This window comes from Taudactylus pleione, unplaced genomic scaffold (assembly GCF_031769625.1).
Source record: "Taudactylus pleione unplaced genomic scaffold, aTauple2 ptg000461l, whole genome shotgun sequence".
Lineage (NCBI taxonomy): Eukaryota > Metazoa > Chordata > Amphibia > Anura > Myobatrachidae > Taudactylus > Taudactylus pleione.
Window position 1 is genome coordinate 662,983 of NW_028284863.1, and position 144,179 is coordinate 807,161.

Genomic DNA, 144,179 nt, shown 5'->3' on the forward strand with positions numbered 1-144,179 from the left:
CGGAGCACTGCCCTGTCCTGGTGAAAAATCAGAAAAGGAGGGCGACAGGAAAGCGCCCCCAATTCTGAAACCCTCCTGGCCGAAGCAATTGCCAGGAGCAAAATGGTCTTAAACGTCAGCCACTTGAGCTCCACCGACTCAAAAGGAGGACCCTGCAAGACCCTCAGTACCACCGTCAAGTCCCACAGAGCCACCGGAGGCACGAAGGGAGGCTGGATCCTGAGAACACCTTGGAAAAAGGTGTAAACATCTGGCAGTGTAGCAATCCGTCGCTGAAACCACACGGACAAAGCAGACACATGAACCTTCAGAGAGGCCAGGCGTAAGCCGAGGTCCAAACCCGATTGAAGAAATTCCAAGATTCTGGAAACCCGGAACACCTGCGGATCATAGTTTCTGGATTCACACCACTGAAAATAAGTGCGCCACACCCTGTGGTAAATCCGCGCGGAGGCAGGCTTGCGTGCCCTAAGCATGGTACCAATCACTGAACTGGAGAAACCCCTAGACCTTAAGACGGCTGTCTCAAGAGCCACGCCGTCAAAGACAACCGACCCAGATCCGGGTAAAGGCAGGGCCCCTGAGACAACAGGTCCCGACGCTGAGGAAGAAGGTACGGAGCGTCGATGGAGAGGCACCTCAGATCGGAGTACCAAGGACGTCTGGGCCACGCCGGAGCCACCAGCACGAGCGTGCCGCCGTCCTGCTTGAATTTCCGCAGAACCCGAGGAAGTAAGGATATCGGAGGAAACAGATACGCCAGGTGAAACGTCCATTTCATCGACAGAGCGTCTACCAGACAGGCGCCTGCGTCTCTTGTCCTTGACCTGTAAACGGGCAACTTGTGATTGTGACGGGAGGCCATCAAGTCCAGCTCCGGCAGCCCCCACCTGTCCACGAGTAGCTGAAACACCTCTGGGTGAAGCGACCATTCCCCGGGATGCACATCGTGACGGCTGAGGAAGTCCGCCTCCCAATTGAGGACTCCGGGAATGAAGACTGCCGAGATCGCTGGAACGTGACACTCCGCCCAAGCAAGAATGCGAGACACCTCCGACATTGCTGCCCGACTGCGAGTTCCCCCTTGGTGGTTGATGTACGCCACCGTGGTGGCGTTGTCGGACTGCACCTGAACCGCCCTTCCGTGAAGAGCGGGGCCGGACGACTGCAGGGCCCTGTACACAGCCCGCAGTTCCAGGATGTTGATGGGGAGAAGTGCTTCTTCCGCAGACCAACGACCCTGAAGCGATAATGAGCCGGTCACTGCCCCCCAACCCCGAAGACTGGCATCCGTCGTGAGCAGGACCCAGTCCGGGATCCAAAAGGGGCGCCCCTCGACCAGATGCACCGTCTGAAGCCACCAAGCCAAAGACTGCCGAACCTCCGCGGACAACACCAGCATCTGAGAGCGGATCCGGTGAGGTAACCCGTTCCATTCCGATAGAATCAGCCCCTGCAGGGGCCGGGAATGGAACTGGGCAAATTCCACCATGTCGAATGTCGACACCATGGATCCCAGAACTCTCATAGCTGAATGGACCGACAGGAGGCAACTGCTCAGGCAACTGTGTATCCGCAGCTGCAGGGAGGAGACCTTCTCTGGAGTCAGGAAAATCCGCTGCTGACGAGAATCCAGCAGGGCTCCCAAATGAACCATCCGCTGTGATGGAATCAGGGAGGACTTCTTCCAGTTTATCAACCACCCGTGTGCTTGAAGACAAGCAATGGTCAGGTGGAGATGTCGAAGAAGCACCTCCGGGGAGCTCGCCAGCAGCAGAAGATCGTCCAGGTACGGCAACAGACGTAGACCCTGACCCCGAAGGTGGGCAGCCATAACCGCCATCACCTTGGTGAACACCCTCGGAGCCGTGGAAAGGCCAAAAGGCAACGCCCGAAATTGGTAGTGATGGTTCAGGATAGCAAACCTCAGATACCGCTGATGTGCCGGTGCTATGGGCACATGGAGATAGGCGTCCTGGATATCGAGGGAGACCATATAATCCCCGGGTTCCATCGCCAGAATGATGGAACGTAACGTTTCCATCCTGAACCTGAGAACTCTGAGGTATCTGTTCAGAGACTTCAAATTCAGGATAGGGCGATGAGAACCATTGGGTTTCTGTACCAGAAACAGAGTAGAATAGTACCCCGTCCCGCGCTGAGACTGCGGAACGGGAACAATGACCCCTGCTTGTAGCAAGGATTCTATAGCTACCTGAATCTGACCCGCTTTGGTCTTGTCCAGAGAAGGACTCGTACAGAAAAACTGGTGGGGCGGCCTGAACCGAAAAGACAGGGCGTACCCCTGAGAGACTACTTCTCGAACCCAGGCATCCGTGGTGGTATTGTGCCAACACTGGGCGAATTGGAGAAGTCGGCCTCCCACTCTGGGGTCCCCCAGAGAGAGGCCCGTCCCATCAGGCAGCAGGCTTATCCTCCTGCTTGGAAGAAGGGCGCCGAGCACTCCATGCCTGCTTCTTGGGCTTGGGTGCGGCCTTGGTCGCCGAATGTCTCGGGAAGGACTGGCCCTTGGCCTTACCCTGAACCCGAAAGGACCGAAAGGCAGAGCTCCTCACTTTAGCCGGCGCAGAGGCCGAAGGGAGAAAAGCCGACTTGGACTTAGCCAAAGTATCCACTATTCTATCCAAATCCGGACCAAATAGTAAATCACCATTAAAAGGCAAGGCCTCCAGACCCTTTTTTGAATCTGCATCAGCCCTCCAGGACCTCAGCCACAGGGAGCGCCGAGCAGATACCGCTGCAGCCGACACCCGAGAAGTGAGCAGGCTGGCATCCAAAGACGCTTCCCCAATATAGGAAGCTGCATCCCGCATCTGTCCCACTAACGCTCTCTGGATATCCGGAGCCTCATCAGGAAAGGTATCCTCCAAGGCATTGGCCCATGCCTCAATGGCTTTAGCCACCCAGGAGATAGCCATGGACGGGCGAGCCACCGCCCCGGAAAGAGAATAAATGGACTTTAAACAAGTCTCCACCTTCCTGTCCGTGGGATCCTTCAAAGAGGAGATAGACGGCAATGGCAACGTCGCGCTTTTGATCAAGCGGGTAACGTGGGAATCCACCGCCGGCGGAGTTTCCCATTTCCTACAATGAGCTTCAGGAAAAGGATAGTTCGCCGCCAACCTCTTCTGTGGATGGAACCTCTTACTAGGTAATTGCCAGGCCGCCGCCATATGATCCGATAATTGATCAGACAGGGGGAACACAGTTGAGGTCACCTTGGCCTTTTTAAAGGTAGGAAACTTCGACCTAGGAGCCGGCGCATCATCCTCAACATGTAGGATAGCCCGCACCGCCCTAACTAAGGCTGGAACATTAATGGAGGACTTAGCTTCCACCTCCTGCCCCATGACATCAGAGTCAGAGTCCTCATGGATTTCTCCATCATCTGAGGACACTTCCGAGTCCGACAACTGCGCAGCTAGTGAACTCACAACCGGACGTTTAGACGCCCTTGGTGGCACATCACCTTGCAACATGGACTGAAACGCCGAGGATGAAGCCGCCAGACTCTGTACGGAGCTGGATAGAACATCCACCCAAGGCGGAGGAGCCGTCGAAGCAAAACTCTGCTAAGGCACTACAGACTGACACGTCCCTGGGGAAGACTGCACATACACAGGCAGTCCCGAGTAAGGACCCACAGTCTGGGCCCCGGGGGAAGACCGCAACATTTGTGGAACCCTCGGGGAATGGGGGATGGTGGGCTGCGGTAACGCCCTAGAAGGGACCGCTGATGGGACCGATAACCGGTCCGCAATAGACGCCAGCACCTGTGAAAACATCGCCCAAGGAGGGTCCTGTGATACAGGGGGGTTGGAGGGGCCCGGTACCAGCTGGCACCGCCCGCACAGACCATCCTGAGATAAGTCCTCCCCATCCACTCCAGCAGCACAGCATCTGCAGGAAAATAGCACAGGAGCCACAGAGCGCTCAGTCTCCTCATCAGACATGATACCATAAATCACAAGAAACAGGTATCACCAGAGGAATTACGGTTTTAACACCCGCGCACTCACCAGTATGCGACACAACAGCCCAGATATGGTACTGTGTAGCACACAACAGTATGTGACTGACCCCACAAATACGTGTTTTATATAAGTGAGGGTCTCAGAAAAACGCCCTTCCCCCACACACCTGCCGGGCCGTAGGAGAAGGAAAAGGATAGGTATAAGCTGACAGTAAAGGAGAATAAGTCACAGACAGGCAGCACTAGCAATAGTCACATACAATGCAGAAAAGTTATACTCACTGCACCTTCCGCTACAATCAACCGCCCAGATTCAGTGTCTGGGAGGGCTATAGCGCTGTGTACACTGTCCTTTAGCAGGGGAGAGGTACACAGGGGGACCGGTCCACTTGATACCGCCTGGGAGTCTGCGATGTGCCAGTAAAGATGGCCGCCGGAGACCTCAGAGGAGGAGTGGCCGAGAGATAAGAGCAGCTCAGCGACGCCAGACTCCTAGTTGAAAGGCGCGCTGAGCTGAGGGGAGGAGCCGCTAGACAGGGAAGGCTGCCTCCCCTGGCTAGCAATTAACCCCCGGGTTGCCGGTCCCGCTACCAGCCTGATACCCTGGTGGTCTAGCGGACATGCGGGGTATTCCTCAATTGAGGGGGAGCCCGCCGCCGCCGCTAGCGCCTCCGGTCTAAAGGACAGTCTGATGCTGCCGCTCTAACAGTGTAAAAAAAGTAGAAAAAAATAAAAAATTTCTCTTTTAAAATAAAGCTTAGGGGCTGCTCCTGCAGCCCCACTGCGACAGGGTGACCCGACTCCGGCCGGGCACCAACTAAAACTGAGGTGCCTGTGGCCGGGGCGGGGTATAGAGGAGGACGGACCCAAGTGCATCCTGGGAGCAGCAAAGCTTTAACTGCGTGGTGCCCGTGGATCCAGATCCAGCTATACCCCAAGGTCAACCCTGTGGACCCCCTATGGACCCTGAAGTAGAAAGGTATGGTCTTCCAGAGCGGGTGGTGAATTGGCTGCAGGCTATTTATCGTCAGGCCGAGAGCTTCCCACTTGTAAATGGTTGGGTGGGTCCCACTTTTGGGGTAGGCTCTGGTGTTCGTCAGGGATGCCCCCTGAGCCCCCTCCTATATGTTTTTGCGATTGACCCCTTCGTCAGAAGGGTAGAGAGCGGAACTGTGGGTGGGGTGCAGCTGAGCCCAGAGTTTCCGCTAAAGGTGGTGGCCTACGCCGATGATGTCACGGTGGTTCTCTCCTCACGGATAGAGGCCCGTGATGTGGAACATCTTATCTGTGAATACTCTGAAGCCTCGTGCTCCAGGGTAAACCGTGAAAACTGTGAAGTTTTCTGGATAGGGGAGGAGGGTGATGAATTTTGCCTTCCGGACAGCTTCCCTCGGGCCAGTCAGCAGATTAAAATTCTAGGCATAACATTTGACCATGGTGACTATGCCTCCCTAAATTGGGATAAGAAGCTGGAAGATGCTACCAAGAAGGTAGAGAGCTGGAAGAGATGGAAGTTATCTCTGAGGGAAAGGGTTGACTTGTGTAAGACTTACTTGATTCCGATTTTTTTTATATGTCAGTTATGTGTGTTTTTTGCCTCAATCTATGTGGTCCAGATTGAATTCCTTGTTTTTCCTTCTTTTGTGGGGGAACGGGGTCAATATTGTCAGGAGAAACATCACCTACAGACCGAGGAAAGACGGGGGTTTAAATATGGTAAACCCCGTTGTCTTTTTTGTAACAGCCTTTTTAAAATTTAATCTTGGGAGTTTGATTTTAGATGCTCCCCCTCGGTGGGTAGAGGGATTTAGATTCTGGATGTTCCCCTTCCTCAGGTTGTGGCTAGAGGGTGGCCAGGTGAAAAGCTTTCGGATTCGGTGTGGTTACCTCCCGATCTACGTCATCCAGAGTTTGAAGGTGATGAGGCGTTTTGGCATGGTGGTGAGTGAAGTCAAAAACTTCTCTAGAAGGGAGTTGGAGAGAAGAATTTTGCAGACTCACTTCCATGACCAGCTGTCCCTGAGGGACTGTCCGAGTGATGTCGCTTCGGCCGGGTTAGCTCTGTTAAATTCACAGAGGATACCGCAGAAGTTTAGAGACATTGCTTGGCTCTCTTTTCATGGAAACTTTATGTTGGGGAGAATCTCAGGTGGAAGAGTGTCAATGATCGTGGTTGCCCACGGGAGGAGTGTCCAGGGGTGGTGGAGACGATGGACCACTTTCTGCTTGAGTGTCCCTTTAATATAAAGGTTTATGAGGAGGTGTCAAAAGCCATTGGCATTCCGTGCCTTTCGGGGCTTAGTTACCCTGAGTGGGTTTATGGGGTAGTCAGAAGATACGGTGGATTTAATTTAGTCACGATTTATTTAGTTAGTTTAGCAGTTAGATTTCACACGTGGAGCGCACGGTGTCAGGTGTCCATAAGGAAAAAGGTCCTCCCCTATAGGAATGTGGTGGGTTTGATTCTTCAAGAGGTGAGAAGGATGATGGATCTGGATAGGGAGGGGTTGGATGCTGTCGGCTGGTCTCGTCGGTGGGGCCAGTTGAAACCCCCTTGAGTGGGTGGCAAACAGTGTCTCTGAATTCCAGCTTTGGGTTTTCTTTTCTCTTTTTTCACTCCCTTGTAGATGGTTTTTTGAAGTATTTTGTTTTATTTATGGAAAGGTTTGCATACATCTGCCTGTAGGTGTTGGTGATGGGTAATATAGTTTAGGGTTTGATGTATGATTTAGATAGTTTCCTTTTACTTGAGGTGGTTTCTAAATCCTTGCTTAGTTTTCCCTTGCAGGTGGTGGATTGTATATAGGTAGTAGGGTAGATAAGTGTTTGTATTTGGTTAGGAAAAGTATAAGTAATATTATGTATTTTTTTTGCCTTTTTTATTAAGTTTTTGATTTTATGTAATTTGTTTACATTTTATGTATTTATTATTATTATACTTGTTGCAAGTTTTAATGAAACGAAGCATGACCTATCCTACTCACACTGATACACCCTCACACCTACCCTACTCCTACATATACTACTCACACTGGTACACACTCACACCTCCCCTACTCCCACCTATACTACTCACACTGGTACATCCTCACACCTCCCCTACTCCCACCTATACTACTCACACTGGTACATCCTCACACCTACCCTACCTCACACTGGTACACCCTGACACCTCCCCTACTCCCACCTATACTACTCACACTGGTACACCCTCACACCTCCCCTACTCACACTGGTACATCCTCACACCTACCCTACTCCTACATATACTACTCACACTGGTACACCCTCACACCTCCCCTACTGCCACTAATACTACTCCCACTGGTACATCCTCACACCTATACTACTCCCACTGGTACAGTCACACCTCCCCTACTACTCACACTGGTACAACCTCACACCTACCCTACTCCTACCTATACTACTCACACTGGTACACAGTCACACCTCCCCTACTACTCACACTGGTACACCCTGACACCTCCCCTACTCCCACCTATACTACTCACACTGGTACACCCTGACACCTACCCTACTCCCACCTTTACTACTCCCACCTCCCCTACTCCCACTGGTACACCCTCACACCTCCCCTACTCCCACCTGTACTACTCCCACTGGTACACCCTCACACCTCCCCTACTCCCACCTGTTCTACTCACACTGGTACACCCTGACACCTCCCCTACTCCCACCTGTACTACTCACACTGGTACACCCTGACACCTCCCCTACTCCCACCTATACTACTCACACTGGTACACCCTCACACCTACCCTACTCCCACCTATACTACTCACACTGGTACACCCTGACACCTCCCCTACTCCCACCTATACTACTCACACTGGTACACCCTCACACCTCCCCTACTCCCACTGGAACACCCTCACACCTCCCCTACTCCCACCTGTACTACTCACACTGGTACACCCTCACACCTCCCCTACTCCCACCTGTACTACTCCCACTGGTACACCCTCACACCTCCCCTACTCCCACCTGTACTACTCACACTGGTACACCCTCACACCTCCCCTACTCCCACCTGTACTACTCACACTGGTACACCCTCACACCTCCCCTACTCCCACCTGTACTACTCACACTGGTACACCCTCACACCTCCCCTACTCCCACCTGTACTACTCACACTGGTACACCCTCACACCTCCCCTACTCCCACCTGTACTACTCCCACTGGTACACCATCACACCTCCCCTACTCACACTGGTACACCCTCACACCTTCCCTACTCCCACCTATACTACTCACACTGGTACACCCTCACACCTCCCCTACTCCCACCTGTACTACTCACACTGGTACACCCTGACACCGATTCTTCCCTGCAATGTCCATACCAGGCCAATTCATGTACCTCCTACCTCACTGCAGTATTTGAGGCAGTTCGGAGACACTGGGAAATCCGGTACTGTTCTCTCCGCCCCCCACCATTATGGAGGGGTATGATATGGATTTCCCATCCTGTATAGTAACACATCTCTTGTTTGACCTACTCTCTGGATGACAGATTCCATATTTATCTTGTTTGCTATCGGCAGCTGTTATAGGCAGATAATGTAATTAGTTTGACTGCATGTGTGACATGTGCAGCTTGTTCCCCCCACCACAACCACTGTACAGTCAGACTTCCGCCCCCAGCTCCAGGCCACACTGCCCTTCTTATGGTGCTTCTTTCCCGCTAGTGAGGAGCCTTCTGCCGCCATGGTGTAACTATCCCCTCTTCTTCCTGCACAAGATTATGTAATAATATATGTGTAATATAATGGTCTGTAGAACATGCAATCTTTCATCTGCTTGCCCGTCAGTGTCATCAGCATAACGGTCCAAATCCACATTTAGATCCTTTCGAACCACACAGCTCCTTGGCTTCTCATGCCTAGCCCCCAAGTCATAGACAAAGCACATATGCCACATAACCACACACCATCATAGCCAAGCAAAGCTCCCACTGTTCTACCCCGAGGTGATGCCCCCACGCTTCCCTCCGGCGATTCCCTATGTGCAGTAAGAGGGAGCTGTCAGCAGGGGGCATGGGTTATAGCCAATTCCACGCTTCCCTCCGGCGATTCCCTATGTGCAGTAAGAGGGAGCTGTCAGCAGGGGGCATGGGTTATAGCCAATTCCACGCTTCCCTCCGGCAATTCCCTATGTGCAGTAAGAGGGAGCTGTCAGCAGGGGGCATGGGTTATAGCCAATTCCACGCTTCCCTCCGGCATTTCCCTATGTGCAGTAAGAGGGAGCCGTCAGCAGGGGCATGGCTTATAGCCAATTCCATGCTTCCCTCCGGCAATTCCCTATGTGCAGTAAGAGGGAGCTGTCAGCAGGGGGCATGGGTTATAGCCAATTAGAAAATTCATGGATATTAATCCAGTGACCCTTTTTGTGAACTATATCAGTTGGGTAGACTGTAAGCTTTCAGGAACAGGCCCTCTCTACCCGCTGTCGTATGTCTGCACCTCGGTTTTATATGCAATAGCAGGGGATGAAGGAATAGCCAGCTGAACACAAACATTAACACTGCTGTAATATAGGTCATACAACCTATATCCGCTGAGTGCGTCACACAATGGGGTTAATGCCAGTACAATGATGAAATCCTCCCATGCTTTTGTCTGTGATCAGGGCTGTGCCTGAAAGATGGGCAAGTGTTCTGTGCAATACACAGCGGCATCGACGTGTGGTGCCCACTGCCAGTCGCTGTCTACAGACGTGTACCTGTAGCTATACGTGGCCACACACCTTCACTATATGATACAAAGGAACGGTGCTACTGGCCAAATATGGATTTATTTTATAAAAACAGGACAGAAGCAAGAACACAGAAGTATAAAAATAATTTTATATCCACATATATGTATCCATGAGTAAGTCTGAGCAGGGTCAGCCCCACTATGGCGGCAGGGGGCGGGGGGTAGGGGGGATCTAGTACTCCCTATTCCATCATTGTGGCCAGCAAGCAGCATCTAACAGTCTCATTGCAGCCACTGCTGAACCATGGCTTCACACGGGACGGAGAGGGACAGAGCCTTCTTCTCATCACAATCTGTGCCACAAATGGCTCTTTATCCCACCAAATCCGAAAAGAGAGAACCAAACGCTGTCCATATCCACAGTAAGGCACAAAGCCAAGTTCTGATATCAAAGGTTAAGGGGGACATCAAACAGATCACAGACCCCTTCGCTTTCATCCAAATTGTAGACATAGTCATGATCACCAGGAGGTGGAGACAGTCTGAGCAGCGGAGCAAACACTGTGGAGAAGGACATGGAGGAGGAGAAGACTGTTAGAGGAGAACCTGCCAAGGAGACTCATTATCAGAGATAACACCTCACCTTCAGAAGACATCAGCTCTGCCAGCAGGTCAGACGCGACGCATTCTGGAACACAGGGAAATGCCATGTAACAGTCTGGAAGAGCCGTCTAGCCACTCCTGAGCATGGTACCTGTATACCCGCTTACCTTTCATCGGATCAAATAGTTCTGAGAGATCTGTTGGTAATTCCAGAACTGAAAGACAAGGAAACAAAAAACTAGGTTATTGTGCTTCCGGTAAGCCCGTGTCTCACTGGGTAACACTAACAATTAGGTGCAAGCTGGGGGGTCAGGCATTTTAGGGAAAGGGGAAAAAGCATCAGAGAAGGACTGAGGAATTCTGGTTTGGAGATGAGATTTCCGTTACTGACCAGCATGAGAATAGCAAAGACCACCACTACATTCTACAGGGGCCATTCACTAGGAGACAGGCAGAAGACCGCATGACAACGACGACATTGTAAGCGCGCAGCGTTTGTCAGTCTGTGATGTGCCTATAATAAATGAGCAGTCACATCCATCATCTGATAACACGCTCAGCCGGACGTTATAGTCAGGTTGTCCAGCATGTTTGCCCAGCGACAGATGTCTAAACGACCAGCGATGCAAACTATTCTTTGAACGATTACGATATTGTTATCGTTCAATCGCTCAGCTTAATAGTCTAGTGAATGGGCACCTTAACCCCAACATGGCTACACAGAACAATACAGGGCAACGGGCAGGCGTCATGTGTCCTACAATGGATTAAACGCATTTCCAAAACTCGTATCTTCTCTACCATCCATTGGGCGACCCCCTCAACTATGGGGATGCAAAGGGGGCGCTCAAAGTGCAGACTGCAAAGGACGCATCCCGCACACCAAAGCGCCCCCCAAATTACATCCCGCACACCAAAGCGCCCCCCAATTACATCCCGCACACCAAAGCGCCCCCCAATTACATCCCGCAGACCAACGCGCCCCCCAATTACATCCCGCACACCAAAGCGCCCCCCAATTACATCCCGCAGACCAACGCGCCCCCCAATTACATCCCGCAAACCAACACGCCCCCAATTACATCCCGTAGACCAAAGCGCCCCCCAATTACATCCCGTAGACCAAAGCGCCCCCCAATTACATCCCGCACACCAAAGCGCCCCCCAATTACAGGATACATATTTTGCTGCATAGCATATATTCCCAATATCGCCCAATGTGGACATTACGGCTGCTGGCTGTATCCTTGAGGAGGATGGCCTCAACTCCGTGTGCTTTTATATTGCTATCTATTGCTTTTATGCCCACTCACATTTTATTTTTGATTACTTATTTTTACTACACATCTTTTTGGCAGCCATGGGCATGAGGTTTGCCCTGAGAGATGGCCGTGTCTGAGGACCATTATGTGTGCAGAGGCCCATGACAGGTCTCCTTGCTCCCAACGTTCCCTCTGCTCAGGCCCCATGAGGCTTATCCGGTTTCCGGGCCTGCTGTCCTATTTCTGTCCCATCTCCCTCGTATACCAGCTTCCACTGTGCGCACATTGATTATCACAAATGAATAACACTTCACTTAAACCTCACTAGTACTATACATAGATGCTAAGAATCATTCCTCAATATTGCTCTTATATTTAATCCAGCCACTATAGGCCCTAGCTGCCAATCACCCCTCCGTTACAACAGTACAGGATTAGGGGGAGCGGGTCACAATTTAAAGTTTGAAGGACAAGCCTCAGGTTTAGCTGAAGCATTCCCCGGATAACCCATTGGAGCAGGACATAAATGACCCCAGGTCCCAAGAACATTCCCCGGATAACCCATTGGAGCAGGACATAAATGACCCCAGGTCCCAAGAATATTCCCCGGATAACCCATTGGAGCAGGACATAAATGACCCCAGGTCCCAAGAATATTCCCCGGATAACCCATTGGAGCAGGACATAAATGACCCCAGGTCCCAAGAATATTCCCCGGATAACCCATTGGAGCAGGACATAAATGACCCCAGGTCCCAAGAATATTCCCCGGATAACCCATTGGAGCAGGACATAAATGACCCCAGGTCCCAAGAATATTCCCCGGATAACCCATTGGAGCAGGACATAAATGACCCCAGGTCCCAAGAATATTCCCCGGATAACCCATTGGAGCAGGACATAAATGACCCCAGGTCCCAAGAATATTCCCCGGATAACCCATTGGAGCAGGACATAAATTACCCCAGGTCCCAAGAATATTCCCCGGATAACCCATTGGAGCAGGACATAAATTACCCCAAGTCCCAAAAGAGATCAGCTTCTGAAAAACGTGGAAAAAAAAAAAGCAAAATGTGGAATTGGAGAGAGATTATGTACCAACCAACCAGCTCCTGACATTTTGCAAACACACCATGTAACATGACAGATAAAGTACCACCCAATCGGCTCTAAACCTCTCTCCACAGCTTGATACATCTCCCACATAGTAAGTTGGATCCAACAGAAATAAGAATCATTGTAATGGGGCACATTACAGCATCAGGAGGGGCATCGCTTTAGGACACCGTGTGTAAGAAATCAGGGCTGGACGTGTAATATTTGTGCATCAGCCTTCATGTATATCTTACCTGTAGTCTAATAATGTCATTATTTCTCTATACAGGATTATAAGAATCATTTCAGTATCATCACCTCTGTAGTGTCATGTATTACCCATGTGTCCATCTACACAGGATTCCTGACCTCTATTATTCAGTGCAGAATTCTGCTTTTACATGGTCCCATAAAGAATGACCCCCTCCCCACCCCCATCCTCCGCTCCCACCTCCCCTCCCCCATGCTCCCACCCATCCTCCCCCTCCCCCCCCCCCCATGCTCCCACCCATCCTCCCCCTCCCCCATCCTCCGCCTATAACCTGACATTTCCTTTCAGACGTTGGTTCTATATGAAAAACAATTTCTAAAGATGAAAGAAGAAGAGAGTCTATAGCCGCCATTATTAGGGATGTAATTATTAATTGGCTGACAACCGCCATTCCGAAGCTGCGTACTACCATACACACACTACCATACACAATCACACTACCATACCCAATCACACTACCATACCCAATCACACTACTACACACACACACACACTACCATACCCAATCACACTACTACACACACACACACTACCATACCCAATCACACTACACACACATACACAATCACACTACTACACACACACTACCATACCCAATCACACTACTACACACACATACCCAATCACACTACACACACACACACTACCATACCCAATCACACTACACACACTACCATACCCAATCACATACTATACCCACACTATCATACCCAATCACACTGCTACAAACACTACCATACCCAATCACACTACTACACACACTACCATACCCAATCACACTACTACACACACTACCATACCCAATCACACTATTACACACACACTACCATACCCAATCACACTACTACACACACACACACACACACACACACACACTACCATACCCAAACACTACCACACACACTACCATACCCACACTATCATACCCATCACACACATACATAATCAGGGAGACACTGTCACATACTGTCATATACCTGGTCTGTGTGATGGGGACTATATAACACTGTCATATACTACCCATCACACAGACCAGGTATATGACAGTGTTATATACTCCCCATCACACAGACCAGGTATATGACAGTATGTGACTGTTTATATAGTCCCCATCACACAGACCGGGTATATGACTGTGTTATATACTACCCATCACACAGACCAGGTATATGTCACAGTCACATATTGTCATATACCTGGTCTGTGTGATGGGTAGCATATAACACCGTCATATACCTGGTCTGTGTGATGGGGAGTATATAACAGCCACATACTGTCAAAACAAGAGATATGGTAAGAACTTACCTTTGTTATCTCTGTTTCTACGAAGTCCATAGGGTCCACAGGGTTGACCTTGGGGTATAGCTGGATCTGGATCCATGGGCACCACGCAGTTAAAGCTTTGCTGCTCCCAGGATGCACTTGGGTCCGTCCTCCTCTATACCCCGCCCCCGGCCACAGCCACCTCAGTTGGTAAGCAGCTAAGGCCGGAGGAGGAGACTAAACAGAGAGAAGGAAGACTGGAACACACAAGAAACCATACTCACAGAAATGGGAGACGGAAAACAGGTGACCAGCCACACAGCCCATTTGAAGCCAGGTGCGTCAGGGCGGGCGCCCTGTGGACCCTATGGACTTCGTAGAAACAGAGATAACAAAAGGTAAGTTCTTACCATATCTCTTGTTTTCTACTTCAGGGTCCACAGGGTTGACCTTGGGGATGTCCCAAAGCAGTTCAACTAAGGGCGGGGACGCTCCTGTGCTGAAAGGAGTACCCGGCGCCCAAAAGGATGCATCCTGAGAGGCGAAGGTGTCAAACGCATAGAACCTCAAAAACGTTTGAATTGAAGACCAAGTGGCCGCCTTACACAGCTGAACAGCGGAGGTGCCACGTCTAGCAGCCCAAGAGGGACCCACAGAACGAGTGGAATGAGCCTTAACAGAGGCTGGCACAGGTAAACCCTCCTGTGCATAAGCCTCACAAATAACGGAACGAAGCCAACGGGCTAACGTTTGCTTGTTGGCAGGCCAACCCCTCTTGTGAAAACCGAAGAGGACAAACAAAGAATCCGACTTCCTAACCGAAGCAGTCCGATCCACATAGATTCTAAGTGTCCGGACTACATCTAAGGAAGCCTCACCAGCTGAAAGATCAGGCGACTGAAAAGCTGGCACAAGTTCCTGATTAATGTGGAACTTTGAGACCACTTTGGGCAAAAACTCAGGACGAGTGCGGAGCACCGCTCTGTCCTGATGAAAAATCAGAAAAGGGGGGCGACAGGAAAGCGCCCCCAACTCTGACACCCTCCTGGCAGAAGCAATTGCTAGGAGAAAAACGGTCTTGAACGTCAGCCACTTGAGGTCCACCACCTCAAGAGGCTCAAAAGGAGGACCCTGCAAGACCCGTAGCACCACCGCCAAGTCCCAAGTAGCCACAGGAGGCACGAAGGGAGGCTGTATCCTGAGAACACCCTGGAAAAAGGTGTGAACATCCGGTAGTGTAGCAATCCGTCACTGAAACCACACGGACAAAGCAGACACATGAACCTTCAGAGAGGCCAGGCGTAAGCCGAGGTCCAAACCTGATTGAAGGAACTCCAAGATTCTGGAAACCCGGAACACCTGAGGATCATAGTTTCTGGATTCACACCACTGAAAGTAAGTGCGCCACACCCTGTGGTAAATCCGTGCGGAGGCAGGCTTTGCGTGCTTTAAGCATGGTACCAATGACTGAACTGGAGAAACCCCTAGACCTCAAGACGGCTGTCTCAAGAGCCACGCCGTCAAAGACAGCCGACCCAGATCCGGGTAAAGGCAGGGCCCTTGAGACAACAGGTCCCAACGCTGAGGAAGAAGGTACGGAGCGTCGATGGAGAGACACCTCAGATCGGAGTACCAAGGACGTCTGGGCCACGCCGGAGCAACCAGCACGAGCGTGCCGCCGTCCTGCTTGAATTTCCGCAGAACCCGAGTAAGTAAGGATATCGGAGGAAACAGATACGCCAGGTGAAACGTCCATTTCACCGACAGCGCGTCTACCAGACTGGCGCCTGCGTCTCTTGTCCGTGACCCGTAAACGGGCAACTTGTGATTGTGACGGGAGGCCATCAAGTCCAGCTCCGGCAGCCCCCACCTGTCCATGAGTAGCTGAAACACCTCTGGGTGAAGCGACCATTCCCCGGGATGCACGTCGTGACGGCTGAGGAAGTCCGCCTCCCAATTGAGGACTCCGGGAATGAAGACTGCCGAGATCGCTGGAATGTGACACTCCGCCCAAGCAAGGATGCGAGACACCTCCGACATCGCTGCCCGACTTCGAGTTCCTCCTTGGTGGTTGATATACGCCACCGTAGTGGCGTTGTCGGACTGCACCTGAACCGCCCTTCCGTGAAGAGCGGGACCGGACAACTGCAGGGCCCGATAAACCGCCCGCAGTTCCAGAATGTTGATGGGAAGAAGAGCTTCTTCCGCAGACCAACGACCCTGAAGTGACAACGAGCCGGTCACTGCCCCCCAACCCCGAAGACTGGCATCCGTCGTGAGCAGGACCCAGTCCGGGATCCAAAAGGGGCACCCCTCGACCAGATGAGCTGTCTGAAGCCACCAAGCGAAAGACTGCCGAACCTCCGGGGACAACACCAGCAACTGAGAGCGGATCCGGTGAGGTAACCCGTTCCATTCCGATAGAATCAGCCCCTGCAGAGGCCGGGAATGGAACTGGGCAAATTCCACCATGTCGAATGTTGACACCATGGAGCCCAAAACCCTCATAGCCGAATGGACCGACAGGCGGCAACTGCTCAGGCAACTGTGTATCCTCAGCTGCAGGGAGGAGACCTTCTCCGGGGTCAGGAAGATCCTTTGCTGACGAGAATCTAGCAGGGCTCCCAAATGAACCATCCGCTGAGATGGAATCAGGGAGGACTTTTTCCAATTTATCAGCCACCCGTGCGCTTGCAGGCAAGCGACCGTCAAGTGGAGATGATGAAGCAGTACCTCCGGGGAACTCGCCAGCAACAGGAGGTCGTCCAGATACGGTAGTAGCCGTACATTCTGGTCCCGAAGATGTGCGGCCATGACCGCCATAATCTTCGTGAACACCCTCGGTGCCGTGGAGAGACCAAAGGGTAGCGCCCGGAACTGGTAATGGTGTTGAAGGATAGCGAACCTCAGATACCGCTGGTGCGAAGGTGCTATCGGAACATGGAGGTAGGCGTCCTGGATATCCAGGGACACCATGTAATCCCCCGGTTCCATCGCCAGAATGATGGAACGTAACGTTTCCATCCTGAACTTGGGAACTCTGAGGAATTTGTTCAGAGACTTCAAGTTGAGGATAGGGCGATGAGAACCATTGGGTTTCCGCACCAGAAACAGAGAAGAATAGAACCCCGTCCCTCGTTGTAATTGAGGAACGGGAACAATGACCCCTGCTGTCAGCAAGGACTCTATAGCTTCCTGAATCTGTAAAGACTTGGTCGTATCCTGAGAAGGACTCGTGCAGAAAAACTGGTGGGGCGGTCTGTGCCGAAAAGACAGGGCGTACCCCTGGGAGACTACTTCGCGAACCCAGGCATCCGTGGTGGTATTGTGCCAGCACTGGGCAAATAGAAGAAGTCGGCCTCCCACTCTGGGGTCCCCCAGAGGGAGGCCCGTCCCATCAGGCAGAAGGTTTATCTTCCTGCTTGGAAGAAGGGCGCCTGGCACTCCAGGGCTGCTTCTTGGGCTTAGAAGCGGCCTTGGTCGTCGACTGCCTCGGGAAGAGGACTGACCTTTTGCCTTGCCCTGAACCCGAAAGGACCGAAAAGCAGAGCTCCGTACCTTGGTAGGAGCAGAAGCCGAAGGGAGGAAGGCTGATTTAGCCAGAGTGTCCACAATTTTGTCCAAGTCTGGACCAAAAAGCAACTCCCCATTAAAAGGTAAGGCCTCCAGTCCCTTTTTGGAGTCAGCGTCAGCTCTCCAAGACCTCAGCCACAAGGACCGACGCGCCGACACAGCTGCAGCCGACACCCGAGAGGTTAGCAGGCTTGCGTCTAACGATGCTTCCCCAATGTAGGAAGCCGCATCCCTCATTTGACCTATCAACGCTCTCTGGATCTCCGGAGCATCTTCCGGAAAGGTATCCTCCAAAGCATTGGCCCAGCTCTCGATGGCCTTAGCCACCCAAGAGATGGCCATGGACGGACGGGCCACCGCCCCCGAGAGAGAGTAGATAGACTTCAAACAAGTCTCCACCTTCCTGTCCGTGGGATCCTTCAGGGAGGAGATCGACGCCAAAGGCAGCGTAGCGCTTTTAATTAAGCGGGTAACGTGGGAATCCACCGCTGGAGGAGTTTCCCACTTCCTGCAATGAGCCTCCGGAAACGGATAGTTCGAAGCCAACCGCTTCTGCGGTTGGAACCTCTTTCTAGGCAACTGCCAGGCCCCTGCCATATGATCCGTCAATTGATCGGACAGGGGAAAAACCGTCGAAGCTACCTTGGCCTTTTTAAAATTTGGGTATTGTGACCTGGGGGCGGGCACATCCTCCTCAATGTGAAGGATGGCCCGCACCGCCCTAACCAATGCCGGCACATTAATGGAAGACTTAGCCTCCATCTCCTGGGCCCCGGCATCCGAGTCAGAGTCTTCATGGATCTCCCAGTCATCCGAAGACACGTCCGTGTCCGTGAACTGAGCCGCCAGTGAAGCCGGAACAGAACGCTTGGACGCCCGTGGGGGCAAATCACTGTGCAACATATGTTGAAAAGCCGATGATGAAGCCGCCAGACTCTGAACAGAGCTGGAGAGGACGTCCACCCAAGGCAGGGGTACTGCCCGAGGATACCCCTGAAAAGGTACCATCGACTGCTGCGGCACCGTGGGGGATTGCCCGTATACCGGCAAACCCGCATAAGGACCCACAGTCTGAGACCCGGGAGGAGACTGCACCAGACGAGTCACACCCGGGGAACGGGGCATGGTAGGCTGGGGCAACGCCCTAGAAGGGGCCGCAGTCGGGACCGCAAGTCGATCCGCGATTGACGCCAGCACTTGCGTAAACATTGCCCACGGAGGATCCTGCGCCACCGGGGGTTTAGAGGGTCCAGGTACCAACTGGCACCGCCCGCACAGACCGTCCTCAGACAAATCTGCCCCGTCAACCCCTGCCGAACAGCGTCGGCAGGAAAACAACACAGGAGCCTCGGAGCGCTCATTCCCCTCATCAGACATGACACAAACTTTTTTGCAATAAAAGTCTCTCACCGAAACGAGGTAAGGCGTATAAGACCCTCGCACTCCCAAGTATGCAACCCAAACAGCCCACAATATGGTACTGAGGAGCACACCGCAGTATGTGACGGACCTCACAAATAACAAGAGATATGGTAAGAACTTACCTTTGTTATCTCTGTTTCTACGAAGTCCATAGGGTCCACAGGGTTGACCTTGGGGTTATAGCTGGAACAGGATCCATGGGCACCACACAGTTAAGCTTTTAGCTCCCAGGATGCACTTGGGTCCTCCTCTATACCCCGCCCCCGAGCCACAGGCACCTCAGTTGGTAAGCAGCCTAGGCCGGAGGAGAATATGGAACAGAGAGAAGGAAGACTGGAACACACAAGAAACCATACTCACAGAAATAGGAGACGGAAAACCGGTGACCAGCCACACAGCCCATTTGAAGCCAGGTGCGTCAGGGCGGGCGCCCTGTGGACCCTATGGACTTCGTAGAAACAGAGATAACAAAGGTAAGTTCTTACCATATCTCTTGTTTTCTACTTCAGGGTCCATAGGGGGTCCACAGGGTTGACCTTGGGGATGTCCCAAAGCAGTACAACTAAGGGCGGGGACGCTCCTGTGCTGAAAGGAGTACCCGGCGCCCAAAGGATGCATCCTGAGAGGCAAAGGTGTCAAACGCATAGAACCTCAAAAACGTTTGAATTGAAGACCAAGTGGCCGCCCTACACAGCTGAACAGCAGAAGCGCCACGTCTAGCAGCCCAAGAGGGACCCACAGAACGAGTGGAATGAGCCTTAACAGAGGCTGGCACAGGTAAGCCCTCCTGTGCATAAGCCTCACAAATAACGGAACGAAGCCAACGGGCTAACGTTTGTTTGTTGGCAGGCCAACCCCTCTTGTGAAAACCAAAGAGGATAAACAAGGAATCAGACTTCCTAACCGAAGCCGTCCGGTCTACATAAATTCTAAGCGCCCGGACCACATCTAAGGAAGTCTCACCAGCTGAAAGATCAGGGGACTGAAAAGCTGGCACAACAAGTTCCTGATTAATATGGAACTTCGAGACCACTTTGGGCAAAAACTCAGGACGAGTGCGGAGCACCGCTCTGTCCTGGTGAAAAATCAGGAAAGGAGGGCGACAGGAAAGCGCCCCCACTTCAGACACCCTCCTGGCCGAAGCAATTGCCAGGAGAAAAACCGTCTTAAATGTCAGCCACTTGAGCTCCACCGCCTCAAGAGGCTCAAACGGAGGACCCTGCAGGACCCGTAGCACCACCGCCAAGTCCCAAGGAGCCACAGGAGGCACAAAGGGAGGCTGGATCCTGAGAACACCTTGGAAAAAGGTGTGAACGTCTGGTAGTATTGCAATCCGCCGTTGAAACCACACGGACAAGGCGGACACATGAACCTTCAGAGATGCAAGGCGTAAGCAGAGATCCAATCCTGACTGAAGAAATTCCAAGATCCTAGAAACTCGGAACACCTGAGGATCATAAAGTCTGGACTCACACCACTGAAAGTAAGTGTGCCACACTCTGTGATAAATCCGTGCTGAAGCAGGCTTGCGTGCCCTGAGCATCGTACCAATAACCGAACTGGAGAAGCCCCGAGACCTCAAGACGGCTGTCTCAAGAGCCACGCCGTCAAAGACAGCCGACCCAGATCCGGGTAAAGGCAGGGCCCCTGAGACAACAGGTCCCGACGTTGAGGAAGAAGGTACGGAGCGTCGATGGAGAGGCTCCTCAGATCGGAGTACCAAGGAAGTCTGGGCCACGCCGGAGCTACCAGCACGAGCATGCCGCCGTCCTGCTTGAATTTCCGCAGAACCCGAGGAAGCAGGGATAGCGGAGGAAACAGATACGCCAGGTGAAACGTCCATGTCACCGACAGCGCGTCCACCAGACTTGCACCTGCGTCTCTTGTCCTTGACCCGTAAACGGGCAACTTGTGATTGTGACGGGAGGCCATCAAGTCCAGCTCCGGCAGTCCCCACCTGTCCACGAGTAGCTGAAACACCTCTGGGTGAAGCGACCATTCCCCGGGATGCACGTCGTGACGGCTGAGGAAGTCCGCCTCCCAATTGAGGACTCCGGGGATGAAGACCGCCGAGATCGCTGGAATGTGACCCTCCGCCCAAGACAGGATACGAGACACCTCCGACATCGCTGCCTGACTGCGAGTTCCGCCTTGGTGATTGATATACGCCACCGTGGTGGCGTTGTCGGACTGCACCTGTACCGCCCTTCCGTGAAGAGCGGGGCCGGACGACTGCAGGGCCTTGTATACTGCCCGCAGTTCCAGGATGTTGATGGGGAGAAGTGCTTCTTCCGCTGACCAACGACCCTGAAGCGACAAAGAGCCGGTCACTGCCCCCCAACCCCGGAGACTGGCATCCGTCGTGAGCAGGACCCAGTCCGGGATCCAAAATGGGCGCCCCTCGACCAGATGAGCTGTCTGAAGCCACCAAGCCAAAGATAGCTGAACGTCCGGAGACAACACCAGCACCTGAGAGTGGATCCGGTGAGGTAACCCGTTCCATTCTGATAGAATCAGCCCCTGCAGGGGCCGGGAATGGAACTGGGCAAATTCCACCATGTCGAATGTCGACACCATGGACCCCAGAACTCTCATAGCCGAATGGACCGACAGGCGGCAACGGCTCAGGCAACTGCGTATCCGCAGCTGTAGTGAGGCGACCTTCTCCGGAGTCAGGAAGATCCTTTGCTGACGCGAATCCAGCAGGGCTCCCAAATGAACCATCCGCTGTGATGGAATCAGAGAGGACTTTTTCCAATTTATCAACCACCCGTGTGCTTGCAGGCAAGCGATCGTCAGGTGGAGATGTTGAAGCAGTACCTCCGGGGAGCTCGCCAGCAACAGGAGGTCGTCCAGGTACGGCAGTAGCCGTACATTCTGGTTCCGAAGATGTGCGGCCATGACCGCCATAATCTTCGTGAACACCCTCGGTGCCGTGGAGAGACCAAAGGGTAGCGTCCGGAACTGATAGTGGTGTTGAAGGATAGCGAACCTCAGATACCGCTGGTGTGAAGATGCTATCGGAACATGGAGGTAGGCGTCCTGGATGTCCAGGGACACCATGTAATCCCCCGGTTCCATCGCCAGAATGATGGAACGTAACGTTTCCATCCTGAACTTGGGAACTCTGAGGAATTTGTTCAGAGACTTCAAGTTGAGGATAGGGCGATGAGAACCATTGGGTTTCTGCACCAGAAACAGAGACGAATAATACCCCGTCCCTCGTTGTGATAGAGGAACGGGAACAATGACCCCTGCTTTCAGCAAGGACTCTATAGCCTCCTGAACCTGTAACGCCTTGGTCTTGTTCTGAGAAGGACTTGTGCAGAAAAACTGGTGGGGTGGTCTGTGCCGAAAAGACAGGACGTACCCCTGGGAGACCACTTCTCGAACCCAGGCATCCGTGGTGGTATTGTGCCAGCACTGGGCAAATAGAAGAAGTCGGCCTCCCACTCTGAGGTCCCCCAGAGGGAGGCCCGTCCCATCAGGCCGCAGGTTTATCTTCCTGCTTGGAAGAAGGGCGCCGAGCACTCCAGGCTTGCTTCTTGGGTTTAGAGGCCGTCTTACTCGCAGACTGTCTCGGGAAGGACTGACCTTCCGCCTTACCCTGAACCCGAAAGGAACGAAAAGCCGAACTCCGAACCTTAGCAGGCAGTGCCGCCGAAGGGAGGAAGGCCGACTTGGATTTAGCCAGGGTGTCCACTATTTTGTCCAAGTCCGGACCAAATAGTAATTCCCCATTGAAAGGTAAGGCCTCCAGACCTTTCTTTGAATCAGAGTCTGCTCTCCAGGACCGCAACCATAAGGATCGGCGGGCAGACACCGCTGCAGCCGATACCCGCGAGGTCAGCAGACTAGCATCTAAAGAAGCTTCTCCAATGTAAGAAGCGGCGTCCCTCATTTGTCCCAACAACGCCCGCTGGACATCCGGAGCGTCGTCCGGGAAGGTATCTTCCAATGCATTGGCCCACCCCTCAATGGCCTTGGCCACCCAGGAAATGGCCATGGACGGTCGGGCCACCGCCCCGGAGAGGGAGTAAATAGACTTTAAGCAAGTCTCAACTTTCCTGTCCGTGGGATCCTTCAGCGAGGATATCGACGGTAATGGTAAGGTGGCGCCCCGAGTTAAACGGGTGACATGGGAATCCACCGCCGGTGGAGTTTCCCATTTTTTACAATGTGCCTCAGGGAAGGGGTAATTAGAAGCCAACCGCTTCTGAGGAAGGAATCTCTTACTGGGCGCCTGCCAAGCTACCGCCATATGATCCGTCAACTGATCCGACAGGGGAAACACCGCAGAAGCCACCTTAGTTTTTTTGAAACTAGGAAACTTCGACCTAGGAACCGGTGCCTCATCCTCTATAAGAAGAATAGCTCGCACCGCCCTAACTAGTGCTCGCACATTAATGGACGACTTGGTATCCATTTCCTGGACCGAGGCGTCCGAGTCATCAGGGACCTCCCCATCATCTGAGGAACCCTCTGAGTCCGATACCTGAGCAGCCCGTGTCATGAGTGGGCGTTTAGAAATCCTAGAAGGCATGTCAGTCTGCAACATTGACTGAAAAGCCGAGGAAGCGGCCGCCAAATTTTGCACGGAGTTGGAGAGCACATCCACCCATGGTGGAGGCGTCGCCATAGGGGCCTGAAAAGGTACCACAGGCTGCTGCGGCACAGGGGAAGCCTGTATATACATAGGCAACCCCGCATAGGGACCAACTGATTGAGACCCAGGAGGACTCCGCAATAACTGCGGGACACCCGGGGAATGGGGGATGGTCGGCTGGGGCACCGCCCTAGTAGGGAGAGCAGTCGGGACCGACAGACGGTCCGCAATAGACACCAGCACTTGAGAAAACATCGCCCACGGTGGTTCCTGCGCCAGAGAAGGTCTGGATGGACCAGGAGCCACCTGGCATCGACTACACAGGCCATCCTGTGACAAATCCTCCCTATCTACTCCTGCAGAACAGCGTCCGCAGGAGGCCAACACCGGAGCCACTGAGCGCTCAACCTCCTCGTCTGACATGACAGAATATATTATATATCTGGCACCAGGGTAGAAGTAAAACGCATTCACCGGTGTGCTGAACAACAGCCCACAATATGGCACTGAGTAGCACACAACTGTATGTGACGGACCTCACAAATACGTGATCTATATAAGTGAGGTCAGTAGAAACGCCCCTCCCCCACACACCTGCAGGGCTTGTAGGAGAAGTAAAGGGATAGGTATAAGCTGACAGTAAGCGGAAAATAAGCACAGACAGGCAGCACTAGCAAAAAGTCACATACCATGCAGGAAGATATACTCACTGCACCTTTACACTACAATCAACCTGCCCAGATTCAGTGTCTGGGAGGGCTATAGTGCTGTGTACGCTGTCCTTAATCAGGGGAGAGGTACACAGGGGGACCGGTCCGCGTGCTCCCTGAGATCTGCGCTGCCACTGGGAAAATGGCCGCTGGAGACCTCAGAGGAGGAGTGGCCGAGGAATCTGCAGCTCAGCGACGCCAGACTACGTGCTGAAAGGCGCGCTGAGCTGAGGGGAGGAGCCGCTGACAGGGAAGGCTTCCTCCCCTGGCTGGCCATAACCCCAGGGATGCTGGCTTCCCGCTTGCCGGTTATCCCTGGTGGTCTAGTGGTCCCACAGGTTATGGGGGGGCCCGCCGCCACTGCCAGCAGCCTCCGGTCTGTCCCCCGGACCGGAGGCTAAAGGACTGCATTTAAGGCATTCCGCGCGCCGCCGCTAGCCAGCGACACGCGGCTTACCTGAATCCCCGGCGACTCCGGCAGCAGTCCTGGGAGGTAGACAGAGTCCGGCTAGTACGGACTCTGTCCTCCCGCCGCGATCCCCAGATCAGTACTGGCGTCGCGGCGCCAGTCGGGGATCAGAGCGGCAGCGTGGGCGTCTGTACAGACAGCCCTTCGCTGCCGTCTGTAGTAAAAAGATTAAAAATAAATAAAATTTAACTTAAAATAAAAAGCTTCTGGGGGCTGCTCCTGCAGCCCCCCTGCGCGGTGACCGACTCCGGCCGGGCACCAGCTTACACTGAGGTGCCTGTGGCTCGGGGGCGGGGTATAGAGGAGGACCCAAGTGCATCCTGGGAGCTAAAAGCTTAACTGTGTGGTGCCCATGGATCCTGTTCCAGCTATAACCCCAAGGTCAACCCTGTGGACCCCCTATGGACCCTGAAGTAGAAACGTAGATTTATATAAGTGAGGTACACAGAAAGAACACCCCTCCCCCACGCACCTGCGGGCCGTAGGAGAAGGAAAGGGATAGGTAAAAAGCTGACAGTAAGTAGAAAATAAGCACAGACAGCAGCACTAGCAATAGTCACATACCATGCAGGAAGATATACTCACTGCACCTTCCGCTACAATCACCCTCCCAGATTCAGTGTCTGGGAGGGCTATAGCGCTGCGAACACTGTCCTTTGCAGGGGAGAGGTACACAGGGGGACTGGTCCACTGGAAGCCTGCCTGGGAGCTCTGCGATGCTGTCTGAGGAAGATGGCCGCCGGAGAGCTCTGAGGAGGAGTGGCCGAGTGAGAACAGCCCAGCGACGCCAGCACACATGAGAGAAGGCGCGCTGGGCTGAGGGGAGGAGCGCTGAAGCAGGGAAGGCTGCCTCCCCTGCTAGTACTAAACCCCTGGGGAAGCCGGTTCCCCGCCGGTACTTACACCCCGGGGGCCAGCGGTCACGCAGGGTATTCCTGAAGAGGGGGAGCCCGCCGCCGGTCTGTCCCCAGAGACCGGCGGCATGAAGACTGCATTATCCCCGCGTGCAGCGCTGACAGCGCTGCACGCGGCTTACCTGGTCCCTTCAGTCCGGCAGCAGTCCTTGGGTGGTCCCGGAGCCACGCTAGTACTGACTCCGGGGTCCCGCTGCGATCCCCGGATCAGTACCGGCGTCGCAGCGCCAGCGGGGCTGTTGGAGCGGCAGCGTAGACGTCCAGATGGACAGTCTGATGCTGCTGCTCTGAAGACAGTAAAAATAAAATAATAAAATCTTTTTTTTTTTTTTTTTTTAAATAAAGAATAAAGCTTAAGGGCTGCTTATGCAGCCCCACTGCACAGGGTGACCCGACTCTGGCCGGGCACCAACTAAAACTGAGGTGCCTGTGGCCGGGGGCGGGGTATAGAGGAGGATGGACCCAAGTGCATCCTGGGAGCAGCAAAGCTTTAACTGCGTGGTGCCCATGGATCCAGATCCAGCTATACCCCAAGGTCAACCCTGTGGACCCTGAAGTAGAAATACCTGGTCTGTGTGATGGGTAGTATATAACACCGTCATATACCTGGTCTGTGTGATGGGGACTATATAACACTGTCACATACTGTCATATACCTGGTCTGTGTGATGGGGACTATATAACACTGTCACATACTGTCATATACCTGGTCTGCGTGATGGGTAGTATATAACACCGTCATATACCTGGTCTGTGTGATGGGTAGTATACAACACCGTCATATACCCGGTCTGTGTGATGTGGGACTATATAACACAGTCACATACTGTCATATACCTGGTCTGTGTGATGGGTAGTATACAACACCGTCATATACCCGGTCTGTGTGATGTGGGACTATATAACACAGTCACATACTGTCATATACCTGGTCTGTGTGATGGGTAGTATATAACACAGTCATATACCCGGTCTGTGTGATGGGGAGTATATAACACAGTCACATACTGTCATATACCCGGTCTGTGTGATGGGGAGTATATAACACTGTCATATACCCGGTCTGTGTGATGGGGAGTATATAACACCGTCATATACCCGGTCTGTGTGAAGGGGAGTATATAACACTGTCATGCCATCGGGCACGGTCATGCCATCGGGCATGCTGGGAGTGTGTAAGTGCTCCTCTTCCCCATCAGGGAGACGCTGCACTTGGCCTGATCACAGTCGGGCATAGAGTAAGCAACTCTGTACCTGGACAAACCGTGTGGTATAAAAGATAGTTATGTTTAGATTGACACCAGGTAATAGGGGGAGAGTTTAGCACATTGGTAGAGGTTTATCTTCAAAATGGGAAAACATCTGGATGAGAGTTTAACTCGTGAGTTTTTTAGTATAAAAATGTGCGAGCTTCCGTGTTCTCGGATCCTATTAAATTGGCAGAGTTTAAAAAGTGTCAGGTTACTGCTAAATTCGCATTTTCTAAACTCTCACCCTATTACATTTGGCCCTAGATGTTAGGCAATAGTCGACAGATACAAATGGTTGCCACATTTTTTTTTCTAAGCCTAATCTTCGCCCCAACCCTCCCCCTCCACTTGGTGCAGAACCCCAACCGTCCCTTCTAGTGCCAAACCCTAACTCTCCGGTAAGTGTCCAACTCTAGCCAAAAAAGTTGTGTTGACCATTTCTGTGTCGACCGATTGCCGATCTAACATCTGGTGTCTATCTAAGACCAGTGGAATTTCCAAGTGCCAGTGAAGGAGCTTGGTGGTGGTAGGAAGGTTACATGGCCACGACGCAGTGGGCGGAGTCAGTAAATGGGGGTTTCTGACGTTAAGAGGGAATCTCTAATACCCCAAGAGCCAGTGAGATCAAAAAATATGAGATATGGTAAGAACTTACCCTTGTTATCTCTATTTCTACGAAGTCCATAGGGTTCCACAGGATACCTTGGGGTATAGGTGATGGCGGCAGACATCCAGGCACCACAGAGTTAAATTTTCAGCCTCCCAGAATGCACTGGGGTCCCTCTCCTATAACCCGCCCCCGAGCCTCAGGCCACTCAGTTTCGTAACAAGCCATAGGCCGGAACAAAAAAAGAGAGAGAAGACAGTCTGGAACACACAAGAATCACATTCTCACCAGGAGACGGAGAAACCGGTGACCAGATCAAAGCCCATCTGCAGTACAGGTGCGACAGGGCGGGAGTCCTGTGGAACCCTATGGACTTCGTAGAAATAGAGATAACAAGGGTAAGTTCTTACCATACCTCATATTTTCTACTGCAGGGTCCATGGGGTATCCACAGGATACCTTGGGGATGTCCCAAAGCAGTATCCTTTAAGGGTGGGGACGCTCCTGTGCTGTAAGGAGAATCCGCCGCCGAAAGGAAGCATCCTGAGAGGCGAAGTTATCAAAAACATAATACCTTACAAAAACATGGACAGATGACCACGTGGCTGCCAATCACCGCTGAACCGCCACGTCGAGCTGACCACGAAGGACCCACAGACTTAGTGGAAGAGCTTTAATAGAGGATGGAACAGGAAGACCTGTGAATCCATCCTGCCAAAGTTAGCGCAGTGGCAGGCCAACCCTTTGTATGGAAAGCAGAAAGGACAAAACCGAGAGTCTGATTTCCTAAACGGACTGGTACGGTCAACTTAAATTCTTAGAGCCCGTACCACATCCAAAGAGGCCTCACCAGCAGAAAGGACTGGGGAAGTAAAGGAGGTACTATAATTTCCTCATTGATGTGGAAACTAGACACCACCGTAGGTAAAAAACCAGGGCAAGTGCGAAGCACTGCCCAGTCCCAGTTCCTAGGAAAGATGAGAAAAAGGGAGGTCTACATGACAGCCCCCCATTCTGAGATCCTACCGACCAAATCAATGGCCAGAAGGAATACATTCCTAGCCGTAAGCCATTTGAAATCCACTGAGCCCAGTGGATCAAATGGCGGTCCTCAGAGAGCCCTAAAGACCACAGCCAAATCCCAAGGAGCCACAGGTGGAACAAAGGGATGCTGAATATAATGTACACCCTGCACAAAGGTGCGGACATCAGGAAGAGTAGCAATCCTACAATGAAACCAACAGGGCAGAAACCTGCACCTTCAGGTAAGCAAGGCGAAGACCGTTATCTAAGCCCACCTGTAGGAAACCCAACAGTCTGGATATCCGGAATACCCGAGGAGCATAGCCTGTAGGGCGACACAACTGAAAGAAAGTATGCCATACCTGATGGTAAATTCTTGCAGATAAAATCTTCCGAGCTCGTAGCATGGACATACGCCCTGTTAACTATAGAGCTGGAAAAACTCCTAGACCTTAAGAGGGCAGTCGTCAAGGACAGACAACCCAGGTCTGGGTATCAGCCAGGATCCTGAGACAACAGGTCCGGTCATAGAGGTAACAGCTTCGGAGTGTTAACTGAAACACTCCAAAGATCTGAGTAATAGTGCCGTCTGGCCCACGCACGAGCTATCAGCAGGAGCGCGCCTCCTTCTTGCTATTATTGGAGGAAGAAGGGATAACGGAGGGACGAGGTACACGGTACACAACTTGGAAGGTCCACTGGACCAACATACGTCTACCATAAGAGTCTCATCTCCGAAAGGCTCCACTTGTTCACCAGAAGATTGAACACCTCCTGATGAAGAGGACATTTCCCTGAATGCATGTCCTGACGGCTGGGAAAGCATGCTTTCCATCTTTTAAGATTCCTGAATGAACACTGCCGATGACGGCAGGGATATAGCCTTCCACCCAAGCCAGAATCCGGGACACCACTGTTAGTGTCGCCCGACTTCGGGAACCTCCTAGGTGGTTTACATAAGCCATCATGATGGCGTTGTCAGACTGTACCTGCACGGTATTTCCGTGGAGGACCTGTCCTGTATGATGGAGAACCTTGAATACTGCTCTGAGTTCTCAGATGTTTATGGGAAGCGCAAAAACTACTGGTGTCCACCTGCCCTGGAACAAGTGTGGACCCGTCACTGCTTCCCAGCCACGGATACTGGTGTCCGTCGTCAGAAGGACCCTGTCCGCAATCTCAAAGGGGGTGCCCCTTGTTTAGGTGAGCTTTCCGCAGCCACCAGGCCAGAGAGAGACAAACCTCCGGGGAAAGCACTATTTACTTTATCCTATGGGGCAACCTATCCCATCCGGAGAGGATCAAGTTTTCTAGAGGTTCAGAGTGACACTGGGTACTCTCCACCATGTCGAACAGCGACACCCTGGAACCCAGGAACCACATTGCCGAGTGAATAGACACTCGGCGACTCCGCAGGCAACTGCGTACCTTTGCCTGTAATGCAGAGCTCTTTTCCTCAATCACAAAGATCCTCAGATGTTGGGATATGGAGCATCCTCTGAAGAATCAGAGAGGACCATTTCCAGTGTATCAGTCAGCCCTAACGTAGCAACACAGATATTGTCCGTTGCAGATGGCACTGAAGTATCTCTGGAGACTCTGGTAGCACCAGGAGGTCGCCCGGATTGGGTAACAAGCGGACCCCCTGCATCCGCAGGTGGGCTGCCATAACTGCCATGACCCTGGTAAAAGTGGAAATGCTTATCGACCACTGCAAACCTGAGGAAAAACACTGGTGTTCTAAGAAACAGGGACATTCAGGTAGTCACCCTGAATATATCCAACGACACCACAAAATTCCCAGGCTCCATTGAATGATGGAATGCAGGGTCCCCCTCCTGAACCGAGGAACTCTTAAAAATTTGTTGAAGGATTAGAGTTGAGGATGTCCAGGTAAGACCCATTGGGTTTCTGTACCAGGAAGAGGATGGAGTAATAGCTCGTTCCCCTTTGGGGCAACGGAATAGGTACTATAACTCCTGCCTGGAGAATAGAGTGTAACACCCTCAAAAATTACAGGGCCTTGTCTTGAATTGACAGAAGACCTGTAACGAAAACCCATCTGGGAGGCGTTTACAGGGAGGAGAGGACATACCTTCAAGAAAATACTTCTTACCCCAGTGGCCGTGGAGGTCAGACACCAGCACTGGGCGAATTGGAGAAGCCGGCCTCCAACTCTGGGGTCCCCCGAGAGGAGGCCCGTCCCGTGAGGCTGAAGGCTTATAGTCCAACTTGGGAGTAGGACGTCTTGTACGCCAAGCCTGTTCTTATGGTTGAGCAGATTTCCTGGCTACTGACTGTCTTGGAATGCTATATTTTAGACTTAGCCTGGCCTCACAGGGCCGAAAAGACGAAGCCCCAGACCCCGATGGGACTGTAGCCGATGGCAGACACGCAGACGTAGCTGCTGCCTGCGGGGCCACAATTGTGTCCAGATGAGGGCCAAACAGGACCTATCCCGTAAAAGGCAAAGTATTCCAAATGGAATCTTCGTCCGCTTTCCAAGAACGCAACCACAGGGAGCGGCGAGCCGCTACTACTGCCGAGCCGCTACTGCTGCCGAGGAGATTCTGGAAAGGAGTAGGCTATATGTAAGACTGTCTCATTATGAACGTGGCTAAGTCTCTGAGAATTTGCCACTATCCACCTGCTCTGCTGGAGAGTCAGTGTGCAGAGATCCAGTTACCTACCCAGTGCTCCATGGCTCTGGCCCCCCAGCACACGGCCATAGCCGGCCTGGAAGCCCCTCCAGCAAGGGAGCAATTTAGATTTTAAATATATTTGCACCCTCCTTCAAGGAGGACCTGGAGGGCATGGGCAACGTAGCACTCCTCACTAGGCGTGTAACATGAGAATCTACATGTAAAGGTAACTCACTTTCGGAAAAATAATTATCCGCAAAGGGGTATGCAAAAGGTCAACCGTTTTTGAGGCTGGAACCACTTACCCAGATTTTCCACGCCTCCTCTAAATGATCCACCTGACCAGATAGAGGAATTACAGTGGCAACACCCTTATCCTTAAAGAAGGCATATTTGGATTTAGCCACGGGGGATATGTAATAACCAAAGCCGCACGGACTGCCCGTATAAGGCCAGGTATATAGACTTTAGACCCAGACTACGCCTCCTTTGCACTAAGGGGCTCGTGTCTGAAAAAGTCAATGTCACCATCATCAGACGTCATGTCCTTACCCGTCTGAGACCCGAAAGGCCGTTTAGAAGGCCGAAATGGTGACTCCCCCTGTAAAACGTCCATCAGGTGCTATACCATTTGGACAATACATTCACCCACACAGGCTCCTGCGAGACCTGGGGGGGGGGGAAAAACAGGATACACTGGGGTACCATCAACTGTCCAGGGACCCATGCATGTGATGAGACCACCACTCGCTGCGATAACCCCTATAGGGAAACGCCCTATAGGGGTTATATGGAGGGCTGTAAGCATTTTAGCCAGCCGAGGGCGGTCCCCTTTTTGTGCAGGCACAGTGACAGAAATGGGGCGTGATATATAGAATACAACATGCCCTCCGTAAACCCTCAGCGTCTACATATCCCTCCGCTAACTGCACATGATATCAGTACATTATAGCTGGAAGAGGATATCCTCGTTCACTTTCCGACATGAGGAGTGTGAACGGAGCGTATGTGACCTCCCACACAGAAAAAACAAGAGATATGGTAAGAACTTACCTTTGTTATCTCTGTTTCTACGAAGTCCATAGGGTCCACAGGGTGACCTTGGAGGTATAGCTGGATCCTGGATCCTCGGGCACCACGGAGTTAAAGCTTTTAGCTGCTCCCAGGATGCATTTGGGTCCAACCTCCCCTATACCCCGCCCCCGAGCCACAGGCACCTCAGTTGGTAAGCAGCCCAGGCCGGAGGAGGAGACGAAACAGAGAGAAGGAAGACTGGAACACACAAGAACCATACTCACAGAAATGGGAGACGGAAAACCGGTGACCAGTCACAGAGCCCATATGAAGCCAGGTGCGTCAGGGCGGGTGCCCTTTGGACCCTATGGACTTCGTAGAAACAGAGATAACAAAGGTAAGTTCTTACCATATCTCTTGTTTTCTACTTCAGGGTCCATAGGGGTCCACAGGGTGACCTTGGGGATGTCCCAAAGCAGTCCAACTAAGGGCGGGGACGCTCCTGTGCTGATAGGAGAACCCGGCGCCCAAAGGATGCATCCTGAGAGGCAAAGGTGTCAAACGCATAGAACCTCAAAAAGGTCTGAATGGAAGACCAGGTGGCCGCCTTACAGAGCTGAACAGCAGAGGTGCCACGGCTAGCAGCCCAAGAAGGGCCCACGGACCGAGTGGAATGAGCCTTAACAGAGGCTGGAACAGGTAAACCCTCCTGCATATAAGCCTCAATAATAACAGAACGAAGCCAACAGGCTAGAGTCTGTTTGTTGGCAGGCCAACCCCTCTTGTGAAAACCAAAGAGGATAAACAAAGAATCCGACTTCCTCACAGAACTAGTCCGGTCCACATAAACCTGGAGTGCCCGGACAACGTCTAAGGAAGTCTCCCCAGCCGAAAGATCAGGTGACTGAAAGGCTGGTACAACAATTTCCTGATTAATGTGGAACCTGGAAACCACCTTAGGCAGGAAATCAGGACGAGTGCGAAGCACCGCTATGTCCTGATGAAAAATCAGAAAAGGGGGACGACAAGAAAGCGCCCCCAAATCTGAAACCCTCCTGGCAGAAGCAATTGCCAAGAGGAAAACAGTTTTAAAAGTTAGCCACTTGAGCTCCACTGACTCCAAGGGCTCAAAAGGAGGACCCTGTAAGGCCCGAAGAACCACCGCCAAATCCCACGGGGCCACAGGTGGCACAAAGGGAGGCTGGATTCTCAAAACACCCTGGAAAAAGGTGTGTACGTCCGGCATAGCAGCGATCCTGCGCTGGAACCACACCGACAGAGCAGACACGTGTACCTTCAGTGAGGAAAGACGTAATCCTAAGTCCAAACCCGACTGAAGGAAAGCCAGAATACGCGAAACCCGGAACACCTGGGGATCATAGTTTCTGGCCTCGCACCACTGAAAGTAAGTGTGCCACACTCTGTGGTAGATCCTCGCGGAAGCAGGCTTGCGCGCCCTCAGCATGGTGGTAATAACAGAGCTAGAAAAGCCCCGAGACCTCAGGACGGCTGTCTCAAGAGCCACGCCGTCAAAGATAGTCGACCCAGATCTGGGTGAAGACAGGGCCCCTGAGACAACAGGTCCCGCCGTTGAGGTAGGAGGTACGGAGCGTCGATGGACAGGCTCCGCAGATCGGAGTACCACGGCCTTCTGGGCCACGCTGGGGCCACCAGGATCAGTGTGCCTCCGTCCTGTTTGAACTTGCGCAGGACCCGAGGCAGCAGAGATATCGGAGGGAACAAGTAAGCCAGTTGAAACAGCCATTTCACTGACAGCGCGTCTATTAGACTTGCGCCTGCATCCCTTGTCCTTGACCCGTACACAGGCAGCTTGTGATTGTGACGGGACGCCATCAGGTCCAGCTCTGGCAGCCCCCACTTGTCCACGAGTAGTTGGAATACCTCTGGATGAAGCGACCATTCCCCGGGATGCACATTGTAACGGCTGAGGAAGTCTGCCTCCCAATTGAGGACTCCTGGGATGAAAACTGCCGAGAGAGCTGGAAGATAGCGCTCCGCCCAAGCCAGGACGCGTGACACCTCCAACATCGCAGCTCGACTGCGAGTCCCTCCCTGGTGATTGATGTACGCCACCGTGGTGGCGTTGTCTGACTGCACCTGAACGGCCCTTCCGAGAAGAGCGGTGCCGGACGACTGCAGGGCTCTGTATACTGCACGCAGTTCCAGGATGTTGATGGGAAGAATCGCTTCCTCCACCGACCAACGACCCTGAAGTGACAAGGAGCCTGTCTCCGCCCCCCAACCCCGGAGACTGGCATCTGTCGTGAGCAGAACCCATTCCGGGATCCAAAAGGAGCGCCCCTCCAGGAGATGAGCTGTCTGCAGCCACCAGGCTAGGGACAGACGCACCTCCGAGGACAACACCAGCATCTGAGAGCGGATCCTGTGTGGCAATCCGTTCCATTCCGAAAGAATCAGCCCCTGCAGGGGCCTGGAATGGAACTGGGCAAACTCCACCATGTCGAATGCCGACACCATGGACCCCAAAACTCTCATCGCTGAGTGCACCGACACTCTGCCACTGCTCAGACAACTGTGAATCCGCAGCTGTAAGGAGGAGACCTTCTCTGGAGTCAGAAAAATCCGTTGCTGACGAGAGTCCAGCAGGGCCCCCAAATGAACCATCCGTTGTGATGGGATGAGGGAGGATTTCTTCCAGTTGATCAACCAGCCGTGCGCCTGTAGACAAGCGACCGTCAGGTGGAGATGCTGGATCAGTACCTCCGGGGAGCTTGCCAGCAAGAGGAGGTCGTCTAGATACGGTAGCAACCGTATCCCCTGGCTCCGAAGGTGAGCCGCCATGACCGCCATCACCTTGGTAAATACCCTTGGTGCCGTGGAGAGACCAAAGGGTAGAGCCCTGAATTGGTAGTGGTTGTGGAGAATAGCAAACCGCAGAAACCGTTGGTGCAATGTTGCTATAGGCACATGGAGATAGGCGTCCTGGATATCCAGGGAGACCATATAATCCCCCGGTTCCATCGCCAGTATGATGGAACGCAAAGTTTCCATCCTGAATTTGGGAACCCTGAGAAACCTGTTCAGGGACTTCAAATTGAGGATGGGGCGATGAGAGCCATTGGGTTTCTGCACCAGAAACAGCGTAGAGTAATACCCCATCCCACGTTGAGACTGTGGTACGGGTATAATGACCCCCGCCGTCAGCAAGGCCTCTATGGCTTCCTGAACCTGCAAGGCCTTGGTTTTGTCCTGAGAAGGACTTGTGCAAAAAAACTGGCAAGGCGGCCTGTGCCGAAAAGACAGGGCGTACCCCTGGGAGACCACTTCTCGCACCCAGGCATCCGTGGTGGTATTGTGCCAGCACTGGGCGAATTGAAGAAGTCGGCCTCCCACTCTGGGGTCCCCCAGAGGGAGGCCCGTCCCATCACGCAGAAGGCTTATCTTCTGGCTTGGAAGAAGGGCGCCTAGCACTCCAGGCTTGCTTCTTTGGCTTTGAGGCGGTCTTGGGTGCGGACTGCCTCGGGAAGGACTGACCCTTTGCCTTGCCCTGAACCCGAAAGAAACGAAACGCAGAGCTCCGGACCTTAGCAGGTGTAGTAGCTGAAGGGAGGAAGGCTGACTTGGATTTTGCCAGGGTATCTACTATTTTGTCCAGGTCCGGACCAAATAGTAATTCCCCATTAAAAGGTAAGGCCTCCAAGCCTTTCTTTGAATACGCGTCTGCTCTCCAAGACCGCAACCACAAGGATCTACGAGCAGACACTGCTGCCGCCGAAACCCTAGAGGTCAACAGGCTAGCATCCAAAGATGCTTCTCCAATGTAGGAGGCGGCATCTCTCATCTGTCCTAACAACGCCCTCTGGACGTCCGGAGATTCATCCGTAAACGTGTCCTCCAAGGCGTTGGCCCACCCCTCAATGGCCTTGGCCACCCAGGAGATGGCCATGGACGGCCGGGCTACAGCCCCTGAGAGAGAATAAATAGACTTTAGACAAGTCTCCACCTTCCTGTCCGTAGGATCCTTCAGCGAGGATATAGACGGCAATGGCAAAGTAGCACTCCTGATGAGGCGTGTTACATGGGAATCGACTGCAGGCGGAGTTTCCCATTTCTTACAATGCGCTTCCGGGAATGGATAATTGGGCGCCAAGCGTTTCTGTGGCAGGAAACGCTTACTGGGCGTCTGCCAGGCCACCGCCATGTGATCAGTCAACTGATCAGACAAGGGGAACGCTGTAGAAGTAACCTTAGCTTTTTTAAAACTAGGATACCTTGACTTGGGAGCGGGTGCCTCATCCTCAATCAGAAGAATGGCCCGCCATGCCTTAACCAGAGCCCGCACATTGATGGAAGACTTAGTGTCTACCTCCTGGACTGAGGCATCTGAGGCTGAGTCATCCTGCACCTCACCATCATCCGAGGACCCCTCAGAATCCGAAAGATGCGCAGCCTGTGCCATGACTGAGCGTTTAGACGCCCTGGAGGGCACGTCACTACGCAACATCGACTGAAAAGCCGAAAATGCTGCCGCCAAATCTTGGACAGTGTGGGAAAGCGCATCCACCCAGGGTGGAGGGGCTGTCACAGGAGCCTGAAACGGCACCACAGCCGCTGTGCCACAGGGGTGGACTGAACATACATTGGCAACCCGCATAGGGACCAACAGGCTGAGACCCCGGGGGAGTCTGCAATAATTGTGCGACACCCGGGGAATGGGGGATGGCAGGCTGGGGCAACGCCCTAGTAGGGGCGGCAGTCGGGACCGACAGACGGTCCGCGATGGACACCAGCACCTGGGAAAACATCGCCCATGGTGGCTCCTGCGACATGGGAGGTTTAGACGTACCAGGGACCGCCTGGCACCGTCCGCACAGGCCGTCCTGTGACAAATCCTCCCTATCTACTCCTGCAGGAGAACAATACCGGAGCCCCGGAGTGCTCAATCTCCTCCTCAGACATGACTTAGGAAGAAAACGTGCGCACTCACCAGTGTGCTGAACAACAGCCCACAATATAGCACCGTGTAGCACACAACTGTATGTGACGGACCTCACAAATACGTGATCTATATAGGTGAGGTCAGTAGAAACACCCTTCCCCCGCACACCTGTAGGGCTTGTAGGAGAAGGAAAGGGATAGGTACAGGATGACAGTAGAAAAAAGACACAGACAGGCAGCACTAGCAAAAGTCACATACCATGCAGGAAGATATACTCACTGCACCTTTCCACTACAATCAACCTCCCAGATTCAGTGTCTGGGAGGGCTATAGTGCTGTGTACACTGTCCTTGATCGGGGGAGAGGTACACAGGGGGACCGGTCCGCGTGCTCCCTGAGAGTATCCACGCTGCCAGTAAGAAAATGGCGCTGGAGACCTCAGAGGAGGAGTGGCCCGAGTAACTGCAGCTCAGCGACGCCAGACTCCGTGCTGAAAGGCGCGCTGAGCTGAGGGGAGGAGCCGCTAGACAGGGAAGGCTTCCTCCCCTGGCTAGCATATTAACCCCCAAGGTTGCGGCATCCCGCTTGCCACTTAATTTACCCTGGTGGTCTAGTGGTCTGACGGGGTATGCCTCCGATAGAGGGGGGGGCCCGCCGCCACCGCTAGCGCCCCCGGTCTGTCCCCTAGACCGGGGGCATGGGACTGCATATAGAAGGCATTACCCGCGCACCGCCGCTAATCAGCGGTGCGCGGCTTACCTTAAGCTCCCCGGCGTCTTCCGGCAGCAGTCCCGGGGGAAGCCAGAGTCCGGCTAGTACAGACTCTGGCTTCCCCCGCCGCGATCCCCAGTTCAGTGCTGGCGTCGCGGCGCCAGCAGGGAGAAGGAGCGGCAGCGTGGGCGTCTGTACAGACAGCCCAGCGCTGCCGCTCTGGAGAACAAAACTATAGTAAAAATAAATTTAACCTAGTTAAATAAAAAGCTTTAGGGGGCTGCTCCTGCAGCCCCCCCCCCGCAGGGTGACCCGACTCCGGGCGGGCACCATCTTAAACTGAGGTGCCTGTGGCTCGGGGGCGGGGTATAGGGGAGGTTGGACCCAAGTGCATCCTGGGAGCAGCTAAAAGCTTTAACTCCGTGTTGCCCGAGGATCCAGGATCCAGCTATCCCCCCAAGGTCACCCTGTGGACCCCTATGGACCCTGAAGTAGAAACCACGTTTACTGTGAGGTAATAAACACCCTGCGACACCGCACCGCAGGGGCTGTAGCAGAAGAACAGGGATAGGAAAAGGCTGACAGTCAGAAATTAAAGTACAGGCAAACAGCGCTAGCATTTAAGTCACATACAATGCACAGATAACATCCTGCATTACAAGCACTGCGATCAACTACACAGACCCGAGCCTGGTAGGAAACAGTGCTGCATACACTGACCTTAATTGAAGGAGAGGTATGCGGGGGACCCGGACCGCAATGGCACCTGTAACAGCTTCCAGCAGCGTTTGCCATCCCCAGCACATGTAGTGAGAAAATGGCCACCGAGGAGCAGAGAGAAGGCGGGCCCGGGGAGGAGCGCTGATACAGCTCGCTCAGACCGCTGTGGAATGGCACTGTGCAGCGGGGGAGACGCCGGCTGTGAGACAGGGAAGGCGTTCTCCCGTGGCCTGCTATTAACCCCTGGGACGCCGCGCTCTACCGCACATGCTGCGGTCCGCTGTCCCTGGTGGTCTAGTGGAAGGCGCAGGATCAGTACCTGGCCCCACGCGCAGCCGATCCCCAGGGAGCCCCCTGCCTGGGGACCAAAAAGGACTGTTACCGGCGGGTGCCCACCGCGGGACCCCGCTGCTTACCTTGTCCCCCGTGCATCCGGCCACAGTCCAGGTAGCCGGGGTCACCGCTAGCTGTGACCCCAGCTACCAACCAGCATCCCCGGATCGGTACCGGCGGGGTGTAGGAGTGACAGCATGGACGTCAATACTGAATGTCCTATGGAGCACTCCAGTTGTGCAGCCGCAGCTGCAAAGAAATCTTCAGGGGCCTTGAAAAGACCCCCCTCTGTACGGTGCGACTGGTCCGGCCAGGCACCGATGAAAACTGAGTGGCCTGAGGCTCGGAGGCGGGGTATAGGAGAGAGACCCCAGTGCATCCTGGGGGGCTGGAAATTTAACTCTGTGGTGCCTGGATGTCTGCCGCCATCGCCTATACCCCAAGGTATCCTGTGGATACCCTATGGACCCTGCAGTAGAAATAATTCTATCTACTGGCTGGGGCGAGGTCATCCGGGCACACTGCCATGCTGGCTTCTGTAAGTGAAAGTGGCATCAGCAACCACAGTTGTTCGTGTGCCACATGATCTGCAAGAGCCCTATACATAAGCATGGCGCTTCCTGGCGATACCCTAGCTCACTCATTGGCAGTGACACTGGGAGCCATCAGGACACCTCACACTATATTCCATGGCCCCTGACTATCTACTGGAAGACAGGACACAGACAGAGGAGTGCAATGATATAACTTCTGGGACGTGTTTCTTTTATCTATCACACGTTGAAGGGGGTTTTAACCCATTAGTCAGGGTTGCCATGGAGTTTGCTCTTAATAAATATCTGTATTGATTTCCTTTTCAAACAAGTTCCAACCACATAAGAATCTCATTATTGACCCAAGCTACAGTTAACATTAAAGTTAGGGAAAATCTGTTGACCTGAAAAACTTTTTCTTATATATGGCAAGACGGTGAGAAACTAATTAATTTTGGTAATTGTCCGTCTTAACCCATGTAGTTGTCACTACTAGCTGGGGTAAGTGGATCTCCGTATCGCAGGACTTTTAGAACAGGTAAGAAACATCAGTGGCTGCCCTTCTAGAAGAGCTCCGGAATTGCTCCTTTTGTCAGGAGACAGAAAATCTTGTGTAGAACCTGCCACGGAGGTAGAGAATATAGTATAACATACCCCAAGGCAGGGAATGCAGATAAGATAAGGCCTAAGAGCACTAGCCAGAGGTCCCTCTCAGCACCCAGCAGGGAGATACAGATAAGGCCTCAGTACTGGTAAGAGCACTAGGCAGAGGTCCCTCTCAGCACCCAGCAGGGAGATACAGATAAGACCTCAGTACTGGTAAGAGCACTAGGCAGAGGTCCCTCTCAGCACCCAGCAGGGAGATACAGATAAGACCTCAGTACTGGTAAGAGCACTAGGCAGAGGTCCCTCTCAGCACCCAGCAGGGAGATGCAGATAAGGCCTCAGTACTGGTAAGAGCACTAGACAGAGGTCCCTCTCAGCTCCCAGCAGGGAGATGCAGATAAGGCCTCAGTACTGGTAAGAGCACTAGGCAGAGGTCCCTCAGCACCCAGCAGGGAGATGCAGATAAGGCCTCAGTACTGGTAAGAGCACTAGGCAGAGGTCCCTCTCAGCTCCCAGCAGGGAGATACAGATAAGGCCTCAGTACTGGTAAGAGCACTAGGCAGAGGTCACTCTCAGCAGGGAGATGCAGATAAGGCCTCAGTACTGGTAAGAGCACTAGGCAGAGGTCCCTCAGCACCCAGCAGGGAGATGCAGATAAGGCCTCAGTACTGGTAAGAGCACTAGACAGAGGTCCCTCTCAGCACCCAGCAGGGAGATACAGATAAGGCCTCAGTACTGGTAAGAGCACTAGGCAGAGGTCCCTCTCAGCTCCCAGCAGGGAGATACAGATAAGGCCTCAGTACTGGTAAGAGCACTAGGCAGAGGTCCCTCTCAGCACCCAGCAGGGAGATACAGATAAGGCCTCAGTACTGGTAAGAGCACTAGACAGAGGTCCCTCTCAGCTCCCAGCAGGGAGATGCAGATAAGGCCTCAGTACTGGTAAGAGCACTAGGCAGAGGTCCCTCTCAGTAGGGGGAGTAGAAATCGCCACCTAATGGTCCTTTGAGCTCTGGAGAGCGAACTAACTTTGATCTTGTAGAATCACCGGCTGTCTCTGGTGCTCGGTCACTAGAAGCAGTCAGAGGGAACATGTGCCACAACCAGGAGAGACCCCACTCATATTGTAGCATTAGATTACAGATAAAGCTGCTGAGGTAGAGGTACCAGTTAGCACCCTGCCTCAGCTTCCTGGCCAATCTCCTCGCACCTCTACACCCTTCTTCCATTGGAGCTTAGAGAAACCCATTCTATACACCAAGATGCTCATTAACAGGGAGGAGTCATAGAAGCTGGTTACTTACTGTCTGAGGGATCAGATTTGATTGGCTGGAATGAGGTAGAAGCATTTGGCAGGTCGATACTGTTGTCCAATGAGGCTGAAGATTGGAGGGGGCGTGTGTCCACATTTGGGAGACAGCTGGAACCAGTATCCGACGGGTGATTCTCTCGGGACTCTGTGTGTTAGATTAGCACAATCTGTATAAGTATAATGAAGAGTTCACAGCTAAAATAGACCGACACCTTCTACTGCAAAATTATAGCATCTGGAGTCATCTCAGCAACTTGTATCATCACTATCATTTACTGTAGGGGTGACAACAAGAGATATGGTAAGAACTTACCTTTGTTATCTCTGTTTCTACGAAGTCCATAGGGTTGACCTTGGGGTATAGCTGGATCTGGATCCATGGGCACCACGCAGTTAAAGCTTTGCTGCTCCCAGGATGCACTTGGGTCCGTCCTCCTCTATACCCCGCCCCGGCCACAGGCACCTCAGTTGGTAAGCAGCTAAGGCCGGAGGAGGAGACTAAACAGAGAGAAGGAAGACTGGAACACACAAGAAACCATACTCACAGAAATGGGAGACGGAAAACCGGTGACCAGCCACACAGCCCATTTGAAGCCAGGTGCATCAGGGCGGGCGCCCTGTGGACCCTATGGACTTCGTAGAAACAGAGATAACAAAGGCAAGTTCTTACCATATCTCTTGTTTTCTACTTCAGGGTCCATAGGGGGTCCACAGGGTTGACCTTGGGGATGTCCCAAAGCAGTTCAACTAAGGGCGGGGACGCTCCTGTGCTGAAAGGAGTACCCGGCGCCCGAAGGATGCATCCTGAGAGGCGAAGGTGTCAAACGCATAGAACCTCAAAAACGTTTGAATTGAAGACCAAGTGGCCGCCTTACACAGCTGAACAGCGGAGGCGCCACGTCTAGCAGCCCAAGAGGGACCCACAGAACGAGTGGAATGAGCCTTAACAGAGGCTGGCACAGGTAAACCCTCCTGTGCATAAGCCTCACAAATAACGGAACAAAGCCAACGGGCTAACGTTTGCTTGTTGGCAGGCCAACCCCTCTTGTGAAAACCGAAGAGGACAAACAAAGAATCAGACTTCCTAACCGAAGCAGTCCGATCCACATAGATTCTAAGCGCCCGGACTACATCTAAGGAAGCCTCACCAGCTGAAAGATCAGGCGACTGAAAAGCTGGCACAACAAGTTCCTGATTAATGTGGAACTTCGAGACCACTTTGGGCAAAAACTCAGGACGAGTGCGGAGCACTGCTCTGTCCTGATGAAAAATCAGAAAAGGAGGGCGACAGGAAAGCGCCCCAAACTCTGACACCCTCCTGGCAGAAGCAATTGCTAGGAGAAAAACGGTCTTGAACGTCAGCCACTTGAGGTCCACCGCCTCAAGAGGCTCAAAAAGATGACCCTGCAAGACCCGTAGCACCACCGCCAAGTCCCAAGGAGCCACAGCAGGCACGAAGGGAGGCTGTATCCTGAGAACACCCTGGAAAAAGGTGTGAACATCCGGTAGTGTAGCAATCCGTCGCTGAAACCACACGGACAATGCAGACACATGAACCTTCAGAGAGGCCAGGCGTAAGCCGAGGTCCAAACCTGATTGAAGGAACTCCAAGATTCTGGAAACCCGGAACACCTGAGGATCATAGTTTCTGGATTCACACCACTGAAAGTAAGTGCGCCACACCCTGTGGTAAATCCGTGCGGAGGCAGGCTTGCGTGCCCTAAGCATGGTACCAATGACTGAACTGGAGAAACCCCTAGACCTCAAGACTGCTGTCTCAAGAGCCACGCCGTCAAAGACAGCCGACCCAGATCCGGGTAAAGGCAGGGCCCTTGAGACAACAGGTCCCGACGCTGAGGAAGAAGGTACGGAGCGTCGATGGAGAGACACCTCAGATCGGAGTACCAAGGACGTCTGGGCCACGCCGGAGCAACCAGCACGAGCGTGCCGCCGTCCTGCTTGAATTTCCGCAGAACCCGAGGAAGTAAGGATATCGGAGGAAACCGATACGCCAGGTGAAACGTCCATTTCACCGACAGCGCGTCTACCAGACTGGCGCCTGCGTCTCTTGTCCTTGACCCGTAAACGGGCAACTTGTGATTGTGACGGGAGGCCATCAAGTCCAGCTCCGGCAGCCCCCACCTGTCCACGAGTAGCTGAAACACCTCTGGGTGAAGCGACCATTCCCCGGGATGCACGTCGTGACGGCTGAGGAAGTCCGCCTCCCAATTGAGGACTCCGGGAATGAAGACTGCCGAGATCGCTGGAATGTGACACTCCGCCCAAGCAAGGATGCGAGACACCTCCGACATTGCTGCCCGACTTAGAGTTCCTCCTTGGTGGTTGATATACGCCACCGTAGTGGCGTTGTCGGACTGCACCTGAACCGGCCGTCCGTAAAGAGCGGGACCAGATGACTGCAGGGCCCGATAAACCGCCCGCAGTTCCAGAATGTTGATGGGAAGAAGAGCTTCTTCCGCAGACCAACGACCCTGAAGTGACAACGAGCCGGTCACTGCTCCCCAACCCCGAAGACTGGCATCCGTCGTGAGCAGGACCCAGTCCGGGATCCAAAAGGGACGCCCCTCGACCAGATGAGCTGTCTGAAGCCACCAAGCCAAAGACTGCCGAACCTCCGGGGACAACACCAGCAACTGAGAGCGGATCCGGTGAGGTAACCCGTTCCATTCCGATAGAATCAGCCCCTGCAGAGGCCGGGAATGGAACTGGGCAAATTCCACCATGTCGAATGTTGACACCATGGAGCCCAAAACCCTCATAGCCGAATGGACCGACAGGCGGCAACTGCTCAGGCAACTGTGTATCCTCAGCTGCAGGGAGGAGACCTTCTCCGGGGTCAGGAAGATCCTTTGCTGACGAGAATCTAGCAGGGCTCCCAAATGAACCATCCGCTGAGATGGAATCAGGGAGGACTTTTTCCAATTTATCAGCCACCCGTGCGCTTGCAGGCAAGCGACCGTCAAGTGGAGATGATGAAGCAGTACCTCCGGGGAACTCGCCAGCAACAGGAGGTCGTCCAGATACGGTAGTAGCCGTACATTCTGGTTCCGAAGATGTGCGGCCATGACCGCCATAATCTTCGTGAACACCCTCGGTGCCGTGGAGAGACCAAAGGGTAGCGCCCGGAACTGGTAATGGTGTTGAAGGATAGCGAACCTCAGATACCGCTGGTGCGAAGGTGCTATCGGAACATGGAGGTAGGCGTCCTGGATATCCAGGGACACCATGTAATCCCCCGGTTCCATCGCCAGAATGATGGAACGTAACATTTCCATCCTGAACTTGGGAACTCTGAGGAATTTGTTCAGAGACTTCAAGTTGAGGATAGGGCGATGAGAACCATTGGGTTTCCGCACCAGAAACAGAGAAGAATAGAACCCCGTCCCTCGTTGTAATTGAGGAACGGGAACAATGACCCCTGCTGTCAGCAAGGACTCTATAGCTTCCTGAATCTGTAAAGACTTGGTCGTATTCTGAGAAGGACTCGTGCAGAAAAACTGGTGGGGCGGTCTGTGCCGAAAAGACAGGGCGTACCCCTGGGAGACCACTTCTCGAACCCAGGCATCCGTGGTGGTATTGTGCCAGCACTGGGCAAATAGAAGAAGTCGGCCTCCCACTCTGGGGTCCCCCAGAGGGAGGCCCGTCCCATCAGGCAGAAGGTTTATCTTCCTGCTTGGAAGAAGGGCGCCTGGCACTCCAGGGCTGCTTCTTGGGCTTAGAAGCGGCCTTGGTCGTCGACTGCCTCGGGAAGGACTGACCTTTTGCCTTGCCCTGAACCCGAAAGGACCGAAAAGCAGAGCTCCGTACCTTGGTAGGAGCAGAAGCCGAAGGGAGGAAGGCTGATTTAGACTTAGCCAGAGTGTCCACAATTTTGTCCAAGTCTGGACCAAAAAGCAACTCCCCATTAAAAGGTAAGGCCTCCAGTCCCTTTTTGGAGTCAGCGTCAGCTCTCTAAGACCTCAGCCACAAGGACCGACGCGCCGACACAGCTGCAGCCGACACCCGAGAGGTTAGCAGGCTTGCGTCTAACGATGCTTCCCCAATGTAGGAAGCCGCATCCCTCATTTGACCTATCAACGCTCTCTGGATCTCCGGAGCATCTTCCAGAAAGGTATCCTCCAAAGCATTGGCCCAGCTCTCGATGGCCTTAGCCACCCAAGAGATGGCCATGGACGGACGGGCCACCGCCCCGAGAGAGAGTAGATAGACTTCAAACAAGTCTCCACCTTCCTGTCCGTGGGATCCTTCAGGGAGGAGATCGACGGCAAAGGCAGCGTAGTGCTTTTAATTAAGCGGGTAACGTGGGAATCCACCGCTGGAGGAGTTTCCCACTTCCTGCAATGAGCCTCCGGAAACGGATAGTTCGAAGCCAACCGCTTCTGCGGTTGGAACCTCTTTCTGGGCAACTGCCAGGCCCCTGCCATATGATCCGTCAATTGATCGGACAGGGGAAAAACCGTCGAAGCTACCTTGGCCTTTTTAAAATTTGGGTATTTTGACCTGGGGGCGGGCACATCCTCCTCAATGTGAAGGATGGCCAACACCGCCCTAACCAATGCCGGCACATTAATGGAAGACTTAGCCACCATCCCCTGGGCCCCGGCATCCGAGTCAGAGTCTTCATGGATCTCCCCGTCATCCGAAGACACGTCCGTGTCCGTGAACTGAGCCGCCAATGAAGCCGGAACGGAACGCTTGGACGCCCGTGGGGGCAAATCACTGTGCAACATATGTTGAAAAGCCGATGACGAAGCCGCCAGACTCTGAACAGAGCTGGAGAGGACGTCCACCCAAGGCAGGGGTACTGCCTGAGGATACCCCTGAAAGGGTACCATCGACTGCTGCGGCACCGTGGGGGTTTGCACGTATACCGGCAAACCCGCATAAGGACCCACAGTCTGAGACCCGGGAGGAGACTGCACCAGACGAGTCACACCCGGGGAACGGGGCATGGTAGGCTGGGGCAACGCCCTAGAAGGGGCCGCAGTCGGGACCGCAAGTCGGTCCGCGATTGACGCCAGCACTTGCGTAAACATTGCCCACGGAGGATCCTGCGCCACCGGGGGTTTAGAGGGTCCAGGTACCAACTGGCACCGCCCGCACAGACCGTCCTCAGACAAATCTGCCCCGTCAACCCCTGCCGAACAGCGTCGGCAAGAAAACAACACAGGAGCCTCGGAGCGCTCATTCCCCTCATCAGACATGACACAAACTTTTTTGCAAAAAAAGTGTCTCACCGAAACGAGGTAAGGCGTATAACACCCTCGCACTCCCAAGTATGCAACCCAAACAGCTCACAATATGGTACTGAGGAGCACACCGCAGTATGTGACGGACCTCACAAATACGTAGATTTATATAAGTGAGGTACACAGAAAGAACACCCCTCCCCCACGCACCTGAGGGCCGTAGGAGAAGGAAAGGGATAGGTAAAAAGCTGACAGTAAGTAGAAAATAAGCACAGACAGCAGCACTAGCAATAGTCACATACCATGCAGGAAGATATACTCACTGCACCTTCCGCTACAATCACCCTCCCAGATTCAGTGTCTGGGAGGGCTATAGCGCTGCGAACACTGTCCTTTGCAGGGGGAGAGGTACGCAGGGGGACTGGTCCACTGGAAGCCTGCCTGGGAGCTCTGCGATGCTGCCTGAGGAAGATGGCTGCCGGAGAGCTCTGAGGAGGAGTGGCCGAGTGAGAACAGCCCAGCGACGCCAGCACACATGAGAGAAGGCGCGCTGGGCTGAGGGGAGGAGCGCTGAAGCAGGGAAGGCTGCTAGTACTAAACCCCCAGGGAAGCCGGTTCCCCGCCGGTACTTACACCCCGGGGGCCAGCGGACACGCGGGGTATGCCTGAAGAGGGGGAGCCCGCCGCCGCTACTAGCGCCGCCGGTCTGTCCCCAGAGACCGGCGGCATGAAGACTGCATTTTCCCCGCATGCAGCGCTGCTTACCTGGCCCCTTCAGTCCGGCAGCAGTCCTTGGGTGGTCCCGGAGCCACGCTAGCACTGACTCCGGGGTCCCGCTGCGATCCCCGGATCAGTACCGGCGTCGCAGCGCCAGCGGGGCTGTTGGAGCGGCAGCGTAGACGTCCAGATGGACAGTCTGATGCTGCCGCTCTGAAGACAGTAAAAATAAAATAATAAAATCTTCTTTTTTTTAAAAAAAACAAGAGATATGGTAAGAACTTACCTTTGTTATCTCTGTTTCTACGAAGTCCATAGGGTCCACAGGGTTGACCTTGGGGTATAGGTTGGGAACCAAATCCGGGCACCACGCAGTTAAAGCTTTTAGCTCCCAGGATGCACTGGGTCCACTCTCCCTATAACCCCACCCCCAAGCCAGAGGCACCTCAGTTTGTAAGTAGCCAAAGGCCGGAGGAGGAGAGAAAAAGAGAGAGAAAACTGGAACACTCAATAACCATACTCACCGAAATGGGAGACGGAAAACCGGTGACCAGCCACACAGCCCATATGAAGCCAGGTGCGTCAGGGAGGGCGCCCTGTGGACCCTATGGACTTCGTAGAAACAGAGATAACAAAGGTAAGTTCTTACCATATCTCTTGTTTTCTACTTCAGGGTCCATAGGGGGTCCACAGGGTTGACCTTGGGGATGTCCCAAAGCAGTTCAACCAAGGATGGGGACGCTCCTGTGCTGAGAGGAGAATCCGTCGCCAAAAAGGAAGCATCCTGAGAGGCAAAGGAAACCAATGCCTAGAACCTTAAAAAGGTGTGGACAGAAGACCACGTGGCCACCTAGTAAGGCAAAACAGCCGAGGCGCCACAGCGAGCCGCACACGAGGGTCACATGGCCCGAGAAAAAACAAGCATCAACAACAGGAAGGCCTACCCATGGGTAGGCCCCTGAGGAAGACCTACGAGGCCATCCAAGCCAACATTTGGTTATAGGCCGGCCATCCTTTCCTGTGAAAACCAGAAATCTCAGACCACCAATAAGGAGTCCGATTTCCGTAAGGAACCTGAACGGATCACATAAATCCAAAGAGGCCAGACCACAGTCAATGAGGCCACACCAGCCGAGAGGACTGGGGACAGAATGGCCGTACCATAAGTTCCAGAATAATATGGAACCTGAAAACCACTAAGAAGAAACACAGGGCGAGAGCAACTCCCACCCTGACATGATGCCCTCCAGAAGAGGGAGCCACATGAGAACGCTCCCAATTCAGACACTCTCCTGGTTGATATAAACACCCTGAGAGAAAGAGAGAGCCTAAGCAATAGACCATGTAATGGCTATCACAACCAGCGGTTCCATTGACTGTCCCCGGAGGTAACGAAGAACCACTACTTACTCCCAAGGAGTCCCTAGGGAGGACAAATAGAGGCATAATCAAGAAAACACTCCAAAGGATGAACTGGATACCAGAGTGAAGCAATTCCATATCTTAACCATACTGACAGTGTAGAGATCCGCACTGTCAGGAAGACCAGGCCAAGTGTGAAACCCAAGCCAGCCGGAAGGAATGCCAGAATATCTGTAAATCCTGGACACCGGAGGATTGTATCGACAGGTACAATACCATAAGATTTATGGCTGCCACAGTTTGTGGTAGGTCCCAGCAAAAGCTGATCCATGTTCTCTAATCATTCCAACGATGACAAAGCCAGGGAAGCCGTAAGACCACTGTAAGGACACAGTCAAAGACAAACGACCCAGGTCCAAGGCAAAACCAAGGACCCTGAGACAACAGGTCCGGGCAGTGAAGCATCAGGGATGGAGTATCGATGTAGACACTCCGAAGATCCAAGTACCCCTGACATCTGGGGCAATCAGGAGCCACCAGCAGGAAAACATCTCCGTCTCGATTGAAAACACTTCCAAAGACCTCGAGGAAGAAGGGAGACCGGAGAACACAGGTACACAAAGTGGAAGGACCACTTCACCGACAAAGAGTCGCTGAAGTTTGCTTCAGAATCCCCAGAGCTGAACTGTAACACCATAGTGTGATAAAGTCAGAAGGCCATGAGGGTCACCTCAGGGGGGCCCCCCCTGCTCACCAGGAGATGAAACCTCTCTTGGGGAAGAGACTAGTCCCCGGGATGCACGTCGTGACGGCTGAGGACTCCCGCTTCCCAATGGAGAGCTCCTGAAATGAACGCTGCCGAGATGGTCGGGAGGAGACCCTCGGACTATGTCCGAATATGTGACATACCTGTCATTGCCACCCAACGAACAGTGTTGCTAAAAAGGAAGCCACTGTCCTGACCCTGTCGGACTGAACCTTTTCAGGTTCACCGGGAAACAAGAGTTATGCCAGAGTAAGTTAATTGACAAGGTGGAATCGACAGACGTCCAACTGCACTGAAAAGGATTCGATCCAGACACTGTCCCTAGCAAAGAAAACCCTGGACGAGATGGCCATAGCCACCCGGACAGGGACCGACTTGCCTCCGGAGAGAGCATCATCGTTTGAACAGTTATCCGACAGAAAAAAACTCATTCCATCTGGAGATGAGCCAATTATGGAAAGGCCTGGAATGGAACTGAGCCCATTCCACCATGCATCCCAGAGTGTAAAGACATCTGTCGACTGCGCAGACAACCATGTACTCCTAATGGAAGAGAGGAGATTCCGTCTTACGCCAGAAGAATTCTCAGATTCTGAGAATCCAGCAGGGATCCTAGATGAAGAATACCCAGAGAGGGATGCAGGGAGGACTTTTTCCCCGTTGATTAAACGTCTGCACCCTGAAGAAGCCACAGTCATCCTGACCTGGCCGTAAAGTACCCCGGTGATCCCGCTAAGAGCAGGAGGCCGTCCAGGTACAGGAGCATTGGGATATACTGAACAGAAGAACTGTCAGAAAATCCAAAACGCTGGTAAACCCCTGTGGGGCTGAGGACAGTCCCAACAGGCAGAGCCCGAAAAATTGTAAGTGTTGCTGTGATACAGCAAACCTCAGCCCATGCTGAGGAAAGGTCTCTGTAAGTACCCGTAGGCACGCGTCCTGTATATCCAGTGATACCCTAAAGTCCCCAGGTTCCAAACATCGTATGATGGAGCATAGGGATTTCCTCCTGAGCCCAGGTAGCTTTAGGAACTGGTTCAGGGAATTGAGACAGAGAACAGGCCAAAGAGGACCATTCAGCCACCGCACCAGAAAGAAAACAGAACAACCAGTCCCTCACTGAGATAGTGGGGATGGCCCAATTAGCTCCGCTTACCGCAACAACTGCATAGCTTTCTGGATCTGTAAGGCCCTTGTAAAGAGGGCGTACCCTCCTACCCACGTAGCCGCGGCAACTTGACACTAATACCGGGCGAACTGAGAAAATCGGTATCTCCCAGTTGTAGGCCTGTCCCGTCAGACTGAAGAGATATCCGTAGGTTCAGAAGCAGGATCGGCTGGCAGTCCAGGCCTGCTCGGTACTGGATATGTCGGCCCTTGTAGATGCCGACAGTCTACGAAGAAACAGACCTTTAGGCTGACCCAGAGGACAAAAAAGACTTAACAGACTTAGTCTGAGGCCTTGTAGTGGGCATAGCTGAAAGCGGTAAACTTGTCGTTAGTAATACTACCAATGTTACTACAATCTTGTCAAGGTCAGGACCAAACAATATCAACCCTAAAGATGGTATCTGCACCTCTGCATTCCCTGAGCGCAGCCATAGGGTATTACGGAGGATACAGTCGCAGCCGGAACTCTGAAAGTTAGGAGACTGGTATCCAATATAGGCATTTCCACCTATGACAACAGCATATATTACGTGAGCGACCAAATACATTTGAACCCCCGACGTGTTGGAGGGGAAAAAACGTTACAAATGCATCAACCCAATATGCAATAGTATTAACCAACCATGCTATAGCCATGGTAGGATGGGTAACAACTCCTGAAAGCAAGTATACTGATTTCAGGCAGAGTTACCACCTACGGATCCGAAGAATCCGACCACGCAGGAATGGGAGGCGTAGTAACGTCTGTAATCAGACGAGTAACACGCCCATCCCCCCCAGGAGGGGCTCGTGATGACCCTCAGGGAATTTGGGACAGGAGGCCAAACACTGTTGTAACACCTCCTATCTGGCAACAGCCAGAGTCCCGCTATGCGATCCACCCGCTAGTCAGCAACAGGTAACCCGAAGGCACGCAATACTGAGGGTGTATGATACAGGTGCAGGTCAACATTCACTCTAACCAGAATGGACCTGCTACCAGCCCTAAAGCAGGGATAATAATACCTGAAATAGGCTTCCCCCCGTGTAAGAGGGAAAGAGCCCCGAACAGTACCCAGTTCACAGCAGAGCCAACTGGGAAGTAACCACAGGGCGTCAACCACGCCAATTAGCGTTTCGTAGAAAACGACATCCACCCAGGGTGGCTGTTGTGGTAATCCCTGCAAGGGGAATGACAGACTATTGTGGCACCAGGGGGAATTCATATACTGCGAAAAACCCCTGCAGGGAGCGGTAGTCTGTGTCACAGGGGAAGAGTGCAAGAAGCTGCGAGATACCCTGAGATGAAAAGGGCAGTATGGTGAAGTAACCCCAAGTGAGGTACAACAATGGGGCCCGCCCGGCGATCCGCAATTGAGAGGATCCCGAGAAAACAAACCGCCCAAGGGGGTCGTGAAAGAGGCCGGCACCAGATGACGCCACATACAGAACCCTTTATGAGTCAAATCCTCCGCACTAACACCTGCAGCACATGACTTGCAGGATAGTAAAAATGGGTGCAGTATAACGCTCTATCTCCTGGTCAGACATATCTGACCAATCTTGGCGGAAATATTAAGCAGCACTATACTGGTCCTGACTGATGCCAAAAATTAGCTGCAGGGACCCATTTTCAGCGTATGCAACACACAGTTCCATCTAAAATATGGCAACGTGCAGCACGCAACAGTATGTGACAAACCACACAAATATTAACAAGTATATAAATGTGAGGTCTCAGAACCACCCTAAGTACAGCTGTATTAGGGCAGATAAAGAAAAGGGATAGATATACACTGACAGGTGAGAGAATAAAGTACAGTCAGCACTAGCATAAGTCACATACAATGCAGATATATACATATATACATAAACATGTCATATAATATACTGCACTATTACACTGCATTCAACTGCCCAGATTCAGTGTCTGGGAAGGCTACAGCGCTGTGTACACTGACCTGATGGTGAGGTACGCAGGGGGACTGGACTCACTGCCATCCTGAGAGATTTCTGCTGCACCACAGAGATAAAATGGCCGCTGGAGACCTCAGAGGAAGCGTGGCCCGCGGAGGAAGCAGCTCAGCGACGCCAGACTATGGATACTGAAAGGCGCGCTGAGCTGAGGGGAGGAGCCGCTGTAACAGGGAAGGCTGCCTCCCCTGGCCGGCTATTAACCCCCGGGACCCCGGCTCCCTGCACCGATCGTTAAGTCCCTGGTGGTCTAGTGGACACACGGGGTATGGGGGGCCCGCCGCCACTGCCGGCGCCTCCGGTCTGTCCCCTGAGACCGGAGGCACAGGACTGCATTTGAAATGCGCGGATCACCGCAAGCGGTGATCCGCGACCTTACCTGCTCCCCGTGGATCCGGCAGCAGTCCTGGGCGCCCGCAGAGTCCGGCTAGTACAGACTCTGGGGTCCCGCTGAGATCCCCAGATCTGTACTGGCGTCTCAGCGCCAGCGGGGTGACGGAGCGGCAGCTTAGACGTCCTATGGACAGTCCGACGCTGCCGCTCTGAAGAGTCCAAAGTCCATGAAAAAACTTTGTCCCTAAAAAAATAAAATAAGCTTAGGGGCTGCTAATCAGCTCCCCCTGCGCTAACGGTGACCCGACTCCGGCCGGGCACCAACTTAAACTGAGGTGCCTCTGGCTTGGGGGTGGGGTTATAGGGAGAGTGGACCCAGTGCATCCTGGGAGCTAAAAGCTTTAACTGCGTGGTGCCCGGATTTGGTTCCCAACCTATACCCCAAGGTCAACCCTGTGGACCCCCTATGGACCCTGAAGTAGAAAATAAAGAATAAAGCTTAGGGGCTGCTTATGCAGCCCCACTGCGCAGGGTGACCCGACTCCGGCCGGGCACCAACTAAAACTGAGGTGCCTGTGGCCGGGGCGGGGTATAGAGGAGGACGGACCCAAGTGCATCCTGGGAGCAGCAAAGCTTTAACTGCGTGGTGCCCATGGATCCAGATCCAGCTATACCCCAAGGTCAACCCTGTGGACCCTATGGACCCTGAAGTAGAAAGAGGAATTAGTCTAGGACTGATAGACCGTCAGCATTGCCGGTAACAGGGAAGGATTAGGTTTTATTTCTTGAGTTGGCATTACTGTCAGCACTGGTAAATGTAGTGGAATCCAGCCTGCATCTATTGCTCTGGCCAGCGCCGGTCATACTGGTCATACACTGGCTGCTGCAGACCGCACCGATCCCGGTTTGGGCTGAACACAGGAGCCGACATGTTATTCTTCTCTCAGATTTAAGCAAGCTCTGCTGCTATTGGTACATTCATATGAACGGCAAGTAAGCTTCACATTGAGCAGACGTAAGTGTAATGGCAGTGCCCAGAAAACAAGAATATGGGCTGTGAACTAGGTCTGCAATCTGCTAAAACAATATGGCCGCACCCGTGAACAAGTTGTATATACATGCCGATGACCAAACTGCAGACAGCCAGACAAGTGGCCAAATACTGTATAGTGCGCAGATACCATCAGACGCCATAGTAAGGTCATAGGTCAGTCTTCCTATTTCGTTAGATGAATCAATATTCCATATTCGGCAGCGGGGACTCACCTGGAGCAGAGGGAGCGGTTATGGTTCTAGCCCCCGGTTCCTGCTGCTCATCCAGAGCCACACGCTGGCCGCTATTGGTTATCGCAGGAGGCGGCTGGACAAGATCTTCTGGAGGAGGAACAGGAACCACAACGGGAGGAGAGTTTGATGTGTCTTTATTAACAAGAAGAACCTCTATTGGGCCTGTTGAACTCTTCAGATGGATCTGAAACTTCTTCTGCCCATTGACCCCCTGGTAGGAGAAAATGCAGAAAACACTCAGATCTACAGAAACACACAGAAGCTGCAGACGGCAGAGAGATGGAAACGTACCTCTGGAACTGGGACCTCTAGACAGGTGCCGGATGGTGCCCGGATGGCAAGTAATGTCTCTCCTGCAAAACAAAACATGCCAATGTACCCAGAGCCTCAAAATCTCTTCTCATGTAAGGAGAGATGGATGGTAATTATGTAAGAACCATTCACACTATACCATGGCATTTATAAACGAGAAGGGGAGAGACAGCACCACCCTGTCTGGGGGGCTCACACACGCACACATGACACGTCCAGTACAGCGCATTCTGTGTTAAAGCGCGTACACACTAGACGACAGGGGCGTCTTCAGAGGAGGGGGCCCGTGTGCACACCCCGTGTGGGGCCCCCTCCTCTCTCCCCGGTGGCCGGCAGCCGACCGACACAGCTAGCCAGCCACCGGAGACTTAGTAGACTCCGGGCACTAGAGTGTTCCCGGAGTCTACTGCGCATGCGCAGAAAACCAGAAAAATGGCCGCGGCCGCCATTTTCTGGTGTTCTGAGCAGCGCAGACACCCAATGTGGGACCACGGACAGCTAAGTCTAAAATAATATGGGTGCAGTGTGTGCGGTGCGGGACCCGTGTGCCCCGCACACAGTGCACCCATTATAGATACGCCACTGCTAGGCGATTAGGAAAGACATGGTGATCATAGTGTCGTCCCTGATCACCTGCAGTGCCCACACTGAATGATATGTCGCTCTGTGTAGGCACCCTCCATCATTCCTGAACATGGCCAGTCTCATTATCGGCAGATTGTGCTGCATATTCAGGCGATGATCGATGTCGGAAACGACCAGCGGGAGTGCGCATCGCTGGTCGTTTCAGACACTGTAGTGCACGATTTGTGCATGATTACAATGTTGTAATCGTGCAATCGCTCAGTAATATCGCCAAATGTGTACGCACCTTTACACTAGTATTTTGCACCTGGGTCTCCACGGTCTGCCTCCCAGTGTACTGCTCCTACTCTCCCCTTCCTTGCAAACCCCCAGCACCCAGGAGACAGGACAGACATTATTACTGTTCTAGAGATAACACTGACTCCGTCCTAGACCCTCTCCAATCTCGCTTCCAATTTCTTCATTTCACCAAAACTGCCCATCACCAAGGTCACCGATTCACGGCAAAAGGCCAAATCTTATATCCCCTAAGCTCACAGCAGCATGTCATAGCATTGTCTCAGCTGTACCCGCTCTGCCTTCTGTCTGTCCAACAACCCCTCCTCCCTACACCATTGTGAGGATATAGGGTCTGCAGATCACACACGTTTGGAACACACTAAACATATCATCCAGACGCGGATCAGAAATGATCTGTCGTACACTGTGTACGCCCGATGGCACGTTCATCGCATTGCGCCTTCTGCTATGCTATGGGACGATGCAATGAACGACATCAGGCAGTCACATGTAACGTTACATCGTGCTGTTATACACCAGATTGTGCAGTGTATATGGTGGTGAGAGCAATGTATCATTACATCGTGCTGTTATACACCAGATTGTGCAGTGTATATGGTGGTGAGAGCAATGTAACGTTACATTGTGCTGTTATACACCAGATTGTGTAGTGTATATGATGGTGAGAGCAATGTAACGTTACATTGTGCTGTTATACACCAGATTGTGTAGTGTATATGATGGTGAGAGCAATGTAACGTTACATCGTGCTGTTATACACCAGATTGTGCAGTGTATATGATGGTGAGAGCAATGTAACGTTACATCGTGCTGTTATACACCAGATTGTGCAGTGTATATGATGGTGAGAGCAATGTAACGTTACATCGTGCTGTTATACACCAGATTGTGCAGTGTATATGATGGTGAGAGCAATGTAACGTTACATCGTGCTGTTATACACCAGATTGTGCAGTGTATATGATGGTGAGAGCAATGTAACGTTACATCGTGCTGTTATACACCAGATTGTGCAGTGTGTATATGGTGAGAGCAATGTAACGTTACATCGTGCTGTTATACACCAGATTGTGCAGTGTATATGATGGTGAGAGCAATGTAACGTTACATCGTGCTGTTATACACCAGATTGTGCAGTGTATATGATGGTGAGAGCAATGTAACATTACATCGTGCTGTTATACACCAGATTGTGCAGTGTATATGGTGAGAGCAATGTAACGTTACATCGTGCTGTTATACACCAGATTGTGCAGTGTATATGGTGGTGAGAGCAATGTAATGTTACATCGTACCGTCGCTGGGTCATACAACGTATAATATGTATAACCAGTTTCAGACTACTTACGATATGAACAAATTGAAGGCAGAATTGAGTACAGCACGGCACACTTACACGTTCAATACATCAAGGGATGAGTCCGATAACTATGGGGCTAGGCACACACTGACGATGCGTCCCCAACATGTCCAAGATATCCACAGATTGAGGTAACAGTCCTCAAGTAATACAAGGTCCCAAATAATCCAATACACTGTCAGTGATTCCTCCTCCAGTGTATTAGAGAGCCCCTTAATCCAATCGAAGGTCGGGACCTGTGTTTTTCACATAGCCCAGGCCCCCTCATCTCCCCCAGATGTCCTTCCACAGGTTACCCCATGCAGGGTCCGGCTCCTGAATGTCTAGTAGAACTTGCAAGTGCACAATAGGGAGTAAAGAGCGGGAACAATGGTGCATTGAACATTCAACTCCAGTGTCCCCTGTGGACATGGAATGTAACCTATGAAGTGCTTTCTCAGGGAGGGGTCAGCGTCATTCCAGGTACTACCTGTATGGCCCACTCTTAAGCACAGGTGGATACATATATATGGCAAACGTTGACCCATAATGACACACATAACCGAACACAGTCATATCAACATTGGCATACCCCCTAGAGCAGGGTTGGGCAAAAGGCGGCCCTCCAGCTGCTGTTGACCTACAAATCCTAGCATGCCTTGAAACAGTTTTAGCACGGCCAAATAGCAAAACTGTGGCAGGGCATGCTGGGATGTGTAGCTCTACAACAGCTGGGGAGACGCTTATTGCCCACCCCTAACCTAAAGTATATGGCTTTTATAGAACTATCTCTGGCCTCATCTTCTCACCACTCCTCCCCAGCCTCCGCACTCCTCCCCAGCCTCCGCACTCCTCCTTTCTGACAGCACTTTCCGCCTGTTCCGACTTTGCGGCTTGCCGTTTTCGCATCCTTTGGAATTGAATAGGGAAAATAGCGGGGGCGCGCCCGATAAATTTCTGCATCCAACACACGTGATGTAGGTGGAAACTAGATCCCGCTGTCGGCAATGAAATTATCTCGGCTAATTGAATACGGCCCTTCATCTCCTCACATTCTCCCCCTCGCCTTATTGAACCCTTGGGATGCCATATAAATAAAAAACAAGAGATATGGTAAGAACTTACCTTTGTTATCTCTGTTTCTACGAAGTCCATAGGGTCCACAGGGTTGACCTTGGGGTATAGCTGGATCTGGATCCATGGGCACCACGCAGTTAAAGCTTTAGCTGCTCCCAGGATGCACTTGGGTCCGTCCTCCTCTATACCCCGCCCCCGGCCACAGCACCTCAGTTGGTAAGCAGCCAAGGCCGGAGGAGGAGACTAAACAGAGAGAAGGAAGACTGGAACACACAAGAAACCATACTCACAGAAATGGGAGACGGAAAACCGGTGACCAGCCACACAGCCCATTTGAAGCCAGGTGCGTCAGGGCGGGCGCCCTGTGGACCCTATGGACTTCGTAGAAACAGAGATAACAAAGGTAAGTTCTTACCATATCTCTTGTTTTCTACTTCAGGGTCCATAGGGGGTCCACAGGGTTGACCTTGGGGATGTCCCAAAGCAGTACAACTAAGGGCGGGGACGCTCCTGTGCTGAAAGGAGTACCCGGCGCCCAAAGGATGCATCCTGAGAGGCAAAGGTGTCAAACGCATAGAACCTCAAAAACGTTTGAATTGAAGACCAAGTGGCCGCCTTACACAGCTGAACAGCAGAAGCGCCACGTCTAGCAGCCCAAGAGGGACCCACAGAACGAGTGGAATGAGCCTTAACAGAGGTTGGCACAGGTAAGCCTGTGGGGACTGAAAAGCTGGCACAACAAGTTCCTGATTAATATGGAACTTCGAGACCACTTTGGGCAAAAACTCAGGACGAGAGCGGAGCACCGCTCTGTCCTGGTGAAAAATCAGGAAAGGAGGGCGACAGGAAAGCGCCCCCAATTCAGACACCCTCCTGGCCGAAGCAATTGCCAGGAGAAAAACCGTCTTAAATGTCAGCCACTTGAGCTCCACCGCCTCAAGAGGCTCAAACGGAGGACCCTGCAGGACCCCGTAGCACCACCGCCAAGTCCCAAGGAGCCACAGGAGGCACAAAGGGAGGCTGGATCCTGAGAATACCTTGGAAAAAGGTGTGAACGTCTGGAAGTATTGCAATCCGCCGTTGAAACCACACGGACAAGGCGGACACATGAACCTTCAGAGATGCAAGGCGTAAGCAGAGATCCAATCCTGACTGAAGAAATTCCAAGATCCTAGAAACTCGGAACACCTGAGGATCATAATGTCTGGACTCACACCACTGAAAGTAAGTGTGCCACACTCTGTGATAAATCCGTGCTGAAGCAGGCTTGCGTGCCCTGAGCATGGTACCAATAACCGAACTGGAGAAGCCCCGAGACCTCAAGACGGCTGTCTCAAGAGCCACGCCGTCAAAGACAGCCGACCCAGATCCGGGTAAAGGCAGGGCCCCTGAGACAACAGGTCCCGACGCTGAGGAAGAAGGTACGGAGCGTCGATGGAGAGGCTCCTGAGATCGGAGTACCAAGGACGTCTGGGCCACGCCGGAGCTACCAGCACGAGCATGCCGCCGTCCTGCTTGAATTTCCGCAGAACCCGAGGAAGCAGGGATATCGGAGGAAACAGATACGCCAGGTGAAACGTCCATTTCACCGACAGCGCGTCCACCAGACTTGCACCTGCGTCTCTTGTCCTTGACCCGTAAACGGGCAACTTGTGATTGTGACGGGAGGCCATCAAGTCCAGCTCCGGCAGTCCCCACCTGTCCACGAGTAGCTGAAACACCTCTGGGTGAAGCGACCATTCCCCGGGATGCACGTTGTGACGGCTGAGGAAGTCCGCCTCCCAATTGAGGACTCCGGGGATGAAGACCGCCGAGATCTCTGGAATGTGACCCTCCGCCCAAGTCAGGATACGAGACACCTCCGACATCGCTGCCTGACTGCGAGTTCCGCCTTGGTGGTTGATAGACGCCACCGTGGTGGCGTTGTCGGACTGCACCTGTACCGCCCTTCCGTGAAGAGCGGGGCCGGACGACTGCAGGGCCCTGTATACTGCCCGCAGTTCCAGGATGTTGATGGGGAGAAGTGCTTCTTCCGCTGACCAACGACCCTGAAGCGACAAAGAGCCGGTCACTGCCCCCCAACCCCGGAGACTGGCATCCGTCGTGAGCAGGACCCAGTCCGGGATCCAAAATGGGCGCCCCTCGACCAGATGAGCTGTCTGAAGCCACCAAGCCAAAAGATAGCCGAACGTCCGGAGACAACACCAGCAACTGAGAGCGGATCCGGTGAGGTAACCCGTTCCATTCTGATAGAATCAGCCCCTGCAGGGGCCGGGAATGGAACTGGGCAAATTCCACCATGTCGAATGTCGACACCATGGACCCCAGAACTCTCATAGCCGAATGGACCGACAGGCGGCAACGGCTCAGGCAACTGCGTATCCGCAGCTGTAGGGAGGCGACCTTCTCTGGAGTCAGGAAGATCCTTTGCTGACGCGAATCCAGCAGGGCTCCCAAATGAACCATCCGCTGTGATGGAATCAGGGAGGACTTTTTCCAAATTATCAACCACCCGTGTGCTTGCAGGCAAGCGATCGTCAGGTGGAGATGTTGAAGCAGTACCTCCGGGGAGCTCGCCAGCAACAGGAGGTCGTCCAGGTACGGCAGCAGCCGTACATTCTGGTTCCGAAGATGTGCGGCCATGACCGCCATAATCTTCGTGAACACCCTCGGTGCCGTGGAGAGACCAAAGGGTAGCGCCCGGAATTGATAGTGGTGTTGAAGGATAGCGAACCTCAGATACCGCTGGTGTGAAGATGCTATCGGAACATGGAGGTAGGCGTCCTGGATGTCCAGGGACACCATGTAATCCCCCGGTTCCATCGCCAGAATGATGGAACGTAACGTTTCCATCCTGAACTTGGGAACTCTGAGGAATTTGTTCAGAGACTTCAAGTTGAGGATAGGGCGATGAGAACCATTGGGTTTCTGCACCAGAAACAGACGAATAATACCCCGTCCCTCGTTGTGATAGAGGAACGGGAACAATGACCCCTGCTTTCAGCAAGGACTCTATAGTCTCCTGAACCTGTAACGCCTTGGTCTTGTCCTGAGAAGGACTTGTGCAGAAAAACTGGTGGGGTGGTCTGTGCCGAAAAGACAGGGCGTACCCCTGGGAGACCACTTCTCGAACCCAGGCATCCGTGGTGGTATTGTGCCAGCACTGGGCAAATAGAAGAAGTCGGCCTCCCACTCTGAGGTCCCCCAGAGGGAGGCCCGTCCCATCAGGCCGCAGGTTTATCTTCCTGCTTGGAAGAAGGGCGCCGAGCACTCCAGGCTTGCTTCTTGGGTTTAGAGGCCGTCTTACTCGCAGACTGTCTCGGGAAGGACTGACCTTTCGCCTTACCCTGAACCCGAAAGGAACGAAAAGCCAAACTCCGAACCTTAGCAGGCAGTGCCGCCGAAGGGAGGAAGGCCGACTTGGATTTAGCCAGGGTGTCCACTATTTTGTCCAAGTCCGGACCAAATAGTAATTCCCCATTGAAAGGTAAGGCCTCCAGACCTTTCTTTGAATCAGAGTCCGCTCTCCAGGACCGCAACCATAAGGATCGGCGGGCAGACACCGCTGCAGCCGATACCCGCGAGGTCAGCAGACTAGCATCTAAAGAAGCTTCTCCAATGTAAGAAGCAGCGTCCCTCATTTGTCCCAACAACGCCCGCTGGACATCCGGAGCGTCGTCCGGGAAGGTATCTTCCAATGCATTGGCCCACCCCTCAAAGGCCTTGGCCACCCAGGAGATGGCCATGGACGGTCGGGCCACCGCCCCGGAGAGGGAGTAAATAGACTTTAAGCAAGTCTCAACTCTCCTGTCCGTGGGATCCTTCAGCGAGGATATCGACGGTAATGGTAAGGTGGCGCCCCGAGTTAAACGGGTGACATGGGAATCCACCACCGGTGGAGTTTCCCATTTTTTACAATGTGCCTCAGGGAAGGGGTAATTAGAAGCCAACCGCTTCTGAGGAAGGAATCTCTTACTGGGCGCCTGCCAAGCTACCGCCATATTATCCGTCAACTGATCCGACAGGGGAAACACCGCAGAAGCCACCTTAGTTTTTTTGAAACTAGGAAACTTCGACTTAGGAACCGGTGCCTCATCCTCTATAAGAAGAATAGCTCGCACCGCCCTAACTAGTGCTCGCACATTAATGGACGACTTGGTATCCATTTCCTGGACCGAGGCGTCCGAGTCAGTGTCATCAGGGACCTCCCCATCATCTGAGGAACCCTCTGAGTCCGATACCTGAGCAGCCCGTGTCATGAGTGGGCGTTTTGAAATCCTAGAAGGCATGTCAGTCTGCAACATTGACTGAAAAGCCGAGGAAGCGGCCGCCAAATTTTGCACGGAGTTGGAGAGCACATCCACCCAGGGTGGAGGAGTCACCATAGGGGCCTGAAAAGGTACCACAGGCTGCTGCGGCACAGGGGAAGCCTGTATATACATAGGCAACCCCGCATAGGGACCCACCGACTGAGACCCAGGAGGACTCCGCAATAACTGCGGGACACCCGGGGAATGGGGGATGGTCGGCTGGGGCAACGCCCTAGTAGGGAGAGCAGTCGGGACCGACAGACGGTCCGCAATAGACACCAGCACTTGAGAAAACATCGCCCACGGTGGTTCCTGCGCCAGAGAAGGTCTGGATGGGCCAGGAGCCACCTGGCATCGACTACACAGGCCATCCTGTGACAAATCCTCCCTATCTACTCCTGCAGAACAGCGTCCGCAGGAGGCCAACACCGGAGCCACTGAGCGCTCAACCTCCTCGTCTGACATGACAGAATATATTATATAGTCAAAAAATATATCTGGCAACAGGGCAGAAGAAAACGCACTCACCGGTGTGCTAAACAACAGCCCACAATACGGCACTGTGTAGCACACAACTGTATGTGACGGACCTCACAAATACGTGATCTATATAGGTGAGGTCAGTAGAAACACCCTTCCCCCGCACACCTGTAGGGCTTGTAGGAGAAGGAAAGGGATAGGTATAAGCTGACAGTAAGCGGAAAATAAGCACAGACAGGCAGCACTAGCAAAAGTCACATACCATGCAGGAAGATATACTCACTGCACCTTTACACTACAATCAACCTCCCAGATTCAGTGTCTGGGAGGGCTATAGTGCTTAATCAGGGGAGAGGTACACAGGGGGACCTGTCCACGTGCTCCCTGAAGATCTGCGCTGCCACTGTGAGAAAATGGCCGCTGGAGACCTCAGAGGAGGAGTGGCCCGAGTAATCTGCAGCTCAGCGACGCCAGACTCCGTGCTGAAAGGCGCGCTGAGCTGAGGGGAGGAGCCGCTAAACAGGGAAGGCTTCCTCCCCTGGCTAGCATATTAACCCCAGGGCTTGCCGGCATCCCGCTTGCCATATATACCTGGTGGTCTAGTGGTCCCACGGGTTATTCCTCCTCAGAGGGGGAGCCCGCCGCCACCGCTAGCGGCCCCCGGTCTGTCCCCTAGGACCGGGGGCAAAGGACTGCATTTGCAGGCAAAACCCGCGAGCCGCCGCTAATCGGCGACTCGCGGCTTACCTTGTCCCCGGCGACTCCGGCAGCAGTCCAGGGAGGGACCCAGAGTCCGGCTAGTACGGACTCTGGCCTCCCGCCGCGATCCCCAGTGCAGTACTGGCGTCGCGGCGCCAGCGGGGAAGGAGAGCGGCAGCGTGGGCGTCTGCATAGACAGCCCGTCGCTGCCACACTAGAGCCTCTGTTTTAAAATAAAAATCTAACAGGCTCTTTTTTTTTTTTTTTTTTAAATAAAAATAGAAAGCTTTTGGGGGCTGCTCCTGCAGCCCCCCTGCGCAGGTCACCCGACTCCGGCCGGGCACCAACTCAAACTGAGGTACTGTGGCCGGGGGCGGGGTATAGAGGAGGATGGACCCAAGTGCATCCTGGGAGCAGCTAAAGCTTTAACTGCGTGGTGCCCATGGATCCAGATCCAGCTATACCCCAAGGTCAACCCTGTGGACCCCCTATGGACCCTGAAGTAGAAAAGGTATATAAAGAAAACACATAATGTTCTTGTTCTCAGCCCCTAATAGTAAAGGATCCAGTAACAAAAGCAATATATGAAAACTGCAGGAAGAAAAACCTCTTATGTTCTCATCCACTAACCTCGGAAACAGCGACAGATGTCTTCATGAGTCAGATATGCTAGTGTGTTCACAGTCACAGAGAATAAGTGGCAGAAATAGATAATGATCGTGATATACAAGGCATGAAATATGACAGTTATACATGAATGCTGCTTACGCCATCATAGACATCACTGGTGCTCGGAGGCCAGAGGTCACAGCAAGTCTCCGGTTAGTAGAGACTGCGCATAGTACTGGCCTTTATAACCGAGAGGATGTAACTTCACTGCAGCCGTGGTAATGTCAGTAATAACAGTAATAACAGTACAAATAGGTATAAGCCATGTACAGTGCAGCCGTGGTAATGTGAGTAGTAATAACAGTATAAATAGGTGTAAGCCATGTACAGTGCAGCCGTGGTAATGTGAGTAGTAATAACAGTATACATAGGTATAAGCCATGTACAGTGCAGCCGTGGTAATGTGAGTAGTAATAACAGTATAAATAAGTATAAGCCATGTACAGTGCAGCCGTGGTAATGTGAGTAGTAATAACAGTATAAATAAGTATAAGCCATGTACAGTGCAGCCGTGGTAATGTGAGTAGTAATAACAGTATAAATAGGTGTAAGCTATGTACAGTGCAGCCGTGGTAATGTGAGTAGTAATAACAGTATAAATAGATATAAGCCATGTACAGTGCAGCCGTGGTAATGTGAGTAGTAATAACAGTCAGTATAAATAGGTGTAAGCCATGTACAGTGCAGCCGTGGTAATGTGAGTAGTAATAACAGTATAAATAGGTATAAGCCATGTACAGTGCAGCCGTGGTAATGTCAGTAATACCAGTATAAATAGGTGTAAGCCATGTACAGTGCAGCCGTGGTAATGTGAGTAGTAATAACAGTCAGTATAAATAGGTGTATGCCATGTACAGTGCAGCCGTGGTAATGTGAGTAGTAATAACAGTATAAATAGGTGTAAGCCATGTACAGTGCAGCCGTGGTAATAACAGTAATAACAGTATAAATAGGTGTAAGCCATGTACAGTGCAGCCGTGGTAATGTGAGTAGTAATAACAGTATAAATAGGTGTAAGCCATGTACAGTGCAGCCGTGGTAATGTGAGTAGTAATAACAGTATAAATAGGTATAAGCCATGTACAGTGCAGCCGTGGTAATAACAGTATAAATAGGTGTAAGCCATGTACAGTGCAGCCGTGGTAATGTGAGTAGTAATAACAGTATAAATAGGTGTAAGCCATGTACAGTGCAGCCGTGGTAATGTCAGTAATAACAGTATAAATAGGTATAAGCTATGTACAGTGCAGCCGTGGTAATGTGAGTAGTAATAACAGTATAAATAGGTATAAGCCATGTACAGTGCAGCCGTGGTAATGTGAGTAGTAATAACAGTATAAATAGGTATAAGCCATGTACAGTGCAGCCGTGGTAATGTGAGTAGTAATAACAGTATAAATAGGTATAAGCCATGTACAGTGCAGCCGTGGTAATGTCAGTAATAACAGTATAAATAAGTGTAAGCCATGTACAGTGCAGCCGTGGTAATGTGAGTAGTAATAACAGTAATAACAGTATAAATAGGTGTAAGCCATGTACAGTGCAGCCGTGGTAATGTCAGTAATAACAGTATAAATAAGTGTAAGCCATGTACAGTGCAGCCGTGGTAATGTGAGTAGTAATAACAGTATAAATAGGTGTAAGCCATGTACAGTGCAGCCGTGGTAATGTGAGTAGTAATAACAGTATAAATAGGTATAAGCCATGTACAGTGCAGCCGTGGTAATGTGAGTAGTAATAACAGTATAAATAGGTGTAAGCCATGTACAGTGCAGCCGTGGTAATGTGAGTAGTAATAACAGTATAAATAGGTGTAAGCCATGTACAGTGCAGCCGTGGTAATGTGAGTAGTAATAACAGTATAAATAGGTATAAGCCATGTACAGTGCAGCCGTGGTAATGTGAGTAGTAATAACAGTATAAATAGGTATAAGCCATGTACAGTGCAGCCGTGGTAATGTCAGTAATAATAACAGTATAAATAGGTGTAAGCCATGTACAGTGCAGCCGTGGTAATGTGAGTAGTAATAACAGTATAAATAGGTATAAGCCATGTACAGTGCAGCCGTGGTAATGTGAGTAGTAATAACAGTATAAATAGGTATAAGCCATGTACAGTGCAGCCGTGGTAATGTCAGTAATAATAACAGTATAAATAGGTATAAGCCATGTACAGTGCAGCCGTGGTAATGTCAGTAATAACAGTATAAATAGGTGTAAGCCATGTACAGTGCAGCCGTGGTAATGTGAGTAGTAATAACAGTATAAATAGGTGTAAGCCATGTACAGTGCAGCCGTGGTAATGTGAGTAGTAATAACAGTATAAATAGGTATAAGCCATGTACAGTGCAGCCGTGGTAATAACAGTAATAACAGTATAAATAGGTGTAAGCCATGTACAGTGCAGCCGTGGTAATGTCAGTAATAACAGTATAAATAAGTGTAAGCTATGTACAGTGCAGCCGTGGTAATGTGAGTAGTAATAACAGTATAAATAGGTGTAAGCCATGTACAGTGCAGCCGTGGTAATGTAAGTAGTAATAACAGTATAAATAGGTATAAGCCATGTACAGTGCAGCCGTGGTAATGTGAGTAATAATAACAGTATAAATAGGTATAAGCCATGTACAGTGCAGCCGTGGTAATGTCAGTAATAACAGTATAAATAGGTGTAAGCCATGTACAGTGCAGCCGTGGTAATGTCAGTAATAACAGTATAAATAGGTGTAAGCCATGTACAGTGCAGCCGTGGTAATGTGAGTAGTAATAACAGTATAAATAGGTATAAGCTATGTACAGTGCAGCCGTGGTAATGTGAGTAGTAATAACAGTATAAATAGGTATAAGCCATGTACAGTGCAGCCGTGGTAATGTCAGTAATACCAGTATAAATAGGTGTAAGCCATGTACAGTGCAGCCGTGGTAATGTGAGTAGTAATAACAGTATAAATAGGTGTAAGCCATGTACAGTGCAGCCGTGGTAATGTGAGTAGTAATAACAGTATAAATAGGTGTAAGCCATGTACAGTGCAGCCGTGGTAATGTGAGTAGTAATAACAGTATAAATAGGTATAAGCCATGTACAGTGCAGCCGTGGTAATGTGAGTAGTAATAACAGTATAAATAGGTATAAGCCATGTACAGTGCAGCCGTGGTAATGTCAGTAGTAATAACAGTATAAATAGGTGTAAGCTATGTACAGTGCAGCCGTGGTAATGTGAGTAGTAATAACAGTATAAATAGGTGTAAGCTATGTACAGTGCAGCCGTGGTAATGTGAGTAGTAATAACAGTATAAATAGGTGTAAGCCATGTACAGTGCAGCCGTGGTAATGTGAGTAGTAATAACAGTATAAATAGGTATAAGCCATGTACAGTGCAGCCGTGGTAATGTCAGTAATAACAGTATAAATAGGTGTAAGCTATGTACAGTGCAGCCGTGGTAATGTGAGTAGTAATAACAGTATAAATAGGTATAAGCCATGTACAGTGCAGCCGTGGTAATGTCAGTAATAACAGTATAAATAGGTGTAAGCTATGTACAGTGCAGCCGTGGTAATGTGAGTAGTAATAACAGTATAAATAGGTATAAGCCATGTACAGTGCAGCCGTGGTAATGCGAGTAGTAATAACAGTATAAATAGGTGTAAGCCATGTACAGTGCAGCCGTGGTAATGTGAGTAGTAATAACAGTATAAATAGGTGTAAGCCATGTACAGTGCAGCCGTGGTAATGTGAGTAGTAATAACAGTATAAATAGGTATAAGCCATGTACAGTGCAGCCGTGGTAATGTGAGTAGTAATAACAGTATAAATAGGTGTAAGCCATGTACAGTGCAGCCGTGGTAATGTGAGTAGTAATAACAGTATAAATAGGTATAAGCCATGTACAGTGCAGCCGTGGTAATGTGAGTAGTAATAACAGTATAAATAGGTATAAGCCATGTACAGTGCAGCCATGGTAATGTGAGTAGTAATAACAGTATAAATAGGTATAAGCCATGTACAGTGCAGCCGTGGTAATGTCAGTAATAACAGTATAAATAGGTGTAAGCTATGTACAGTGCAGCCGTGGTAATGTGAGTAGTAATAACAGTATAAATAGGTGTAAGCCATGTACAGTGCAGCCGTGGTAATGTGAGTAGTAATAACAGTATAAATAGGTATAAGCCATGTACAGTGCAGCCGTGGTAATGTCAGTAATAACAGTATAAATAGGTGTAAGCCATGTACAGTGCAGCCGTGGTAATGTGAGTAGTAATAACAGTATAAATAGGTGTAAGCCATGTACAGTGCAGCCGTGGTAATGTGAGTAGTAATAACAGTATAAATAGGTGTAAGCCATGTACAGTGCAGCCGTGGTAATGTGAGTAGTAATAACAGTATAAATAGGTATAAGCCATGTACAGTGCAGCCGTGGTAATGTGAGTAGTAATAACAGTATAAATAGGTGTAAGCTATGTACAGTGCAGCCGTGGTAATGTGAGTAGTAATAACAGTATAAATAGGTATAAGCCATGTACAGTGCAGCCGTGGTAATGTGAGTAGTAATAACAGTATAAATAGGTATAAGCCATGTACAGTGCAGCCGTGGTAATGTGAGTAGTAATAACAGTATAAATAGGTGTAAGCCATGTACAGTGCAGCCGTGGTAATGTGAGTAGTAATAACAGTATAAATAGGTGTAAGCCATGTACAGTGCAGCCGTGGTAATGTGAGTAGTAATAACAGTATAAATAGGTGTAAGCCATGTACAGTGCAGCCGTGGTAATGTGAGTAGTACTAACAGTCGGTATACATAGGTATAAGCCATGTACAGTGCAGCCGTGGTAATGTGAGTAGTAATAACAGTATAAATAAGTATAAGCCATGTACAGTGCAGCCGTGGTAATGTGAGTAGTAATAACAGTCAGTATAAATAGGTGTAAGCCATGTACAGTGCAGCCGTGGTAATGTGAGTAGCAATAACAGTATAAATAGGTGTAAGCCATGTACAGTGCAGCCGTGGTAATGTGAGTAGTAATAACAGTATAAAACAAGAGATATGGTAAGAACTTACCTTTGTTATCTCTGTTTCTACGAAGTCCATAGGGTCCACAGGGTGACCTTGGGGTATAGCTGGATCCTGGATCCTCGGGCACCACGGAGTTAAAGCTTTTAGCTGCTCCCAGGATGCACTTGGGTCCAACCTCCTCTATACCCCGCCCCCGAGCCAAAGGCACCTTAGTTGGTAAGCAGCCCAGGCCGGAGGAGGAGACGAAACAGAGAGAAGGAAGACTGGAACACACAAGAACCATACTCACAGAAATGGGAGACGGAAAACCGGTGACCAGTCACAGAGCCCATATGAAGCCAGGTGGACCCTATGGACTTCGTAGAAACAGAGATAACAAAGGTAAGTTCTTACCATATCTCTTGTTTTCTACTTCAGGGTCCATAGGAGTCCACAGGGTGACCTTGGGGATGTCCCAAAGCAGTCCAACTAAGGGCGGGGACGCTCCTGTGCTGATAGGAGAACCCGGCGCCCAAAGGATGCATCCAGAGAGGCCAAGGTGTCAAACGCATAGAACCTCAAAAAGGTCTGAATGGAAGACCAGGTGGCCGCCTTACAGAGCTGAACAGCAGAGGCGCCACGGCTAGCAGCCCAAGAAGGGCCCACGGACCGAGTGGAATGAGCCTTAACAGAGGCTGGAACAGGTAAACCCTCCTGCATATAAGCCTCAATAATAACAGAACGAAGCCAACGGGCTAGAGTCTGTTTGTTGGCAGGCCAACCCCTCCTGTGAAAACCAAAGAGGATAAACAAAGAATCCGACTTCCTCACAGAACTAGTCCGGTCCACATAAACCTGGAGTGCCCGGACAACGTCTAAGGAAGTCTCCCCAGCCGAAAGATCAGGTGACTGAAAGGCTGGTACAACAATTTCCTGATTAATGTGGAACCTGGAAACCACCTTAGGCAGGAAATCAGGACGAGTGCGAAGCACCGCTCTGTCCTGATGAAAAATCAGAAAAGGGGGACGACAAGAAAGCGCCCCCAAATCTGAAACCCTCCTGGCAGAAGCAATTGCCAAGAGGAAAACAGTTTTAAAAGTTAGCCACTTGAGCTCCACTGACTCCAAGGGCTCAAAAGGAGGACCCTGTAAGGCCCGAAGAACCACCGCCAAATCCCACGGGGCCACAGGTGGCACAAAGGGAGGCTGGATTCTCAAAACACCCTGGAAAAAGGTGTGTACGTCCGGCATAGCAGCGATCCTGCGCTGGAACCACACCGACAGACCAGACACGTGTACCTTCAGTGAAGAAAGACGTAATCCTAAGTCCAAACCGGACTGAAGGAAAGCCAGAATACGCGAAACTCGGAACACCTGGGGATCATAGTTTCTGGCCTCGCACCACTGAAAGTAAGTGTGCCACACTCTGTGATAGATCCTCGCGGAAGCAGGCTTGCGCGCCCTCAGCATGGTGGTAATAACGGAGCTAGAAAAGCCCCGAGACCTCAGGACGGCTGTCTCAAGAGCCACGCCGTCAAAGATAGTCGACCCAGATCCGGGTGAAGACAGGGCCCCTGAGACAACAGGTCCCGCCGTTGAGGTAGGAGGTACGGAGCGTCGATGGACAGGCTCCGCAGATCGGAGTACCACGGCCTTCTGGGCCACCAGGATCAGTGTGCCTCCGTCCTGCTTCAACTTGCGCAGGACCCGAGGCAGCAGAGATATCGGAGGGAACAAGTAAGCCAGTTGAAACAGCCATTTCACCGACAGCGCGTCTATCAGACTTGCGCCTGCGTCCCTTATCCTTGACCCGTACACAGGCAGCTTGTGATTGTGACGGGACGCCATCAGGTCCAGCTCTGGCAGCCCCCACTTGTCCACGAGTAGTTGGAATACCTCTGGATGAAGCGACCATTCCCCGGGATGCACATCGTAACGGCTGAGGAAGTCTGCCTCCCAATTGAGGACTCCTGGGATGAAAACTGCCGAGAGAGCTGGAAGATAGCGCTCCGCCCAAGCCAGGACGCGGGACACCTCCGACATCGCAGCTCGACTGAGAGTCCCTCCCTGGTGATTGATGTACGCCACCGTGGTGGCGTTGTCTGACTGCACCTGAACGGCCCTTCCGTGAAGAGCGGTGCCGGACGACTGCAGGGCTCTGTATACTGCCCGCAGTTCCAGGATGTTGATGGGAAGAATCGCTTCCTCCGCCGACCAACGACCCTGAAGTGACAAGGAGCCTGTCACCGCCCCCCAACCCCGGAGACTGGCATCTGTCGTGAGCAGAACCCATTCCGGGATCCAAAAGGGGCGCCCCTCCAGGAGATGCGCTGTCTGCAGCCACCAGGCTAGGGACAGACGCACCTCCGAGGACAACACCAGCATCTGAGAGCGGATCCTGTGTGGCAATCCGTTCCATTCTGAAAGAATCAGCCCCTGCAGGGGCCTGGAATGGAACTGGGCAAACTTCACCATGTCGAATGCCGACACCATGGACCCCAAAACTCTCATCGCTGAGTGCACCGACACTCTGCCACTGCTCAGACAACTGTGAATCCGCAGCTGTAAGGAGGAGACCTTCTCTGGAGTCAGAAAAATCCGTTGCTGACGAGAGTCCAGCAGGGCCCCCAAATGAACCATCCGTTGTGATGGGATGAGGGAGGATTTCTTCCAGTTGATCAACCAGCCGTGCGCCTGTAGACAAGCGACCGTCAGGTGGAGATGCTGGATCAGTACCTCCGGGGAGCTTGCCAGCAAGAGGAGGTCGTCTAGATACGGTAGCAACCGTATCCCCTGGCTCCGAAGGTGAGCCACCATGACCGCCATCACCTTGGTAAATACCCTTGGTGCCATGGAGAGACCAAAGGGTAGAGCCCTGAATTGGTAGTGGTTGTGGAGAATAGCAAACCGCAGAAACCGTTGGTGCGATGTTGCTATAGGCACATGGAGGTAGGCGTCCTGGATATCCAGGGAGACCATATAATCCCCCGGTTCCATCGCCAGTATGATGGAACGCAAAGTTTCCATCCTGAATTTGGGAACCCTGAGAAACCTGTTCAGGGACTTCAAATTGAGGATGGGGCGATGAGAGCCATTGGGTTTCTGCACCAGAAACAGCGTAGAGTAATACCCCATCCCACGTTGAGACTGTGGTACGGGTATAATGACCCCCGCCGTCAGCAAGGCCTCTATGGCTTCCTGAACCTGCAAGGCCTTGGTTTTGTCCTGAGAAGGACTTGTGCAAAAAAACTGGCAAGGCGGCCTGTGCCGAAAAGACAGGGCGTACCCCTGGGAGACCACTTCTCGCACCCAGGCATCCGTGGTGGTATTGTGCCAGCACTGGGCGAATTGAAGAAGTCGGCCTCCCACTCTGGGGTCCCCCAGAGGGAGGCCCGTCCCATCACGCAGAAGGCTTATCTTCTGGCTTGGAAGAAGGGCGCCTAGCACTCCAGGCTTGCTTCTTTGGCTTTGAGGCGGTCTTGGGTGCGGACTGCCTCGGGAAGGACTGACCCTTTGCCTTGCCCTGAACCCGAAAGGAACGAAACGCCGAGCTCCGGACCTTAGCAGGTGTAGTAGCTGAAGGGAGGAAGGCTGACTTGGATTTTGCCAGGGTATCTACTATTTTGTCCAGGTCCGGACCAAATAGTAATTCCCCATTAAAAGGTAAGGCCTCCAAGCCTTTCTTTGAATACGCGTCTGCTCTCCAAGACCGCAACCACAAGGATCTACGAGCAGACACTGCTGCCGCCGAAACCCTAGAGGTCAACAGGCTAGCATCCAAAGATGCTTCTCCAATGTAGGAGGCGGCATCTCTCATCTGTCCTAACAACGCCCCCTGGACGTCCGGAGATTCATCCGTAAACGTGTCCTCCAAGGCGTTGGCCCACCCCTCAATGGCCTTGGCCACCCAGGAGATGGCCATGGACGGCCGGGCTACAGCCCCTGAGAGAGAATAAATAGACTTTAGACAAGTCTCCACCTTCCTGTCCGTAGGATCCTTCAGCGAGGATATAGACGGCAATGGCAAAGTAGCACTCCTGATGAGGCGTGTTACATGGGAATCGGCTGCAGGCGGAGTTTCCCATTTCTTACAATGCGCTTCCAGGAATGGATAATTGGACGCCAAGCGTTTCTGTGGCAGGAAACGCTTACTGGGCGTCTGCCAGGCCACCGCCATGTGATCAGTCAACTGATCAGACAAGGGGAACGCTGTAGAAGTAACCTTAGCTTTTTTAAAACTAGGATACCTTGACTTGGGTGCGGGTGCCTCATCCTCAATCAGAAGAATAGCCTGCACCGCCTTAACCAGAGCCCGCACATTGATAGAAGACTTAGTGTCTACCTCCTGGACTGAGGCATCTGAGGCTGAGTCATCCTGTACCTCACCATCATCCGAGAACCCCTCAGAATCCGAAAGATGCGCAGCCTGTGCCATGACTGAGCGTTTAGACGCCCTGGAGGGCACGTCACTGCGCAACATCGACTGAAAAGCCGAAGATGCTGCCGCCAAATCTTGGACAGTGTGGGAAAGCGCATCCACCCAGGGTGGAGGAGCTGTCACAGGAGCCTGAAACGGCACCACAGCCGGCTGTGCCACAGGGGTGGACTGAATATACATTGGCAACCCCGCATAGGGACCAACAGGCTGAGACCCCGGGGGAGTCTGCAATAATTGTGGGAATTGTGGGACACCCGGGGAATGGGGGATGGCAGGCTGGGGCAACGCCCTAGTAGGGGCGGCAGTCGGGACCGACAGACGGTCCGCGATGGACACCAGCACCTGGGAAAACATCGCCCATGGTGGCTCCTGCGAAATGGGAGGTTTAGACGTACCAGGGACCGCCTGGCACCGTCCGCACAGGCCGTCCTGTGACAAATCCTCCCTATCCACTCCTGCAGAACAGCGCCTGCAGGAGAACAATGCTGGAGCCCCGGAGTGCTCAATCTCCTCCTCAGACATGACTTAGGAAGAAAACGTGCGCACTCACCAGTGTGCTGAACAACAGCCCACAATATGGCACCGTGTAGCACACAACTGTATGTGACGGAGCTCACAAATACGTGATCTATATAGGTGAGGTCAGTAGAAACACCCTTCCCCCGCACACCTGTAGGGCTTGTAGGAGAAGGAAAGGGATAGGTACAGGCTGACAGTAAGTAGAAAAAAGACACAGACAGGCAGCACTAGCAAAAGTCACATACCATGCAGGAAGATATACTCACTGCACCTTTCCACTACAATCAACCTCCCAGATTCAGTGTCTGGGAGGGCTATAGCGCTGTGTACACTGTCCTTCTGCAGGGGAGAGGTACACAGGGGGACCGGTCCGCGTGCTCCCTGAGAGTATCCACGCTGCCACAGAGAAAATGGCCGCTGGAGACCTCAGAGGAGGAGTGGCCGAGTATCTGCAGCTCAGCGACGCCAGACTCCGAGCTGAAAGGCGCGCTGAGCTGAGGGGAGGAGCCGCTAGACAGGGAAGGCTTCCTCCCCTGGCTAGCATATTAACCCCCGGGTTGCCGGCATCCCGCTTGCCGCGATATTAACCCTGGTGGTCTAGTGGTCTGGCGGGGTATGCCTCCGCTGGAGGGGGGGCCCGCCGCCACCGCTAGCGCCCCCGGTCTGTCCCCTAGACCGGGGGCATGGGACTGCATTTGAAAGGAACCCGCGCTCCGCCGCTAATCAGCGGTGCGCGGCTTACCTGATCTCCCCGGAGTCTTCCGGCAGCAGTCCCGGGAGAAACCAGAGTCCGGCTAGTACAGACTCTGGCTTCCCCCGCCGCGATCCCCAGTTCAGTGCTGGCGTCGCGGCGCCAGCAGGGAGAAGGAGCGGCAGCGTGGGCGTCTGTACAGACAGCCCAGCGCTGCTGCTCTAGAGAAAAAACTTATAGTAAAAAATAAATAAATTTAACTAAGTTAAATAAAAAATTAAAAGCTTTAGGGGGCTGCTCCTGCAGCCCACCCCGCAGGGTGACCCGACTCCGGCCGGGCACCATCTAAAACTGAGGTGCCTGTGGCTCGGGGGCGGGGTATAGGGGAGGTTGGACCCAAGTGCATCCTGGGAGCAGCTAAAAGCTTTAACTCCGTGGTGCCCGAGGATCCAGGATCCAGCTATACCCCAAGGTCACCCTGTGGACCCCTATGGACCCTGAAGTAGAAATAGGTATAAGCCATGTACAGTGCAGCCGTGGTAATGTCAGTAATAACAGTATAAATAGGTGTAAGCCATGTACAGTGCAGCCGTGGTAATGTGAGTAGTAATAACAGTATAAATAGGTGTAAGCCATGTACAGTGCAGCCGTGGTAATGTGAGTAGTAATAACAGTATAAATAGGTATAAGCCATGTACAGTACAGCCGTGGTAATGTGAGTAATAACAGTATAAATAGGTATAAGCTATGTACAGTGCAGCCGTGGTAATGTGAGTAGTAATAACAGTATAAATAGGTGTAAGCCATGTACAGTGCAGCCGTGGTAATGTGAGTAGTAATAACAGTATAAATAGGTATAAGCCATGTACAGTGCAGCCGTGGTAATGTGAGTAATAATAGTATAAATAGGTGTAAGCCATGTACAGTGCAGCCGTGGTAATGTGAGTAGTAATAACAGTATAAATAAGTATAAGCCATGTACAGTGCAGCCGTGGTAATGTGAGTAGTAATAACAGTATAAATAGGTGTAAGCCATGTACAGTGCAGCCGTGGTAATGTGAGTAGTAATAACAGTATAAATAGGTGTAAGCCATGTACAGTGCAGCCGTGGTAATGTGAGTAGTAATAACAGTATAAATAGGTGTAAGCCATGTACAGTGCAGCCGTGGTAATGTGAGTAATAATAGTATAAATAAGTATAAGCCATGTACAGTGCAGCCGTGGTAATGTGAGTAGTAATAACAGTCGGTATAAATAGGTGTAAGCCATGTACAGTGCAGCCGTGGTAATGTGAGTAGTAATAACAGTATAAATAGGTATAAGCTATGTACAGTGCACAGGCGGTGTCCTGCTGGCACTTGGCCATGAACCCTGGATTTAGCAGATTATTACCAATCTGTTGCTATCTTATGAGAGAGAACCCTTCTGGCACGAAGCAAAGCTCTTACTTATCCCCCTTTCAGATTACAAACACCAGGTCACACCCGAGAATTTGAACACAGGCCCAACCTGGACGCAGCCTGGGTCAGACCCTTTCAGGCAAACGGCTTATTCCCGTGTCGGCCACATCACTGCACACGGGTGAGATCATCTCCAAGTGCCGACTCTTCCTATGCTGTAAACCAACGGGGTACGGGTTGGATGACCAGGGTTACCCATTTACACTACACCGTGACCCTAGTAGATTCTGGGTTGTACTGACCGACCCTTTCAGACTGAGCAATAACTCAGCATTTTGCGGCTATTACTGAGCCAGTACCCTGTACAATATGGAAGCTTAGACCCTGGTATAATCAGTAGGAGCTGGTACGTGGAGGTTGCAGGGCATATCCTGTACATGACCAGGGGGGTGCACACTGCCGAGTCATAAATAGAAAGGATATCCCGTGTTCTGCACATCGTCCGTCACATTTTTGATGCTCTGCTGCACCCAGACACGCTGCTGGTCAAGTTCATTTTCCCGTTGTTCCAGGTCTGCCAGCTCAGCTTTCAGATCAATGAGTTTGTCAGCAATCTCACGGGTGTTACAACCGGGACCAACTCCTCTGCAAGTACAGGCTACAAGTCAGGTACAGCGGCATTACACACACCAGCAACAGACGTCTTATGGATAAAATGAGTTATGGTAAGAACTTACCTTTGTTAGCGCTCTTTCTTCGAGTCCATAGGGTCCACAGGGAGACCTTGGGGTGTAGGTGATGGCTTATACATCAGGGCACCACGCAGTTAAACTTTTGCTCCCAGGATGCACCGGGCCACTCTCCCTATACCCCACCACCGAGCCAGAGGCATCTCAGTTCGTAATAAGCCAAAAAGGCCGTAGGAGGAAAAAAGAGAGAAGGAAGTCTGGAACACACAAGTATCACATTCTCACATAGGAGACAGAAAACCGGTGACCAGAATGAAGCCCATCTGAAGCCAGGTGCGTCAAGGTCGGTGCCCCGTGGACCCTATGGACTTCGAAGTAAGTGTTAACAAAAGGTAAGTTCTTACCGTAACTCATTTTCTTCTTAAGGGTCCATAGGCTCCACAGGGAGACCTTGGGGATGTCCCAAAGCAGTCCTTTTAAGGGTGGGGGCACTCTTGCGCTGAGAGGAGTATCTAGCGCCCAAAGGAGGTATCAAAGGCATAAAACCTTAGAAAGGTATGGACAGAAGACCACGTGGCCGCCTTACAAAGCTGAACAGCCGAGACGTCACGGCGAGCTGCCCACGATTGACCCACAGACCGAATAGAATGAGCAGTTACAGAAGGCGGAACAGGAAGGCCCTCCTGAGTGTAAAGCTGGCCATACACAGGACAATGTTTAACACGATTTTGGCAGTTTCTACAGGTTGGACAGACCAATCGTTTGCAAATAGTTGTATTTTGAGTCTTCTGCGACCCCGGTGCGCATCCCCGCCGTCTAGTTGGATCGCAGATCAGATGGTTTTGCAGAGAGATCTCAACTGATCGTGTACGATGTGATACACTTCTATGCATCTCATCTTATGATCAATCGTACACCGTGTGACCACACTTATCCCGTCATCGTACACCGTGTGACCACACTTATCCCGTCATCGTACACCGTGTGACCACACTTATCCCGTCATCGTACACCGTGTGACCACACTTATCCCGTCATCGTACACCGTGTGACCACACTTATCCCGTCATCGTACACCGTGTGACCACACTTATCCCGTCATCGTACACCGTGTGACCACACTTATCCCGTCATCGTACACCGTGTGACCACACTTATCCCGTCATCGTACACCGTGTGACCACACTTATCCCGTCATCGTACACCACGTGACCACACTTATCCCGTCATCGTACACCACGTGACCACACTTATCCCGTCATCGTACACCACGTGACCACACTTATCCCATCATCGTACACCATTTCACCACATCTTATGAAGAATTTCAAGGGAAATCGTACAACTGATCTTACCAACTTTGAATCTCACAGTGTATGGGGGCCTTTAGCCTCAGAGATCGTCATACGAATCCATCTAGCCAATGTCTGTTTACTGGCTGGCCATCCCTTCTTCTGAAAACCGTAGAGGACAAATGAGGAGTCAGATTTTCGAAAAATATGAGATATGGTAAGAACTTACCCTTGTTATCTCTATTTCTACGAAGTCCATAGGGTTCCACAGGATACCTTGGGGTATAGGTGTGACGTCAGTCGCTGGGCACCAAAGAGTTAAGCTTTCAGCCTCCCAGGATGCACTAGGTCCCCCTCCTATACCCCGCCCCCGGGCCAAGGCACCTCAGTTAGTTACCAAGCCATAGGCCGGAGGAGGAGAAGGAAGAGAGAGAACAAAGATCTGGACACATACAAGAATCACATTCTCACCAGAGGGAGACGGAAAACCGGTGACCAGAGCAAAGCCCATCTGCAGCACAGGTGCGACAGGGCGGGAGTCCTGTGGAACCCTATGGACTTCGTAGAAATAGAGATAACAAGGGTAAGTTCTTACCATATCTCATATTTTCTACTTCAGGGTCCATAGGGTATCCACAGGATACCTTGGGGATGTCCCAAAGCAGTATCCTTTAAGGGTGGGGACGCTCCTGTGCAGAAAGGAGAATCCGCCGCCCGAAGGAAGCATCCTGAGAGGCGAAGGTGTCAAACCTGTAATACCTCACGAAGGTATGGACAGAAGACCACGTAGCAGCCTTACAGATCTGAACTGCCGAGGCACCACGTCGAGCTGCCCACGAAGGACCCACAGACCTAGTGGAATGAGCCTTCAGAGAAGGAGGGACCGGTAGGCCTTCATGAAGATAAGCTTCAGAAATAGCCATACGGATCCAGGCTGCCAAAGTTTGCTTTGAAGCAGGCCAACCCTTTTTACAGAAGCCATAGAGGACAACAAAGCGTCCGACTTCCTAAACAAAGAAGTGCGGTCAACATAAGTCCTTAAGGCCCGCACAACATCCAAAGAGGCCTCACCCACGGAAAGACCCGGTGAGTTAAAGGCCGGAACAACTATTTCCTCGTTAACATGAAACTGGGAAACAACTTTGGGAAGAAACTCGGGCCGAGTGCGGAGCACTGCCCTGTTCCCATGAAAAACCAAGAAAGGGGGTCTACAAGAAAGAGCCCCTAACTCAGAAACACGTCTGGCTGAAGCAACGGCCAGAAGGAAAACAGTCTTAGCTGTTAGCCATTTAATATCCACTGAACCCAGTGGTTCAAACGGCGGTCCTTGGAGAGCCCTCAGGACCACAGCCAAATCCCAAGGCGCCACAGGTGGAACAAAGGGCGGCTGAATACGGAGAACACCTTGCATAAAGGTGCGCACATCCGGGATTGTAGCAATCCTACGGTGAAACCAGACAGATAGGGCCGAAACCTGTACCTTCAAAGAAGCAAGGCGAAGCCCATGATCTAGTCCCGCTTGCAGGAAGGCGAGAATCCGAGACAGACGAAACTCCCGCGGTGCATAACCTCTCGGTCGACACCACTGGAAGAACGTATGCCACACGCGATGGTATATCCTCGCGGAAGACGGTTTCCGAGCTCGTAACATGGTACGCACCACAGAGCTGGAAAACCCCCAGGACCTCAGCATGGCCGTCTCAACAGCCACGCCGCCAAAGACAGCCGAGTCAGGTCCGGGTGAAGACAAGGACCCTGAGACAGAAGGTCCGGTCGTAGCGGCAACCGCAGAGGACTGTCCACGGACAGACCCTGAAGGTCTGAGAACCAGTGCCTTCTGGGCCACACGGGAGCTATCAACAGGAGCGTCCCTCCTTCCTGTTTGAATTTCCGGATTACCCGTGGAAGAAGGGAGACCGGAGGGAACAGGTATGCGAACCTGAACGTCCACCGGACGGACAGAGCATCCACCAGAGACGCCCCTTCGTCTCTTGTGCGAGACCCGTACACCGGCAACTTGTTGTTGTGCCGGGACGCCATGAGGTCGATTTCTGGAAGACCCCACCTGTCCACCAGTAGTTGAAAAACGTCCGGGTGCAGGGACCATTCCCCTGGATGAACGTCCTGGCGACTTAGAAAGTCCGCCTCCCAATTTAGCACTCCCGGGATGAAGACCGCTGATATGGCCGGAAGATTGCGCTCCGCCCAAACCAGGATCCGAGAGACCTCTACGAGAGCCGCCCGACTGCGAGTTCCTCCTTGCCTGTTTATGTAGGCCACAGTGGTAGCATTGTCCGACTGGACCTGCACCGGGTGACCCTGGAGAAACCGCTGTGCCTGCAGGAGAGCATTGAAGACCGCACGGAGTTCCAAGATATTTATTGGAAGCTCCGCTTCTGTCGGTGTCCACCTGCCCTGGAACAAGTGTGGACCCGAAACTGCTCCCCAGCCCCGAAGACTGGCGTCCGTTGTCAACAGGACCCAATTTGGAACCCAGAACGGACGTCCCTTGTTGAGGTGGGTCGTCTTTAACCACCACGCAAGGGACAGGCGAACCTCCGGGGTGAGCACAATCGTCTGGAACTTCAGAGACTGAGGCAGCCCGTTCCACTTGGACAGGATCAGGTGCTGCAGAGGTCTGGAGTGAAACTGGGCGTATTCCACCATGTCGAACACCGACACCATGGAGCCCAGTAACCTCATCGCCGAGTGTAAGGACACCCGGCGGCTGTGCAGACAACTGCGCACCCTTGACTGTAAAGCAGAGATCTTGTCCTCCGTCACGAAGATCCTTTGCTGTCCCGAGTCCAATAAGGCTCCAAGATGCAGAATCCTCCGAGACGGGATTAGAGTGGACTTCTGCCAGTTGATTAGCCAGCCGTGCCGTTGCAGCAGTGCAATGGTCAGGTCCAAGTGGTGTAACAGGAGCTCTGGAGATCCTGCCACCAATAACAGGTCGTCCAAGTACGGCAACATGCGGACTCCTTGCAGCCGCAGAGAAGCCGCCATGACCGCCATAGCGTCCTGTATGTCCAATGACACCATGTAGTCCCCAGGTTCCAGCGCCAGAATGATGGACCGTAGGGTCTCCATCCGAAACTTCGGGACCCGCAAAGACTTGTTGAGTGCTTTGAGGTTGAGAATCGGACGATATGACCCATTGGGTTTCTGTACCAAAAATAGATTTGAATAGAAACCCTGGCCCCTCTGGGAGAATGGAACAGGCACTACAACTCCAGCCTGGAGCATAGTGTGCAATACCTTCCGCAGCTCCGTAGCCTTGTTCCGGTCTGATGGTAGACCCGTGGTGAAGAATCGAGCCGGGGGTCTGTGCCGGAAGGAGAGGGCGTACCCGTGAGAGACCACCTCCAGAACCCAAGTGTCTGTCGTAATGAACGACCAACACCGGGAGAACTGCAGCAGGCGGCCTCCCACCCTGGGATCCCCCAAGGGGAGACCCGGACCGTCAGGCCGCAGGCTTGTCATCTGGCTTGGGGGCCGGACGTCTGGTACTCCATGCCTGTTTCCGGGGCTTGACCGATTTCTTAGGGCCAGCCTGTCGAGGAAACGACTGTGGTTTGGGCCTGCCCTGGGCCCTAGATGACCGAAAGGACGATGGTCCAGAACCAGAAGGAGCAGCGGCCGACGGGAGACAAGCAGATTTGGCTGCCGCCAGCGTGGCCACAATCTTATCCAGATCCGGACCGAAGAGAACTTCTCCGGTAAACGGCAACGCTTCCAGACCTTTCTTGGATCTGCGTCCGCCTTCCAGGATCGCAGTCACAAGGTGCGACGAGCAGCTACCGCTGCTGAAGAAATTCTAGACACCAGAGTACTAATGTCTAGAGCCGCCTCGTTGATGTAGGTGGCCGAATCACGGAGATTGCCAATCAACTCCGCCTGTTCGGCCGGACAGTCGGATTCAAAAGCAGCCTCTAATGAATCCGCCCAGCGCTCCATCGCTCTGGCAACCCAGCAAATGGCCATAGCCGGCCGTGCTGCCCCCCCTGCAAGGGAATAAGCGGACTTCAGGCAGATTTCTACCTTGCGGTCCGTAGCATCCTTAAGGGAGGACATGGATGGCATCGGCAATGTGGCACTACGGACAAAACGGGTCACGTGAGAATCCACCTGTGGAGGGGATTCACACTTAGCAAAATAATTATCCGCGAACGGATAAGCCACCGCCAGGCGTCTCTGCGGCTGGTATCTTTTGCCAGGTTGTTTCCACGCCTCCTCTAAATGGTCCACCAACTGACCCGAAAGAGGAAAGACTGTGGCATCGCCCTTCACATCTTTGAAAAAGGCATACTTAGATTTAGCCGCTGGGGGAACTTCGTCCTCAATCACCAAGGCTGTGCGGACCGCCCGAATAAGTCCAGGAATATATACTTTGGACTTAGCATCAGCGTCCTTAGTATGGAAAGGTTCCTGATCGTAAGGATCCAGAATCTCCCCATCATCAGACATCCCTTCGTCATCCTCCTAAGGAGCGGACAGAGACGCCACCGGCCTTTTATGAGGCCGCATCACAGACTCCCCTTGCAACACATCCGACAAGTGCTGTACAGAACTCGTCAGGGAGTTAACCCACGCTGGCTCCTGAGAACCCGGGAGCGGGGAAATAGGGAGACTGTGGGGTACCACCAATTGTCGTGGGAACCCCTGCATGGGTGACGACACCACAGACTGCTGGGACAAACCCATCGGAGTAAACGCGGGCTGCGGAGCTAACTGGCCCACTAAAGCTGTTAACGCCTGAGCGAAACAAGCCCAGGGCGGCTCCTGTACCGGTGCTGTAACCGTAATAGGCCGCGCCATGGACAAACACTGCCGGCAAAGGCCCTCCGCGCTACCCTCCCCCTCCGCTAACGGTACTTTGCAAGTGGTACACTGTAGCCGGAGGGGAAAATCACTTTCAGACATGATGGCACCACGTATGTGACCTCTCTCACCAATTAAGTATTAAATAGGCGAGAGACCACCCTGCAGCACCGCACCGCAAGGGCTTTAGCAGAAAGAACAGGGACAGTAATAAAGCTGACAGTTTAGAGAAGAAAAGTTACAGGCAGCGCTAGCACAGTCACATACAATGCAGAGAAATAACAATTCCTGCACTAACAGCGCTGATCACTCAACTACACAGACACAGGGCCTGGTAGGACACAGCGCTGCATACACAGACCTGAGCCACAGCGGAGGAGAGGTATGCGGGGGGACCCAGACCACGATGCTTCCTTCCAGACTTCCAGCAGCGTTCACCATGCGTTGCAGAGAAGATGGCCGCCGAGGAGCAGAGAGAAGCTGGCCTGGGGGAGGAGCGCTGACACAGGACCAGTCAGCACAGTGCAGAGAGGGCTGTGTGCAGCGGGGGAGGCGCCGGCTGTGAGACAGGGAAGGCGCGCTCCCCTGGCATGCATTTAACCCCTGGGACGCCGCAGCGCTACCGCTCTGCTGCGGTCCGCTGTCCCAGGGGGTAGTGGAAGCGCAGGTTGGTCGCCTGGCTCCACGCTGCAGCCAGTCCCCAGGGAGCCCCCTGCCTGGGGACTTAGGACCATGTGATCAGCGGGGACCCACCGCGGGACCCCGCTGCTTACCTCTGTCCCCCTTGAATCCGGCCATGGTCCGGAGCATCTGGGGTCACCGCTAGCTGTGACCCCAGACGCCCACCAGCATCCCCGGATCAGTGCCGGCGTTCTGGTACCGGCGGGGTGTAGGGAAGACAGCATGGACGTCAGGACTGACTGTCCATGCTGTTCATCCAGATGTGCAGCCACAGCTGCATGAAGAAAAAGCTTCAGGGGCTCTTCTAGCCCCCACTCCAACAGGTGCACCCGACTCCGGCCGGGCACCAAACTAAACTGAGGTGCCTTGGCCCGGGGGCGGGGTATAGGAGGGGGACCTAGTGCATCCTGGGAGGCTGAAAGCTTAACTCTTTGGTGCCCTGCGACTGACGTCACACCTATACCCCAAGGTATCCTGTGGATACCCTATGGACCCTGAAGTAGAAAGAACAGATACAGTCCAGATAGACCCTGAGGGCCCGTACCACATCCAATAATTTCCGCATTAATGTGGAAACTAGAAACCACCTTAGGGAGGAACGCAGGGCAAGTCCGAAGTACCACCCTGTCCTGGTGAAATAGCAGAAATGGGGAGCGACAGAAGAGAGCCCCTAAATCTGATACTCTAGCAGAAGCTATGGCCAGAAAAAAAACAAGGAGCGAGGTTTGTACCATGCTATACCCCTATATGTGGTACCTCAGTTTAATAAAAACTAAAATGAAATATATGTGGAAATCTATTTATTGGTTAAACACACATTGTACCATATAGAAGTACAAAGGTTATACACATGAATTAATAAGAAAATATTGAAATTGAGATCAATATCCTGTAGTATATGCACGAGAATATAGTATATGGATGAGGTTGTACACAAAAAACAAACAGATATAAATGAACACTGAACCATAAAAACAAATGATGAATCACAAAAGATGTAGGTGGATGTGCATGCGGAATTGGACAGAGTGCTTTGAATGGTGATGTTATAAAGATCAATTGTTCATATAGTCGTATAGGAGAGCGGCGTCCCGCTCAACCTGATGGGTCCGTTCCGTACAATGCTGGGTAGTGGAGGGGTAATGCCGGTGAGTAGGAAGTTGGTAGTCCCGACCAATGGGGGATGATGGGGGCGGCCGGGACTGGGGGGTAGCTGGATGACAACACTTGTTCCCTGTAGGCTTGCTTTGATGGAGCCTGCGAGGCAAGTACTGCTAATAACCGGGATGTGCTGGCCTCCCTTGCTAGAGATGTACTTCAAAAGCTTCGCCTGGTATGGCTGGACCGTTGAATTTGGACAGCTCTTGCCGTGGTGCCTGCTGGTTGGATTCGAGCTGCGCAGCGTCGCCTATTGTGGGCTGGGTCGCGTAGTCTTCTCTCCTTCCTCCCGATGGTGGATTGTATAGCAGTGCAGCGGTCTCCTTGCTCGCTTCCGGGTATGCGTCCGATGGCTGTGGTCATGTGACTCAGAGTGGATGATCACGTGACACGCGGGTGTTGGCAGTCGGAGGTGCGGTGTTGTCGTAAGGTCTGCGTCAAAGCTCTGTGTGACCCAACGCGTTTCGGCCTTCCTCTGGGGTAGTGTATAGGTTTGTGAGGTTGGTTTGCTGAGTTTAAATCCGCCCTCCTATACGACTATATGAACAATTGATCTTTATAACATCACCATTCAAAGCACTCTGTCCAATTCCGCATGCACATCCACCTACATCTTTTGTGATTCATCATTTGTTTTTATGGTTCAGTGTTCATTTATATCTGTTTGTTTTTTGTGTACAACCTCATCCATATACTATATTCTCGTGCATATACTACAGGATATTGATCTCAATTACAACATTTTCTTATTAATTCATGTGTATAACCTTTGTACTTACATATGATACAATGTGTGGCTAACAGTGTGTTTAACCAATAAATACATTCCACATATTTAATTTTAGTTTTTATTAGGGGTGAGCGGGTTCGGATTTCTGAAATCCGAACCCCCCCCCGAGCCCCCCCGATCCGAGTCCGATCCGAATCAGGCTCGACTTTTCCCGCCTGACTCGGATCTGAAATCGAGGCAAAACGTCATCATCCCGCCTTCCGAGTCTCGCGGGTTTTGGATCCTATATAAGGTACCCGCGTCGGCGCCATTTTCTCACTCGGCTGTGGACAGTGAAGAGGGAGGGTGGGAGTTAGGGCTGTGTAGTGTAGTGTAGTGTAGTGCTGCTGTTGTCCACTACTTCAAAGTCCATAGGGGCTGGCTGTGTTGTGCTGTGCTGCTGTTGTTAATAGGGGCTGTGTCCACTACTTCAAAGTCCATAGGGGCTGGCTGGACTGTGTTGTGCAGTCAGTTCTCCATAGGGGCTGTGTCCACTCCAAAGTCCTGTGCAGTGTCCCAGACCTAAAGGGGTGCTGTAGTGTTGTCCAGGGGGTGCTCTGTCCATCAGGGGTGCTCCCCCCAAGTGCTAAAAAAATAATATATTTTCTGTGTTTGTGAATTGTGTGCGCAGTAGCCGCACGTGCATCAACAAAGTAGTGCCAAGCGTGCGCCTGTGTCATAAGTAAAGGGCCGGCTGGCTTGACCGTTAAAGGGTGCTGTAACCCCCGAAAGTACACTCCAGTCCAAACCAAAAAAAAATTATTTTCTGTGTTTGTGAATTGTGTGCGCAGTAGCCGCACGTGCATCAACAAAGTAGTGCCAAGCGTGCGCCTGTGTCATAAGTAAAGGGCCGGCTGGCTTGACCGTTAAAGGGTGCTGTAACCCCCGAAAGTACACTCCAGTCCAAACCAAAAAAAAAATATTTTCTGTGTTTGTGAATTGTGTGCGCAGTAGCCGCACGTGCATCAACAAAGTAGTGCCAAGCGTGCGCCTGTGTCATAAGTAAAGGGCCGGCTGGCTTGACCGTTAAGGGTGCTGTAACCCCCGAAAGTACACTCCAGTCCAAACCAAAAAAAAAATTATTTTCTGTGTTTGTGAATTGTGTGCGCAGGAGCCGCACGTGCATCAACAAAGTAGTGCCAAGCGTGCGCCTGTGTCATAAGTAAAGGGCCGGCTGGCTTGACCGTTAAGGGTGCTGTAACCCCCGAAAGTACACTCCAGTCCAAACCAAAAAAAAAATTATTTTCTGCGTTTGTGAATTGTGTGCGCAGTAGCCGCACGTGCATCAACAAAGTAGTGCCAAGAGTGCGCCTGTGTCATAAGTAAAGGGCCGGCTGGCTTGACCGTGTAACCCCCAAAGTACACTCCAGTCCAAACCAAAAAAAATAATTATTTTCTGTGTTTAGCCGCACGTATATATCAAATCGATATAACATAAATGGAGGACCAAACTTTCTCCGATAAAAATAAAATAGAGAAAGATCAAGAACCACTTCCTCCTAGTGCTGAAGCTGCTGCCACTAGTCATGACATAGACGATAACATGCCATCAACGTCGTCTGCCAAGGCCGATGCCCAATGTCATAGTAGAGGGCACATACAATCCCAAATGGCAAAGTTCAGGAAAATGACCTTGAAAAAGACATTTAAATCAGCTGAAGAGAAACGTAAACTTGCCAATATGCCATTTACGACACGGAGTGGCAAGGAACGGCTAAGGTCGATCCCTAGTATGTTCATGACTAGTGGTTCAGCTTCACATGACGATGGAAGCCCTCCTCCCACTAAAAAAATCAAAAGAGTTAAGCTGGCAAAAGCACAGCGAAGAACTGTGCTTTCTAAGAAGATATCACAAATCCCCAAGGAGAGTCCAAGTGTGGTGGTGGTTGCGATGCCTGACCTTCCCAGCACTGGACGGGAAGAGGTGGCTCTTTCCACCATTTGCACGCCCCCTGCAAGTGCTGAAAGGAGCACCCACAGTCCACTTGCTGATATGCAAATTGAAGATGTCACTGTTGAAGTACAACAGGATGAGGATACTGGTGTAGCTGGCGCTGAGGAGGAAGTTGGCGAGGAGGATTCTGATGGCGATGTGGTTTGTTTAAATCAGGCTCCGGGGGAGACAGTTGTTGTCCGTGGGATGAAAAAGCCCATCACGGTCATGCCTGGGCAGAAGACCAAACATTCCACCTCTTTGGTCTGGCAATATTTCTATCCAAATCCGGACAACAACTGTCTTGCCATATGTACCATATGTAAAGGTGAAATAAGTAGGGGTAGGGATGTCAACCACCTAGGAACATCCTCCCTTATACGGCACCTGCAGCGCGTTCAGAAAAAGTTACTGTCAAGTTCAGAAACTTTGGCTAAGACCGTAAGCAGTCCAGGGACACCAAAATCCCGTTGTCCTGTTGTATCCAAGCGCCTGCAAACCACACCGTCAACTCCCTCCTCGTCAATTTCCTCCTTAGTCAGGATCGGAAGTAGTCCTGCAGGCCATGTCACTGGCATGACTGACTCTCCTATCCGGGATTCCTCCGGAGGATCCTGCATTGCTACGCCTCCTGCTGCCGCTGCTGCTGCTGTTGCTGCTGCTGGGAGTCGTTCATCATCCCAGAGAGGAAGTAGGAACACCACTACTTTTATTAAACAATTGACCCTCCAACAGTCCTTAGCGAGGAGGATGAAGTACGACAGCAGTCATCCTGAAGCAAAACGTATAACTGAGGCCTTGACTGCTATGTTGGTGTTAGACGTGTGTCCGGTATCCGCCATTAGTGCAGTGGGATTTAGACAATTGATGAAGGTAGTGTGTCCCCGGTTCCAAATCCCGTCTAGATTCCACTTCACTAGGCAGGCGATACCGAGACTGTACAGAAACGTCAGAAAAAGTGTCCTCAGTGTCCTGAAAAATGCCGTTGTACACAATGTCCACTTAACCACGGACATGTGGACAAGTGGAACAGTGCAGACTAAGGACTATATGACTGACAGCCCACTGGGTAGATGTATCACCTTACGCAGCAACAGCAGCAGCGTCACCAGTAGCAGCATCTCAGAAACGCCAGCTCGTTACAAGGCAGGCTACGCTGTGTATCACCGGTTTCAGTAAGAGGCACACCGCCGACAACCTCTTAGAGAAACTGAGGGAAATCATCGCCCAGTGGCTTACCCCACTTAGACTCTCCTGGGGATTTGTGATATCTGACAACGCCACCAATATTGTGCGGGCATTACATCTGGGCAAATTCCAGCACGTCCCATGTTTTGCTCACACAATAAACTTGGTGGTGCAGAATTTTCTGAAAAGCGACAGGGGCGTGCAGGAGACGCTTTGGGTGTCCCGAAAAATTTCTGCCCACTTTCGCCATTCAGCGACTGCGTGCCGAAGACTGGAGCGCCAGCAAACACTCTTGAACCTGCCCCGCCATCACCTGAAGCAAGAGGTTGTGACGCGGTGGAACTCAACCCTCTATATGCTTCAGAGGATGGAGGAGCAGCAAAAGGCCATACAAGCCTATACATCCACCTATGACATAGGCAAAGGAGGGGGTATGCACCTGACTCAAGCGCAGTGGAGAATGATTTCCGTGTTGTGCAAGGTTCTCCAGCCCTTCGAACTTGCCACACGTGAAGTCAGTTCAGACACTGCCAGCTTGAGTCAGGTCATTCCCCTCATCAGGCTTTTGCAGAAGCAGCTGGAGAAAGTGAAGGAGGAGCTAAGACGGAGCGATTCCGCTCGGCATGTGGGACTTGTGGATGAAGCCCTTCATTCGCTTTGCCAGGATTCCAGGGTGGTCAATCTGTTGAAATCAGACCACTACATTTTGGCCACCGTGCTCGATCCTAGGTTTAAAGCCTATGTGGTGTCTCTCTTTCCGGCCGACACAAGCCTGCAGAGGTGCAAAGACCTGCTGGTGAACACACTGTCAGCTGAAGCGGAACGTGACACGTCAACGGCTCCTTCTTCATTTTCTCCCGCAACTGGGGCTGCCAGGAAAAAACTTAGGTATCCTAAGCAACCCGCTGGCGGTGATGCAGGGCAGGCAGGACCAAGTTTGGACATCTGGTCCGGACTGAAGGACCTGGCAACAATTTCTGACATGTCTACTGTCACTGCATATGATACTGTCACCATTGACAGAATGGTGGAGGATTACATCGGTGACAGCATCCAAGTAGGCATGTCAGACAGTCCATACCTGTACTGGCAGGAAAAAGAGGCAATTTGGAGGCCCCTGTACAAACTGGCTCTATTTTACCTGAGTTGCCCCCCCTCCAGTGTGTACTCCGAAAGAGTGTTTAGTGCAGCCGGGAACCTTGTCAGCGAAAGGCGTAGGAGGTTGCTTCCACAGAATGTGGAGAAGATGATGTTCATCAAAATGAATTATCAGCTCTTCCAGGGAGACCAGCCTCCAGAAGGTACAGAGGGACCTGTGGTGGTGGATTCAAGTGGGGACGAGTTAATACTTTGTGAGGATGAGGATGTACACACTGAAGAGGGTGAGGAATCGGTGGATGAGGATGACATCTTGCCTCCGTAGAGCCAGTTTGTGCAGGGACACATTAATTGCCAGCTTGTTTTGTGGGGGCCCAAACGAACCAATCATTTCAGCCACAGTTGTGTGGCAGACCCTGGCGCTGAAATGATTGATTTGTTAAAGTGTGCATGTCCTGTTTATACAACATAAGGGTGGGTGGGAGGGCCCAAGGACAATTCCATCTTGCACCTCTTTTTTTCTTTGCATTATGTACAGTTTGGGGCCTAGTTTTTCTAACTGCCATCCTGTCTGCCACTGCAGTATCACTCCTAGATGGGTCACGTGTTTGTGCCGCCCACTCGTGTCGCTTAGCATAGTCATCCAGCTACCTCGGTGCAACCTTTTGGACATAAAAACACTATTGTGAGGTGTGAAATGTTCAGAATAGACTGGAAATGAGTGGAAATTAAGGTTATTGAGGTTAATAATAGCATAGGAGCAGAAAAACCTACAAATTCTGTGATTTTAGCTGTTTTTATGCTTTTTTAAAAAAAAATACAGATCCAAAACACAAAACCCAGAACCCAAAACACGGAAGGGTGGTTTTGGCAAAACCAATCCAGATCCAAAACACGAAGAAAGATCCAGATCCAAAACACGAAAAGTGGCCGGTGCACACCCCTAGTTTTTATTAGACTGAGGTACTCACACCACATATAGGGGTATAGTGCGGTACAAACCTCGCTCCTTATTATAAACCAAGAGGTTAGGCATCTTACATGCAGCTTACCCTTATTATCCAATGTGCAAGGACCAATTACCATTTCCAGAAGAAAAACAAAACAAACAGTCTTAGCAGTCAACCATTTTAGATCCCCAGAAGTCAGGGGTTCATATGGAGGGTCCTGGAAGACCCGAAGTACCACAGCCAAATCCCAAGGAGCCACTGGAGGGACAAAGGGAGGCTGAATCCGAAGGACACCTTATAGGAAAGTGCGATTATCCGGAAGAGGAGCAATCCTGCGTTTGAACCAAACTGAAAGGGCAGAAACATGCACCTTCAGTGAGGCTAGGCGGAGACAGAGATCCAGTCCCACTTGGAGGAAAGCCAAAATCCTAGGTATCCGAAACACCAGAGGATCGTAACCTCTGGCACGACACCACTTAAAATAGGTCAGTCACACTCTGTGATAGATCCGAGCAGAGGCTGGCTTACGCACTCTGACCATAGTGTTTACTACAAAGCTGGAGAATCCTTTGGACCTTAAGCTGGCCATCCACTATACAATTTTCTGTCAGATATCTGTCCAATTTGGCTGGTTGGAATGAAAACCTGGTAATGTATGGGAGCAAATGACAATCGTCCATATGCTCACAAACAGTGGAAAATAACAAAAAATGGTTGTTCAGAAAAATTGGTTAAAAAACACAAATTTAACAAAATTTCAACAATTTTTTTTTTCCTTTTTTCAGTGTTTAAAACCATATGATCGACTGTCATTTGCTCCCAAACATTACCAAGTTTTCATTCCAACCAGCCAGATTGGACAGATATCTCACAGAAAATTGTATAACGGTTGGCCAGCTTTAGGAGGGATGTCTCAAGAGCCACGCCATCAAAGACAGACAACCCAGGTCCAGGTAAAGACAAGTACCTTGAGACAACAGGTCCAGACGTCGAGGCAACAGCAACGGAGTGTCGATGGAGACTCTGAAGATCTGAGTACCAGTGATGCCTGGGCCACGCTGGAGCCACCAGTAGGACCGTGCCTCCTTGTTTGAACTTCCGAATGACTCGAGGAAGAAGGAAGACTGGAGGAAACAGGTCCGTAAACTGGAAGGTCCACTTTACCGGCATCTCTTGTTCTGGACCCATACACTGGCAGTTTTCGATTGTGTCGGGAGGCCATGAGGTCCATGTCCGAAAGGCCCCACTTGTCCAATAGGAGTTGAAACACCTCTTGGTGACGAGACCGTTCCCCTGGATGCACGTCATGACGGCTGAGGAAGTCCTCTTCCCAATTGAGAACTCCTGGTATGAACACTGGCGATATGGCTGGTAGATGGCCTTCCGCCCATGTCAGAATGCGTGACACCTGCAATTGCCGCCTGACTTAGGAGTTCCCCCTTGATGGTTGATGTACGCCACTGTTGTGTCGTTGTCTGACTGAACTTGCATGGACTTTCCGTGAAGTAGGAGTTTGGAAGACAGCCCGAAGTTCCAATATGTTGATTGGCAGGGCCACGTCCACTGCTGTCCAACGACCCTGAAAAGTGTGGGCGCGCCGGTCGCGGCGCCCCAACTACGGAGACTGGCATCTGTCGTCAGGATGACCCAGTCCGGGATCCAAAAGGGGCAACCCTTGGTGAGGCGGTCTGTCAGCAAACACCAGGTAAGAGACAGACGCACCTCCGGAGAGTGCACCCTCGTCTGTGCTTTTATCTGATGGGGTAACCCGTTCCACCTGGATAGAATCAGTTTCTGCAGAGGCCTGGAATGAAACTGGGCATATTCCACCATGTCGAATGTCGAGACCATGGAGCACAGAACTTGCACTGCTGAGTGGATTGACACTCGGCGACTGTGGAGACATCAGTGTACTCGCATCTGTAAACTGGAGATCTTGCCTGCTGTCAGAAAGATCCTCTGCTGTTGGGAATCCAACATGGCTCCCAAATGGAGCATCCCCTTGGATGGAGTCAGGGATAAATTCTACCAATTGATTAACCAACCGTGTGTCTGGAGAACAGAAATTGTTAGCTGCAGATGGTGGAGTACTTCTGAAGACTCTGCCAACAATAGAAGGCCGTCCAGGTAAGGTAACAGTCGGACACCTTGTCCTCGCAGGTGGGCGCCATGATAGCCATAACATTGGTAAACACCCAAGGTGCAGTAGACAGGCCAAAAGGCAGAGCCCGAAACTGGAAGTGCTGCTTTATTATAGCAAACCTGAGATAAAGCTGGTGAGAGGGCGCAATGGGTATATGAGTCCTGAATATCCAGCGATACCATAAAATCCCCAGGTTCCATAGCCACTATGATTGAGCGTAGGGTCTCCATCCGGAATCAAGGTATCCTAAGGAATTTGTTCAGGGATTTGAGATTGCGTATAGGCCGATGAGATCCGTTCGGCTTCTGGACCAGAAAGAGTAGAATAATAACCCGTCCCTCTCTGGGGTAACGGGACTGGTATAATGACCCCTGCTTGCAGGAAGGACTGAATGGCTTTCTGGATCTGCAAGGCCTTGTCCTTGTCTGAAGGAGGGCCTGTGCAGAAAAACTGGTGGGGTGGCCTTCTGCGAAACCAGAGGGCATACCCGTGGGAGACCACTTCTCTTACCCAAGTGTCTGTGATGGTCTGACACCAGCACTGGGCGAACTGAAGAAGTCGGCCTCCCACTCTAGGATCCCCCAGAGGGAGGTCCGTCCCGTCAGGCTGAGTGTTTTCTTCTGACTTAGAAGTTGGACGTCTTGTACTCCAGGCCTGTTTCTTGGGCTTGGCAGTCTTTTTGGGGACTGACTGCCGAGGAAAGGCTTGACCTTTAGGTTTCCCTTGGGGATGAAAGGACCAAAAGGACGAGGTCCATGGTCTCGTAGAAGTAGATGCAGAGGGTAGAAATACTGACTTAGAAGCTGCCAACGAGTCCACAATCTCGTCTAAGTCTGGACCAAACAAGATTTCACGTTATAAGGCAAGCATTCTAAACCCTTCTTAGAATCAGTGTGTACCCTCCTGGAGCGCAGCCACAAGGAACGGCGAGCTGACAGAGCAGCAGACGAAATCCTGGAAGTCAACAGACTGACAACCAAAGCAGCTTTGTTAATATATGCAGCTGCATCACGGAGGTTTCCTACTAATGTCACCTGATCTCTGGAAACATCTGTAGGAAAAAAAAAAATTCCTCAAGGGATTCTGCCCAAAATTCTATAGCCTTGGCCACCCAGGAGATAGCCATGGACGGCCTGGCGGTTACCCCTGAAAGAGACTAAATCGATTTCAGGCAAAGTTCTACCTTCCTATCCGTAGGTTCTCTAAGGGAAGATATGGATGGCATAGGTAATGTAGCACTCTTAATTAAGCGCATAACATAAGAAGCCCCCGCAGGAGGTGTCTCCTAATTAGCAGAGTAATCCTCAGGAAGGCTAGGCGTTTCTGAGGCTGGTAACGCTTCCCAGGTGATTGCCAAGCCGCCGTCATATGATCCACTAGCTGATCAGATAAAGGAAATTCTGCAGAACCCTTATTTCTTTGAACAGAGCATGTTTGGACCGTGGTGCTTGTGGTTCGTCCTCCTCAATGACTAAGGCTAAACGCACAGCTCGTATCAGAGCAGGAATATTGATCTTAGACAGAGTCTCCGCCTCCTGCGGAGAGTCAGCGTCAGGCACAATCTCTCCGTCAACAGATGACATCTCAGCATCGGTATGTAGTGTAGACTGAGATGACTGCAAACGCCGCTTGGCCTACGGGGATTTTCTCCCTGCAACATAGCCTGGAAAGCCGCGAGGCTCTGCACTGAGCTAGAGAGGGTATCCACCCATGGTGGAGGCACAGGAGGTACCTGCACGGCCGTTACCTGTTGATGCAACCCCTGGGAGGGAATTAAGACTGCTGTGGGAACCCTATAGGGGGGAAAACAGTTGGTACTACCAAACGGTCCGCAATAGATGTCAATACCTGAGCAAAGGAAGCCCAGGGGGGATCCTGCATAGGGACCAAGACATTAGAAGGGCCTGGAGGATTATAGCATTTCACACATAATCCATCTTGTACCATCTCCTCCTCACCTAAACCTGCCGCACATGACGTGCATGACAGCAGGATGGGCGCATCCAAGTGTATATGATCATCATCACTCTCAGGACAGAGAAATAAGCACACAATATGGCACTGAGTATAATGCAACCCCTGAGTATGTCAGATACTAGGCGGGAGCAAAAGTACTATTCCTGGCTAACCACCGGCTGAAAAAACAGGAGATATGGTAAGAACTTACCTTTGTTATCTCTGTTTCTACGAAGTCCATAGGGTCCACAGGGTTGACCTTGGGGTTATAGCTGGAACAGGATCCATGGGCACCACACAGTTAAGCTTTTAGCTCCCAGGATGCACTTGGGTCCTCCTCTATACCCCGCCCCCGAGCCACAGGCACCTCAGTTGGTAAGCAGCCTAGGCCGGAGGAGAATATGGAACAGAGAGAAGGAAGACTGGAACACACAAGAAACCATACTCACAGCAATAGGAGACGGAAAACCGGTGACCAGCCACACAGCCCATTTGAAGCCAGGTGCGTCAGGGCGGGCGCCCTGTGGACCCTATGGACTTCGTAGAAACAGAGATAACAAAGGTAAGTTCTTACCATATCTCCTGTTTTCTACTTCAGGGTCCATAGGGGGTCCACAGGGTTGACCTTGGGGAAGTCCCAAAGCAGTTCAACTAAGGGCGGGGACGCTCCTGTGCTGAAAGGAGCACCCGGCGCCCAAAGGAAGCATCCTGAGAGGCGAAGGTGTCAAACGCATAGAACCTCAAAAACGTTTGAATAGAAGACCAAGTGGCCGCCTTACACAGCTGAACAGCAGAAGCGCCACTTCTAGCAGCCCAAGAGGGACCCACAGAACGAGTGGAATGAGCCTTAACAGAGGCTGGCACAGGTAAACCCTCTTGTGCATAAGCCTCACAAATAACGGAACGAAGCCAACGGGCTAACGTTTGTTTGTTGGCAGGCCAACCCCTCTTGTGAAAACCAAAGAGGATAAACAAGGAATCAGACTTCCTAACCGAAGCCGTCCGGTCTACATAAATTCTAAGCGCCCGGACCACATCTAAGGAAGTCTCACCAGCTGAAAGATCAGGGGACTGAAAAGCTGGCACAACAAGTTCCTGATTAATGTGGAACTTCGAGACCACTTTGGGCAAAAACTCAGGACGAGTGCGGAGCACCGCTCTGTCCTGGTGAAAAATCAGGAAAGGAGGGCGACAGGAAAGCGCCCCCAATTCAGACACCCTCCTGGCCGAAGCAATTGCCAGGAGAAAAACCGTCTTAAATGTCAGCCACTTGAGCTCCACCGCCTCAAGAGGCCCAAACGGAGGACCCTGCAGGACCCGTAGCACCACCGCCAAGTCCCAAGGAGCCACAGGAGGCACAAAGGGAGGCTGGATCCTGAGAACACCCTGGAAAAAGGTGTGAACGTCTGGTAGTATTGCAATCCGCCGTTGAAACCACACGGACAAGGCGGACACATGAACCTTCAGAGATGCAAGGCGTAAGCCGAGATCCAATCCTGACTGAAGAAATTCCAAGATCCTGGAAACTCTGAACACCTGAGGATCATAATGTCTGGACTCACACCACTGAAAGTAAGTGTGCCACACTCTGTGATAAATCCGTGCTGAAGCAGGCTTGCGTGCCCTGAGCATGGTACCAATAACCGAACTGGAGAAGCCCCGAGACCTCAAGACGGCTGTCTCAAGAGCCACGCCGTCAAAGACAGCCGACCCAGATCCGGGTAAAGGCAGGGCCCCTGAGACAACAGGTCCCGACGCTGAGGAAGAAGGTACGGAGCGTCGATGGAGAGGCTCCTGAGATCGGAGTACCAAGGACGTCTGGGCCACGCCGGAGCTACCAGCACGAGCATGCCGCCGTCCTGCTTGAATTTCCGCAGAACCCGAGGAAGCAGGGATAGCGGAGGAAACAGATACGCCAGGTGAAACGTCCATGTCACCGACAGCGCGTCCACCAGACTTGCGCCTGCGTCTCTTGTCCTTGACCCGTAAACGGGCAACTTGTGATTGTGACGGGAGGCCATCAAGTCCAGCTCCGGCAGTCCCCACCTGTCCACGAGTAGCTGAAACACCTCTGGGTGAAGCGACCATTCCCCGGGATGCACGTCGTGACGGCTGAGGAAGTCCGCCTCCCAATTGAGGACTCCGGGGAAGAAGACCGCCGAGATCGCCGGAATGTGACCCTCCGCCCAAGTCAGGATACGAGACACCTCCGACATCGCTGCCTGACTGCGAGTTCCGCCTTGGTGGTTGATATACGCCACCGTGGTGGCGTTGTCGGACTGCACCTGTACCGCCCTTCCGTGAAGAGCGGGGCCGGACGACTGCAGGGCCCTGTATACTGCCCGCAGTTCCAGGATGTTGATGGGGAGAAGTGCTTCTTCCGCTGACCAACGACCCTGAAGCGACAAAGAGCCGGTCACTGCCCCCCAACCCCGGAGACTGGCATCCGTCGTGAGCAGGACCCAGTCCGGGATCCAAAATGGGCGCCCCTCGACCAGATGAGCTGTCTGAAGCCACCAAGCCAAAGATTGCCGAACGTCCGGAGACAACACCAGCACCTGAGAGCGGATCCGGTGAGGTAACCCGTTCCATTCTGATAGAATCAGCCCCTGCAGGGGCCGGGAATGGAACTGGGCAAATTCCACCATGTCGAATGTTGACACCATGGACCCCAGAACTCTCATAACCGAATGGACCGACAGACGGCAACGACTCAGGCAACTGTGTATCCGCAGCTGTAGGGAGGCGACCTTCTCCGGAGTCAGGAAGATCCTTTGCTGACGCGAATCCAGCAAGGCTCCCAAATGAACCATCCGCTGTGATGGAATCAGGGAGGACTTTTTCCAATTTATCAACCACCCGTGTGCTTGCAGGCAAGCGATCGTCAGGTGGAGATGTTGAAGCAGTACCTCCGGGGAGCTCGTCAGCAACAGGAGGTCGTCCAGATACGGCAGCAGCCGTACATTCTGGTTCCGAAGATGTGCGGCCATGACCGCCATGATCTTCGTGAACACCCTTGGTGCCGTGGAGAGACCAAAGGGTAGCGCCCGGAACTGATAGTGGTGTTGAAGGATAGCGAACCTCAGATACCGCTGGTGTGAAAATGCTATCGGAACATGGAGGTAGGCGTCCTGGATGTCCAGGGACACCATGTAATCCCCCGGTTCCATCGCCAGAATGATGGAACGTAACGTTTCCATCCTGAACTTGGGAACTCTGAGGAATTTGTTCAGAGACTTCAAGTTGAGGATAGGGCGATGAGAACCATTGGGTTTCTGCACCAGAAACAGAGACGAATAATACCCCGTCCCTCGTTGTGATAGAGGAACGGGAACAATGACCCCTGCTTTCAGCAAGGACTCTATAGCCTCCTGAACCTGTAACGCCTTGGTCTTGTCCTGAGAAGGACTTGTGCAGAAAAACTGGTGGGGTGGTCTGTGCCGAAAAGACAGGGCGTACCCCTGGGAGACCACTTCTCGAACCCAGGCATCCGTGGTGGTATTGTGCCAGCACTGGGCAAATAGAAGAAGTCGGCCTCCCACTCTGAGGTCCCCCAGAGGGAGGCCCGTCCCATCAGGCCGCAGGTTTATCTTCCTGCTTGGAAGAAGGGCGCCGAGCACTCCAGGCTTGCTTCTTGGGTTTAGAGGCCGTCTTACTCGCAGACTGTCTCGGGAAGGACTGACCTTTCGCCTTACCCTGAACCCGAAAGGAACGAAAAGCCGAACTCCGAACCTTAGCCGGCAGTGCCGCCGAAGGGAGGAAGGCCGACTTGGATTTAGCCAGGGTGTCCACTATTTTGTCCAAGTCCGGACCAAATAGTAATTCCCCATTGAAAGGTAAGGCCTCCAGACCCTTCTTTGAATCAGAGTCCGCTCTCCAGGACCGCAACCACAAGGATCGGCGGCCAGACACCGCTGCAGCCGATACCCGCGAGGTCAGCAGACTAGCATCTAAAGAAGCTTCACCAATGTAAGAAGCAGCGTCCCTCATTTGTCCCAACAACTCCCGCTGGACATCCGGAGCGTCGTCTGGGAAGGTATCTTCCAATGCATTGGCCCACCCCTCAATGGCCTTGGCCACCCAGGAGATGGCCATGGACGGTCGGGCCACCGCCCCGGAGAGGGAGTAAATAGACTTTAAGCAAGTCTCAACTTTCCTGTCCGTGGGATCCTTCAGCGAGGATATCGACGGTAATGGTAAGGTGGCGCCCCGAGTTAAACGGGGGACATGGGAATCCACCGCCGGTGGAGTTTCCCATTTTTCATAATGTGCCTCAGGGAAGGGGTAATTAGAAGCCAACCGCTTCTGAGGAAGGAATCTCTTACTGGGCGCCTGCCAAGCTACCGCCATATGATCCGTCAACTGATCCGACAGGGGGAACACCGCAGAAGCCACCTTAGTTTTTTTTGAAACTAGGAAACTTCGACTTAGGAACCGGTGCCTCATCCTCTATAAGAAGAATAGCTCGCACCGCCCTAACTAGTGCTCGCACATTAATGGACGACTTGGTATCCATTTCCTGGACCGAGGCGTCCGAGTCAGTGTCATCAGGGACCTCCCCATCATCTGAGGAACCCTCTGAGTCCGATACCTGAGCAGCCCGTGTCATGAGGGGGCGTTTTGAAATCCTAGAAGGCATGTCAGTCTGCAACATTGACTGAAAAGCCGAGGAAGCAGCCGCCAAATTTTGCACGGAGTTGGAGAGCACATCCACCCATGGTGGAGGAGTCGCCATAGGGGCCTGAAAAGGTACCACAGGCTGCTGCGGCACAGGGGAAGCCTGTATATACATAGGCAACCCCGCATAGGGACCTACTGATTGAGACCCAGGAGGACTCCGCAATAACTGCGGGACACCCGGGGAATGGGGGATGGGGGATGGTCGGCTGGGGCACCGCCCTAGTAGGGAGAGCGGTCGGGACCGACAGACGGTCCGCAATAGACACCAGCACTTGAGAAAACATCGCCCACGGTGGTTCCTGCGCCAGAGAAGGTCTGGATGGGCCAGGAGCCACCTAGCATCGACTACACAGGCCATCCTGTGACAAATCCTCCCTATCTACTCCTGCAGAACAGCGTCCGCAGGAGGCCAACACCGGAGCCACTGAGCGCTCAACCTTCTCGTCTGACATGACAGAATATATTATATATCTGGCACCAGGGTAGAAGTAAAACGCACTCACCGATGTGCTGAACAACAGCCCACAATATGGCACTGAGTAGCACACAACTGTATGTGACGGACCTCACAAATACGTGATCTATATAAGTGAGGTCAGTAGAAACGCCCCTCCCCCACACACCTGTAGGGCTTGTAGGAGAAGTAAAGGGATAGGTATAAGCTGACAGTAAGTAGAAAATAAGCACAGACGGCAGCACTAGCAATAGTCACATACCATGCAGGAAGATATACTCACTGCACCTTTACACTACAATCAACCTGCCCAGATTCAGTGTCTGGGAGGGCTATAGTGCTGTGTACGCTGTCATTAATCAGGGGAGAGGTACACAGGGGGACCGGTCCGCGTGCTCCCTGAGATCTGCGCTGCCACTGGGAAAATGGCCGCTGGAGACCTCAGAGGAGGAGTGGCCGAGTATCTGCAGCTCAGCGACGCCAGACTGCGTGCTGAAAGGCGCGCTGAGCTGAGGGGAGGAGCCGCTGACAGGGAAGGCTTCCTCCTCTGGCTGGCCATAACCCCAGGGATGCTGGCTTCCCGCTTGCCCCTTTATCCCTGGTGGTCTAGTGGTCCCACGGGTTATGGGGGGGGCCCGCCGCCACTGCCAGCAGCCTCCGGTCTGTCCCCAGGACCGGAGGCTAAAGGACTGCATTTAAGGCATTCCGCGCGCCGCCGCTAGCCAGCGACGCGCGGCTTACCTGAATCCCCGGCGACTCCGGCAGCAGTCCTGGGAGGTAGACAGAGTCCGGCTAGTACGGACTCTGCCCTCCCGCCGCGATCCCCAGATCAGTACTGGCGTCGCGGCGCCAGTCGGGGATCAGAGCGGCAGCATGGGCGTCTGTACAGACAGCCTTCGCTGCCGTCTGTAGTAAAAAGATTAAAATAAATAAAATCTAACTTAAAATAAAAAGCTTCTGGAGCAGCCCCCCTGCGCGGTGACCGACTCCGGCCAGGCACCAGCTTACACTGAGGTGCCTGTGGCTCAGGGGCGGGGTATAGAGGAGGACCCAAGTGCATCCTGGGAGCTAAAAGCTTAACTGTGTGGTGCCCATGGATCCTGTTCCAGCTATAACCCCAAGGTCAACCCTGTGGACCCCCTATGGACCCTGAAGTAGAAATGTGAGGTATCCGAAATGACCCTGACAACACCATGTACTGTTAGCGCAGTAGATAGAAGGCAGAAGGTATAGTAATATGTCTGACAGGATGACTTAGAGCCACAGACAGCACTAGCACAAGTCACATATGCAGAGAAAACACCTGCACAATGCCACTACAATGTAACTACGCAGACTCAGTGCCTGGCAGGCTATAGTGCCACATACGCTGACCAGGAGGTGATGTATGTAGGGGGACCGGACTCCGTGACCTCCTGAGAGAGCGGTGACTTGCCAGTGAGAGAATATGGCCGCCAGAGACCTTATCGGGGGCGTGCCCGTGGGAGGAGAGTCGCTTCAGCAGAGCCAGACCTTAGCGGAAAAGCACTGAGCTGAAGGGAGGAGCCGCTAAACAGGGAAGGCTGCCACCCCTGGCCGGCAATTAACCCCCGGGACGCCGGTTCCTGTCCAGCTTCGAGTCCCTGGTGGTCTAGTGGAAGGGCAGGGTATATGGCCTGGCTCCACTGCTGTCATCCCCGGTCTGTCCCGAGATCCAGAGGAAAGGACTACTATCACGCGGATCAGTGCAAACTGTGATCCACCTTGCCTGATCCCCGTGCGTCCAGCCGCAGTCCTAGGAGTCCCGCAAGGTCCAGCTAGATCTGTACTGGTGTCGCTGCACCAGAGGGCCGACGGGGTGGCAGCACGAACATCCAATGGACAGTCCGGTGCAGCCCACTCTGAAGTTTTGAAGAAATTGTTCTCGGGCTGCGTCTACAGTGACTCTGGTCGGGAACCAAACGAAACGGAGGTGCCTCTGGCTCGGGGTATAGGGAGAGTGGCCCGGTGCAGCCTGGGAGCAAAAGTTTAACTACATGGTGCCCGAATGTCCAAGCCATCACCTACACCTCAAGGTCTGCCTGTGGAGCCTATGGACCACGGGTTCCCAACCACGGTCCTCAACGCACACTAACAGTCCAGGTTTTAGGGATAGCCATACTTGAGCACAAGTGACTTAATTAGTACCTCAGTTATTTTGATTTAACCAATTGTGCACAATCATGGATATCACTAAAACCAGGACAGTTAGTGTGCCTTGAGGACCGAGGTTGGGAATCACTGCTATGGACCCTGAAGAAGAAAATTTGCTATCTGTAAATGTTCTGAAAATAGATATTATTATGTTATTGAAAGCGTATCTGATACTCCAAATGTGAGCGTCACTCAGCCGTCCATGGCGCAGAGTCACCCAGGCACCATACACTGGCATTAGGCCCTACCACTGTGAGCGTCACTCAGACATCCATGGCAGAGTCACCCAGGCACCATACACTGGCATTACGCCCTCCCACTGTGAGCGTCACTCAAACATCCATGGCACAGAGTCACCCAGGCACCATACACTGGCATTAGGCCCTCCCACTGTGAGCGTCACTCAGACATCCATGGCAGAGTCACCCAGGCACCATACACTGGCATTAGGCCCTCCCACTGTGAGCGTCACTCAGACATCCATGGCAGAGTCACCCAGGCACCATACACTGGCATTAGGCCCTCCCACTGTGAGCGTCACTCAGACATCCATGGCACAGAGTCACCCAGGCACCATACACTGGCATTAGGCCCTCCCACTGTGAGCGTCACTCAGACATCCATGGCAGAGTCACCCAGGCACCATACACTGGCATTAGGCCCTCCCACTGTGAGCGTCACTCAGACATCCATGGCAGAGTCACCCAGGCACCATACACTGGCATTAGGCCCTCCCACTGTGAACGTCACTCAGACATCCATGGCAAAGTCACCCAGGCACCATACACTGGCATTAGGCCCTCCCACTGTGAGCGTCACTCAGACATCCATGGCACAGAGTCACCCAGGCACCATACACTGGCGTAATGCTACGTCTTACTTCCACTGAATACTGTTCTTGGATTTCTTCTCAATAAGTCCGATTCCCTCTAGAACATTGGTGATGTCATAAATCCGCCTCTTCTGTCTGACGGCCAAAGTGTCTGCAGCCTGGGGGTACAGCACATTGTGTTACACTAGTTAATATAGCAATGACTGATCCCTGCAGCCTGGGGGTACAGCACATTGTGTTACACTAGTTAATATAGCAATGACTGATCCCTGCAGCCTGGGGTATAGCGCACATTGGGGTCTATTTACTACATCTTGGATGGAGAAAGTGAATGGAGATAAGGTGCCGGCCAATCAGCTCCTGTAATTTTATACACACAGCCTGTGACATGGCAGTTAGGAGCTAATTGGCTGGTACTTTTCAAGGCTTAGTAAATAGACCCCATTGCGTTACACTAGCTGATTTTAATGAATGGCCCCTGTATTTGCATAAGTCCCTAGAGTCACTCTAGGAAGGGCTTCTGCCTATAACAACCGCCAGTTGTTTCCATAGAGTACGACGCACTCACCAGTACTTAGGATGCCGCCAGGCCTTAACCTCCAGACAATAGGGGCCTATACAAACAGGAGTTCGTAAGGTAAATCTGGAGTAGTAATACCAAAGGTAATATTAACTACGGAGCAGCCTGCAGCCGTGGACACAAGCAAGATAGAATGCACACTAACAGGTAGAGTGAAGATCAGCAATACTGTCACTTTATTTCCATTTTATTTTGCTGGATTGTAAGAAATATTTTTTTATAAGATTTTTTAGAAAAAACAAGCGCATAGGAGCAGTGCAGGGGTAATCCAGGGAGTGGGCACAGGGCCAGTGCAGGGGGTGCATGTGGGGCTGGCACAGAGGAATGCAGAGATGGCACAGGGCCAGTGCAGGGGGTGCATGTGGGGCTGGCACAGAGGAATGCAGAGATGGCACAGGGCCAGTGCAGGGGGTGCATGTGGAGCTGGCACAGAGGAATGCAGAGATGGCACAGGGCCAGTGCAGGGGGTGCATGTGGGGCTGGCACAGAGGAATGCAGAGATGGCACAGGGCCAGTGCAGGGGGTGCATGTGGGGCTGGCACAGAGGAATGCAGAGATGGCACAGGGCCAGTGCAGGGGATGCATGTGGGGCTGGCACAGAGGAATGCAGAGATGGCACAGGGCCAGTGCAGGGGGTGCATGTGGGGCTGGCACAGAGGAATGCAGAGATGGCACAGGGCCAGTGCAGGGGGTGCATGTGGGGCTGGCACAGAGGAATGCAGAGATGGCACAGGGCCCGTGCAGGGGGTGCATGTGGGGCTGGCACAGAGCTATGCAGAGATGGCACAGGGCCAGTGCAGGGGGTGCATGTGGGGCTGGCACAGAGCAATGCAGAGATGGCACAGGGCCAGTGCAGGGGGTGCATGTGGGGCTGGCACAGAGCAATGCAGAGATGGCACAGGGCCAGTGCAAGGGGTGCATGTGGGGCTGGCACAGAGCTATGCAGAGATGGCACAGGTGCAGTGCAGGTGTACATGTGGGGCTGGCACAGAGCTATGCAGAGATGGCACAGGTGCAGTGCAGGTGTACAGGTGGGGCTGGCACAGAGCTATGCAGAGATGGCACAGGTGCAGTGCAGGTGTACAGGTGGGGCTGGCACAGAGCTATGCAGAGATGGCACAGGTGCAGTGCAGGTGTACATGTGGGGCTGGCACAGAGCTATGCAGAGATGGCACAGGTACAGTGCAGGTGTACATGTGGGGCTGGCACAGGGTTATACAGAGATGGGGCAGGTTAGCAGTATACAGCAGCCATTGGTGAGTATAAGAGGGGCACAGGGGCAGGTTAGTGGTATACAGCGGCCATTGGGGAGTATAAGAGGGGCACAGGGGCAGGTTAGGGGTATACAGCAGCCATTGGGGAGTATAAGAGGGACACAGGGGCAGTGCCGGGGTATACAGCAGCCATTGGGGAGTATAAGAGGGGCACAGGGGGCAGGTTAGTGGTATACAGCGGCCATTGGGGAGTATGAGGGGCACAGGGGGCAGGTTAGTGGTATACAGCGGCCATTGGGGAGTATAAGAGGGGCACAGGGGGCAGGTTAGGGGTATACAGCGGCCATTGGGGAGTATAAGAGGGGCACAGGGAGCAGGTTAGGAGTATACAGCAGCCATTGGGGAGTATAAGAGGGGCACAGGTTAGGGGTATACAGCAGCCATTGGGGAGTATAAGAGGGGCACAGGGGGCAGGTTAGGGGTATACAGCAGCCATTGGGGAGTATAAGAGGGGCACAGGGGGCAGGTTAGGGGTATACAGCAGCCATTGGGGAGTATAAGTGGGGCACAGGGGCAGGTTAGGGGTATACAGCAGCCATTGGGGAGTATAAGAGGGGCACAGGGGGCAGGTTAGGGGTATACAGCAGCCATTGGGGAGTATAAGAGGGGCACAGGGGCAGGTTAGTGGTATACAGCGGCCATTGGGGAGTATAAGAGGGGCACAGGGGCAGGTTAGTGGTATACAGCGGCCATTGGGGAGTATAAGAGGGGCACAGAGGCAGGTTAGAGGTATACAGCGGCCATTGGGGAGTATAAGAGGGGCACAGGGGGCAAGTTAGGGGTATACAGCGGCCATTGGGGAGTATAAGAGGGGCACAGGGGGCAGGTTAGGGGTATACAGCAGCCATTGGGGAGTATAAGTGGGGCACAGGGGCAGGTTAGGGGTATACAGCAGTCATTGGGGAGTATAAGAGGGGCACAGGGGGCAGGTTAGGGGTATACAGCAGCCATTGGGGAGTATAAGAGGGGCACAGGGGGCAGGTTAGTGGTATACAGCGGCCATTGGGGAGTATAAGAGGGGCACAGGGGGCAGGTTAGAGGTATACAGCGGCCATTGGGGAGTATAAGAGGGGCACAGGGGGCAGGTTAGTGGTATACAGCGGCCATTGGGGAGTATAAGGGGCACAGGGGGCAGGTTAGTGGTATACAGCGGCCATTGGGGAGTATAAGAGGGGCACAGGGGGCAGGTTAGGGGTATACAGCGGCCATTGGGGAGTATAAGAGGGGCACAGGGGGCAGGTTAGTGGTATACAGCGGCCATTGGGGAGTATAAGTGGGGCACAGGGGGCAGGTTAGAGGTATACAGCGGCCATTGGGGAGTATAAGAGGGGCACAGGGGGCAGGTTAGTGGTATACAGCGGCCATTGGGGAGTATAAGGGGCACAGGGGGCAGGTTAGTGGTATACAGCGGCCATTGGGGAGTATAAGAGGGGCACAGGGGGCAGGTTAGGGGTATACAGCGGCCATTGGGGAGTATAAGAGGGGCACAGGGGGCAGGTTAGTGGTATACAGCGGCCATTGGGGAGTATAAGAGGGGCACAGGGGGCAGTGCCGGGGGATACAGCGGCCATTGGGGAGTATGAGGGGCACAGGGGGCAGGTTAGTGGTATACAGCGGGCATTGGGGAGTATGAGGGGCACAGGGGGCAGGTTAGTGGTATACAGCGGGCATTGGGGAGTATGAGGGGCACAGGGGGCAGGTTAGTGGTATACAGCGGGCATTGGGGAGTATGAGGGGCACAGGGGGCAGGTTAGTGGTATACAGCGGGCATTGGGGAGTATAAGAGGGGCACAGGGGGCAGGTTAGAGGTATACAGCGGCCATTGGGGAGTATGAGGGGCACAGGGGGCAGTGCCGGGGGATACAGCGGGCATTGGGGAGTATGAGGGGCACAGGGGGCAGGTTAGTGGTATACAGCGGGCATTGGGGAGTATGAGGGGCACAGGGGGCAGGTTAGTGGTATACAGCGGGCATTGGGGAGTATGAGGGGCACAGGGGGCAGGTTAGTGGTATACAGCGGGCATTGGGGAGTATAAGAGGGGCACAGGGGGCAGGTTAGAGGTATACAGCGGCCATTGGGGAGTATGAGGGGCACAGGGGGCAGTGCCGGGGGATACAGCGGCCATTGGGGAGTATGAGGGGCACAGGGGGCAGGTTAGTGGTATACAGCGGGCATTGGGGAGTATGAGGGGCACAGGGGGCAGGTTAGTGGTATACAGCGGGCATTGGGGAGTATGAGGGGCACAGGGGGCAGGTTAGTGGTATACAGCGGCCATTGGGGAGTATAAGAGGGGCACAGGGGGCAGGTTAGTGGTATACAGCGGGCAATGGGGAGTATGAGGGGCACAGGGGGCAGTGCCGGGGTATACGGGGGGGTAGCGCAGGATACATTTAGAGCACGGGTAGTTACCGCCTTCAGGTCCAGCACGCCATCCTCCGCCTCCTGCAGCAGAGACACGAACTTGCTGGTCAGCAGCCCCAAACTCTTCTCATGGCGGCTCGGCGTCACCGGGAGCTGTGAGGGGTCCGCCATGACAGCACCGCGAGGCGTGGGGCGGAGCCTCCGGTCACCTGGCCCAACAGCAGCCGTTACTTCAGCAATGCATGCTGGGAGTGGGTGTGGCCCAAAGGAAAGTGTGTGGGAGGCGGAGCGTGTGTAAAGCGCAGACCCTGACACAGTGCGAGGGAGCGTGTGTAAAGCGCAGACCCTGACACAGTGCGAGGGAGCGTGTGTAAAGCGCAGACCCTGACACAGTGCGAGGGAGCGTGTGTAAAGCGCAGACCCTGACACAGTGCGAGGGAGCGTGTGTATGTTTCTCTATCAGTTTCTGTATCTGGGAGAATGACGCTGGCTGATGACATCAGGGTCCTCTCCGGGAAGGGGATTTAGTCGCTACCTTGTCGGTAGTGGGACAGGGGATTCATTATCCAGCCTCTTATTCATTTCCAGCCTCTTATTCATTTCCAGCCTCTTATTCATTATCCAGCCTCTTATTCATTTCCAGCCTCTTATTCATTTCCAGCCTCTTATTCATTTTCCATCTTCTTATTCATTTCCAGCCTCTTATTCATTTTCCATCTTCTTATTCATTTCCAGCCTCTTATTCATTTCCAGCCTCTTATTCATTATCCATCTTCTTATTCATTTCCAGCCTCTTATTCATTATCCATCTTCTTATTCATTTCCAGCCTCTTATTCATTTCCAGCCTCTTATTCATTTCCAGCCTCTTATTCATTTCCAGCCTCTTATTCATTTCCAGCCTCTTATTCATTTCCAGCCTCTTATTCATTATCCATCTTCTTATTCATTTCCAGCCTCTTATTCATTATCCATCTTCTTATTCATTTCCAGCCTCTTATTCATTTCCAGCCTCTTATTCATTTCCAGCTTCTTATTCATTTCCAGCCTCTTATTCATTTTCCATCTTCTTATTCATTTCCAGCCTCTTATTCATTTCCAGCCTCTTATTCATTATCCATCTTCTTATTCATTTCCAGCCTCTTATTCATTATCCATCTTCTTATTCATTTCCAGCCTCTTATTCATTATCCATCTTCTTATTCATTATCCAGCCTCTTATTCATTATCCATCTTCTTATTCATTTCCAGCCTCTTATTCATTATCCATCTTCTTATTCATTATCCAGCCTCTTATTCATTATCCATCTTCTTATTCATTTCCAGCCTCTTATTCATTATCCAGCCTCTTATTTATTATCCAGCTCCTTATTCATTATCCAGCCTCTTATTCATTTCCAGACTCTTATTCATTATCCATCTTCTTATTCATTATCCAGCCTCTTATTCATTTCCAGCTCCTTATTCATTATCCAGCCTCTTATTCATTATCCAGCCTCTTATTCATTTTCCAGCTTCTTATTCATTTCCAGCCTCTTATTCATTATCCAGCCTCCTATTCATTATCCAGCCTCTTATACATTTTCCAGCTTCTTATTCATTATCCATCTTCTTATTCATTTCCAGCCTCTTATTCATTATCCAGCCTCTTATTCATTATCCATCTTCTTATTCATTTCCAGCCTCTTATTCATTATCCAGCCTCTTATTCATTATCCAGCCTCTTATTCATATCCAACCTCTTATTCATTATCCAGCCTCTTATTCATTTCCAGCCTCTTATTCATTTTCCATCTTCTTATTCATTTCCAGCCTCTTATTCATTTTCCATCTTCTTATTCATTTCCAGCCTCTTATTCATTTCCAGCCTCTTATTCATTATCCATCTTATTCATTTCCAGCCTCTTATTCATTATCCATCTTCTTATTCATTTCCAGCCTCTTATTCATTATCCATCTTCTTATTCATTATCCAGCCTCTTATTCATTATCCATCTTCTTATTCATTTCCAGCCTCTTATTCATTATCCATCTTCTTATTCATTATCCAGCCTCTTATTCATTATCCATCTTCTTATTCATTTCCAGCCTCTTATTCATTATCCAGCCTCTTATTTATTATCCAGCTCCTTATTCATTATCCAGCCTCTTATTCATTTCCAGACTCTTATTCATTATCCATCTTCTTATTCATTATCCAGCCTCTTATTCATTTCCAGCTCCTTATTCATTATCCAGCCTCTTATTCATTATCCAGCCTCTTATTCATTTTCCAGCTTCTTATTCATTTCCAGCCTCTTATTCATTATCCAGCCTCCTATTCATTATCCAGCCTCTTATACATTTTCCAGCTTCTTATTCATTATCCATCTTCTTATTCATTTCCAGCCTCTTATTCATTATCCAGCCTCTTATTCATTATCCATCTTCTTATTCATTTCCAGCCTCTTATTCATTATCCAGCCTCTTATTCATTATCCAGCCTCTTATTCATATCCAACCTCTTATTCATTATCCAGCCTCTTATTCATTTCCAGCCTCTTATTCATTATCCAGCCTCTTATTCATTATCCAGCCTCTTATTCATTTTCCATCTTCTTATTCATTATCCAGCCTCTTATTCATTATCCAGCCTCTTATTCATTTCCAGACTCTTATTCATTATCCATCTTCTTATTCATTTCCAGCCTCTTATTCATTATCCATCTTCTTATTCATTTCCAGCCTCTTATTCATTATCCAGCCTCTTATTCATATCCAACCTCTTATTCATTATCCAGCCTCTTATTCATTTCCAGCTCCTTATTCATTATCAAGCCTCTTATTCATTATCCAGCCTCTTAGTCATTATCCAGCCTCTTATTCATTATCCAGCCTCTTATTCATTTTCCAGCCTCTTATTCATTTCCAGCCTCTTATTCATTATCCAGCCTCTTATTCATTATCCAGCCTCTTATTCATTTTCCATCTTCTTATACATTTTCCAGCTTCTTATTCATTATCCAGCCTCTTATTCATTTCCAGACTCTTATTCATTATCCATCTTCTTATTCATTTCCAGCCTCTTATTCATTATCCAGCCTCTTATTCATTATCCAGCCTCTTATTCATTATCCATCTTCTTATTCATTTCCAGCCTCTTATTCATTATCCAGCCTCTTATTCATTATCCAGCCTCTTATTCATATCCAACCTCTTATTCATTATCCAGCCTCTTATTCATTTCCAGCCTCTTATTCATTATCCAGCCTCTTATTCATTATCCAGCCTCTTATTCATTTTCCAGCTTCTTATTCATTTCCAGCCTCTTATTCATTATCCAGCCTCTTATTCATTTTCCATCTTCTTATTCATTATCCAGCCTCTTATTCATTATCCAGCCTCTTATTCATTTCCAGACTCTTATTCATTATCCATCTTCTTATTCATTTCAAGCCTCTTATTCATTATCCATCTTCTTATTCATTTCCAGCCTCTTATTCATTATCCAGCCTCTTATTCATATCCAACCTCTTATTCATTATCCAGCCTCTTATTCATTTCCAGCTCCTTATTCATTATCCAGCCTCTTATTCATTATCCAGCGTCTTAGTCATTATCCAGCCTCTTATTCATTATCCAGCCTCTTATTCATTATCCAGCCTCTTATTCATTTTCCAGCTTCTTATTCATTTCCAGCCTCTTATTCATTATCCAGCCTCTTATTCATTATCCAGCCTCTTATTCATTTTCCATCTTCTTATACATTTTCCAGCTTCTTATTCATTATCCAGCCTCTTATTCATTTCCAGACTCTTATTCATTATCCATCTTCTTATTCATTTCCAGCCTCTTATTCATTATCCAGCCTCTTATTCATTATCCAGCCTCTTATTCATTATCCATCTTCTTATTCATTTCCAGCCTCTTATTCATTATCCAGCCTCTTATTCATTATCCAGCCTCTTATTCATATCCAACCTCTTATTCATTATCCAGCCTCTTATTCATTTCCAGCCTCTTATTCATTATCCAGCCTCTTATTCATTTCCAGACTCTTATTCATTATCCATCTTCTTATTCATTTCCAGCCTCTTATTCATTATCCAGCCTCTTATTCATTATCCATCTTCTTATTCATTTCCAGCCTCTTATTCATTATCCAGCCTCTTATTCATTTCCAGCCTCTTATTCATTATCCAGCCTCTTATTCATTATCCAGCCTCTTATTCATTTTCCATCTTCTTATACATTTTCCAGCTTCTTATTCATTATCCAGCCTCTTATTCATTATCCAGCCTCTTATTCATTCCCAGCCTCTTATTCATTTCCAACCTCTTATTCATTATCCTGCTTCTTATTCATTATCCAGCCTCTTATTCATTATCCAGCCTCTTATTCATTATCCAGCTTCTTATTCATTTCCAGCCTCTCATTCATTTCCAGCCTCTCATTCATTATCCAGCCTCTTATTCATTATCCTGCTTCTTATTCATTATCCAGCCTCTTATTCATTATCCATCTTCTTATTCATTTCCAGCCTCTTATTCATTATCCAGCCTCTTATTCATTTCCAGCCTCTTATTCATTATCCATCTTCTTATTCATTATCCAGCCTTATTCATTATCCAGCCTCTTGTTCATTATCCATCTTCTTATTCATTTCCAGCCTCTTATTCATTATCCAGCCTCTTATTCATTTCCAGCTTCTTATTCATTTCCAGCTTCTTATTCATTATCCAGCCTCTTATTCATTATCCTGCTTCTTATTCATTATCCAGCCTCTTATTCATTATCCAGCCTCTTATTCATTTCCAGACTCTTATTCATTATCCATCTTCTTATTCATTTCCAGCCTCTTATTCATTATCCAGCCTCTTATTCATATCCAACCTCTTATTCATTATCCAGCCTATTATTAATTTTCCAGCTTCTTATTCATTTCCAGCCTCTTATTCATTATCCAGCCTCTTATTCATTATCCAGCCTCTTAGTCATTATCCAGCCTCTTATTCATTATCCATCTTCTTATTCATTTCCAGCCTCTTATTCATTATCCAGCCTCTTATTCATATCCAACCTCTTATTCATTATCCAGCCTCTTATTCATTTCCAGCCTCTTATTCATTATCCAGCGTCTTAGTCATTATCCAGCCTCTTATTCATTATCCAGCCTCTTATTCATTTTCCAGCCTCTTATTCATTTCCAGCCTCTTATTCATTATCCAGCCTCTTATTCATTATCCAGCCTCTTATTCATTTTCCATCTTCTTATACATTTTCCAGCTTCTTATTCATTATCCAGCCTCTTATTCATTATCCAGCCTCTTATTCATTATCCATCTTCTTATTCATTTCCAGCCTCTTATTCATTATCCAGCCTCTTATTCATTTTCCAGCCTCTTATTCATTTCCAGCCTCTTATTCATTATCCAGCCTCTTATTCATTATCCAGCCTCTTATTCATTTTCCATCTTCTTATACATTTTCCAGCCTCTTATTCATTATCCAGCCTCTTATTCATTCCCAGCCTCTTATTCATTTCCAACCTCTTATTCATTATCCTGCTTCTTATTCATTATCCAGCCTCTTATTCATTATCCAGCCTCTTATTCATTTTCCAGCTTCTTAATCATTTCCAGCCTCTTATTCATTATCCAGCCTCTTAGTCATTATCCAGCCTCTTATTTATTTTCCAGCCTCTTATTCATTTTCCATCTTCTTATTCATTATCCAGCCTCTTATTCATTTCCAGCTCCTTATTCATTATCCAGCCTCTTATTCATTATCCAGCCTCTTATTCATTTTCCAGCTTCTTATTCATTTCCAGCCTCTTATTCATTATCCAGCCTCCTATTCATTATCCAGCCTCTTATACATTTTCCAGCTTCTTATTCATTATCCATCTTCTTATTCATTTCCAGCCTCTTATTCATTATCCAGCCTCTTATTCATTATCCATCTTCTTATTCATTTCCAGCCTCTTATTCATTATCCAGCCTCTTATTCATTATCCAGCCTCTTATTCATATCCAACCTCTTATTCATTATCCAGCCTCTTATTCATTTCCAGCCTCTTATTCATTATCCAGCCTCTTATTCATTATCCAGCCTCTTATTCATTTTCCATCTTCTTATTCATTATCCAGCCTCTTATTCATTATCCAGCCTCTTATTCATTTCCAGACTCTTATTCATTATCCATCTTCTTATTCATTTCCAGCCTCTTATTCATTATCCATCTTCTTATTCATTTCCAGCCTCTTATTCATTATCCAGCCTCTTATTCATATCCAACCTCTTATTCATTATCCAGCCTCTTATTCATTTCCAGCTCCTTATTCATTATCAAGCCTCTTATTCATTATCCAGCCTCTTAGTCATTATCCAGCCTCTTATTCATTATCCAGCCTCTTATTCATTTTCCAGCCTCTTATTCATTTCCAGCCTCTTATTCATTATCCAGCCTCTTATTCATTATCCAGCCTCTTATTCATTTTCCATCTTCTTATACATTTTCCAGCTTCTTATTCATTATCCAGCCTCTTATTCATTTCCAGACTCTTATTCATTATCCATCTTCTTATTCATTTCCAGCCTCTTATTCATTATCCAGCCTCTTATTCATTATCCAGCCTCTTATTCATTATCCATCTTCTTATTCATATCCAGCCTCTTATTCATTATCCAGCCTCTTATTCATTATCCAGCCTCTTATTCATATCCAACCTCTTATTCATTATCCAGCCTCTTATTCATTTCCAGCCTCTTATTCATTATCCAGCCTCTTATTCATTATCCAGCCTCTTATTCATTTTCCAGCTTCTTATTCATTTCCAGCCTCTTATTCATTATCCAGCCTCTTATTCATTTTCCATCTTCTTATTCATTATCCAGCCTCTTATTCATTATCCAGCCTCTTATTCATTTCCAGACTCTTATTCATTATCCATCTTCTTATTCATTTCAAGCCTCTTATTCATTATCCATCTTCTTATTCATTTCCAGCCTCTTATTCATTATCCAGCCTCTTATTCATATCCAACCTCTTATTCATTATCCAGCCTCTTATTCATTTCCAGCTCCTTATTCATTATCCAGCCTCTTATTCATTATCCAGCGTCTTAGTCATTATCCAGCCTCTTATTCATTATCCAGCCTCTTATTCATTATCCAGCCTCTTATTCATTTTCCAGCTTCTTATTCATTTCCAGCCTCTTATTCATTATCCAGCCTCTTATTCATTATCCAGCCTCTTATTCATTTTCCATCTTCTTATACATTTTCCAGCTTCTTATTCATTATCCAGCCTCTTATTCATTTCCAGACTCTTATTCATTATCCATCTTCTTATTCATTTCCAGCCTCTTATTCATTATCCAGCCTCTTATTCATTATCCAGCCTCTTATTCATTATCCATCTTCTTATTCATTTCCAGCCTCTTATTCATTATCCAGCCTCTTATTCATTATCCAGCCTCTTATTCATATCCAACCTCTTATTCATTATCCAGCCTCTTATTCATTTCCAGCCTCTTATTCATTATCCAGCCTCTTATTCATTTCCAGACTCTTATTCATTATCCATCTTCTTATTCATTTCCAGCCTCTTATTCATTATCCAGCCTCTTATTCATTATCCATCTTCTTATTCATTTCCAGCCTCTTATTCATTATCCAGCCTCTTATTCATTTCCAGCCTCTTATTCATTATCCAGCCTCTTATTCATTATCCAGCCTCTTATTCATTTTCCATCTTCTTATACATTTTCCAGCTTCTTATTCATTATCCAGCCTCTTATTCATTATCCAGCCTCTTATTCATTCCCAGCCTCTTATTCATTTCCAACCTCTTATTCATTATCCTGCTTCTTATTCATTATCCAGCCTCTTATTCATTATCCAGCCTCTTATTCATTATCCAGCTTCTTATTCATTTCCAGCCTCTCATTCATTTCCAGCCTCTCATTCATTATCCAGCCTCTTATTCATTATCCTGCTTCTTATTCATTATCCAGCCTCTTATTCATTATCCATCTTCTTATTCATTTCCAGCCTCTTATTCATTATCCAGCCTCTTATTCATTTCCAGCCTCTTATTCATTATCCATCTTCTTATTCATTATCCAGCCTTATTCATTATCCAGCCTCTTGTTCATTATCCATCTTCTTATTCATTTCCAGCCTCTTATTCATTATCCAGCCTCTTATTCATTTCCAGCTTCTTATTCATTTCCAGCTTCTTATTCATTATCCAGCCTCTTATTCATTATCCTGCTTCTTATTCATTATCCAGCCTCTTATTCATTATCCAGCCTCTTATTCATTTCCAGACTCTTATTCATTATCCATCTTCTTATTCATTTCCAGCCTCTTATTCATTATCCAGCCTCTTATTCATATCCAACCTCTTATTCATTATCCAGCCTATTATTAATTTTCCAGCTTCTTATTCATTTCCAGCCTCTTATTCATTATCCAGCCTCTTATTCATTATCCAGCCTCTTAGTCATTATCCAGCCTCTTATTCATTATCCATCTTCTTATTCATTTCCAGCCTCTTATTCATTATCCAGCCTCTTATTCATATCCAACCTCTTATTCATTATCCAGCCTCTTATTCATTTCCAGCCTCTTATTCATTATCCAGCGTCTTAGTCATTATCCAGCCTCTTATTCATTATCCAGCCTCTTATTCATTTTCCAGCTTCTTATTCATTTCCAGCCTCTTATTCATTATCCAGCCTCTTATTCATTATCCAGCCTCTTATTCATTTTCCATCTTCTTATACATTTTCCAGCTTCTTATTCATTATCCAGCCTCTTATTCATTATCCAGCCTCTTATTCATTATCCAGCCTCTTATTCATTATCCATCTTCTTATTCATTTCCAGCCTCTTATTCATTATCCAGCCTCTTATTCATTTTCCAGCCTCTTATTCATTTCCAGCCTCTTATTCATTATCCAGCCTCTTATTCATTATCCAGCCTCTTATTCATTTTCCATCTTCTTATACATTTTCCAGCCTCTTATTCATTATCCAGCCTCTTATTCATTCCCAGCCTCTTATTCATTTCCAGCCTCTTATTCATTATCCTGCTTCTTATTCATTATCCAGCCTCTTATTCATTATCCAGCCTCTTATTCATTTTCCAGCTTCTTAATCATTTCCAGCCTCTTATTCATTATCCAGCCTCTTATTTATTTTCCAGCCTCTTATTCATTTTCCATCTTCTTATACATTTCCAGCTTCTTATTCACTTCCAGCTTCTTATTCATTATCCAGCTTCTTATTCATTATCCAGCCTCTTATTCATTTCCAGCCTCTCATTCATTTCCAGCCTCTCATTCATTATCCAGCCTCTTATTCATTATCCAGCCTCTTAGTCATTATCCAGCCTCTTATTCATTATCCAGCCTCTTATTCATTTCCAGCCTCTTATTCATTATCCAGCCTCTTATTCATATCCAACCTCTTATTCATTATCCAGCCTCTTATTCATTTCCAGCCTCTTATTCATTATCCAGCCTCTTATTCATTTTCCAGCTTCTTATTCATTTCCAGCCTCTTATTCATTATCCAGCCTCTTATTCATTATCCAGCCTCTTATTCATTTTCCATCTTCTTATACATTTTCCAGCTTCTTATTCATTATCCAGCCTCTTATTCATTATCCAGCCTCTTATTCATTTTCCAGCTTCTTATTCATTATCCAGCTTCTTATTCATTTCCAGCCTCTTATTCATTTCCAGCCTCTTATTCATTATCCAGCCTCTTATTCATTTTCCATCTTCTTATACATTTTCCAGACTCTTATTCATTATCCATCTTCTTATTCATTTCCAGCCTCTTATTCATTATCCAGCCTCTTATTCATTTCCAGACTCTTATTCATTATCCATCTTCTTATTCATTTCCAGCCTCTTATTCATTATCCAGCCTCTTATTCATATCCAACCTCTTATTCATTATCCAGCCTCTTATTCATTTCCAGCCTCTTATTCATTATCCAGCGTCTTAGTCATTATCCAGCCTCTTATTCATTATCCAGCCTCTTATTCATTTTCCAGCTTCTTATTCATTTCCAGCCTCTTATTCATTATCCAGCCTCTTATTCATTATCCAGCCTCTTATTCATTTTCCATCTTCTTATACATTTTCCAGCTTCTTATTCATTATCCAGCCTCTTATTCATTATCCAGCCTCTTATTCATTTCCAGACTCTTATTCATTATCCATCTTCTTATTCATTTCCAGCCTCTTATTCATTATCCAGCCTCTTATTCATTATCCATCTTCTTATTCATTTCCAGCCTCTTATTCATTATCCAGCCTCTTATTCATTTTCCATCCTCTTATTCATTTCCAGCCTCTTATTCATTATCCAGCCTCTTATTCATTATCCAGCCTCTTATTCATTTTCCATCTTCTTATACATTTTCCAGCCTCTTATTCATTATCCAGCCTCTTATTCATTCCCAGCCTCTTATTCATTTCCAACCTCTTATTCATTATCCTGCTTCTTATTCATTATCCAGCCTCTTATTCATTATCCAGCCTCTTATTCATTTTCCAGCTTCTTAATCATTTCCAGCCTCTTATTCATTATCCAGCCTCTTAGTCATTATCCAGCCTCTTATTTATTTTCCAGCCTCTTATTCATTTTCCATCTTCTTATACATTTCCAGCTTCTTATTCACTTCCAGCTTCTTATTCATTATCCAGCTTCTTATTCATTATCCAGCCTCTTATTCATTTCCAGCCTCTTATTCATTTCCAGCCTCTCATTCATTATCCAGCCTCTTATTCATTATCCTGCTTCTTATTCATTATCCAGCCTCTTATTCATTATCCATCTTCTTATTCATTTCCAGCCTCTTATTCATTATCCAGCCTCTTATTCATTTCCAGCCTCTTATTCATTATCCATCTTCTTATTCATTATCCAGCCTTATTCATTATCCAGCCTCTTGTTCATTATCCATCTTCTTATTCATTTCCAGCCTCTTATTCATTATCCAGTCTCTTATTCATTTACAGCTTCTTATTCATTTACAGCTTCTTATTCATTATCCAGCCTCTTATTCATTATCCTGCTTCTTATTCATTATCCAGCCTCTTATTCATTATCCAGCCTCTTATTCATTTCCAGACTCTTATTCATTATCCATCTTCTTATTCATTTCCAGCCTCTTATTCATTATCCAGCCTCTTATTCATTTCCAGCCTCTTATTCATTTCCAGCCTCTTATTCATTTTCCATCTTCTTATTCATTTCCAGCCTCTTATTCATTTTCCATCTTCTTATTCATTTCCAGCCTCTTATTCATTTCCAGCCTCTTATTCATTATCCATCTTCTTATTCATTTCCAGCCTCTTATTCATTATCCATCTTCTTATTCATTTCCAGCCTCTTATTCATTATCCATCTTCTTATTCATTATCCAGCCTCTTATTCATTATCCATCTTCTTATTCATTTCCAGCCTCTTATTCATTATCCATCTTCTTATTCATTATCCAGCCTCTTATTCATTATCCATCTTCTTATTCATTTCCAGCCTCTTATTCATTATCCAGCCTCTTATTTATTATCCAGCTCCTTATTCATTATCCAGCCTCTTATTCATTTCCAGACTCTTATTCATTATCCATCTTCTTATTCATTATCCAGCCTCTTATTCATTTCCAGCTCCTTATTCATTATCCAGCCTCTTATTCATTATCCAGCCTCTTATTCATTTTCCAGCTTCTTATTCATTTCCAGCCTCTTATTCATTATCCAGCCTCCTATTCATTATCCAGCCTCTTATACATTTTCCAGCTTCTTATTCATTATCCATCTTCTTATTCATTTCCAGCCTCTTATTCATTATCCAGCCTCTTATTCATTATCCATCTTCTTATTCATTTCCAGCCTCTTATTCATTATCCAGCCTCTTATTCATTATCCAGCCTCTTATTCATATCCAACCTCTTATTCATTATCCAGCCTCTTATTCATTTCCAGCCTCTTATTCATTTCCAGCCTCTTATTCATTTTCCATCTTCTTATTCATTTCCAGCCTCTTATTCATTTTCCATCTTCTTATTCATTTCCAGCCTCTTATTCATTTCCAGCCTCTTATTCATTATCCATCTTCTTATTCATTTCCAGCCTCTTATTCATTATCCATCTTCTTATTCATTTCCAGCCTCTTATTCATTATCCATCTTCTTATTCATTATCCAGCCTCTTATTCATTATCCATCTTCTTATTCATTTCCAGCCTCTTATTCATTATCCATCTTCTTATTCATTATCCAGCCTCTTATTCATTATCCATCTTCTTATTCATTTCCAGCCTCTTATTCATTATCCAGCCTCTTATTTATTATCCAGCCCCTTATTCATTATCCAGCCTCTTATTCATTTCCAGACTCTTATTCATTATCCAGCCTCTTATTCATTTCCAGCTCCTTATTCATTATCCAGCCTCTTATTCATTATCCAGCCTCTTATTCATTTTCCAGCTTCTTATTCATTTCCAGCCTCTTATTCATTATCCAGCCTCCTATTCATTATCCAGCCTCTTATACATTTTCCAGCTTCTTATTCATTATCCATCTTCTTATTCATTTCCAGCCTCTTATTCATTATCCAGCCTCTTATTCATTATCCATCTTCTTATTCATTTCCAGCCTCTTATTCATTATCCAGCCTCTTATTCATTATCCAGCCTCTTATTCATATCCAACCTCTTATTCATTATCCAGCCTCTTATTCATTTCCAGCCTCTTATTCATTATCCAGCCTCTTATTCATTATCCAGCCTCTTATTCATTTTCCATCTTCTTATTCATTATCCAGCCTCTTATTCATTATCCAGCCTCTTATTCATTTCCAGACTCTTATTCATTATCCATCTTCTTATTCATTTCCAGCCTCTTATTCATTATCCATCTTCTTATTCATTTCCAGCCTCTTATTCATTATCCAGCCTCTTATTCATATCCAACCTCTTATTCATTATCCAGCCTCTTATTCATTTCCAGCTCCTTATTCATTATCAAGCCTCTTATTCATTATCCAGCCTCTTAGTCATTATCCAGCCTCTTATTCATTATCCAGCCTCTTATTCATTTTCCAGCCTCTTATTCATTTCCAGCCTCTTATTCATTATCCAGCCTCTTATTCATTATCCAGCCTCTTATTCATTTTCCATCTTCTTATACATTTTCCAGCTTCTTATTCATTATCCAGCCTCTTATTCATTTCCAGACTCTTATTCATTATCCATCTTCTTATTCATTTCCAGCCTCTTATTCATTATCCAGCCTCTTATTCATTATCCAGCCTCTTATTCATTATCCATCTTCTTATTCATTTCCAGCCTCTTATTCATTATCCAGCCTCTTATTCATTATCCAGCCTCTTATTCATATCCAACCTCTTATTCATTATCCAGCCTCTTATTCATTTCCAGCCTCTTATTCATTATCCAGCCTCTTATTCATTATCCAGCCTCTTATTCATTTTCCAGCTTCTTATTCATTTCCAGCCTCTTATTCATTATCCAGCCTCTTATTCATTTTCCATCTTCTTATTCATTATCCAGCCTCTTATTCATTATCCAGCCTCTTATTCATTTCCAGACTCTTATTCATTATCCATCTTCTTATTCATTTCAAGCCTCTTATTCATTATCCATCTTCTTATTCATTTCCAGCCTCTTATTCATTATCCAGCCTCTTATTCATATCCAACCTCTTATTCATTATCCAGCCTCTTATTCATTTCCAGCTCCTTATTCATTATCCAGCCTCTTATTCATTATCCAGCGTCTTAGTCATTATCCAGCCTCTTATTCATTATCCAGCCTCTTATTCATTATCCAGCCTCTTATTCATTTTCCAGCTTCTTATTCATTTCCAGCCTCTTATTCATTATCCAGCCTCTTATTCATTTTCCATCTTCTTATACATTTTCCAGCTTCTTATTCATTATCCAGCCTCTTATTCATTTCCAGACTCTTATTCATTATCCATCTTCTTATTCATTTCCAGCCTCTTATTCATTATCCAGCCTCTTATTCATTATCCAGCCTCTTATTCATTATCCATCTTCTTATTCATTTCCAGCCTCTTATTCATTATCCAGCCTCTTATTCATTATCCAGCCTCTTATTCATATCCAACCTCTTATTCATTATCCAGCCTCTTATTCATTTCCAGCCTCTTATTCATTATCCAGCCTCTTATTCATTTCCAGACTCTTATTCATTATCCATCTTCTTATTCATTTCCAGCCTCTTATTCATTATCCAGCCTCTTATTCATTATCCATCTTCTTATTCATTTCCAGCCTCTTATTCATTATCCAGCCTCTTATTCATTTCCAGCCTCTTATTCATTATCCAGCCTCTTATTCATTATCCAGCCTCTTATTCATTTTCCATCTTCTTATACATTTTCCAGCTTCTTATTCATTATCCAGCCTCTTATTCATTATCCAGCCTCTTATTCATTCCCAGCCTCTTATTCATTTCCAACCTCTTATTCATTATCCTGCTTCTTATTCATTATCCAGCCTCTTATTCATTATCCAGCCTCTTATTCATTATCCAGCCTCTTATTCATTATCCAGCTTCTTATTCATTATCCAGCCTCTTATTCATTTCCAGCCTCTCATTCATTTCCAGCCTCTCATTCATTATCCAGCCTCTTATTCATTATCCTGCTTCTTATTCATTATCCAGCCTCTTATTCATTATCCATCTTCTTATTCATTTCCAGCCTCTTATTCATTATCCAGCCTCTTATTCATTTCCAGCCTCTTATTCATTATCCATCTTCTTATTCATTATCCAGCCTTATTCATTATCCAGCCTCTTGTTCATTATCCATCTTCTTATTCATTTCCAGCCTCTTATTCATTATCCAGCCTCTTATTCATTTCCAGCTTCTTATTCATTTCCAGCTTCTTATTCATTATCCAGCCTCTTATTCATTATCCTGCTTCTTATTCATTATCCAGCCTCTTATTCATTATCCAGCCTCTTATTCATTTCCAGACTCTTATTCATTATCCATCTTCTTATTCATTTCCAGCCTCTTATTCATTATCCAGCCTCTTATTCATATCCAACCTCTTATTCATTATCCAGCCTATTATTAATTTTCCAGCTTCTTATTCATTTCCAGCCTCTTATTCATTATCCAGCCTCTTATTCATTATCCAGCCTCTTAGTCATTATCCAGCCTCTTATTCATTATCCATCTTCTTATTCATTTCCAGCCTCTTATTCATTATCCAGCCTCTTATTCATATCCAACCTCTTATTCATTATCCAGCCTCTTATTCATTTCCAGCCTCTTATTCATTATCCAGCGTCTTAGTCATTATCCAGCCTCTTATTCATTATCCAGCCTCTTATTCATTTTCCAGCTTCTTATTCATTTCCAGCCTCTTATTCATTATCCAGCCTCTTATTCATTATCCAGCCTCTTATTCATTTTCCATCTTCTTATACATTTTCCAGCTTCTTATTCATTATCCAGCCTCTTATTCATTATCCAGCCTCTTATTCATTATCCAGCCTCTTATTCATTATCCATCTTCTTATTCATTTCCAGCCTCTTATTCATTATCCAGCCTCTTATTCATTTTCCAGCCTCTTATTCATTTCCAGCCTCTTATTCATTATCCAGCCTCTTATTCATTATCCAGCCTCTTATTCATTTTCCATCTTCTTATACATTTTCCAGCCTCTTATTCATTATCCAGCCTCTTATTCATTCCCAGCCTCTTATTCATTTCCAACCTCTTATTCATTATCCTGCTTCTTATTCATTATCCAGCCTCTTATTCATTATCCAGCCTCTTATTCATTTTCCAGCTTCTTAATCATTTCCAGCCTCTTATTCATTATCCAGCCTCTTAGTCATTATCCAGCCTCTTATTTATTTTCCAGCCTTTTATTCATTTTCCATCTTCTTATACATTTCCAGCTTCTTATTCACTTCCAGCTTCTTATTCATTATCCAGCTTCTTATTCATTATCCAGCCTCTTATTCATTTCCAGCCTCTTATTCATTTCCAGCCTCTCATTCATTATCCAGCCTCTTATTCATTATCCAGCCTCTTAGTCATTATCCAGCCTCTTATTCATTATCCAGCCTCTTATTCATTTCCAGCCTCTTATTCATTATCCAGCCTCTTATTCATATCCAACCTCTTATTCATTATCCAGCCTCTTATTCATTTCCAGCCTCTTATTCATTATCCAGCCTCTTATTCATTTTCCAGCTTCTTATTCATTTCCAGCCTCTTATTCATTATCCAGCCTCTTATTCATTATCCAGCCTCTTATTCATTTTCCATCTTCTTATACATTTTCCAGCTTCTTATTCATTATCCAGCCTCTTATTCATTATCCAGCCTCTTATTCATTTTCCAGCTTCTTATTCATTATCCAGCTTCTTATTCATTTCCAGCCTCTTATTCATTTCCAGCCTCTTATTCATTATCCAGCCTCTTATTCATTTTCCATCTTCTTATACATTTTCCAGACTCTTATTCATTATCCATCTTCTTATTCATTTCCAGCCTCTTATTCATTATCCAGCCTCTTATTCATTTCCAGACTCTTATTCATTATCCATCTTCTTATTCATTTCCAGCCTCTTATTCATTATCCAGCCTCTTATTCATATCCAACCTCTTATTCATTATCCAGCCTCTTATTCATTTCCAGCCTCTTATTCATTATCCAGCGTCTTAGTCATTATCCAGCCTCTTATTCATTATCCAGCCTCTTATTCATTTTCCAGCTTCTTATTCATTTCCAGCCTCTTATTCATTATCCAGCCTCTTATTCATTATCCAGCCTCTTATTCATTTTCCATCTTCTTATACATTTTCCAGCTTCTTATTCATTATCCAGCCTCTTATTCATTATCCAGCCTCTTATTCATTTCCAGACTCTTATTCATTATCCATCTTCTTATTCATTTCCAGCCTCTTATTCATTATCCAGCCTCTTATTCATTATCCATCTTCTTATTCATTTCCAGCCTCTTATTCATTATCCAGCCTCTTATTCATTTTCCATCCTCTTATTCATTTCCAGCCTCTTATTCATTATCCAGCCTCTTATTCATTATCCAGCCTCTTATTCATTTTCCAACTTCTTATACATTTTCCAGCCTCTTATTCATTATCCAGCCTCTTATTCATTCCCAGCCTCTTATTCATTTCCAACCTCTTATTCATTATCCTGCTTCTTATTCATTATCCAGCCTCTTATTCATTATCCAGCCTCTTATTCATTTTCCAGCTTCTTAATCATTTCCAGCCTCTTATTCATTATCCAGCCTCTTAGTCATTATCCAGCCTCTTATTTATTTTCCAGCCTCTTATTCATTTTCCATCTTCTTATACATTTCCAGCTTCTTATTCACTTCCAGCTTCTTATTCATTATCCAGCTTCTTATTCATTATCCAGCCTCTTATTCATTTCCAGCCTCTTATTCATTTCCAGCCTCTCATTCATTATCCAGCCTCTTATTCATTATCCTGCTTCTTATTCATTATCCAGCCTCTTATTCATTATCCATCTTCTTATTCATTTCCAGCCTCTTATTCATTATCCAGCCTCTTATTCATTTCCAGCCTCTTATTCATTATCCATCTTCTTATTCATTATCCAGCCTTATTCATTATCCAGCCTCTTGTTCATTATCCATCTTCTTATTCATTTCCAGCCTCTTATTCATTATCCAGTCTCTTATTCATTTACAGCTTCTTATTCATTTACAGCTTCTTATTCATTATCCAGCCTCTTATTCATTATCCTGCTTCTTATTCATTATCCAGCCTCTTATTCATTATCCAGCCTCTTATTCATTTCCAGACTCTTATTCATTATCCATCTTCTTATTCATTTCCAGCCTCTTATTCATTATCCAGCCTCTTATTCATTTCCAGCCTCTTATTCATTTCCAGCCTCTTATTCATTTTCCATCTTCTTATTCATTTCCAGCCTCTTATTCATTTTCCATCTTCTTATTCATTTCCAGCCTCTTATTCATTTCCAGCCTCTTATTCATTATCCATCTTCTTATTCATTTCCAGCCTCTTATTCATTATCCATCTTCTTATTCATTTCCAGCCTCTTATTCATTATCCATCTTCTTATTCATTATCCAGCCTCTTATTCATTATCCATCTTCTTATTCATTTCCAGCCTCTTATTCATTATCCATCTTCTTATTCATTATCCAGCCTCTTATTCATTATCCATCTTCTTATTCATTTCCAGCCTCTTATTCATTATCCAGCCTCTTATTTATTATCCAGCTCCTTATTCATTATCCAGCCTCTTATTCATTTCCAGACTCTTATTCATTATCCATCTTCTTATTCATTATCCAGCCTCTTATTCATTTCCAGCTCCTTATTCATTATCCAGCCTCTTATTCATTATCCAGCCTCTTATTCATTTTCCAGCTTCTTATTCATTTCCAGCCTCTTATTCATTATCCAGCCTCCTATTCATTATCCAGCCTCTTATACATTTTCCAGCTTCTTATTCATTATCCATCTTCTTATTCATTTCCAGCCTCTTATTCATTATCCAGCCTCTTATTCATTATCCATCTTCTTATTCATTTCCAGCCTCTTATTCATTATCCAGCCTCTTATTCATTATCCAGCCTCTTATTCATATCCAACCTCTTATTCATTATCCAGCCTCTTATTCATTTCCAGCCTCTTATTCATTTCCAGCCTCTTATTCATTTTCCATCTTCTTATTCATTTCCAGCCTCTTATTCATTTTCCATCTTCTTATTCATTTCCAGCCTCTTATTCATTTCCAGCCTCTTATTCATTATCCATCTTCTTATTCATTTCCAGCCTCTTATTCATTATCCATCTTCTTATTCATTTCCAGCCTCTTATTCATTATCCATCTTCTTATTCATTATCCAGCCTCTTATTCATTATCCATCTTCTTATTCATTTCCAGCCTCTTATTCATTATCCATCTTCTTATTCATTATCCAGCCTCTTATTCATTATCCATCTTCTTATTCATTTCCAGCCTCTTATTCATTATCCAGCCTCTTATTTATTATCCAGCTCCTTATTCATTATCCAGCCTCTTATTCATTTCCAGACTCTTATTCATTATCCAGCCTCTTATTCATTTCCAGATCCTTATTCATTATCCAGCCTCTTATTCATTATCCAGCCTCTTATTCATTTTCCAGCTTCTTATTCATTTCCAGCCTCTTATTCATTATCCAGCCTCCTATTCATTATCCAGCCTCTTATACATTTTCCAGCTTCTTATTCATTATCCATCTTCTTATTCATTTCCAGCCTCTTATTCATTATCCAGCCTCTTATTCATTATCCATCTTCTTATTCATTTCCAGCCTCTTATTCATTATCCAGCCTCTTATTCATTATCCAGCCTCTTATTCATATCCAACCTCTTATTCATTATCCAGCCTCTTATTCATTTCCAGCCTCTTATTCATTATCCAGCCTCTTATTCATTATCCAGCCTCTTATTCATTTTCCATCTTCTTATTCATTATCCAGCCTCTTATTCATTATCCAGCCTCTTATTCATTTCCAGACTCTTATTCATTATCCATCTTCTTATTCATTTCCAGCCTCTTATTCATTATCCATCTTCTTATTCATTTCCAGCCTCTTATTCATTATCCAGCCTCTTATTCATATCCAACCTCTTATTCATTATCCAGCCTCTTATTCATTTCCAGCTCCTTATTCATTATCAAGCCTCTTATTCATTATCCAGCCTCTTAGTCATTATCCAGCCTCTTATTCATTATCCAGCCTCTTATTCATTTTCCAGCCTCTTATTCATTTCCAGCCTCTTATTCATTATCCAGCCTCTTATTCATTATCCAGCCTCTTATTCATTTTCCATCTTCTTATACATTTTCCAGCTTCTTATTCATTATCCAGCCTCTTATTCATTTCCAGACTCTTATTCATTATCCATCTTCTTATTCATTTCCAGCCTCTTATTCATTATCCAGCCTCTTATTCATTATCCAGCCTCTTATTCATTATCCATCTTCTTATTCATTTCCAGCCTCTTATTCATTATCCAGCCTCTTATTCATTATCCAGCCTCTTATTCATATCCAACCTCTTATTCATTATCCAGCCTCTTATTCATTTCCAGCCTCTTATTCATTATCCAGCCTCTTATTCATTATCCAGCCTCTTATTCATTTTCCAGCTTCTTATTCATTTCCAGCCTCTTATTCATTATCCAGCCTCTTATTCATTTTCCATCTTCTTATTCATTATCCAGCCTCTTATTCATTATCCAGCCTCTTATTCATTTCCAGACTCTTATTCATTATCCATCTTCTTATTCATTTCAAGCCTCTTATTCATTATCCATCTTCTTATTCATTTCCAGCCTCTTATTCATTATCCAGCCTCTTATTCATATCCAACCTCTTATTCATTATCCAGCCTCTTATTCATTTCCAGCTCCTTATTCATTATCCAGCCTCTTATTCATTATCCAGCGTCTTAGTCATTATCCAGCCTCTTATTCATTATCCAGCCTCTTATTCATTATCCAGCCTCTTATTCATTTTCCAGCTTCTTATTCATTTCCAGCCTCTTATTCATTATCCAGCCTCTTATTCATTTTCCATCTTCTTATACATTTTCCAGCTTCTTATTCATTATCCAGCCTCTTATTCATTTCCAGACTCTTATTCATTATCCATCTTCTTATTCATTTCCAGCCTCTTATTCATTATCCAGCCTCTTATTCATTATCCAGCCTCTTATTCATTATCCATCTTCTTATTCATTTCCAGCCTCTTATTCATTATCCAGCCTCTTATTCATTATCCAGCCTCTTATTCATATCCAACCTCTTATTCATTATCCAGCCTCTTATTCATTTCCAGCCTCTTATTCATTATCCAGCCTCTTATTCATTTCCAGACTCTTATTCATTATCCATCTTCTTATTCATTTCCAGCCTCTTATTCATTATCCAGCCTCTTATTCATTATCCATCTTCTTATTCATTTCCAGCCTCTTATTCATTATCCAGCCTCTTATTCATTTCCAGCCTCTTATTCATTATCCAGCCTCTTATTCATTTTCCATCTTCTTATACATTTTCCAGCTTCTTATTCATTATCCAGCCTCTTATTCATTATCCAGCCTCTTATTCATTCCCAGCCTCTTATTCATTTCCAACCTCTTATTCATTATCCTGCTTCTTATTCATTATCCAGCCTCTTATTCATTATCCAGCCTCTTATTCATTATCCAGCTTCTTATTCATTATCCAGCCTCTTATTCATTTCCAGCCTCTCATTCATTTCCAGCCTCTCATTCATTATCCAGCCTCTTATTCATTATCCTGCTTCTTATTCATTATCCAGCCTCTTATTCATTATCCATCTTCTTATTCATTTCCAGCCTCTTATTCATTATCCAGCCTCTTATTCATTTCCAGCCTCTTATTCATTATCCATCTTCTTATTCATTATCCAGCCTTATTCATTATCCAGCCTCTTGTTCATTATCCATCTTCTTATTCATTTCCAGCCTCTTATTCATTATCCAGCCTCTTATTCATTTCCAGCTTCTTATTCATTTCCAGCTTCTTATTCATTATCCAGCCTCTTATTCATTATCCTGCTTCTTATTCATTATCCAGCCTCTTATTCATTATCCAGCCTCTTATTCATTTCCAGACTCTTATTCATTATCCATCTTCTTATTCATTTCCAGCCTCTTATTCATTATCCAGCCTCTTATTCATATCCAACCTCTTATTCATTATCCAGCCTATTATTAATTTTCCAGCTTCTTATTCATTTCCAGCCTCTTATTCATTATCCAGCCTCTTATTCATTATCCAGCCTCTTAGTCATTATCCAGCCTCTTATTCATTATCCATCTTCTTATTCATTTCCAGCCTCTTATTCATTATCCAGCCTCTTATTCATATCCAACCTCTTATTCATTATCCAGCCTCTTATTCATTTCCAGACTCTTATTCATTATCCAGCGTCTTAGTCATTATCCAGCCTCTTATTCATTATCCAGCCTCTTATTCATTTTCCAGCTTCTTATTCATTTCCAGCCTCTTATTCATTATCCAGCCTCTTATTCATTATCCAGCCTCTTATTCATTTTCCATCTTCTTATACATTTTCCAGCTTCTTATTCATTATCCAGCCTCTTATTCATTATCCAGCCTCTTATTCATTATCCAGCCTCTTATTCATTATCCATCTTCTTATTCATTTCCAGCCTCTTATTCATTATCCAGCCTCTTATTCATTTTCCAGCCTCTTATTCATTTCCAGCCTCTTATTCATTATCCAGCCTCTTATTCATTATCCAGCCTCTTATTCATTTTCCATCTTCTTATACATTTTCCAGCCTCTTATTCATTATCCAGCCTCTTATTCATTCCCAGCCTCTTATTCATTTCCAACCTCTTATTCATTATCCTGCTTCTTATTCATTATCCAGCCTCTTATTCATTATCCAGCCTCTTATTCATTTTCCAGCTTCTTAATCATTTCCAGCCTCTTATTCATTATCCAGCCTCTTAGTCATTATCCAGCCTCTTATTTATTTTCCAGCCTTTTATTCATTTTCCATCTTCTTATACATTTCCAGCTTCTTATTCACTTCCAGCTTCTTATTCATTATCCAGCTTCTTATTCATTATCCAGCCTCTTATTCATTTCCAGCCTCTTATTCATTTCCAGCCTCTCATTCATTATCCAGCCTCTTATTCATTATCCAGCCTCTTAGTCATTATCCAGCCTCTTATTCATTATCCAGCCTCTTATTCATTTCCAGCCTCTTATTCATTATCCAGCCTCTTATTCATATCCAACCTCTTATTCATTATCCAGCCTCTTATTCATTTCCAGCCTCTTATTCATTATCCAGCCTCTTATTCATTTTCCAGCTTCTTATTCATTTCCAGCCTCTTATTCATTATCCAGCCTCTTATTCATTATCCAGCCTCTTATTCATTTTCCATCTTCTTATACATTTTCCAGCTTCTTATTCATTATCCAGCCTCTTATTCATTATCCAGCCTCTTATTCATTTTCCAGCTTCTTATTCATTATCCAGCTTCTTATTCATTTCCAGCCTCTTATTCATTTCCAGCCTCTTATTCATTATCCAGCCTCTTATTCATTTTCCATCTTCTTATACATTTTCCAGACTCTTATTCATTATCCATCTTCTTATTCATTTCCAGCCTCTTATTCATTATCCAGCCTCTTATTCATTTCCAGACTCTTATTCATTATCCATCTTCTTATTCATTTCCAGCCTCTTATTCATTATCCAGCCTCTTATTCATATCCAACCTCTTATTCATTATCCAGCCTCTTATTCATTTCCAGCCTCTTATTCATTATCCAGCGTCTTAGTCATTATCCAGCCTCTTATTCATTATCCAGCCTCTTATTCATTTTCCAGCTTCTTATTCATTTCCAGCCTCTTATTCATTATCCAGCCTCTTATTCATTATCCAGCCTCTTATTCATTTTCCATCTTCTTATACATTTTCCAGCTTCTTATTCATTATCCAGCCTCTTATTCATTATCCAGCCTCTTATTCATTTCCAGACTCTTATTCATTATCCATCTTCTTATTCATTTCCAGCCTCTTATTCATTATCCAGCCTCTTATTCATTATCCATCTTCTTATTCATTTCCAGCCTCTTATTCATTATCCAGCCTCTTATTCATTTTCCATCCTCTTATTCATTTCCAGCCTCTTATTCATTATCCAGCCTCTTATTCATTATCCAGCCTCTTATTCATTTTCCATCTTCTTATACATTTTCCAGCCTCTTATTCATTATCCAGCCTCTTATTCATTCCCAGCCTCTTATTCATTTCCAACCTCTTATTCATTATCCTGCTTCTTATTCATTATCCAGCCTCTTATTCATTATCCAGCCTCTTATTCATTTTCCAGCTTCTTAATCATTTCCAGCCTCTTATTCATTATCCAGCCTCTTAGTCATTTTCCAGCCTCTTATTTATTTTCCAGCCTCTTATTCATTTTCCATCTTCTTATACATTTCCAGCTTCTTATTCACTTCCAGCTTCTTATTCATTATCCAGCTTCTTATTCATTATCCAGCCTCTTATTCATTTCCAGCCTCTTATTCATTTCCAGCCTCTCATTCATTATCCAGCCTCTTATTCATTATCCTGCTTCTTATTCATTATCCAGCCTCTTATTCATTATCCATCTTCTTATTCATTTCCAGCCTCTTATTCATTATCCAGCCTCTTATTCATTTCCAGCCTCTTATTCATTATCCATCTTCTTATTCATTATCCAGCCTTATTCATTATCCAGCCTCTTGTTCATTATCCATCTTCTTATTCATTTCCAGCCTCTTATTCATTATCCAGTCTCTTATTCATTTACAGCTTCTTATTCATTTCCAGCTTCTTATTCATTATCCAGCCTCTTATTCATTATCCTGCTTCTTATTCATTATCCAGCCTCTTATTCATTATCCAGCCTCTTATTCATTTCCAGACTCTTATTCATTATCCATCTTCTTATTCATTTCCAGCCTCTTATTCATTATCCAGCCTCTTATTCATATCCAACCTCTTATTCATTATCCAGCCTATTATTAATTTTCCAGCTTCTTATTCATTTCCAGCCTCTTATTCATTATCCAGCCTCTTATTCATTATCCAGCCTCTTAGTCATTATCCAGCCTCTTATTCATTATCCAGCCTCTTATTCATTTCCAGCCTCTTATTCATTATCCAGCCTCTTATTCATTTTCCATCTTCTTATACATTTTCCAGCTTCTTATTCATTATCCAGCCTCTTATTCATTATCCAGCCTCTTATTCATTTCAAGCCTCTTATTCATTATCCAGCCTCTTATTGATTTCAAGCCTCTTATACATTATCCAGCCTCTTATTCATTATCCAGCCTCTTATTCATTATCCTGCTTCTTATTCATTATCCAGCCTCTTATTCATTATCCAGTCTCTTATTCATTTCCAGACTCTTATTCATTTCCAGCCTCTTATTCATTATCCAGCCTCTTATTCATTATCCATCTTCTTATTCATATTACAGCCTCTTATTCATATCCAACCTCTTATTCATTATCCAGCCTCTTATCCAGCTTCTTATTCATTTCCAGCCTCTTATTCATTATCCATCTTCTTATTCATTTCCAGCCTCTTATTCATTATCCAGCCTCTTATTCATTATCCAGCCTCTTATTCATATCCAACCTCTTATTCATTATCCAGCCTCTTATTCATTTCCAGCCTCTTATTCATTATCCAGCCTCTTATTCATTATCCAGCGTCTTAGTCATTATCCAGCCTCTTATTCATTATCCAGCCTCTTATTCATTATCCAGCCTCTTATTCATTTTCCAGCTTCTTATTCATTTCCAGCCTCTTATTCATTATCCAGCCTCTTATTCATTATCCAGCCTCTTATTCATTTTCCATCTTCTTATACATTTTCCAGCTTCTTATTCATTATCCAGCCTCTTATTCATTATCCAGCCTCTTATTCATTTCCAGACTCTTATTCATTATCCATCTTCTTATTCATTTCCAGCCTCTTATTCATTATCCAGCCTCTTATTCATTATCCAGCCTCTTATTCATTATCCATCTTCTTATTCATTTCCAGCCTCTTATTCATTATCCAGCCTCTTATTCATATCCAACCTCTTATTCATTATCCAGCCTCTTATTCATTTCCAGCCTCTTATTCATTATCCAGCCTCTTATTCATTATCCAGCCTCTTATTCATTTTCCAGCTTCTTATTCATTTCCAGCCTCTTATTCATTATCCAGCCTCTTATTCATTATCCAGCCTCTTATTCATTTTCCATCTTCTTATACATTTTCCAGCCTCTTATTCATTATCCAGCCTCTTATTCATTATCCAGCCTCTTATTCATTCCCAGCCTCTTATTCATTATCCAGCTTCTTATTCATTTCCAGCCTCTTATTCATTTCCAGCCTCTTATTCATTATCCAGCCTCTTATTCATTTTCCATCTTCTTATACATTTTCCAGACTCTTATTCATTATCCATCTTCTTATTCATTTCCAGCCTCTTATTCATTATCCAGCCTCTTATTCATTATCCAGCCTCTTATTCATTTCCAGACTCTTATTCATTATCCATCTTCTTATTCATTTCCAGCCTCTTATTCATTATCCAGCCTCTTATTCATTATCCAGCCTCTTATTCATATCCAACCTCTTATTCATTATCCAGCCTCTTATTCATTTCCAGCCTCTTATTCATTATCCAGCCTCTTATTCATTATCCAGCGTCTTAGTCATTATCCAGCCTCTTAGTCATTATCCAGCCTCTTATTCATTTTCCAGCTTCTTATTCATTTCCAGCCTCTTATTCATTATCCAGCCTCTTATTCATTTTCCAGCTTCTTATTCATTATCCAGCCTCTTATTCATTTCCAGACTCTTATTCATTTCCAGACTCTTATTCATTATCCATCTTCTTATTCATTTCCAGCCTCTTATTCATTATCCAGCCTCTTATTCATTATCCATCTTCTTATTCATTTCCAGCCTCTTATTCATTATCCAGCCTCTTATTCATTTTCCAGCTTCTTATTCATTTCCAGCCTCTTATTCATTATCCAGCCTCTTATTCATTATCCAGCCTCTTATTCATTTTCCATCTTCTTATACATTTTCCAGCTTCTTATTCATTATCCAGCCTCTTATTCATTATCCAGCCTCTTATTCATTCCCAGCCTCTTATTCATTTCCAACCTCTTATTCATTATCCTGCTTCTTATTCATTATCCAGCCTCTTATTCATTATCCAGCCTCTTATTCATTTTCCAGCTTCTTAATCATTTCCAGCCTCTTATTCATTATCCAGCCTCTTAGTCATTATCCAGCCTCTTATTTATTATCCAGCCTCTTATTTATTTTCCAGCCTCTTATTCATTTTCCATCTTCTTATACATTTCCAGCTTCTTATTCACTTCCAGCTTCTTATTCATTATCCAGCCTCTTATTCATTATCCAGCCTCTTATTCATTTCCAGACTCTCATTCATTTCCAGCCTCTCATTCATTATCCAGCCTCTTATTCATTATCCTGCTTCTTATTCATTATCCAGCCTCTTATTCATTATCCATCTTCTTATTCATTTCCAGCCTCTTATTCATTATCCAGCCTCTTATTCATTTCCAGCCTCTTATTCATTATCCATCTTCTTATTCATTATCCAGCCTTATTCATTATCCAGCCTCTTGTTCATTATCCATCTTCTTATTCATTTCCAGCCTCTTATTCATTATCCAGCTTCTTATTCATTTCCAGCTTCTTATTCATTATCCAGCCTCTTATTCATTATCCTGCTTCTTATTCATTATCCAGCCTCTTATTCATTATCCAGCCTCTTATTCATTTCCAGACTCTTATTCATTATCCATCTTCTTATTCATTTCCAGCCTCTTATTCATTATCCAGCCTCTTATTCATATCCAGCCTCTTATTCATTATCCAGCCTATTATTAATTTTCCAGCCTCTTATTCATTTCCAGCCTCTTATTCATTATCCAGCCTCTTAGTCATTATCCAGCCTCTTATTCATTTCCAGCCTCTTATTCATTATCCAGCCTCTTATTCATTTTCCATCTTCTTATACATTTTCCAGCTTCTTATTCATTATCCAGCCTCTTATTCATTATCCAGCCTCTTATTCATTTCAAGCCTCTTATTCATTATCCAGCCTCTTATTCATTATCCTGCTTCTTATTCATTATCCAGCCTCTTATTCATTATCCAGTCTCTTATTCATTTCCAGACTCTTATTCATTTCCAGCCTCTTATTCATTATCCAGCCTCTTATTCATTATCCATCTTCTTATTCATATTCCAGCCTCTTATTCATATCCAACCTCTTATTCATTATCCAGCCTCTTATCCAGCCTCTTATTCATTATCCAGCCTCTTAATCATTATCCAGCCTCTTATTCATTATCCAGCCTCTTATTCATTTCCAGCCTCTTATTCATTATCCAGCCTCTTATTCATTTTCCATCTTCTTATACATTTTCCAGCTTCTTATTCATTATCCAGCCTCTTATTCATTCCCAGCCTCTTATTCATTATCCAGCCTCTTATTCATTTCAAGCCTCTTATTCATTATCCAGCCTCTTATTCATTATCCTGCTTCTTATTCATTATCCAGCCTCTTATTCATTATCCAGTCTCTTATTCATTTCCAGACTCTTATTCATTATCCATCTTCTTATTCATTTCCAGCCTCTTATTCATTATCCAGCCTCTTATTCATTATCCAGCCTCTTATTCATTATCCATCTTCTTATTCATATTCCAGCCTCTAATTCATATCCAACCTCTTATTCATTATCCAGCCTCTTATTCATTTCCAGCCTCTTATTCATTATCCAGCCTCTTATTCATTATCCAGCCTCTTAGTCATTATCCAGCCTCTTATTCATTATCCAGCCTCTTATTCATTATCCAGCCTCTTATTCATTTTCCAGCTTCTTATTCATTTCCAGCCTCTTATTCATTATCCAGCCTCTTATTCATTATCCAGCCTCTTATTCATTTTCCAGCTTTTTATTCATGATCCAGCCTCTTATTCATGATCCAGCCTCTTATTCATATCCAACCTCTTATTCATTATCCAGCCTCTTATTCATTTTCCAGCCACTTATTCATTTCCAGCCTCTTATTCATTATCCAGCCTCTTATTCATTATCCATCTTCTTATTCATATTCCAGCCTCTTATTCATATCCAACCTCTTATTCATTATCCAGCCTCTTATTCATTTTCCAGCCTCTTATTCATTATCCAGCCTCTTATTCATTATCCAGCCTCTTATTCATTTTCCAGCCTCTTATTCATTTCCAGCCTCTTATTCATTATCCAGCCTCTTATTCATTTTCCATCTTCTTATACATTTTCCAGCTTTTTATTCATTATCCAGCCTCTTATTCATATCCAACCTCTTATTCATTATCCAGCCTCTTATTCATTTTCCAGCTTCTTATTCATTTCCAGCCTCTTATTCATTATCCAGCCTCTTATTCATTATCCAGCCTCTTATTCATTATCCATCTTCTTATTCATATTCCAGCCTCTTATTCATATCCAGCCTCTTATTCATATCCAACCTCTTATTCATTATCCAGCCTCTTAGTCATTATCCAGCCTCTTATTTATTTTCCAGCCTCTTATTCATTTTCCATCTTCTTATACATTTCCAGCGTCTTATTCACTTCCAGCTTCTTATTCATTATCCAGCCTCTCATTCATTTCCAGCCTCTCATTCATTTCCAGCCTCTCATTCATTTCCAGCCTCTTATTCATTATCCTGCTTCTTATTCATTATCCAGCCTCTTATTCATTATCCATCTTCTTATTCATTTCCAGCCTCTTATTCATTATCCAGCCTCTTATTCATTTCCAGCCTCTTATTCATTATCCATCTTCTTATTCATTATCCAGCCTTATTCATTATCCAGCCTCTTATTCATTATCCATCTTCTTATTCATTTCCAGCCTTTTATTCATTATCCAGCCTCTTATTCATTTCCAGCTTCTTATTCATTTCCAGCTTCTTATTCATTATCCTGCCTCGTATTCATTATCCTGCTTCTTATTCATTATCCAGCCTCTTATTCATTTCCAGACTCTTATTCATTATCCAGCCTCTTTGTCATTATCCAGCCTCTTATTCATTATCCAGCCTCTTATTCATTTTCCAGCCTCTTATTCATTATCCAGCCTTTTATTCATTTTCCATCTTCTTATACATTTTCCAGCCTCTTATTCATTATCCAGCCTCTTATTCATTATCCAGTCTCTTATTCATTTCCAGCCTCTTATTCATTTCCAGCCTCTTATTCATTATCCAGCCTCTTATTCATATTCCAGCCTCTTATTCATATCCAACCTCTTATTCATTTCCAGCCTCTTATTCATTATCCAGCCTCTTATTCATTTTCCAGCCTCTTATTCATTATCCAGCCTCTTATGCATGATCCAGCCTCTTATTCATATCCAACCTCTTATTCATTATCCAGCCTCTTATTCATTTTCCAGCTTCTTATTCATTTCCAGCCTCTTATTCATTATCCATCTTCTTATTCATATTCCAGCCTCTTATTCATATCCAACCTCTTATTCATTATCCAGCCTCTTATTCATTTTCCAGCCTCTTATTCATTTCCAGCCTCTTATTCATTATCCAGCCTCTTAGTCATTATCCTGCCTCTTATTTATTTTCCAGCCTCTTATTCATTTTCCATCTTCTTATACATTTCCAGCTTCTTATTCATTTCCAGCTTCTTATACATTTCCAGCTTCTTATTCATTATCCAGCTTCTTATTCATTATCCAGCCTCTTATTCATTTCCAGCCTCTTATTCATTATCCAGCCTCTTATTCATTTCCAGCCTCTTACTCATTATCCAGCCTCTTACTCATTATCCAGCCTCTTATTCATTATCCTGCTTCTTATTCATTATCCAGCCTCTTATTCATTATCCATCTTCTTATTCAATTCCAGCCTCTTATTCATTTCCAGCCTCTTATTCATTATCCATCTTCTTATTCATTATCCAGCCTTATTCATTATCCATCTTCTTATTCATTTCCAGCCTCTTATTCATTTCCAGCCTCTTATTCATTTCCAGCTTCTTATTCATTTCCAGCTTCTTATTCATTATCCAGCCTCTTATTCATTATCCAGGCTCTTATTCATTTCCAGCCTCTTATTCATTATCCAGCCTTTTATTCATTATCCTGCTTCTTATTCATTATCCAGCCTCTTATTCATTATCCAGCCTCTTATTCATTTCCAGACTCTTATTCATTATCCATCTTCTTATTCATTTCCAGCTTCTTATTCATTATCCAGCCTCTTATTCATTTCCAGCCTCTTATTCATTATCCATCTTCTTATTCATTATCCAGCCTTATTCATTATCCATCTTCTTATTCATTTCCAGCCTCTTATTCATTATCCAGCCTCTTATTCATATTCCAGCCTCTTATTCATATCCAACCTCTTATTCATTATCCAGCCTCTTATTCATTTTCCAGCTTCTTATTCATTTCCAGCCTCTTAGTCATTATCCAGCCTCTTAGTCATTATCCAGCCTCTTAGTCATTATCCAGCCTCTTAGTCATTATCCAGCCTCTTATTCATTTCCAGCCTCTTATTCATTATCCAGCCTCTTATACATTTTCCAGCTTCTTATTCATTATCCAGCCTCTTATTCATTATCCAGCCTCTTATTCATTTCAAGCCTCTTATTCATTATCCAGCCTCTTATTCATTATCCTGCTTCTTATTCATTATCCAGCCTCTTATTCATTATCCAGACTCTTATTCATTTCCAGACTCTTATTCATTTCCAGCCTCTTATTCATTATCCAGCCTCTTATTCATTATCCATCTTCTTATTCATATTCCAGCCTCTTATTCATATCCAACCTCTTATTCATTATCCAGCCTCTTATCCAGCCTCTTATTCATTATCCAGCCTCTTAATCATTATCCAGCCTCTTATTCATTATCCAGCCTCTTATTCATTTCCAGCCTCTTATTCATTATCCAGCCTCTTATTCATTTTCCATCTTCTTATACATTTTCCAGCCTCTTATTCATTATCCAGCCTCTTATTCATTATCCAGCCTCTTATTCATTCCCAGCCTCTTATTCATTATCCAGCCTCTTATTCATTTCAAGCCTCTTATTCATTATCCAGCCTCTTATTCATTATCCTGCTTCTTATTCATTATCCAGCCTCTTATTCATTATCCAGTCTCTTATTCATTTCCAGACTCTTATTCATTATCCATCTTCTTATTCATTTCCAGCCTCTTATTCATTATCCAGCCTCTTATTCATTATCCAGCCTCTTATTCATTATCCATCTTCTTATTCATATTCCAGCCTCTAATTCATATCCAACCTCTTATTCATTATCCAGCCTCTTATTCATTTCCAGCCTCTTATTCATTATCCAGCCTCTTATTCATTATCCAGCCTCTTAGTCATTATCCAGCCTCTTATTCATTATCCAGCCTCTTATTCATTTTCCAGCTTCTTATTCATTATCCAGCCTCTTATTCATTATCCAGCCTCTTATTCATTATCCAGCCTCTTATTCATTTCCAGACTCTCATTCATTTCCAGCCTCTCATTCATTATCCAGCCTCTTATTCATTATCCTGCTTCTTATTCATTATCCAGCCTCTTATTCATTATCCATCTTCTTATTCATTTCCAGCCTCTTATTCATTATCCAGCCTCTTATTCATTTCCAGCCTCTTATTCATTATCCATCTTCTTATTCATTATCCAGACTTATTCATTATCCAGCCTCTTGTTCATTATCCATCTTCTTATTCATTTCCAGCCTCTTATTCATTATCCAGCTTCTTATTCATTTCCAGCTTCTTATTCATTATCCAGCCTCTTATTCATTATCCTGCTTCTTATTCATTATCCAGCCTCTTATTCATTATCCAGCCTCTTATTCATTTCCAGACTCTTATTCATTATCCATCTTCTTATTCATTTCCAGCCTCTTATTCATTATCCAGCCTCTTATTCATATCCAGCCTCTTATTCATTATCCAGCCTATTATTAATTTTCCAGCCTCTTATTCATTTCCAGCCTCTTATTCATTATCCAGCCTCTTAGTCATTATCCAGCCTCTTATTCATTTCCAGCCTCTTATTCATTATCCAGCCTCTTATTCATTTTCCATCTTCTTATACATTTTCCAGCTTCTTATTCATTATCCAGCCTCTTATTCATTATCCAGCCTCTTATTCATTTCAAGCCTCTTATTCATTATCCAGCCTCTTATTCATTATCCTGCTTCTTATTCATTATCCAGCCTCTTATTCATTATCCAGTCTCTTATTCATTTCCAGACTCTTATTCATTTCCAGCCTCTTATTCATTATCCAGCCTCTTATTCATTATCCATCTTCTTATTCATATTCCAGCCTCTTATTCATATCCAACCTCTTATTCATTATCCAGCCTCTTATCCAGCCTCTTATTCATTATCCAGCCTCTTAATCATTATCCAGCCTCTTATTCATTATCCAGCCTCTTATTCATTTCCAGCCTCTTATTCATTATCCAGCCTCTTATTCATTTTCCATCTTCTTATACATTTTCCAGCTTCTTATTCATTATCCAGCCTCTTATTCATTCCCAGCCTCTTATTCATTATCCAGCCTCTTATTCATTTCAAGCCTCTTATTCATTATCCAGCCTCTTATTCATTATCCTGCTTCTTATTCATTATCCAGCCTCTTATTCATTATCCAGTCTCTTATTCATTTCCAGACTCTTATTCATTATCCATCTTCTTATTCATTTCCAGCCTCTTATTCATTATCCAGCCTCTTATTCATTATCCAGCCTCTTATTCATTATCCATCTTCTTATTCATATTCCAGCCTCTAATTCATATCCAACCTCTTATTCATTATCCAGCCTCTTATTCATTTCCAGCCTCTTATTCATTATCCAGCCTCTTATTCATTATCCAGCCTCTTAGTCATTATCCAGCCTCTTATTCATTATCCAGCCTCTTATTCATTATCCAGCCTCTTATTCATTTTCCAGCTTCTTATTCATTTCCAGCCTCTTATTCATTATCCAGCCTCTTATTCATTATCCAGCCTCTTATTCATTTTCCAGCTTTTTATTCATGATCCAGCCTCTTATTCATGATCCAGCCTCTTATTCATATCCAACCTCTTATTCATTATCCAGCCTCTTATTCATTTTCCAGCCACTTATTCATTTCCAGCCTCTTATTCATTATCCAGCCTCTTATTCATTATCCATCTTCTTATTCATATTCCAGCCTCTTATTCATATCCAACCTCTTATTCATTATCCAGCCTCTTATTCATTTTCCAGCCTCTTATTCATTATCCAGCCTCTTATTCATTATCTAGCCTCTTATTCATTTTCCAGCCTCTTATTCATTTCCAGCCTCTTATTCATTATCCAGCCTCTTATTCATTTTCCATCTTCTTATACATTTTCCAGCTTTTTATTCATTATCCAGCCTCTTATTCATATCCAACCTCTTATTCATTATCCAGCCTCTTATTCATTTTCCAGCTTCTTATTCATTTCCAGCCTCTTATTCATTATCCAGCCTCTTATTCATTATCCAGCCTCTTATTCATTATCCATCTTCTTATTCATATTCCAGCCTCTTATTCATATCCAGCCTCTTATTCATATCCAACCTCTTATTCATTATCCAGCCTCTTAGTCATTATCCAGCCTCTTATTTATTTTCCAGCCTCTTATTCATTTTCCATCTTCTTATACATTTCCAGCTTCTTATTCACTTCCAGCTTCTTATTCATTATCCAGCCTCTCATTCATTTCCAGCCTCTCATTCATTTCCAGCCTCTCATTCATTTCCAGCCTCTTATTCATTATCCTGCTTCTTATTCATTATCCAGCCTCTTATTCATTATCCATCTTCTTATTCATTTCCAGCCTCTTATTCATTATCCAGCCTCTTATTCATTTCCAGCCTCTTATTCATTATCCATCTTCTTATTCATTATCCAGCCTTATTCATTATCCAGCCTCTTATTCATTATCCATCTTCTTATTCATTTCCAGCCTTTTATTCATTATCCAGCCTCTTATTCATTTCCAGCTTCTTATTCATTTCCAGCTTCTTATTCATTATCCTGCCTCGTATTCATTATCCTGCTTCTTATTCATTATCCAGCCTCTTATTCATTTCCAGACTCTTATTCATTATCCAGCCTCTTTGTCATTATCCAGCCTATTATTCATTATCCAGCCTCTTATTCATTTTCCAGCCTCTTATTCATTATCCAGCCTCTTATTCATTTTCCATCTTCTTATACATTTTCCAGCCTCTTATTCATTATCCAGCCTCTTATTCATTATCCAGTCTCTTATTCATTTCCAGCCTCTTATTCATTTCCAGCCTCTTATTCATTATCCAGCCTCTTATTCATATTCCAGCCTCTTATTCATATCCAACCTCTTATTCATTTCCAGCCTCTTATTCATTATCCAGCCTCTTATTCATTTTCCAGCCTCTTATTCATTATCCAGCCTCTTATGCATGATCCAGCCTCTTATTCATATCCAACCTCTTATTCATTATCCAGCCTCTTATTCATTTTCCAGCTTCTTATTCATTTCCAGCCTCTTATTCATTATCCATCTTCTTATTCATATTCCAGCCTCTTATTCATATCCAACCTCTTATTCATTATCCAGCCTCTTATTCATTTTCCAGCCTCTTATTCATTTCCAGCCTCTTATTCATTATCCAGCCTCTTAGTAATTATCCAGCCTCTTATTTATTTTCCAGCCTCTTATTCATTTTCCATCTTCTTATACATTTCCAGCTTCTTATTCATTTCCAGCTTCTTATACATTTCCAGCTTCTTATTCATTATCCAGCTTCTTATTCATTATCCAGCCTCTTATTCATTTCCAGCCTCTTATTCATTATCCAGCCTCTTATTCATTTCCAGCCTCTTACTCATTATCCAGCCTCTTATTCATTATCCTGCTTCTTATTCATTATCCAGCCTCTTATTCATTATCCAGCCTCTTATTCATTTCCAGCCTCTTACTCATTATCCAGCCTCTTATTCATTATCCTGCTTCTTATTCATTATCCAGCCTCTTATTCATTATCCATCTTCTTATTCAATTCCAGCCTCTTATTCATTTCCAGCCTCTTATTCATTATCCATCTTCTTATTCATTATCCAGCCTTATTCATTATCCATCTTCTTATTCATTTCCAGCCTCTTATTCATTTCCAGCCTCTTATTCATTTCCAGCTTCTTATTCATTTCCAGCTTCTTATTCATTATCCAGCCTCTTATTCATTATCCAGCCTCTTATTCATTTCCAGCCTCTTATTCATTATCCAGCCTTTTATTCATTATCCTGCTTCTTATTCATTATCCAGCCTCTTATTCATTATCCAGCCTCTTATTCATTTCCAGACTCTTATTCATTATCCATCTTCTTATTCATTTCCAGCTTCTTATTCATTATCCAGCCTCTTATTCATTTCCAGCCTCTTATTCATTATCCATCTTCTTATTCATTATCCAGCCTTATTCATTATCCATCTTCTTATTCATTTCCAGCCTCTTATTCATTATCCAGCCTCTTATTCATATTCCAGCCTCTTATTCATATCCAACCTCTTATTCATTATCCAGCCTCTTATTCATTTTCCAGCTTCTTATTCATTTCCAGCCTCTTAGTCATTATCCAGCCTCTTAGTCATTATCCAGCCTCTTAGTCATTATCCAGCCTTTTATTCATTTCCAGCCTCTTATTCATTATCCAGCCTCTTATACATTTTCCAGCTTCTTATTCATTATCCAGCCTCTTATTCATTATCCAGCCTCTTATTCATTTCAAGCCTCTTATTCATTATCCAGCCTCTTATTCATTATCCTGCTTCTTATTCATTATCCAGCCTCTTATTCATTATCCAGACTCTTATTCATTTCCAGACTCTTATTCATTTCCAGCCTCTTATTCATTATCCAGCCTCTTATTCATTATCCATCTTCTTATTCATATTCCAGCCTCTTATTCATATCCAACCTCTTATTCATTATCCAGCCTCTTATCCAGCCTCTTATTCATTATCCAGCCTCTTAATCATTATCCAGCCTCTTATTCATTATCCAGCCTCTTATTCATTTCCAGCCTCTTATTCATTATCCAGCCTCTTATTCATTTTCCATCTTCTTATACATTTTCCAGCCTCTTATTCATTATCCAGCCTCTTATTCATTATCCAGCCTCTTATTCATTCCCAGCCTCTTATTCATTATCCA

The 144,179-nt window shown here is 48.0% G+C and overlaps 1 protein-coding gene across 1 annotated transcript; it reads right to left on the minus strand.

Annotated features, from left to right (window-relative positions):
• Positions 1 to 9,846: 9,846 nt before the first annotated feature.
• On the minus strand, positions 9,847 to 107,507 carry E2F4 (E2F transcription factor 4). The gene is made up of 10 exons (XM_088448609.1): positions 107,264 to 107,507; positions 103,049 to 103,158; positions 76,664 to 76,826; positions 64,103 to 64,145; positions 54,662 to 54,723; positions 54,350 to 54,581; positions 41,565 to 41,717; positions 10,486 to 10,533; positions 10,359 to 10,403; positions 9,847 to 10,276 (listed from the first exon to the last, which is right to left on the minus strand). Exons 1-10 carry the CDS (start codon positions 107,384 to 107,386, stop codon positions 10,164 to 10,166), a joined length of 1,092 nt encoding a protein of 363 aa, XP_088304735.1. The 5' UTR covers positions 107,387 to 107,507; the 3' UTR covers positions 9,847 to 10,163.
• Positions 107,508 to 144,179: the final 36,672 nt, after the last annotated feature.

What these genes read in the sequence shown, in the direction of transcription:
- E2F4 (XM_088448609.1), bottom strand. Translation starts at nt 107,386, where the DNA reads ATGGCGGACCCCTCACAGCTCCCGGTGACGCCGAGCCGCCATGAGAAG. An exon ending in AAGAACAGTATTCAGTGGAA is followed by an intron (nt 76,827 to 103,048) that starts GTAAGACGTAGC and finishes CTGTACTTGCAG; the next exon opens with AGGAGTTGGTCCCGGTTGTA. An exon ending in CATCTGTCGCTGTTTCCGAG is followed by an intron (nt 54,724 to 64,102) that starts GTTAGTGGATGA and finishes TTTGTTTTGCAG; the next exon opens with GAGAGACATTACTTGCCATC.